The sequence below is a fragment of the Lotus japonicus genome, chromosome 4, assembly GCF_012489685.1.
Source record: "Lotus japonicus ecotype B-129 chromosome 4, LjGifu_v1.2".
In the NCBI taxonomy this organism is placed as follows: Eukaryota; Viridiplantae; Streptophyta; class Magnoliopsida; order Fabales; family Fabaceae; genus Lotus; species Lotus japonicus.
This window is the reverse complement of record NC_080044.1, coordinates 80137167-80245137: the sequence shown is the minus strand read 5'-3', so window position 1 is coordinate 80245137 and position 107971 is coordinate 80137167. Positions and strand designations below refer to the sequence as shown.

Sequence of the window (107971 nt, the reverse complement as noted above, 5' to 3'; positions counted from 1 at the left end):
ATTGATAGGAAAGAAAGAGAGAAGTAAATTAAGTATTCCAATTTATTGGTCGAGTCTCTTGAATCTTTTTTCTTGCGCTTCAGAAAGTTAAAACTTATTACTTTTCAAAGTAGAGCTTCACTTACAAAAACCTCTTTTAAAAAATTTTGTTCGACGATCCTTCTTTTAAACCTTTCAATAACTACTGCATCCGTTCTAGAAAGATTGCAATATATATATATAAATTTAACTAATTTAATTTTCAATTGATGAGATTATTTTCCTGACCCTTTCTCGGCTTCTTGATCTTTTATAAACATAACTTCAGTAACAACCCAAACAGAATTGAGAAAGTGAGAATAACATTTTGTCAGAGTGACTAACAAAAGAAACCGAAAAGAATCAACGACCAAGTCATTAACTTGGCAATGAAAAATATTGATTAGCAAAGTAAATGGAGTCATATATAATGTTTTGTTTGCATCATCATAAGTCAAATAAAAATGGTATCCCAAGTTATCTAACACGATTGCTATCTAGACGAGATTATTCATGGTCTCAAAAGTCATCAATTTTTATTGCAGCTGCCCTATATTAGAAGCAAAAGGGAAAAGAATCCACGACTTTATTATTATTCCTACCCCACTGATTTGAAGCTTTCCTGCTCATATTATAACTAGAAGACAGTGTAAAAGGCATCTTTTGAAAATTTTGAGACTAATAATCAGACTTTTTATCAAATTATGAGAAAATAAATTATTATAATTCTGCTCAGATAATCAAGATGGAGTTGCCCTGTCATTACAAAGAGCCAATCACATGTTTCCTAACATCACCAGATTACTCTGGGGAACACTGACTCAAATAGCTCTAGTTCCGGAAGTAGTTTTAATTATTAAGTCCAGATTAAGATATGCTTTTGGTAGGTGGGAATTAGCATTCAGGTCCAGTTTAAGGCCATTATTGTCCTTTTACAGAATTTTGTTTTTACAGAGTTTAGGTAAACAAATAATTAGTTTTAAATCATAAATAATTACCTTGTATTCGGTTACCTTTCGAATGTCGACTATTTTTACTTTGAGATTTAGTTAGTGGCTGAGGTGCAACGGATCTTGTTTGCTATGTGGGAGGCCAAGAATAAATTGATTTTTTAGGACAAGCCTTGGTCTGTGGCTTCCGTGTTAGCTCGGGCAGCAACTCTAGTTTGTCCACCACCGACGTCGTTCTCCTTGGCGGGTGGTGGACGGGGTCAAGGGTCAGGGAAGTGGGTGCGACCGGCAGTAGACATTGTGAAGGTCAACTTGGATGCTGCTGTGGGGAGGGACAAGTTGGCGGGATTTGGTATGGTGGCGAGGGACAACGCCCGTGAGTTGCTCGCGGCTGCTGCAAAATTTTCAACACTTGCTCTTTCTCCTACGGTGGCTGAAGCTTTGAGTCTCAAGTGGGCTATGGAGTTGTTTGTGCATCTTGGCTTCAGGCGGATTCAGTTTGAGACCGATTGCTTACCTCTCTTTCAGACTTGGAAGAAGGCGAATGGAACTTCTTATCTATTTTCTATTATTAATGATTGTCGTAGTTTAATTTCAGGTTTTGATTTTGTTGATTTTTCTTTTGTTCGTCGTCAAGGGAACTCTTGTGCTAATTACCTTGCCCGGAACGTCTCTACCTTTCCTGATGTTGTCTGGATAGAGGAGGGTCCGTCGGGGCTTTCTTGTTTTTTGCGTGCTGATGTATTGACTTCTATGCCGGATTCGCTTTGATTTATTATAAGGTTTTTGTTGAGTTCAAAAAAAAAAGATTTAGTTAGACTCTTAATCTCTTTCTTCTAAGTGTATTGTGCAAAAATAGAACCCAATTATCATTCATACACACTATGTCAGTGTTATCAATGTCAACTGAGCTACTTTTTGTGAGTGTTTATAAATCATGTTTGCTTCTTGATTTCAACTCCACAGAACGATGAATGTAAGCTTGTAGTTTTCCCTCCTTATATCATACTACTCCTATATGCATCTCAACTCTCAAGCTCTTGCTGAGACATATAAAAAAGTTGACAATTTGAAATTGAAGCAATTAATGTCTCTAGTGTTCGTATTTCCTATCCATGAGAAAAATCATAATAGAAAATCAAATTAGGGTCACGAGTCATGATACATGGCCACACACCTTTTTGTTGGATTTACAATATATATATCTTTTTGACCGGGTCCCAAAACAGGGGATCCAGTTGTTTGATGCTTGGTTTTTGTCTTTCAAGCATGTTAGTTCAACAACAAAACTAATTTTCAACCTTAGATAACTAAAACATGAATAAGAAAAAAGTTTTCAGCTAATACATGTGCTAAAGGTACACACTATAATTTGAAACTAATATTTATATATTCTTTGTTATTAGGACACCATAATGCACATAACACAATGATCCCAAAACCCCTACTCGAAGTGGCACCTACAAAAGGACAAAGAGAGTTATGGGAATAACTTGAATTCAAATGCATATTTGATTTTACATTTGAAAAGTTTAATCAAACTAATTAGAATGTCATGAAAAGACAGAAAAGTATCTCTCTCATGTGATTTTTGCTGAAACATTAGACATCATGAGGAGGATAAAGAGAGATGATGAAAGAACTAGATCTTGGGACCATAGAAATCATATTCTAATGGGGCATGAATTTCCGAGAGGAAAAGGATTGTTAATTAACTACATTATCTTGTACATAATAAAGAAAATGGATTAGGAAAATGAAGGGTAAGTGAGGTATGGATGGAGCATCCGTGCAAGTCATCTGATGGTGGCTGGATAATTATAGAGGGATTGTCAGTGGGAAGGTGCTGCGCACGAAAGAAGCCGTGCAGTCCAGTCCAAAAAAGGCTGTGCACACGTGCGTGCGCTGCCGCTAACGTGGACAACAACCACTCCTCTCTTCTCTTTTCAATTTTCATAGGACCAAACCAAACCTATTTTTGTCTCTCACCAACATTTTTTATTATTTAACTATGTACCATTAGCCTCTAAATAAGGTTGGTAATTTTTATTTCCGCTTTTAACACTAAGGACATTTTACTTTTGTAATAATTTATCTATTGGTGGTGTTCATGACTAATCAAATTAAAAAAAAAAAAGCCAATCTATCTTACAAATTTGACTTTATATTGAAGAGGTAAGTCGAAAAAAACAGAAGTTAAAAAACTGATTTTTTATTAATTTGGGTTGGATTTCATATTTCATATTTGATTTTCTAAACCCAACCGTACCAATGTAATTCAAATTGAACATTTGCAAACTTTTTTTAAAAAAATAAATCGGAAAATTTGCAAACTTTTATAATATGACACATTCTTATTTATATATTTAAATAAAAAAGTTTCGTGTAATTATTTAAATAAATATAGTCATAACTTTAAAAAATATTGCGTATATTATAAAATGTTATGTTGATGGTATAAATTATATATATTTTTATTTATTATATATTTATTATATTTTTATGATTTATACACTACAATTTCAAATAGAAAAACTCAAACAAAAATAAAAAATTTAAACCATTATTGATTGAGTATTGGTTCGATATGAATTTAATTTATAGACCAAATTCATTGCATGATAATATTGCAAAACCGACAAAATTAAACTGGATGATCTTTTGCCTTTAAAATGTTGGTGATTTTAGTATCATCAATGGATTTTAGTAGTAATGTGATTTATTGTAAGCCGATGAGATTATGCGTTAAGCTCGGAAACAAGTTAGGGTAGTGCGGAGTGCACGCTTGTTGAGTCAATGCATAATTGACTGCGATTAGATTGCGGGGTTCCAAAAGGCGGAGCCCCTGGCTGGGGTCCCGCTCGAAATTTTTCGAAAAGTAATTATGTTTTATTAACCGTTTTTTGGTTTCTGAAACTAACTCCTTTATAAGGAGTCATTTGACCTCAGTTTTATATACAGAAAACAGAAACCATAATTTCTCTCTACATTCCTGATTTGTTATCTATTGCCAGAAGTAGATTGTCCTTCAATTCAAGAATTATCCCAACAAGGATTTCGTGAACCCAGGCAAGAATAGAGTCGAAATACTTTGTTCGGAAAGTGTACGAACACGATTCTTCGAAGTTTTTCCAGGATTATCATACCAAAATTTCTAACACAAAATTGATCCAATCAAATATGGAACAACCCTAAATTCATGTATAGAGTAATGAAACTTGGAAACGAAACACAAGAAGGGAAATATTATTCAAAAGAAAGACAAAGTCTGCAATTGAAAAATTAAAAACAAACAAAAATAAACGGTTTTGATTCCTTGGTGGTAGGCAAAACATGCAAAAATAAACCTTCCTCAACTACAATCTCGAAATGAGCTTCCTAGACGTTGGAGCCATTGTGTTGAATTCTCGAGGGTTCTCAGGACCATTCTCCTCCGTGATATCTTCCACAAACACATGAAGTTTATTCAAATATTCATCATCACGAAGCACTATAATCAAATGTAGAGCAAACTCATGGGGCTCCCTAACAATAACATCGCAAGTACTAGTATTGGGAACAAACTGGAACCGCTTTTGGATCGCAGAAACAACCTCATTTGTTATTGTCAAACAAATACTGCACATGCCGCGTGCGCCTAAGAAAGTACATAAGAAATTTTTACACTCTCTGAGAAACCTTTTGGGTTCCATGCATACAAAAGGATGTGATTCAACAAATTCCAGCTTTTCAGAGTTGTAGTGGAGTTCAATAGACAATCTGAGATAATCTCCAGCAACAGGATGTTGTTGCTGTGAGCAGAATCTTCTCCATTGATAATGGCCGGTGATGATCGTCATGATGATGATGATCGATCAGTGAAGATGAAGAGCAAACTAATTTGTCATGGTTAATTTGAAATATTATATGTTACTTATATAGGATCAATTCACAGCCAAATTTTATTTTGATACCATATCTTATACCCTTAAAAGTCAAATTAATCAAGGATTGACATTTATTTTATTAGACTTTGTATTTAGAAAAATTCATTCCTAAAATAAAAAAAGTAAATTATTTGATACTAGAATTAGAATCATCAATCGTAAAATAAATTTGTTGAAAACTTAATTCTTTTTGTAACAAAAAATATGTTAAATCACCTATGATAAAATATGATTAATGTTTTTTTTTGAAACAAAAATATGATTAATGTTACTTGCATAGTATCAAGATTTTGTTTTGTTTTACTAATGCAACCCACCCGCCCGCTGATATGAGACTTAATTCTTTGAGGCTTATAAAGCACATTAAATGGATAATCACGAAATTAGGATTAAAGTTACTTGTATCAAGTTTTTTTGGGGGGGTTTAGGGTTTGTTTGCTTTCTGTTTTACGTAGTCTTCTCTTGTGAATATATATTCCATTGTGTAATCTTATTTTAACTAAGAATCTCTACAATAGCTTCGCAAACCCTGACAATTTTGTTGTTGCAACTTCAAGTCTGTGCAAAATTTATACGGGTTTGAACTTTGCACCATGAAAGATGACTTAAGCATATTTTTTCCACAATTAATAATTCCAATATCTAATAGTTTATGAAAATTTAAGGTTGAGTACTCTTTTTTTTGGTACAAAAAGGTTGAGTACTCTAATTCAATATATAAAAGGGAGATTTACACATTTGGCTCTAAGGTTAATTTTTCCTAGGAACACGGACTACTAAGTAATACTCCTAGTACATTCTAGTTTTTTTTTTCAAGGTGTATACGCATATTTAAAACTTAGTTGAATATTATGTCCAGTTAGAGTTAGTTGACCATTGATTACACTTTAGTAGTAATTATGTTTTCAGTTTTTAGTTTAATTTTACATTTTAATGACAATTTAACAACCCAAAACGAAATAATAAAACAAGGTATTTTTTTTTTGTTTACATAAGGAAGAAAACAAAACAAACTAAGCTATCTCATCTTGCAGCAGCAATGGTATCACTACAGAAGGTGGTTGCCGCCATATGCGGTGCGGTGCGCCATCTTTCGTAGCATGTCGAGCTAGCCAATCTGCAGAGACATTAATATTCACACAATTGATATATTTTAATACTAAATTATTATCTCAATTTTAATCAGTAATCACCAATAAATCTGAACACAATTGATATACTCCCTCTGTTCCTAATTATAAGACCTAGTTTCAAAATTTTCATGTTCCTAAATATAAGACCTCTTACAATAATATAGCAAAAAGTTTTGTATTCTTCCATATTTACCCCCTCACATTAATTGTATGTTTTCAATTCCAAAGTTACCACCTACCATTAATTACTACTAATCCAACTAACTATGACTTTTGATATAAATGCAATGATTATTAGTGAGAGAAAATGACAAAGGGTAAATAGGGAAGAATGTATGCATTTTTAAAAAATCAATACACTAATTAGTCACATTAAGTGCTTTCTTAATAAACGCAATTTTTTGGAATAAGTCTTATATTTAGGAACGGAGGGAGTATAAATTAACTTATAAAACATTCAGTTGAATTGAAGAGAAGAATTTACTTGTTGTTATCCGAACTTTTAGTTTAAGAGCTTAAAGAGGAGCAGCTAGATACCCAAACTAGTCTAGCTTTCTAGGTGATATAAGCCAAAATGTGATGGTCCTAAATGGCAAAAACGGAGCAACTTGAAGGGTAGTTGAGTAAAAGCGTAACATTAGTAACATCATGTGATCATTACATTTTTTTCATTGGTTAACTAAGTATCTTCACAATCGATAGTTGTAAAAATAAATCTTTGTCTCAATGTCCGGACACTAATAGAAAATAATTTGTTTTTTATTTGCAAGAGTTAAATTCAAACTCTGAACTAAACTAGTTACTTAAGCGACGAAATGTTGAACTAATCGATAGTATAATTACATTAATCATGATGATAAAATAGAGCATTGAATGAAGGAAACCCCGTCCGTAAAAGCTAAGACTAGCCTAACCGTGTCATTGTCAAATGACACACACACACACACGAGGTGCAAGTCATTGGCGTGTTTGACCTCAACTCACCTCAAACCCAAAAACAAAAACAGCGTTATGTTATACTGTCACACACGACACAAATAACAACACTTCTGTCTTCTGCAACCTCAGATTTCATTCTCAACTTTTCCTTGTTCTGCAATCTTCCAACTTCTTCTTTATGCTAAATATTTCTCTCCTTGCTCTGCCTCTTTCATCATCCGTACCACGTTTCAGTACCTTCAGAGATGAGAAGAGCTCATGGGAATGATGGCAGAGCTTCTGTCACCAATACTTTGGACACTATAAACGCTGCTGCTTCTGCCATAGCCTCTGCTCACACCCACAATCGCACTTCTCACCATCCTCTTGAGGTATAAAATCCCATAATAAACTCTGTTATTTTCATTCCTGTTTTGGAAAATAAACAAAAGATGAAGGTGCTTTTTTACCCAACAAAGTGCTATAGATTTCTACGCTTTGTTTATTTGATCATTTTGATGGTATGAACTTTTTCCCTTTTGGGTTTCTGGGTTTTCTTGCTTTTTTGCTCTGGTTTTTGTGTTGAACGTGGCACTCTGGGGTTGAATATCTATAATAGATCTCTTTTCCTGAAACAATAGATCTTTTGATTTTCTTTTACCCTTTTATGTGTCTGATGATATGAACAAATAAAGTAGTATCAAACTTTTCATCTTCAAAAGACAATTAGTTTGGGGGAAATTAATTAAACAATGTTAGGATTTTCCTGTGCTTAGTCTTCGGTTCGTTAAGGAGAAAGCGTGTCAAGTTGAAAGTCTTAGGTTCTTGCACTGTTTGTTTTTGCTTTTTTTTAGTACCAGTCATTTTCTTGTTAGGTTACTTGTAATAAAACAGAAAATTTAATTTTTTTATTATTTTTATTTTTATGTATGTTATCTCTGTGGAGACAGGTCACTGCAAGGTAGGAAGCAGTTTGAATTATGCATCCAGTTTAGTGAAATTAACAAAAGGAAATTGTCAATTTAGTGGGTTTTTTATAAAAAAAATTAAAAATTGTTCAACTCTCAATTTCTGATAAACAGATTAATTTAGACCCAAACATAGTTAGGAGTAACTACCAAGTGGGAAGATTGCATCAAACATCTCATACTTTGATTTGAATCAAAAATCTAAAGAAGTGATTTCTAATTTTCTATCTGCTGCAGCATCATGTTTGTATCAGCTTCTATTTCTCATGTTCAATTCTTAAGTTGAAAATTAATTGTAGAATGATTTCCAAACCTGCAATTGTTTGTCCTGATTCATGCTGTGAATGACGATTAATCAACTCAATACGTTTTTCACTCTGCAACCAATAAGAAACTCTTTCAAGAATGGAAGTTCTGGGAATAACTACTATGTATATTTCTCATTCAATCTGGGGTGGGATCTGTCAATATTAAAATGAAGGTCTAATTTATATTCAATTTGTATACAACTATCAGTAATTGGTACTTCTGAGCATATCAAGGGAACACTTATTACATGATTGGATCAGCTTCTTTTTTCTCGGAATCAATTCTGACATCCATAAAGCAAAGCTTTCTTTGCATAATTGATTTTGACTTTGGAATTAATTGTAGAATGATTTCTATACATGTACTTAATTATGTCTAAAACTCACGTCAGCTTCTTTGATTTGTAGAAGAAAAGATGGAGAAGCTGGTTGAACATATCCGGGTGTTTTGGATATCACAACAAGAACGCAAGGCGCGTTGGGGACGCTGTCTTTGTTCCAGAAACGACGACTGCCGGAGCAAATCCTTCTGCACCTGTTAGCTCAACTCAAATAGCACCTAGCATAACACTTCCATTCATTGCACCTCCCTCATCTCCTGCATCTTTCTTTCAATCAGAGCATTCCTCGACTGCACAATCACCAGTTGGCATATTCTCAGTCACTTCGGTGTCCGCCAGCATGTACTCTCCTAGTAACCCTGCCTCAATCTTTGCCATTGGCCCTTATGCCAATGAAACCCAATTGGTTTCACCACCAATTTTCTCAGCATCATCCACTGCTCCTTTCACTCCGCCTCCTGAGTCGGTTCACTTGACCACACCTTCTTCACCTGAAGTGCCATTTGCTCACCTACTTGACCCCAACAACAACAGGAATGGTGGTGAGACTTATCAGAGGTTCCAAATATCTCACTATGACTTCCAATCTTATCAGTTTCATCCCGGAAGCCCGGTCGGTCCACTCATATCGCCGAGATCCGCCATCTCAGCTTCCGGCTCCTCATCTCCTTTCCTTGACTCCGAGTTTCATGCTGGTGACTTTAGAACAACAGAACCAGTCAAGCTTATTAGCTTGGATAAACTCTCATCAGCTTATGAAAAGCAAAACCAAAAGTCAAATCAAGGTTCTGGTTCTCTAACCCCAGATGCTGGTTTTCTTCCAAAACACTGGGTTTCTGAGATCAAAATGTCCCCGCGCCCAAGCAATAATCGCGCGAGTGAGATTAGCTTAAATCACCGAGTCTCATTTGAATTATCTGCACAAAAAGTACTGAGAACTGTGGAAAACAAGCAAGCAGCTTCATCATGGTCTAAAGTTGTGCCAAAATTGAAAAATGATGCAGCAACAGAAGACAAGGAAGAAAATGCAAGAGAAACTGAGGGGAATGACAAACAAGTTGTTGCTGAAACTCCCAATGGAGATGATGCAAAAGCTCATAAGAGGAATGAGTCCATAACCCTTTCTTCATCATTTGCTAGAGAATTCAACTTTGATAATGCAGAGGGGGGAGATTCTAATGCTCCCCATATTGTAGTTGCTGACTGGTGGGCTAATGAGAAAGTTGCCGGGAAGGAGGGAGCAGAGTCCTCCAAGAGTTGGTCTTTCTTCCCCATGATTCAATCTGGTGTCAACTAGCTCCCGTTTGAATACAGGCTTATTGGAGCTTATCTACCGGAAAGAGCACTGAATAAGTTCCAATCGGTGCTGTTTGGAAACAATCCAAACGGATTGCTAACCAAATACTTGCATATAGTGGCTTCTTGTTCAGAGTTGCAAGAATTTGGCATTGGTTTTTTGATTTTGTGCCATGCTTCTACTTAGCAGAACCTACCCGCACAAGTTCAAAATTGAATGGTGGTTGATCAAGAATTCAAGATTTCTAAGTCTAATTAACACGTTGATGGGGTTCTTTTTTGAAGTCAATGGCCCCCAAAAAAAATCATGGAGTTTGCAGAATACTATATGTTTAGTAGATTTGTAGTTCTTACTAAGTATGAGTTAGAATAGCTGTACATTTTTAGAATCTGTACTCTGTTGATCTCATATGTACTTCAGTTGACAACAACTTAGTGATGCCAGTTATAATAAGGAAAAAGTTTGATTCACTCTTCCATTTCTTTGTGCCTAGTTTTTGTATTCAATTTTACATGAAACTAAATTTATCTAAAATCAATGACAAATTCTAAAACACACTAAGATATGATTGTGTGTAATACAAGAATGGCAAAATATGCTATAGTTGACTTGACATAGAGAGAAGCTCCTTTTTTCTTTCATATTTTATTACCAACAATGCTCTGGTTTTGCCCATTGAAGGCCGCTAAAGAGGTTTTCCTCAATATATCCTTGGCGCCATAATCAACTCCATTGACAATTGTGTTGAAGAGGCAATAAGGTTTGTTAAATGTGATTCTGCAGATCAAACAACATCCTTCAATTGCCTTACATTATTTTTTTCCCCTTATTTTCTGATTGTTTCTTCATGCACTCATTAGTGGATGTTGATGTTTGTCGTTATCACCGTTTCATTTCCCATAGGTGTACATTAATTGGGACGAAATATTGTACACTATCATTATTATGATACTTGCTATCTCGAACCCTTCCATGATTTATGTGTGATGTGTCCACAATCCATGGTTGATAATTCTTTTCGGTTCTCTGTTATTCTTACTATCTTTTTTTTCCCGCTCTCTTCAATTCCTACAATAATTTATTTACCACAAAAAATTCCAACAATAATTTTGGAAGGGAAACTTTGCAAAATTTATTGTAACAATTCATTGTTGTTAATTAACTTGTTAACACAATTCATTCGTCAAATCTCACGATAATGAGAAAGTTTGAAATGTACAATGATAACATCAATAGTAGACAGTACTTGACACTAATCCTATTTTCATCACTTGTGATTAAGCAGATCTAATTAATTTGTCTTACAATTAGTAATCCTAATATTTTAGTTTACTTTTTATTTTAGGAATGAATTTTAATCATTAAAGTCCTTGTGTTGATGTACCCAATAAAAAATCTTTGTGTTGAAAAGGATCAGAAACTTCATGGAATTTTTTATCTTGTGTTTATTCATACACTTATCTTTTTTTTTATTTGTTACCCAGCGATGTACGTACATAAAACATGTATTATAATGGAAAAACTACACATTAATTATTTGAGATTTTTTCAGAAAAAATAAATGTGTCCCGGTATGCCACGTAAGATATTTTTGTAATATTTTTGAAAAATAACAGTTAACCATTTAACTAAATTTAACCAACGTTGGGCACTTCTAAAATAATTTTGTTAAAGTAAATATTAAGAGAAAAAAAGTTTAATACATATCACCATAAGTACAAAACATTTTTATACCGACAGCCATTCACTGCATGCCACGTAAGAGAAGCAATTACTTATATTTTAAATTTTAATTAAAATAAGAATATATTTTTGGAGTTGAGAGAATTAGATGATGACTATGTAAGCAAATTTATGCTAACGGTGCATAGCCCGTCAATCAATAATAATAAATGTAAATATTTTTATACTTATGCTTGACAAAGATCTTCGTGAAAACAATTTTTTTTAATGAAATAAATTTTCAAATGTTAGTATTTGAAATTTTAAAGGAGAATATTTCTATATTTAATTTATGGTATTGCTCTGGTAACCTTGAAAATGAGATCAATTTCATTATTTAGAATATATAAAAAAAAATTATTATAAAAGAAATTATGGCAAATCAAACCAAAAGGTATGGATCTTCTCCATTTTGAGTGGGTAAAAAAATTGCTTGGCATTTTAAAAAAAATCATCAATAAATTACGGATTGAAGAAGGCATTTTGGATTCCATAAAAAAAAATAAAAAGAAGGCATTTTGGAAGGAAGATTCGCTCCTTTTAAAAAAAATAAGGATAGGGAAATTAAGGAGAGAGCATATTAGGAAGGTATAATCAAATGCTCAATTCGAGCTTATCAAAAAAAAATGCTCAATTCGATTAAGAAGGTACTGAAAGATAAAACCACATAATGTAAAAGGGTTGTGCATACGTGTAACTCTTCAAGGAAAAATTCATACTAAAAGTTTACATATTTGATGAGATAAAAAAGGGATGTACATACGTATATGAAAAGATGTGATTAAAGATTCATGTCACAATATTGTGTTATGTGATAACGTCATTTGTAGACGATGGTGACACTAACCTTATTTCATCACAGCTAATAAAATAGGTTTATTTTATAATTGATAATCATAATATTTAATAGCGTTATTATCTTTAATTCCGGTATCACATTTAATTGAGTTATTTTTCGGATTGATTTTCCAGCCATGTACATACAAGAACATACAATATAAGTAAAAAATTACGTATATACACGTTAATTATTTGAGATTTTTTAGTGTATAAACGTGTGAAGTATTTGTTGTGGGAAGCTTTCAACACTCTTGGGCGAGCATTTAAATTTCATTTCCCTTTTGTTAGTTATTGTACAATAATGATGATATAATTTTTTTTTTGTCATACAGAACTCAAGCCCTACATCGAAACTATTTGCGGATCATATTTGCTTACTCACGTCTTATCTTTTCTTGTTAAAAAAAATAAACGTGTCTAGTATGCACACGGTTATATTACTCTTTAGGATTATATACACATAATACTAGAAATACTTGATATGTTTATCATTAGTCACTAGTATCTACAAAATTAAATATCGCATATATCTCCATGTAAGATCCATGTCATCACATGCAAACACTGCTATATAAAGAGATGTATTTTCTTAATTTGTCGATCATTCATAATATTCATTCATGCATGACAATGGGTTTGAAAGTCTCTTCCATAGCTACTCTCTCATTTTCCTTTCTACTTGTTTTTCTCTTCATTGGATTTTTTGCTTTTGCAAATGGTAAGGACGAGGGGACTCACAATGTTTATGGCACTAATGTTTTAATTAGTGATAGTGTTGTTGTTAGTCAAGATGGAAGTGGAAACTTCAACACTATTAACCAAGCTGTGGCTGCTGCACCAAAAAAACAATAATGCAAGAAATGGTTATTTCTTGATTAATATCAAAGAGGGGGTGGTGTATAAAGAATATGTGTTCATCCCTAAGAACAAGCCATATATATCATGATGGTTGGACAAGGATTCAACCGAACAGTCATTACCGGCAACCGCACCATGATCAAGGATTGCAAACACATGACACTCCAACATTTGGTAAGAACATACAATTTGTAGATCCTCCTTCATTTATTAGATCAAATCAACATCAAGCCATATCATCTATATATATTCTCTAAGATAGCTCCATTTAATTGAATAATATTTGTGTAAATATATAAAATCTTTTTTCATCATATATAGCTCTCATGGATCCATTTTTTACTCTTTTTTATTTCATTCTATATCTATATATTTTAACTTTCGCTTATAAAAAAATAACTTCTACATGATTTATGTATGGAATTTACAGCTTTGAGTTTATAAGAAAAAAATTGTTAAAAATGCCATATTATGAAAGAACATGTTTTTTAATTAAACTGAGACATACTATGTGTGTTTTGTAGCTGTGGAAGCAACAGGATTTGTAGCGATTAACCTCACATTCCATAACACTGCTGGGCCAAGCAAGGAACAGGCAGTTGCATTAAGAAATGAAGCAGATATGTCCACCTTCTACCGTTGCATCTTTGATGGGTACCAGGATACTCTATATGTAGATTATCATAGACAATTCTATAGAGAATGTGACATATATGGAACAGTAGATTTCATATTTGGAGGTGCTCAGGTTGTTTTACAAAATTGCAACATATATCCTCGTCTTCCTCGACATGGACAGTTTAATACCATCACTGCTTCGGAAAGACAGTCCCTGGATAAGGCAGCCATTACCATATGCATTCACAACTGCACTGTTAAACCTACTAGGGATCTTGCTTCGAGCAATGGTAGTGTTAAGACCTACCTTGGAAGGCCCTGGAAGAAGTATTCAAGAGTTGTTGTTATGCAAACCTTCTTGGACAGTCTAATAGACCCGGCCGGTTGGTTTATAGGGAAGGGTAGTGGTAGACAATAGAGGACTTGGGGCAAACACATCCGGTAGAGGGACATGGCTTGGTTACCATCTCATAAATGCTGCTGATGCTGCTAAATTTACAGTAGCCAATTTGCTGCAAGGAAATGATTGGTTGCCTCAAACTGGAGTGCCTTACTTTCCTGGACTTATGCCTTGATTAATTTCTAGATTTATATTATCTTTAGTGAATCACATTGCCATTTGTGTTATTATTAGTGTCAGGTCTGTATATAGCTAGCAATTTGTGGATTTCTAGATTTATATCGTCTTGATCAGTACATCACATTGCGATATTGTAAGTGTCGGTCATTATATCAGTTTATGAATAAGGCAATTTGTGATTATTATAGCCTCCTCTTTATGAATGAAGAACTTAAATTGATATCTTTTTTAAGAAAGTAGTAGGTTTTTGACTGTATATGGCCAACTCGTGATGATCATGAAGATTGAAGATATATCTCGCACATATATATTCATCCATCCACTAATTTTCTTTCCTTATTTTCATAGCTTGCAAATCCAATTGATTGAACCAATTAACATATATGATATGAGAAGAAAAACCAGAAAAGGGAAAGAGTAGAAATAATTCAGATCTTGAACGTAAACACTTGATGCTTTGGTTACTTTGGCTTTTTTGTTTGTTTTCCAAACACCTGCATAAATGCTAGAGACAAGAAATACTTTCAACGCAACGTAATATTTTAAAATTGGTAACAATTTTTTCGGTCTACATAATCAGCATTGGTTGAGTCTACATTTATTTGGTTTAATTTGCTGACTAAAAATTGCTGTAATTTCCTAATCAGTTTGAACATTATTTGATTGATTTTGCTGGTCTTACTTTTCTACATTTAAGGTTCTTTTATCACTGTAGCAATTTTCGTTATCATTAAAATGATTTCCACAATTTATGCCAATGGCAGCTGGATGTGTTTAATATATTCTTCCTCCACGTAAAATCAAAGCAAAAACAGTGGCATTTTGAACTTTTTATGATCATCATCATGCAAATCTATATATTCAATTTCAATCACAAAATATGATTAATTTGTTTCCTTAATTGCTAGCATCGATCTTTGCTGTAGTGCAACAACTTCGATCACTAGCAATCAAATTAATTGAAAGGATTAATTCGTAATTTCCTTTTTCGTTTCCAAATCTCAAATTAAATATATAGCTCATGCCAACCTGACCAAAAAATTACAAATGCCCATTATAAAGATCGCTTTAGTCATATTTTGTGATTGATGATGGTGCTCAAAGTGCTATTGAAGCCACTCAACAATTTTTTTTTTGACAAAATTACTTTTTTCTACTTTGAAGTTTTCGTATATAACACTAAATTTACTACTTTACATACGAATATTATTGCCAAATATTTTAAAAAAATATTTTCTTCAAATTTTAAGTAAAATTCACGCAAATTTACCATTTTTGAAATCTGAATTTAGGCGTTTTGCTGAGAGAAACAATGATAAAAGCCTAATTTTTGCTAAGGGACATATCACAAGTATGAGATGAAAATTTTGTAGGAATTGAAAGGAAAAAAGAAAACCACTTAGAGTTTTTAAAACCTTCTCTGGTAGAGGAGATGTTGCCCACCCAAATTCAAGATTGAAGTCACCATTTAGTCGAGTATAAAATGGATCACGCGCAATAATTGAAATTATTAAAACAATATTCATTGAAGTTTATATCCACATCAGCTTAGCCACATATGATGCACACTAGGCACATTAACATCCACATAAAGATGTTTACGACCACATAAGCATATTTAGAGACGAACACTGACTGAAGGACTAATAATGTTTGCATGAATCAAACTAATTTATCATTCAGTGACCAAATGCTATTGTTCAATCTAATTTTTAATTACACACCATGAGAAATAATGAAGGTTGAATCCCCTCTAAATTTCTTCCGACATCTTTTTAACCATTGATTTATATTTTATTTTTTTTGATAAGCCAAAATATTGCATTCACTTTAGCACAAGGGGTGCTAACCCAAATACAATGAACAATGGACTAGAAAGAGTTAGTACCATCAAGAAGATAAAGAAGGAAGAAAAACAAAAGATACATGAAGGAATATAAAATTAATGTAATCCAAAGGGGATTACATGCCAAACCTCCTTATAAGTCCCTCCATCCTACTGTACAACATACCATGCATTGCATATGGCCTTGCACCCGTACAGTATTCTGTTTTAAAACCGTAGAGCTTAGGATTCACTCCCTGTTCAATCATAGAAGTAACTTGCTCCAAACGCCCCTCCCCTCATAGTGCTTGAATACAAGAGCTTGGGTTCCTCAACCATTCATACCAAGAATAAGAGAATTCGTCTGTTTTGCTGCTTAGCCATTGCCAAGCCTTCAATTGTGCCAGCTCTAGTACATGATTCCTGTCAAATATTGTCCCATTAAAGATTACTTTATTCCGGAGTAGTCATATAGTCCACACAATTGCCATCCAAACCAGAGATGATAGAACTCCCAGCTACTTAGAGCATTCATACCAAATTGGGTTTGTGGCCTGGCATAAGTAAAACAGATGTGTTGTAGACTCCTCTTCCAGCCTGTGATTTATATATTAGTAGTTTATTAAGATTGATGTTCACCGATAAAAACTCCATAGTAAAGGTAAGTAAGTCAACACAAATTAATGCTTTAGAATTTCTCAACGAATGAACACGATTTTATTAAGTATGAGGAAGCCTCTTATATATAGCTGAGATCTCACTAGGTTACAATTAAGGTGACTGAGAGGATTGTGCTATTATATTGAAGGGCGGACATGGAGATCATGTTATTACATTATGGGGGAAGGCAAGAGTCACACAATTACATTAATATGAGAATGGACATTACACAATCAATTTAACAATGTTGACTATCGTTCTAGGAGATGAAACTTGACACTTTTTTCTTCCTCTAGGCAACCGACTCGTACATGCGGTTGTTAGTTACCATGTGAAGATTCCAACACAGTAGTGGTGAATTGATCAATCAAATACCCTAACAAATCACAACTTCACAAAGTTTGAAGTTGTTGAGAAAAAAGAAAATTTGATTCAGACAGTACGATAGAGCGAGAAAACATTGATTCTCAATAATCAATTGTGTTTACAATAGCAGTTTTTATTATTGTGTACCTTCGCACACCGCTAAATTGCGGCACACTTGCACACCACCGAATTACGGCGCACTCCGCACACACCTAGTGCACACTAGCACACTTTTACGGTTAGGGACCTTATCTATTTATATGACACTACTAACTCTAGTATTACAAGATAAGATAATCTAAACTGATAAGATAGAATTTTATCTAAACTCATAAGATAAGATAGAGTCTTATTTAAACTCATAAAATAAGATAGAATTCCTCTACATCCATATCACAATCTCTTAAATCAAATTCAAATAACTTATAAGATAATGAGTCAATCCCAACAGAAGTCAAGAAGTCTTAACGACGAAGTTTAACTATTGGTTATGTGGATAACTCCCTTCAACCTTCACGTTTCCATGAGTCAGGCCAACTTACCGATGAGATCCAACACCCTAATGATCCAATTGACAAAAATAAAAATAATTAATTCATGTGCATACTACATGAGTTATTTCCTTGGTCAAACGTAGGGAGTATATTTTTTTATGAATCATCCATCCGTGCGTTCCTAATACTTAGTCTACCAAGATCATCATCTAGAAAGTTTTTAATTAGAAATTTAACTAGTCAAATGTGTCCTTCCACAGTTCCACTCCCATGAATTACTCCACATTCTATTAACGAGGTCAGTCTATCTCATTTTGAGCACCATATCTGGCTTTCAACAACTATCACCATCAATTTGTACGCCGGAATGGCAACGTAGTTGCAGACTATTTAGCACGGCATGCTTCTTCTTATTCGGGGGTGTCTGGATTGAAGAAGCTCCGCCTGAAGTGATTCCACTTGTGGATGCTGATGTTATGGCTTCTATGCCCCACTCTAATTAATATATCTATCCTTTATTTCAAAAAAAAAAAAAAAAAATTCCAAACAATTTTTTTTTCCTAAAACAAAACCAAAAAACATGAGTCATTACACTAACAAGTTGAACTTTAGAATGATACCCGCCGCCTTATTGGCCTGAAATTTACTTTTATATTCACATCACTTCCCAACAGGCAGCTTCGTTCTAGAGCAACTACCAATAATTATCAATGGTCCACTTTGGGCTGCTAATATTATTTTAATAAAAAATAAAAAAGATATGTAAATTAAAAAAAACGTTGGCAATTAATTAACCTACTAGAAAGCTTGGACCAACACTACATTGACCAACCAATTCCAGACTTTTTCTCATTGGACCTTCTAGAGCCTCAGATCCTACACCAATCCAAACAAAACCAACCATTTAACCTTTCCCTTCATCATATAAATAAAACCCCACTTTCCATTCTTCTCCATTCCAATTTCAACACAAACAACAACTACCCCAAACTTCATAAGCATCTTCATCATCTCACTCTCTTCACAAGAACAACAAGAAACATGCCACCATTTGCAGGCTCTCACCCATTCCAACCAAAACCAGACACCAACATAGTCACAATTGATGTTGGTGGTCAAGTCTTCCAAACCACAAAACAAACACTAACCTCAGCAGGTCCCAAATCCTTCTTCTCCAGAATAGCTGAAGCTTCACCATTCTGCACCCCCTTTGTTGACAGAGACCCTGAAATCTTCTCCCTCCTTCTCTCCCTTCTCAGAACAGGTAACCTCCCTTCCAAGGCCAAATCCTTCGATCTCCAAGACCTTATCATCGAATCCCAATTCTACGGAATCGAAAATCTCCTCATCAATTCCCTCTCTTCCCCATCTCAATTCGAACCCTTCAACCTCCACAAATCGGTTCTGTTACCCCTTAACGGAAGAGACTCCCCCTCCGCCGTCGCCACCACCCCTTATGGATCCATCCACGTCGCACACGGCAGCAAGATTACATCGTTTGACTGGTCGCTCCGGCGAAAATCCACCATCCTCACCCACTTCACCGCCGTGGATTCCCTCCTCGCTATCTCCCCCTCCCTCGCCGCCGCCGGTGCCAACGACTTCTCCGGCCTCCAGATCCTCGACCTCGAGAACGGCCATGTCAGGGAAACCCTAAACTGGGAGAATGTCACCAAATCTGGATCCACCGTCCAAGCCATCGGGTCCTCCCCGGAGCAAATGTTCGTCAGCTTCGAGTCCGGCCGTAGAAACTCCAACTCCATCGTCGTCTATGACCTCCACACGTTAACCCCCGCCACCGAGATCTCCCACAACGAGATATTCGGCGCCGACATCGATTCCGCTATCCCGGCGACGAAGCTTCAATGGGTCTCAGAGCATAACCTTCTAATGGCAGCCGGGTCTCACAGCGGGCCTTCTGGTGTCTCCGGCAATGTCAGATTGTGGGATGTTCGCTCCGGGAATGTTGTCTGGGAGATGGCGGAGAAGGTGGATTGTTTCGCCGACGTGACAGTTTCAGATTCTTTGTCAGCGATTTTCAAGGTGGGTGTGAATTCAGGGGAAGCTTTCTACTTCGATTTGAGGAACCTGAGTGCTGAGAATTCATGGGTGTGTCTTGGTGATAAGAGAAAAGTGATGAATGGGAAGAAGGAAGGGTTTGGTTGCAAAATTGAAACACAAGGGAATCAAGTGTTTTGCAGCAAGGGTGGTGATGTGGAGCTTTGGTCAGAGGTTTTGATGGGAAACAAGGGAGGGAGATTGGAGGAGAGGATCTTCAAGAAGAATTTGATGGGGAGGGTGAAGGACATGGGAGGTGCTAAGATTACCAATGTTGCATTTGGAGGGAGTAGGATGTTCTTGACAAGGAAGGATCAGCAATGTGTTGAGGTTTGGCAGAGTTCTTCTAGGGAACTTTGAGTGGAGCTTTTTGTATATGAAATTATGAAGAACCTTGTACATTGACAATTGTTTCAATCTTTTTGTAAGAAATCTATGTCATCCAGCAAGGTATGGATGGATCATGGATGGTTAGTTTTACGAGATAAATCAAATCAAAGATCAGTTTATTCTTATAACTCAAGCTCTCTTTCTCAATGTGTGTTTTGGATAATCTTGTATGGTGGTGTAGAACTTTAACCTAAACAAGTATTATCGGAGTGCATGCACAACTCATTCCTAAGCATGTTTGCTTTACTCATAATTGTTTATATTAAGGCTTAAGAGAAGTTATACTTCCTTGTGAGGAGCTTATTATAACACCAAAGCAAACATGCAGCTAGTTGTATCCCCATGAAAAAGTGTAATTTTACATTTATTATGTTTGGATATTATTTGAGTGTAATGTGGATGAACTTACATTTTAATTCATTAAAAAAATTATTTTTTATAGAGTAGTTTCTCCTCACAGTTCATTCAAATGAATAAAACCCCACTTTCCCTTCTCCATTCCAATTTCAACACCAACAACTACCACCACCATTCCCCAAACTTCATAGCATCTTCATCATCTCAGCAGTTTTACAGGAACAACAAGTGTTGAAATTATGTCTCAGTAGCTGTTTGAATTTCAAATTTAAGTTGTTAGTTTGAAGTTGTTATTTAAATTTGAATAAGTCATAATTCTGTTAGGATGATTAGTTAGACTATCTTTGAATTTGTTTAGAGTATCTTCTGTTAGTATTTCAAATTTTGCAGATTTCTAGTCAGTTTGTTAGTTACTCTTTGCCTTTAAAAGAGCAAGTTCTGATTAATAAAAAATCTGTCTTCCATCAGAAATATTTCTCTACTCTTTCATGTTAAAAAAAACCAACAAAGTGGTATCAGAGCCATTTTCTTAAGTTGCACCTCCAGTCTTTGATGGAGAAAACTACGATCTATGGGCGGTCAAGATGGAGGCTTACCTAGAGGCTTTGGATCTTTGAGAAGCTATAGAAGAGGATTATGAAGTCGTTCCGCTTCCTGCCAATCCTACCATGGCCCAGATCAAGAGTCACAAGGAGAAAAAAAAAACCAGAAAGTAAAGGCAAAATCATGCCTTTTTGCTGGTGTTTCATCAACCATCTTCACAAGGATCATGAGTCTCAAATCAGCGAAAGCAATTTGGGATTATTTGAAGGAGGAGTATGTTGGAGATGAAAGAATAAGAAGCATGCAAGTGCTCAATTTAATGAGAGAATTTGAGATCCAAAAGATGAAAGAGTCTGAGACAATCAAGGAATACTCAGAAAAATTGTTAGATATTGCTAACAAAGTAAGGCTGCTTGGAAGTGCGTTTGGTGATTCAAGAATTGTTGAAAAAATTCTGGTAACAGTTCCTGAGAGGTATGAAGCGTCTATTGCCTCACTTGAGAATACGAAGGATCTTTCTAAATTCACTTTGGCAGAAGTGATGCATGCATTGCAAGCCCAAGAACAACGAAGGCTGATGAGAGAAGATCGTGTTGTCGAAGGTGCTTTTGCAGCAAAGCATCATGATAATGGATCCAAAAGAAATAATTCTTTTAAGAAGAACCAACCAACTAGTTGTGAGAAATTTCCAAACAACCAAAACAATGACAGAGGTAGAAAAAATTATCCACCTTGTCATCATTGCGGAAAGATGGGTCACCCACCGTTCAGATGTTGGAGAAGGCCAGATGCAAAATGCAGCAAGTGCAATGCGATGGGGCATGAAGCTGTAATTTGTAGAGACAAAATCCAGGAAAGTGCAAATGAAGCAAAAAATGCGCAAGAGGAGGAAGAAGACGTGCTATTTGTTGCTACTTGCTTCTCTAGTAATAATTCTTGTGAATCTTGGTTGATTGACAGTGGTTGTACTAATCACATGGCCAATGACAAAGAGTTGTTCAAGAGTTTGGACAACACCAAAGTCAAATGGGTCAGAATCGGGAATGGCAAAAAAATTCCAGTAAAAGGCAAGGGGACAGTAGCTATAAAAAGCTACACAGGTACAAAAATTCTCTCTAATGTTTTGTATGTACCTGAAATTACTAAAAACTTGCTTAGTATTGGACAGTTGCTTGAGAAAGACTTCAAAGTTATCTTTGAAAATAAAAGCTGCATAGTTAAAGATCCAGAAGGCCTTGAAATGTTCAAGGTAAAAATGAGGAGCAAGACTTTTTCATTTGAGTCAATAAAGGAGGAGAAAACTGCATTTCATGGTGATTTGGCCAACGAGCCTGTCACACTTCTTAGTGGTGACGAAGAAAGAGAAAAAGAAAGGGAAAGTCAAGTGCAACAAGGACAACATGGGTGTTGTTGTTGAAGATGATGGTGGAGTTTTTGCAGCCACTGGTGTTTTAGGTCGCCGGACAAAAGATAAAGAGCCTCAAGGTCATGTTCATGTGCAAGGACCTCAAGGAACATATCAAAATCCAAAACTAACTAATGAGAGTTCTCCATGTCATCACATGTACCCTACACATTACTATGTTCATCCACTTCCTGCTTTTATTTACAACAACTATAGTGTGGCGTAATTTGCACCTCCGCTACCATATTCTTATGCATACGTGATGTGTCCATGGAATGGAAGCGAACCTGCTGGAGCACACATTCCAGTATGATTGGCTTTTTGAACTTTGAGAAGTTAGAACTTTGCAGCTACTGATCCAAGGAGGAGTGTTGAAATTATGTCTCAATAGCTGTTTGAATTTCAAATTTAAGTTGTTAGTTTGAAGTTGTTATTTAAATTTGAATAAGTCCTAATTCTGTTAGGATGATTAGTTAGACTATCTTTGAATTTGTTTAGAGTATCTTCTGTTAGTATTTCAAATTTTGCAGATTTCTAGTCAGTTTGTTAGTTACTCTTTGCCTTTAAAAGAACAAGTTCTGATTAATAAAAAATCTGCCTTCCATCAGAAATATTCCTCTTCTCTTTCACGTTAAAAAAAACCAACAAACTGAACAAGAAGAAACATGGTAGCTTTTACCTAAACGCTTATTGGAGTGTATGCACAACTCATTTTCAAATACACACTCTTATGGGCGTTGTCCCTCCATGTTACAAAAAAAACATGCAGTTAGTTGTATCCACAAGAAAATGTGTAATTTTATATTTATTATGTTTGGATTTTATTTTTATTTTTTTGACGGTATGTTTAGATATTATTTAAATGTAATGCAGATGAATTTTCATTTTAACTCATAAAAAATATTTATTTTTTATCTTAAAGTATGTGTTAACGTTTGTTTGCACTTAATTATCGAACGTCAAGTGCCCGTAAAACATTTTGGGTTCAGTTTATTGGGTTTCCTACTGTGGAGTAATACCTACATTGAAATTTTCTTAGAGGCTTCATGCAAAGCAAGATTGCATGTGGGCTTGGCCACGGCCTTTGGACCAGGCTCAGTTCTTTTCTCCCTTTCGTAAACCAAACAACTTTTTTGTTGACAAAAAAAAAAGACACGCCTTATTTAAAAATAATTAACCTGTTAACCAGAAAAAACTATTGATGCCTTAAAATAGCTCGATCATTATCAAAATAAAAAAAATAGCTCTATTGAAATAATTGAGGAACATATAATGAAGGAATTGTTCCTCTTTGGCTCATGCCTCATTGGTTTTAGATCAAATTTTACAGTATATAGTTTCAATCTTACTCTTTGGTTTGAGATAAAATTATATAGCATATAATTTCAATCTTAATTTATATATAAAAGAAGCTACTTTGGCAATACTCCTATTCATACATAAAGTGAAGGGCTTTTCAGTAAGTTCATAATTCACTGCATAACAATTAGATTTTGTTTATGGATATTTAAGAAAAATGCACATTATTTTTCAAAGATGTAATTACAGTCGTTGGGTTATTTACACTTCCCATTTAGTTTTGGCTCCCAAATTCGGCATTTCAATATTTCCAATGTTTTGGAATTGGAAACTTCAATCTTTTATAAATAATAAATATAAAATTATTCACGCAACATTTATCGAATAATTTACATTAATAAAATATGTTTTATAATATGATATGAGAGCCTTCATGACTAAGTGGTGTTGAGTTTAATTTTTGTCGGCCCCTCTCCCAATTATTCTAATAAAAACAAATTGAAGCACATGATAGATGAACAAGTTTTGGAGATAATTGGGTCTTTGACATAGTATCAAAGCCTATGTGAATAAGCGGTTTAGAGTTTGTTAATTGCTGCCTCAAATTCTTCGAATAAATAAAAGTTGAATTTCAACACATATGTGTTATAAATATAATATAAAATCGTCTAGAGACCTTGACCTAAGGACTTAAATTTTTGAAATAATTGGTTGTTTCACACATTTAATCGCCTATTTTAAGGATACACATCTATGAAGCACAGACTCTGACACGGACACTTGGACACGACACGACACCGGTATCGTGACACGACCAAAATCTAAAAAGCAAGACATAAGGACACCGCATGTATATATATGAAACTCTTGTCATAAAGCTTAGGAAATTGCTTTGATGTTTCCTTTATAAACATGTTAACTTGTGTGGAGAAAGAGCTAATATATTTATCGATTTTCACTCTCTTATTGATCATCATCATTGAAAATGTCTTTAATTGTGGTTCTTCAAGTGATAAATTAGTAATTTTTTCATGCTTTACTCTTAAAAATTATATATTTTTTTTTAAATACAAGTGTCTTAGAGGTGTCTAGCTAAGAAGAGATGTCGGCTCAAGTGTCTGAGCCACAAAAAAATACTTTTTTAATCCGCCACCGCAACGAAATGTCTGACACGTGTCGTGTAGGTGTCGTACGGATATCGGTGTCGTGTCACGACACTAGGACACTCCATGTGTGAGAGATGTACGTGCTTCCTAAATACACGTTAAACGTGCTTCAGCTTTTGAGTTTTCTCATTTTGAATACCATAGAATTAGGACTCCTTCACAATAGTCTTATTATAAATTATATTTTTAATTTTTTAATTTTTAATTTATTCCTAAAATTATAGGTTACTACCTAATTTTAAGAACTAGTAAGAACTAATGAGAGTAATTTAGTAATAATATACATATAACAATGACTTCACTTTAGAAAAGTTATAACTTTATATGGGACGAATTGAGTACCATAAAACTCATACCGACACGGCAACACATATACCTACAACTTTTTACGGATACTTACGTTATGTATGACTAACTTCATACTAATGCAGTGAGATTTTTACCCTATTGTAGGTAGTTTTTCGAGTACACGATGAATCTCAAGTCATTGTCAGCTTATTTAGCCAGTTGCCCAGTTGGGTCTTCACTTTTCGTTTGTACTTTTATAATTGGTAATTGGGTGGGCCAATACTACCATGACATTATATAGAGGCATGCATCCTATAAAAAAAGGCTTTAGATTTCTAAGCACATCAAAAGAAAAAGATAAACACCAGAAAACAATAATTAAATATGCTTTTTCGTTGTTGCAAAATTTATAAATTTTGTCAGTATTTATTAAAATTTTATTCATTTGAGATATGTAAAGTTTTGTGTTTTATTTTAAATTAAAAGTTATGTGTATAAACTCCTCTATTGATCCCCAAATGATAGCTCAAATAGTAAGAGCTATGGGTATATAGGTTGGGTAGGGGAGGTCAAGAAATCAATTCCTGACGGGTGCAATTTATCTTTTCAATGTACCAATAAAACTCCCACATTGAAGCTATAATGCTCTCTACTCTCTTTCTGAAGAAAAAAAAATGCTCTTTATCCTCTTAACGGTCCATCTTCAATATTTTATCTCTAATTTCATTGAAGAGTGGGTTTCACACATTAGCTATAACTATGAGATTCTAAAGAAAATAATACTTAAGTTCATATACTTTTTAAAATTTAAGTTCAACACTTGGTTTTAAGTTAAAATTCAAAATCCTTTACTATTTTAATTTTAATTATGATTATTATTTTTAGTTAATTTTTTTATATTTTATTTATTTAGAATGTATTTTATATTGAAATTTATTATAAAATAAAATCACTGCACTAAATTATTTCAAAATTTAACCGCTGCTAAATTATGGTTCGGATCCGCTAAAGTGTATGTCGATTATGCATGCTGAAAAGTATATTTTCCTATAATCGATCTCAAAATAAATCATTGACTTAAATCAAACCTCTTTTTATTCTTGGCAATTTCTCTAATACCATCTAAAAGTTGAGGTACGTTAAAAAAATGTTAAAGTTGAGGTATTTCATACTTTAAGGTTTAATTTGTCAAAATTTAGTTTATACCAAAACTTTTATAATTTACAACTTAATTATTTTTACCATAAATAATGATCTAAGAGATCGGACCAACACCCTTTTCTTTTTTGGAGTCACATGAAATATGGGCAAATTTATAAGCTCCTTAGCTATTTCATTTTATTGAATAATTAAAGGCATCCAGGTTTTTTCAATGGGGTTTTATCGTTGTAAGGTTTTAATGAGGCTTCTAGTGGCGGAGGGAGGGGGTGGCCCATAGGGGTCATGGCCCCACCTTAAATAAATGGTTTAATTACAGTTATACTGTGTATTCTACAAAGAATTATTCTGTATATTTTTACACTATTACTTTTACTCCTCACTAAGTTATTCTTTGAAGCAGTGGCTATTGTTAGATTGACAACCGATTACTAACATTTTATTTAAGACCTTTGTGAGCATATAACAAACTGAAATGTTTAGTTGACTGTAGCAATGAAAGAAGTTTACATATTGTATTTGGAAAATGTTTTTGCTCACACTAATTCTACCTCCACTTTAAGAGATATATAAATAGAAGAGAGAAAAGTAAGATATATGATAAGTAATATGTTGATAAAAGAAGAGAAAATGAGACCAAAGAGAAAGATATATATGAATATATTAAAATTGTGCATATTATGTATGTGAAAATTTATAAGTTTACTATGTCTTTAGTCTCGGCCACCCTAAAACTAAAACTCTGACTCCGCCACTGGAGGCCTCTTTCCTGAAATCTTCCTTCAAGGTGGGGTTTGGGTAGTTTTAGCCTTAGTTGGAGTTCTACAGTTGTAAATTTTGTTGTTTTTATTTTAACTTTCATCATCTTCCTCTTTGTATTGGGTTGAAGCACCTCTTGTACTTCTTTTCAATATATTCTTTGGCTTATAAAAAAAAACAATGTCGCTATCCATATTAGAATAAGAAGGATAATTTTTCGATGTAAAAAAAAGAATAAAAAGGATTCAAATTCAAATGATATGATTTTTGCAACTCAACCTATACACCTTCACCAACTAATGCAGCATTAAAGTCATTTTAAATCAAGGGATGAAACTTCTTTATTCTGTATTTGGAAATTTTTTAGGTTCTCAGAAAGCAACTTTTTGATACAACTGTGAAACCTGTTTGATACCTAAAATAGTTATGGCACTGCATATAATATATATCTGGGTGGATTAATTGGGTCCTTTGGAGTGCAATATAACTATTCATCAAGGCAAGTACTTAATTTTCACTTTGCCCTTTGGAATGTAGAGTTTACGAAGTTGAAATATATATTCATTTGAAGTATATATGTGGTATTTTTTTTCTTCTTCAGAAATATATATATATATATATATATAAAGTTAATGAATAATAATTTTTTAGAAATCAATTTAAATTCAAGATATATAATGATCTTAATACTAAATTATATGTAGTTTCAAAAAAAATACAGTAAATTATATATATGATGTAAACATAGCGTTTTTTATTCGCATTATAAACAAATTCAAATTGGATTATTTTTTTTACATGGGTGAACTTAATGTTATGGGATATGGGTATTAAAAAAGTAGTTTGTGAAAAAGATTACTTGAAGATTGTTGAATTTTTAGGTTGTGAAAAGCAGTTTGTGAGACATATTATTTCACCTATATGCCCATACATTCTTGAGAGTTGCTAGCTTTTGGAACGAAATTGGGAGGTTAGTCTGCATCATCTTCCCAAAGAAACAAATCTACAAATTATTTAGTTGATATTGGAGTGAGACTTAAATGTGGAGTGTTGACTTATCTTTGGAGAGACCTCCGGAGAGGGTTGAGCCCTTTACTTCTAGGAATATAACTAGCTAGACTGGTAGTTCCACACAAATAAATTTAGTTTATAACTTTTGAATTTGAATTAAATATTTAACTAAAAATAAAGATAATAGTATTATTTTGCATAACTGATTATGCGGCTGTGTGTGTTTGGGTGTTTAAGTATAATCCCCACCTAACTTTAAAATAGCTCCAACAACGACCCGTTCCAGAGACATATGTCTCTCTCACTCTCATCAATATCACTTTCGGTGCTGTGCAGCATTGCATTACTATTTACTATAAGCGCTACATCATCATTCATTCATTCAATTGGAGGATTTTTCATTCACAATAATTAAGCATACATCCAGCGTTGAATATCATCAAGCCATGGATAACCATTTTATCGGTGAGCGTTGTTGTTATTAATGGCAGAATCATAGAGTAAGATATGGGCAAATTCACTTTTTTATTGGCACACATTTTAGAAAACTGCTGCGAATGTTAGCAGAGTCCAAAATGAACATAGTATGTCCATAAATGGCTGCCCATCATTTCTGTTTATTATACGGGTCCATTTGATTACATTACATGAATCAGATTTTAATAAGTGAAAAAAAAAAACTCATATGACATGAACAATTTTTAAAAATAGTTCTTATTTTTTCAGTTTTTAACTTAAAAAACCAAAACATCTGACACATGTTTTTGTTTTTGTTTTTAATTTTTAAATCACTGTTTCTTTAGCTTTGAAAAACATGTGCTCGTCAATTCATTTTTTTTTTCTATTTTAAAAAATAAAAATAAAATTATTTATGAAAATAGTTTTTAAATTCAACAGAAACTGTAATCAAACATGCTCATATTGTTGTTTGAGGCTGAATGTCACTTCATCTATTCTAAATGTTTTGTTGATTATGATTATGTATATAGTTTAAAAACTCATTAATTGATGTACAATTTGATTTAAACATCATTATCCAAGGGTTGATTTGGTAGAGGATGGAATAGTGAGACATAAATAGGGTAGAGAGAATTAGAGTGGAGATGCTATAGTTAACCTTGTTAATTTGGTTGGTGGTAGGAGAGGATGATGTGAGAAAGAGTAGAATGATGAATATATTTACATTTGAAATATTAATTTTCTTTTATATCATGCATTTTCCTTAATTAGAGAGTATAAGAAATAAATAAGAAGTTAAAGATACAGGGACATGTATTAAAAACACAAGCTTTACAAGTGAAAGAGTTCATGTGGAATGTAAATTTAATAAGAACCACAAACTTTAATTTAGAGGTGAAAATTAGAGAATATATGATGTTGCAAGTTTTTAGTTTTATACTTCAAGTACTTGAGTCCATCATGCATATTAAATGGTAGATACATGTCAATTATAGGATTAGGACCAGTGTGAGATAGATGAAAAATTGAAATCGAGAAATGAATCTATATATAGTAGAAAAATACCACTCTAATGGAAAAATTTAATGCACAACTATAATAGTTATTATATTATGAGATTGAATATTGGACCATATAGAAAGTAAAACGAAAAAAGTTTATAATTACTAATTTGTTAGTATATTATTATTTTTTTGAAAAACTTGAAATATACAACAAGAAAAGAGTATTATATTGTTATAAATAATTCCTGACAGCTAGAGTTCTACATTAGGAAAGTGAATGTGTTTTGAATTTGCCATAATACACTCAACTACCTCTGCGGGCATTGATGAGGGTGTGCTCCTAAGCTGGACTTGTAAAGCTAGTATAATTACGTACCAAGGAAGAAAATGGAGCTCAAGTCGTTGAGACGCGCATCACCACACCACACCACCACCTCTCTCTCTCTAAGTCTTTCTTATTAATTAATTGTCACTCTTTCTGCTTCATCACCACCATTCTTCTTCTTCCTTTCCTTTCCTTCTATAAAATCACTTTTTCTCTCCCTTCCCTTTCCCCTCAAGACCTCCTCAGCTCGTCGAGACTCCTCTCTCACTCACAGTATGTAAATTACTCTATCTCTCTCATCTGCTTCTCTTCCCTTCAATTCTCTCTCTCACATTATTGCTTCTTCTTCTCTCGCCATTTCAATACACACACACATTCTTCAATTCATTATTAATTTTCTCATGGTTTAATTTATTAATTAAACATTTTATTTTTCTTGCTAACAGAACAGTGATATATATATATATATATATATATATATATATATATATAAAGCAGCAAATCAAGTAGCATCTCCGGTGAGAATTGGAGTTTTCCGGTGTGAGAAGGAGCAAGAGTGCAAGGCAAGGCGCACATGGATGCATCAACAGCTTTAATGATCCTATCAACAATTGCAGCCTATTTAATATGGTTCTCCTTGATGACTCGACCACTTAGAGGTCCACGTGTATGGCCTCTATTGGGTAGCCTTCCGGGTCTAATCCAGCACGCCAACCGCATGCACGACTGGATCGCAGAAAATCTACGTGCGTGCGGCGGCACGTACCAGACCTGCATCTCCGCCATCCCCTTCGTGGCAAGGAAACAGGGTCTCGTGACCGTCACGTGCGACCCCAAGAACCTCGAGCACATCCTCAAGCTCCGATTTGATAACTACCCCAAGGGCCCCACATGGCAAGCAGTTTTCCATGACTTGCTTGGAGATGGTATCTTCAACTCAGACGGTGACACGTGGCTATTCCAGCGCAAGACCGCAGCGCTGGAATTCACCACGCGCACCCTTCGGCAAGCCATGGCGCGGTGGGTGAACCGCGCCATCAAGCACCGGTTCTGCCCCATCTTAGCCGCAGCACAGGAGCGGAAAACCGTTGTGGATCTCCAAGACCTCTTGCTCCGCCTCACCTTCGACAACATTTGCGGCTTGGCTTTCGGTCAGGACCCAGAGACGCTCGCCGCAGATCTCCCGGAGAATGGTTTCGCTCTCTCTTTCGACAACGCCACCGAAGCCACGTTGCAACGGTTTATTCTGCCAGAGATCGTCTGGAAGCTGAAGAAGTGGCTCGGCTTGGGAATGGAGTCGAGCCTTAATCGGAGCTTAAAGCAAATCGACCAGTATCTCTCTGACATCATCCAGAAACGGAAACTCGAATTGATTAACAAGAGTGGTGGGGCCCTCCACGATGATCTCCTTTCACGATTCATGAAGAAAAAAGATTCCTACTCAGACGAGTTCCTCCAACACGTGGCCCTTAACTTCATCCTCGCTGGGAGGGACACGTCATCAGTGGCGCTCAGTTGGTTCTTCTGGCTTTGCATCAAGAACCCCAGGGTGGAGGAGGAAATCCTCATCGAGCTCTGCACCGTTCTGATTGAGACACGTGGCACTGACGTGTCAAAATGGACCGAGGAGCCACTCGCTTTTGAGGAGGTTGACCGGTTGGTGTACCTCAAAGCTGCACTGTCAGAGACACTGCGACTCTACCCCTCCGTGCCGGAAGACTCCAAGCACGCGGTGAACGACGACGTTTTGCCGAGCGGGGAATTCGTGCCGGCAGGATCAGCGGTGACATACTCGATTTACTCCGTCGGGAGGATGAAGTTCATTTGGGGCGAGGACTGCCTGGAGTTCAGGCCCGAGCGGTGGCTCTCTGCCGAAGGGGACAAGATTCAGATGCAGGACAATTACAAGTTTGTTTCGTTCAACGCGGGCCCCAGGATCTGCTTGGGGAAGGACCTGGCCTACCTGCAGATGAAGTCCATCGCGGCGGCGGTGTTGCTTCGCCACCGCCTCACGGTGGCGCTGGGGCATCGCGTGGAGCAGAAGATGTCGCTGACGCTATTCATGAAGTATGGGCTGAAGGTGAATGTGCACACTAGGGATCTCGCGACTGTGCTTGAAAAGATAACAAACAAAGGTGAATCGTACGGTCAATGAAGGAAGCTGGGCTCAAATAGATATTCACATCATCAAATAAATTAAATAAAACATGATAATTATGTGGGATAAAAATATATTTATACTCCTATTATAGAGGGATGATGTGCCATTTATTTAGTTTAATTTTCATTACACTATCTCATTCTCCTCAGTAATTTGTATAGATAAAAATTAAGCAAAAGTTTTTCAGTACTTGTCATGATCATGCTATCTTTATGGTGTGATGAAATTTTAAATGGAAAGTAATGCTCGAGAGATTACATAGTATGAATTTAATTTTGCTGTAAATGTTGATCTTCATAAGTGCTGTGGCAACTATTTGGTCCAGCCAATAAAGGCTTTAGGGGCTATTTAGCGTACTTGCATAGGTATGATCCTCTTGGTGCTTGTTTGTGATAGATCATGCTCGGGACTGCCAGATTTCTGGTCATGGATCAATTTGTATGTGCTTGCTTGATATATATACAAGAATGGAAATACCGAAGTGGCACTATCGCACATGAGTTGTACGCTTAAATTTAGTATAAACACCGTGCATGTGTTGCTTTTAATACCTTCCTAACTAGTTTTCATTTCGTTCCCAAATCCCAATACATAACTTAACAAGATGGAAGATGATAATAAGTGGCATTTATTTATATGCACTTTTGCATTTCACTCTAGCATTGTATAGGTAGATTGTTTTGTTTGCTTTGGATGAATTTTCTACCTCTTGCTATTTGGTATTAAAAATGGTGATGAAGTTAAGATGAAGAATAAAAAGGGCAAAAATGTCAAAGATCTGCATTGAAAGCAAGTTTGATAAAAAAAAAAAAGCAAAGACGAGCACAAGAAGAAGACAACGGTACCCGCGAAGTGTGCTGCGGTCCTGGTTCAACAACGGTGTGAAGACTTTGTTTAACCTCCATTTGTTATCATTTATCAATATCATTATATAAAATCTTCTATTTTAAACTAATGATTTAGTATCTTAGGATTTTATTTTTAATTGATTTTATCTTTTAATTAGAATATCAGAATTCAGAAGTGTGAATTTAAAGCCTTAGGATTCAGCCTTTAGGTTATAAATAGGTTGTTCACTCTATGATTTTTCGCGCCCTATCACATAATGAAATAGAGTTTTATATTCATAAGAATTTTGCGATATCGTGAACATGTGAGATGAGTGGTGAACTACCTAGAGATAGCATCGTGAGAAAAGTGATTTGAGCGATGACATGACATAATTGTTCCTTTATGAGTATGGAATGACGATTCTGAAGCTACCTTCTAGGCCAATGACAATTGTACGATTTTGGAAACCCATGAAGGATAATAAGACATTTTTCCTCTATCTTAGTTTGGTTTTCGTACGTGTGTCTGCGATCATCTATAACTAATTTAACTAACAAATGTGTCAAAATCTCGTTTGCTATTACCATCATTGACCTAAAATAAATTTATATTTATTTGGCATTTTTTTAAAAGCAAATTATTTGTGATTTTTATATTACAAATTTAACTATTTACTTTCAAGTACATTATTTTTCACAAATCATTTGCTTTATGATTATACTTATTTATATTTATGTTACATGCATGTCATATTTTTATATTTTGAAAAGTACTACAAAGACTTTCTTTAACACTTTTTTTCTACTACTCATTGATTGATTGATTGAAATTTATATACGGGGTCCACAAAAAATGGGTCTCACTTCAAATTTAATGAGACTCATGAATTTCAATCAATCAATAAAAGAGTGTTGGAAAGATTGTTAAAATGAGTGTTGGTTGCACTCCTCATATATTTTTTATTATTGTTTTTTCTATTATTTTGTGTATGGAAAAAATCTCCGCTCATTTTTTAAAAAACATTTTATTAGTTAATAAAATATTTTTTGATGTATAGAAACATTAATTTAAAATTTATTCTTAATAATGACTGAAATATATTTAATAGACATAAAATTAAAAAAAAAAAGAATTTACATTTCATTAAATAATATATTTCACAAATTTCTATTTGATTTATCATTATTATTTTGACATTTTTATAATATTTTTTTTATTTTTAAAATTTTCTTTAACATTAAAATCATAAATGCTTATTAATTTGATTGAAAAAAAAGAAACAAGTGAAAAAGAAAGTAAATAAAAAGGAATGGTTTGATATATTCATCCAAATTATATTTCATTTCGTTTCCTTATTTCTTTATTTTTTGTTTTATGGCATCACACATCATATTTTACAGATCACGATTCTTTGTTTCTATATGGTATTTCATTTATTGTCTTACTCAATGAAATATTATCGTGCCAGCAAAAAAAAATACACAAATATGACATTTATAAACTTATATGAGTGACTTTTAATTGATATAACATAATTTTATGGATGAGATAGCAAAATACACATTAGAAAAGAGGATGACTAATTTACTAATATTATTAACCGCTAACATTTACCTATAAAATAAAATACACTAAAAGAAAGATATTAATCCATATCTGAGATATAAATATCTCCTATTTCTCTTTCTTCTTTTTCTTTTTCTATATGAAGTGGATTTTATGGTTAAATAAATCTTCACAAAAAAAGAAAAAGCAAAGTTGCTGGTTAAAATGAGGAAACAAACAAATACCTTCCCTGTTTAAAGATCCACTGCAATAGTCTGCGTCCATTCAATCATAACCATTGGATAGCATCCAGCGTAGCACACAGAGACACCCTTTGCCATCCAAGAGTCTGCGTCCATTTTATGGCCAGATACCTAACCCATGACATAACTCTGCGTTGCACTGAATCATTCTTACTATTTTATAGATAAGATATTATTATTTTAATAATAATATTTATATGACACTCTACTTTAACGCATAGAGAAAAAACAGTGTGTGAGTAAACTGAAGTGGTTTTGTTTTGTGTCTTTCTGTTCTTCTTCTTCCTGTGGATTTCTCTCTTCGCCTTTTCACCTTCTCTGCGTGAACCAGCACCGCTTCGTTTCTTCATCAAACCAACGATGTTCTCGTGGTGAAGCATCACACCGGTGAGTCAATGTAGGGGTAAACGGTGGTGCGTGTGTTTTTTGTTTGCTTCTTGTACTCACTTCAACACTCACTCAAAAACCTATCGGTTCGAGTGTTGTTTGCATGGTTTTTTTCGGAATTCGAACTTTTTGAGCAATGTTTAGTGGTATGTGTGTAGGAATTGAAGCTGCATTTTCATTTGATGTTTTGTTGTTGCTGGAAGCTTATGTGGTGTTTGTTGTTGTTGTGTCAATTTCTTCATGAATCTCGTTGTTTTTTTGAATCATTGTTGTTTTAGAGTGTTGGTTAGAGAAGTGGATCTGATTTTTTAAATCTTGTTTTTGATTCTTTAGGCTTTGTTTGTTGATTTTGTGTTGTTTATGTTTTGCCATGTTGTTTGCTGATTTTGTGTTGGTAATTGGTATCAAAACAGTTCAAAGCTAGATTGAACTATCTGGATTAGAATCAAAACTGAAAGAGAGAAAATGGAAGTGATTTTTTTTTTCATACTAGCAGGATTGTTCTTATAAAATAGATAAATTTCATTTTAGTGTACTAGTTGAAGTGCATTAAGAAAGAAGTAGGAAGGACTTTGGCAGATGTAAATTACATTTTGATTGTCATGTCAAATATGCAAAATGGCAAGTAATATTCTGAATTATCCAGTGTTGTTGCATGCCGGGAATAACGGAAATGACGGCTATTTAGTGCTATAGCGTTGCGCTCTAAGGCTCAACGGCTATCGCTATGCCGGCGCCGCTATTTGACCGCATAGCGGATTTTTGACTTTCCGCTATTTCCGCGATCAGCCATTAATAACACTGGAATCATCCAACTTTAGGTGTGCTTATTGAAGTGGAAGTCTTGACTAGATGCATTTTGCCTGATAATTGATTTTGAGAAGACTTGGTTACTGAACTATCTTGATCTTTATATTTGCTAGTGGTTCACTCTTTTGATATTCTGAATATGAAATGATTAAACAAGTTCGAGATATGGTTTCCGTTCTTTTAAAGGTCACATTAGTATTAACTGTTTGTGATTAATTTTCTAAGCCAATAAAACTTAATTGGCGGCATGATTAGGTTTTCGCTTACTTTCTAGAACAAATGATATTATTAGTATGCCTTCTAATGTTTAACCTGATTATTTTCCTGCTTCTTTGGATTTCTGTTTAGGATCTGAAAGCATCTATTGCATACATTGTCGTGTAGTTCGGTCCAATAATTGCTATAGACTACATTAAAGACCAATACGAAAATAAATGATCTGTTATGTGATATCGGATACTTTAACTCTACAATGTACTTTCCGTGTTGTCGTGTGTTGTCGTTTATTGAATGTTTATTAATTGGCGAGAACAAACTAACATTGAAACTTTCTGTACAGGTTATTATGGCGTGACGGATGCCTCTTTAATGATTTGTATTTTATACGAATCAAGTAGTGCTCTTTAGTGGAAATCAGACGGTTCCATCAACTGAGTCCACTATTTTACATACATTTGTGTCATAGACATTGTTGTAGTATCAAATGTAAACTTACACCATAATTTCTCTGTTTGTGTGTGTTTTTTCTGCAAACTTTTCCCAAGACATGTCGTCATGGTGGGGAAAGCTTTCATCCAAAGAGGGTAAGGGGAAGGCAAAGAAGGAAAGTATTTTTGATGCAATACAGCGAAAATTAAAGAATGCTTCTAAAGACAACAAAAAATCAGGAGGATCTAAGAGACATTGCAGTGACACTATCTCAGAGAAGGGATCTAGATCCATTGCACCTTCAAGTTCATCATCACCCTCGAAACAGGTCTCCCGATGTCAAAGCTTTGCAGAAATATATCATTCTCCGACTCAGCCACTCCCGTCGCCAGGCTCAAACCTTCATACTATTGATGACGATGATTCTGAAATCATTTCGACAGCTAAACTGGAAAGAGCCAGATGCTCTAAACCATCTATTTATGTATCTAGTAGGGGAGTTCCTACAAATGTGGAGGGAGATTCTAGTGTCAGCTCTATTGATGGTGGCGACTCAGCTGATTCTTATATTGTTAGTCCTCGGGCATCCAGGGGCGAAAATGGAAACAGAGCCAACATTAACAGCTGTTTCAGGTGGGTCCGTTTGATGACATGATCTAGATATATTTTTTAATTGCTCTTCATGCATTTACCTCATTTTCTATTCATTCTGTTACTAAATTCATTTATGTGCTCATGAAGGGTTGCGCACAAGGACCGATCACATAATACTATCAAAAGAAGCTCAACACGATCCTCCAAGCCAGCTCATCAATCGCGCAATAATAAGCTTCTATCTGCCGCTGCAAAAGGGGTTCATTTACATCCGAAAAATCTGCAAGTAGCTCGTCCAGGAGGTTTATGCAGTGCTCCAGATAGTTCAATGTCAAATCCTTCTATAAATCCAATGAAAGCATCTGGTTCTGAGCAAGTTTTGAACTCCGAATTCTTGACAGGAAAGCCTTATCCAACAGATATAGCTTCTGGGAACTGCTATAATCTGGGTTCAGGCCATAATTCAGTTGGTGGGAATCTGTCACGACAGACATTTTGTCCACAGCACAGGTGTAGTCCTGAGTGTTCTCCAATTCCTAGTCCCGGAATGACAAGTCCGGGTCCTGGTTCCAGGATACAGAGCGGTACTGTGACCCCTCTGCATCCACAAGCTGGAGGTGCTGTTGCAGAATCGCCTACAAGACGCCCAGACAATGGGAAGCAACAAACTCATCCGTTACCACTTCCTCCGATAAGGGTTACGAATCCTTGTCCATTTTCTACAACTTGTTCTGTGCCCACAACTCCTGTCCTTCGTAGTCCTTCCAGCACAGAAAATTCAACAAGCCCATGTTCACCATGGAAAAAGGGGCAGTTGCTTGGAAGGGGAACGTACGGGCATGTATATTTTGGTTTTAACAGGTCTGTATCACATGAGCATGACTAAACATTAATTATATGTATTATGCTGTTGGACCTATGACCACTGTTCTGTTTGCATGGTTTTGGAATTCTTAACTGTATTTGAATATGCATTTGTCCACATTTTACTTTACCCTAATTTTTAATGTCAATCTTGGCCATGATTCAAAATTGATATTTCTTGTTCAAGTATTGTGGTATGGTTTATCTGTATGGTTTTTTTCTGCATTAATTACAGTCAACTTTTTAAGCTTGACTTAGTCACACTTCTTATCTATAGAGAAAACGGCGAGATGTGTGCAATGAAGGAGGTAATCCTTTATTCGGATGATGCTAGATCAAGAGAATGTGCACAGCAACTTGGCCAAGTAAGCTTGCTTGTATAGATTAGGTCACATATATGTTTTCAGTTCCATATTATGTGTTTTACATCTCCTTTATTTTGAGAAGTCCAAATTATGTCTTATTTTAAAAAAGAAAAAAACCTTTTATTTTTACCAAGTGCCCTTACTTTTTCAAATCTTGAGATACAGCCCCCCCACCCCAAAAAAATGAACACTCACGTAAATGTGATGGCATTTTCAGGAAATTGCTATGCTGAGTCAGTTGCAGCATCCAAATATAGTCCAATATTATGGAACTGAGACGGTATTTTTTCAACCATTGTCTTTATTCATTAAATGATATCACTTTTGAATTTGCTTAAGGCTTTAAAACACTTACTTTACACAAATCAGCAGCTGTAATGCTTATTTATATGTATTGAGAAACACATAATCAGATTTCTTTGCAACTGCAACAGCATTATATAATATAGAGATTCTTTAATTTTGTCTCACAATCATATTTCAGGAGATAAGATTTGGTACTTCAGATGCTGTCAAAATCTTGACAAGTAATCCTTCAAAATCTGAAGTATCAGACACCAAATTCAGACTGTGTTAACTGCTTTTCTGATGCCTAACAGGTGGATGACAAACTTTATATATACTTGGAATATGTCTCTGGTGGGTCAATCTATAAACTGGTTCAAGAATATGGCCCATTAGGTGAAAATGCCATTCGTAATTACACTCGGCAAATTCTGTTAGGACTCGCATATTTACATGCTAAGAACACTGTTCACAGGTGAGATTGATAGATGATTATATGAGTCATACGAGAGTCTTATTAAATGTTTCAATTAGTATCTGTACTTCTAAGTATTTGTGATTTGGGAAACATTGTGTCCTGCTCTGATTACAAGATTCTTATCAGGGATATCAAAGGAGCAAACATATTGGTGGATCCTAATGGGCGGATAAAATTGGTTGATTTTGGGATGGCAAAACATGTAACGAACTTTATGATGATTTTCATTTTCTATACTTGAATTGAATATATATCTGTACTTCAACCATTAGGCTGTGACTTTTAATGTTGCCTATCTTGATTGGTTTGCAGATAAGCGGCCAGGCTTGCCCATTTTCTTTGAAAGGAAGTCCTTATTGGATGGCACCTGAGGTCAGGATTATTTCTGCATTCATTTAAAACTGTCAGTGATGCTTTCCATGCAGTATTCTTATTTGTGTCACTGTATCAATTACGTAGGTTATAAACAATTCAAATGGTTGTAATCAAGCTGTTGATATATGGAGTCTGGGATGTACTGTTTTGGAGATGGCAACGTCAAAACCTCCCTGGAGCCAGTATGAAGGGGTACGCGAAATTTGAGGAGAGACTTAAACATTTTGAATGTTCTTGTTTGTTCATTTGAAGTATTTTATAACACATGAATCTTAGCTGGAGCACATGCTTTCTGGAAACATTGATTGCTTGACTTGTTACTATTGTTTTACATTCCATGCTTCAAGGTTGCTGCTATGTTTAAGATTGGGAACACCAAGGAACTTCCTACTATTCCAGAACATCTATCAGAAGAGGGAAAAGATTTTGTCAGGCTTTGTTTGCAAAGGAATCCACAAAAACGTCCCTCAGCTGTTCAACTTCTTGAGCATCCATTTGTTAAAAACGCTGTGTCGGAAAGAAACGTTGTGCCCGCTGATCCTTCAGAAGCGCCACCTGCTGTTATAAATGCCCTGAGATCTCTGGTAAAAGCAATTGAAATGTGTTGACCACTTGTATATTCAATGCCTTATTTAATTCAATCATCCTTTTCCTTTGTGCATCTGCATTTTTTTTCTAAGGTTGTACATATCTAGGTCGTTTAAGTAACAAGAAGCCCTGCAAAGTAGATAGATTTGTTCTACATTGTGTGATGGTTTCTGAATAAACAAAATATAATATATTTGGTATCTGGACTTAAACAAAACAGTGAGACTTTTGATTCATGGTAAAGATGTGTGTACATGCTTTGATTGACTGTCTTTTTCTTGTTCAAACTTTCACAGATTGCTTGAGTTCATTATTTCTTACTTTGATTGTTCTTTTAGGCCATTGGACCGGGCAAACATAAATCTAGAAGCTCAAGAGCTGGTCCTGGATCAAGGTCTCTCTCTCTCTCTCTCTCTCTCTCTCTCTCTCTCTCTCTCTCTCTCTCTCTCTCTCTCTCAAATGCATGCATGTACAAAAGATCATGACAACACTAAAAAATTGTTTCTCACTGCATGGAGTCAGTGGGTTACATGAATTTAACGACAACACAAAAAAGATCGCATGATAAAAAGTTTGAATTACTTGTGCATACAGTAATGATACTTAGACATTCAAACAATGCCTAGACCACATTTTCTTTTTATCTCTTTCTTTTCATCACATCTATCATATATCATATAAGTTAATCTCTCTTTTCCTTTATTGATGACTTTGAATGTTTGTTGGATGTCTGCATTATGCGAATGTTTACATATCATTTTCCTTGTGTATGTGAATATTCTAAAGCTAGGAAACTGCTTAGTTGTAGCTTCATATTAAGCTTCAATTTTGGATATTCTACCTACTCTAATATGAAGGAAGGTCCTAATCAGTTTTTGGCCCCATGTTTTCAGGGATGCACACTCATCAAGGAACATGTCATGCCCCGCTTCACCCCCTGGGAACCTTATTTTGCCTTCAAGGCTAACCCATGCGAGTGGAAGGACGCCTCCCTCTCCATTATCAAGCCCTCATACTGCATCTGGCTCATCTACACCAATCACCAGTGGTGGCGGTGCTATCCCATTAAATCACACAAAGCAACCAAAACATGAAGCTAAGGGTATGTTCCAACAGTCCCAGAATTCAAATAGAAACACTGCTCACCAGAAGTCAAAGAATGGCCAGTTTGGGAGAAATGTGCAAATTAAACAAGCTTGCAGGGATGTAAGTTCATCTGATAATGCCATTCTTGCAAAAAATAATAGGAGGGTCTCTAGAGAAGTTCGTGATGGGAAATCTGATTTGGATGATTGTTTGTCGCAACAGCTGTCTAAGGATCATGTACGGGTGAATGCATCCCTAAGTCTTAATCCTGGTGCTCAAAGGCTTGGTCGCAAAAATGGCCATGATCATCCGCATGTCAACGATCAGATGGATTGTGTGAAATACCGTAAAAATGTTGGAGGTCATTCGAGAAGCGGAGCATAATCATTAAATATGGTTTTGCAGGTAAAACTGGTTACTTTTAGTCAAATGCCAGTTTTATTTTTAATTTATAGATGCAGGATGTTTAGAAGATAGTCTAACAAACATGTATAGTTCTAGTTTAAGAAACAAGGTGTAATAATCTCTCAGTCCTGGGGAAACCATTTCATAGCATTGCAAGAATATGTACATTAACAACTCTGGCGCTGCCAATGCTTTGTATTTTACCCTGCTGGCTGGGAAGTATACAAACAAATATCTATTGTCAAATATGGTCAGAAACTCAACTATAGTTCATATAAACAAGACTTTCATCTCTAAGTGCTGGTGATGTTCCGCCTAGTTCATGTTATTGATAGTAGAGCTCTGAATTCATCAGCTTTTGCAGGATGAAATTCGGTAGACGTTGCTGCAACAACTACACACTTGCTAGAAGCATAATTTTGAATAGACAAGTTTTTTAAACTACACCCTTGCTTTTTGTTTCTAAACTTAATCTTCAATTTGATAAACTTAGATTTGGAATTCAGCATGTCAACCTTACACCACTACAAATTTCTAATTCATCCAAACGTCTTTTTCAAACAATTGTTTTTTCTAGTATGAAGGTTTGCCCAAGCTCATAGTAGCTACAGTCCAGTTTAAGCTGAATTAGTCAACCTACTTTGGATTAGTCAAGCTTAAGCTGAATTCCCATAGCTTTTTTGCTAGCTCGGAATCTTTAGCCAGATTGGTAGGGCTTGCCGTATTGCTATCCATGAAGTATTCACCAGATATTCCCTTGACTTGTGGATGCAAGGCCACATAACATTGAGTTGCAGCTCCCTATAGACATGCCATAACAATTAAATTGGTAAAAATCTGGTCTAATCTAGTATGTGTGTTTGACACAATACCTGTTGCACATTTTTAAGGAAGTACTTGCCCACCATATTAGCAACGGCTGCACAAATCAAGCAGTAGACACATGAATATAGATCCAAATGATAATGGAAGGAAATATCAAATATGTATAACAAAAACTGGAAAGTGAACTTCTGTTAGCATACAGGCTTATTGAGGCTTATCTACTAGAAAATGCACTAAACAAACTCCAATAAGTACTCGTAGGTTTGCATCTAAATGGGTCAATAGCACGAACAATGGATATGTTGAACTGGCCATCAGACAGACCAATTTCAAAAAGCAAGCATACGTAATGAACACATTTGGAGATTAACTAAGTGCATTTTTGGATATACGATCGATTTTCATGGTAGAAGCTACTCGTAGTAGCTTTTATGGGAGGAGAATTGATTCCGGAAGGCATAAACGTGAATCCAAACATACACTATACTAACCATTAACATAACCATGGTGTCGCAAAATGTTTGTAATAATTGACCCCGGATGAAGGGAATTGACTGTTATATCCACTCCTTCTTCCTGTCCAACAAAGGAAAATGCAAGGGTTCAACATCAAACTCAACCAATTAGTCAAAACTCTAGAGGGATAGGAAAATCCATAATGAAACAGGATATTTACAGACATGAGACTCTAGAGATTTGAATTAGATAAAGTAGAATCATATGAAATTCCACATATCAAAGAAGACTTTTATGAGTAAAATACCTTCAAACGCCTTGCAAGCTCATTTGCATGCAAAATATTAGCAAGCTTTGATTGTCCATAAGCAAAATAACTGCTGTATCTGCAATAAATCAGATTGTGAAGAATGAAATTACAATCTATTTGGAACTTAAAATATGGACATGAAAGGTAAACATGTTTTAAATGTTTTTATAGCCTAGTAGCACATAGAGAAAAGGATCATTATCGATATGTCTTCATATCAGACCATTAATTACCCTGATTCATCATTGATCTTATCAAAACAAATCCCTCCTTGATATGGAAATCTGTGAGCCTCTGATGATAGAATAACTATCCTTCCCTCCCGGTTGCATTCCCGTACAGTTTTTTTCATAGTTTCTAACAGAAGGTTTGTCAAGAGAAAATGACCTGCAAAATAGTATTAACTATCAATCTTCAAATCATTTTTTCGTATACTATTAGAGAGTAAATAATAATTTTCAGTTATATCATTTAGAAAAATATGTCACAAAACACGAGGCCAGAGAAATCTCCTTGTGTGAGTGAATCATGTAGTATACTACCTAAATGATTGGTTGCAAACTGCAATTCAATGTTGTCTTGGGAAAGCATGAATGGAGTTGCCATCACCCCTGCATTGTTACTTCAAAAGAAGAAAAAAACAGTATTTGTTTCAAATTTCAAATGTGCAGTCAAGAATCAACACATAAATACAGAAAGGAGTTAATTAGTTTCTTTTGTGCAATATCCATTGTGTAGTATCGCAACCGGATCAGAATCCTATCACGTGGAAACTTCGTTGAAATTTTATGTCTATTCTCTCAAAATTCACAACCATCTTTCTAATCAGAAAACACAAATCAGTCACATTCAACAGTTTGAGGACCATAGAAAGAAGAAACAATGAAGCTAGAAAGTTAAAAATAGCATCAACAGGACCTACTATTATCTAAAACATCTACTGTTAAAAGTACTTACATAAGAATATTGAGAGGAAGACCAGATGAATTAAAATCTGCGGCAAATTTCCTCACCGACGCCATAGAACTAAGATCTAACTCCATAACATCAATTTTCGCGGCGGGAATCTCCTTAAGCATTGTTTCTTTAACATCCATACCAGTGCTCACATTCCTCACTGCCATAACAACATGGACACCGCGCAATGCGAGAATCCGGGTGGTTTCCAAACCAAGACCACTTGATGCTCCTGAAATTGAACTAAATAATCACTAAATAATGACAATTGAAACTTTAACCAGTGCCAATTTAAGACCTTCATCTAAATCAAATAACAATCAAACTATAAAACAAACAACCTTAGGAAAAACAAAAAAAACTTTATCAAACTTTCATTTCGATTCCTACATAAGTGGACGATCGCGTTCAAATACCAGATACCCTTTAAATTTTAATTGACATTCAAGTAAAAAAGAATATATTTTTATTATCTAACTCAATATTGCAATCTGTTAGCACCCAAAATACATGGCTTAGGTTGTTTTCATCAGAAAAAGAGAACATAGGAGAAGAAAAACCTGTGATGATGGCAGTGAGACCAGTTCCATCGATCCCTTGAGTGACTTGATCTGCTGTGGAAGAGGCTGAGAATCCCGATGGCCCCTTCCAACCAAAACTCCACATTTTTTACTTTTCAACGCAATACTGGGTGAGTGAGCTGATTATTTCAGATTATGATATATTCAGCTATAGTGTTTGTGATGAGCTAATAGTAATGATTTTTCTTTTTGGTAAATTTTCAATGTTAGGATTTGATTTTGATTTTTAGTTTCTAAATTGATGCTCTAATAATATTTTAAGATTAATTACTTTAGATGTCATATAATCAATGGATTGTTTTTAGGAAATATTTGCAAGAAAAAAATGAAAGCAGTCAACCTGTAACTGAAAAATATGAGAAGATAGACAGTTTTTTATTTTATTTTGGTCAAAGAAGATAGACAGCTTTGATTGAAATTGTTTCACTTTAGTTTTAAATGGCATTTATAAGTTAAAATATCATAGGTTTCATTAATTTATGAATAATCGATCTGAAGGGTTTTTTTTGTATTATACTATGAGTTTGAGTAAGATGAGTTTTTATTAGCTGGATATACTTTTTTAACCTAAGGTGAAAATAGATGGGCCAGCTGAACTTTGCACAAACAAATTTAGTGCTAAAAAAATTTGAGGCATAAGCCTGACTTGTGTTTTTTTTTTTTTGTAATTAGCCTGACTTGTTATTTGTGATAGAGTTTTTTTTCTTCTTCGAGTTTTGACTGTCGTATTTAAAAGTATGGTCTAATGAATCTGATAATAAATAACATATTTAAATGTCCAGCCCAAAATATTTATGTAAACTGACAAACATATATATGTAAATAAGGTACTAAGCTTATAAGCTGGTGAACTAAAATATTAGAACAAATTTATATATAAATAGACCAAACATTATAGATTAACAAATAGGGCGAATAATATGGAGGATTATGTTGTGATTCCGTACCGATAAGAACTTATTTAAATCTATAAAAGTATTCAAATATGTCATTTTTATAAATAGACTTATTATTGTATAGACCGAATAAATATATAATTTCAAGATAATATAATAAAATAAAATGTAACAACAATAATAATAATGAATAAATTTATACATGAAGGAACATGTATAGTTTTTTTTTAACTAACATGCATAGTTGATCATTATTTAAATATTTTGGTTTTTCTCTTCCCGAAATAGTCATTCATTCTAAATTTTCTCATCCCTCGAGGAGTTGCATGTCTTTTCCATTGTAAGTTTCTTTCTCTTTCAATTCTTTTCGTGTTTTTTCATTACAATTACAATTCTCATGTCTAGTAAAAAAGAGAAAACCTACAATAGTTTTTTAACTTTTTTTCCTCAATGTTTTGGTTTGGTTCCCACGAACTAGCCATTAAAGAGAAGATAATTATGGATTTTCTCATCCTTAAATGTGTTTGTTTCTTTTTCCGTATTTATTTCTTTCAATTCCTTTCTCTTTTTTTATATCATTAAAATTCTCATGTCCAATAAAAGAGAAAGCTACTAGGTTTTTTTTTTCTTCTTCTTTCTAATCAAGTGTTTACTTGAGCCATTTAAAGATGTCATTCCCTTGCATCTAATCTAAATCATCATCAAGAAATATGAAATCACTCCCTACAACCCACTATACACCAACACACTTGGGACACATTATAAAAAAAAACCAACTCGTTAAACAACTTTTAAAAGCGAAGCGTGTTTAAAATCAGGTAATCAAGTAGTATTTGATTAGTGATCATTAAGTTGCATAGAAGCTTATGAAGGAACATGCATGGTTGATTAATTTGATAGATGGTTTAGCTACATCTGCAAACCATGAAAGGCAACACTATAAAATGAAGTAACAAGAAACTATCAAAGCACATTACAACTATATCCATTCAAAGTGTCACAATCAAGGAAGTAACTATGTCATAATTTACACCCATAGATGGATTAACAAAATAGATTCACATGAATGTCCAAATGAAATAAGACAGACACTATAGGAATTCAAGATACACAATCATCAGAACTAAAGAGGCTCAAGCCCTTGTCTTGAAAGGAATGGCTCGGATTACTATCTGGTGATACACAGCAGCAAGGGCAGCTCCAATGAAAGGTCCAACCCAGAAAATCCACTGCAAAACCATAAAATTTGTGTTACTATTTAAGGCAAATGTAACTCAAAAAACCCATCTGAATTCAATTGAAGTTAAAATTTCATCAGAAGGAAGTGGAAGAAGAAAAATCATACATGGCCATCCCATGCCAAGTCCCTGTTGAAGATTAAAGCAGCTCCAAGACTCCTAGCTGGGTTAATTCCAGTTCCTGTGATGGGAATGGTGGCCAAGTGGACCAAGAACACAGCAAACCCAATGGGAAGGGGAGCCAAAATCTACAACCATATCATAAAAGACAACATCAGAATAGGCATAAACAAAACATTGAAAAAAGCCAATGCAGAAGATTTAATGTTCCTTTTGGCTCAACAACTCAAACATGATGTAAGCACAAGCAAAAATGCCAAATGGAAAGAAAGAACAAAGCACATACAGGAACATGAGAGTCTCTAGCGTTTCTCTTGGCATCAGTGGCAGAGAAAACGGTGTAGACAAGAACAAAGGTGCCAACAATCTCAGCTCCAAGTCCATCACCCTTGGTATATCCAGGATTCACAAAATTAGCTCCACCTTTGAACAACTCATACCTAGCATTACCCTCAAACCCCTTCACCACACCAGCACCACAGATAGCTCCAAGGCATTGCATCACAATGTAGAACAGTGCTCTTGTGAGGGAGAGCTTCCTAGCCAGAAAGAGACCAAAGGTCACAGCTGGGTTTATGTGTCCACCTGTGAGGACAAACAACAAACAGAGCATAAGTATACACAGATCTATATCAGTTTTCAACATTCTCTTAGAGAAATTCAATCTTTAACATGAAATGTGAAGTAAAATTGAAAAGGGTATTTAGTTAAGCCAAGGTACCTGAAATTCCAGCAGTGCAGTAGACAAGGGCAAAGATCATGCCACCAAAAGACCAAGCAATGCCCTGAATGCCAACAGAGGAACACTTGTTGGGTGACCTGTTGACACCCATGACAGTTAAGATGGTAATGTAGAGGAACAAGAAGGTGGCTATGAACTCAGCAATGCCAGCTCTGTAAAAAGACCATGACTTGAGCTCCCCTGGCTCAAAAAATGGAGCTGGGGGTGGCTCCTTGTAATCCTTGTTGTCACTCTGTGCTGCTGTCCCTAATGGTTGTCTTTCTGAGAATTTGTTTGCTCCAACCTTAACATCTTCCTCCTTCTCCATTGTCAATTACTCTGAGAAGCAAGAACTGTGAACCCTTGTCTAGCTCTTTTCTTTGCTCTCTTCTCTGTTTCAGGAATGTACTAAGCTAGCTCAGAGTTGCCTCATTATATAGTGGAAAGAGGAAAGTGAAAAATTGTGAAGGGTAATAACATTTCCATTATAAAATTATGAGAATCTGATGGAAACAGAAAGGTCCAATGTGGCTGTTTTTTTGTTTTTAGCAATGTTCTGGTGTACTTAACTACTTATGTTTTGATTTTGATTAGAGTATTTTTGGAATTACAAAATCAACAAGATGTGTTAACCTCTGTTATTAAATGATTATATATACAAAATAAAAAGGAGAACTAACGTTTATGGAAAGTGTGTAAGAACCCATGCTGGCTCCTCTTTCTTGTTGTTGTCCACTTTTCATTTGTTATTTTATCTGCATGTTTGGATATCTTGTATTTATCGTATTTATGGGTTCTATACTTAAGATTAAGGTAGAAAAATAAGGGGTAAATGGTCACATTGGTCCCTGGATGTTTGCACCGACTTCAGAATCGTCCCTGGATGAATTTTATTAGGCTCGCGGTCCCCAGATGTGGCAAAAAATAGTCATATTAGTCCCTGACGTTAAAATCCCCTAACGTCCGTTAACACAATTAATAAAAGTCAACATTATCTTTCTAATTTTCTTTCATTTTGGTCCCTTTCTTCTTTCTTCCACCCTCTTCACCCCCTGCTTCCATCATTTTCACCAAAACCCACCCCCATCATGCTTCATATGCTTCCTCTACTCTGCTTCAAAACCAAACCCATTGGTCATCATCATCTTCATCAAAACCAAACCATGTTCATCTTCATCGTCATTTACCACATCAAACCCATAAATCCACAAAATTCATAGATGTAAGAATTCATCAATTTCACAAACAGTAAAGGGCGTGCTAGGTTGCCGTCAGCACTCTTGCAATTTTGCTATTGAAAAAGAAGAGAATACAACAAAAACGATTTGCTGGCAACCTTGTAATCACCCTAAACCATTATCTAACCGCAGTTATAAAAAAATCTGTACATTTTAGTGGGAGAAAAGCAGGGAAAGTGAAATCAGACCATGATTCTGCCAACAAATTAACAGGTAATGCAAATAAAGCCTAAACAAATGAATTTCTGGGTATCTTTGCCTAGAAATTAAACCCAGAACACACCACCTCTCCCACCATTTATGGGTATCGAAGCCACTACTTGAGTTGAGATACAAAGAGAGAATGGGTCCGGGCCTAAGTTGCAGAAAAATGGAATATGCATAGCGTGTTGTCGATTTCGAAGAAGCGAAACTGCTAACGCTCGTCGCCGGTATACCACTGTCGCAGATCTGGGTAAGAGTTGCTGCTCCGTCTCAGCCGGGTAACGCCGGTTGCCGCCGACTGCGACCTGGTCGGGGTGGCGGCATCGTAGACCTTTGTGTCCTCACGACGACGCTCCATTTTGATCCGGCACGACGTCGTTTTGCGGGGAGGGTTCGTCGTCGTTTCGCCTGGCGAAGACGCCGCACAAGATGGCGAGTACGACGAGGAGGATGTTGAGGGAGTCCCATCTGGTCTTGAGAAACCAAAACCGTGTTCTTTCTCAGCAAAACAGGAAACAAAAGCTTCAATCAAAACCATGTTCTTCTTCATCCTCAGTCTGGGCATTGATTTGTTAAAAAACGCCAAATCTGTGCTTGATGCTAGATCTGGAAGCACCAATGTCGACCTCACCCCAAATATGTTCTTGATGCTAGATTTGGAGGCTGAGAAGGGGATTCCGGTACTGATTTTGGTGGGTTGCAGGTAGGTATGATTTGCTCTGTGGAAGGAGATTAAGGAGGAAGATGAGGAAGAAGTTGAAATTAATTTCTATGTTAGGAATTTCCCTAAATCATCTCCAACTTCATCAAAACCAAACCCATATTCATCTCTCATCTGAATCAAATAAAAAATTCTTCATATGCTTCCTCTCTCTTAAAAAAAATCATAATCTTCCATCCCCTCTTTCAACATTGAACATTGAAGGAGGTGAAGATTGTGGGTTTACGTTCTGGGTTTCTGAAGCATGATGGGAGTGGGTTTTGGTGAAAATGATGGAAGCAGGGGGTGAAGAGGGTGGAAGAAAGAAGAAAGGGACCAAAATGAAAGAAAATTAGAAAGATAATGTTGACTTTTATTAATTGTGTTAACGGACGTTAGGGGATTTTAACGTCAGGGACTAATATGACTATTTTTTGCCACATCTGGGGACCGCGAGCCTAATAAAATTCATCCAGGGACGATTCTGAAGTCGGTGCAAACATCCAGGGACCAATGTGACCATTTACCCGAAAAATAAGTTATGCAAAAAATGTTTTACACATTCAAGGACCAAATTTGCTATTTACCCGTTTATTAAAGTTTGCTTGAAGTTCTGGTTCAACCTTTTCAGAGTCACTAGTTATTATCCCTTGGAAAAATACAAAGTCAATAGATTAATTGTAGGTAAATCACAGCCACAAGACTCTGCTAGAAACAAATCGAACAGTCTAGAAGAAATGGCCGCTTGGTGACCGTTGGGAAAGTGACAGGTACTGTTTTTCTTCATATCAGTAACATTAGTATTATCAGTTATTTATATACGATTATTATGGGGTGAAGAATAAGAAGGATAAAAAAATTGGGTGAAGAATGTGGTGTTCAAAAAATGATTTGCTCATAGCAATATAGGAATTTCTTAGAGTTTTAGACATTTCACGACCCAAAATTTGTCACGTTCACAACTAAGGGATGGATGATCCAAGCAAGCATTTCCCTTTGTAGTTGCATACCTCTGCTTTAACTTATAAATAAATATATGATTGCAGAAAATGAAAAAGAAAGCATTTAAAAATGTTGCCATCTTATTAGAGGAAAGCATAACTTACATCATACTTCATAATATACGGATGCATTATTTATCTAGATTTTGAATGATTTTAGCGATCTTTATCTTTAGTCTTACATTTTATTATTTGCATGAAGATGAAGAATCATGAATAATTTGTTTTAGCTGTGTCTCAAATATTCCTCAATTTTAAAATAGTGGGCCTAATCCTCCTGGGTGTCTTTAAATAATGTCATGAGATGCATACAAAAAGCAGAGTGGAACTGTCAGGACTAGCCAAAGCCTTTTATGATGTGCTGGACAGCTCATACTCATGCCCCAACGGCAAAATGTAGAGTTTCTAATTTTTTTTTCAAAAATTCCAAATGCATAAAATGAAAGGATTTGACTCAATCACAACTATTAATATTAATAGTGATTACAACTGGTGTTGGGTTTAGGGTTTATAGAAGGTAAAATAAGTCATTAAATAATTATTGACTTCAAAAAAAAGTTAATAAAACAACTCAGCCAATGATTATAATAATTTACTTTACTCTTCTTAAAGTAACCGAACCCAAAATGAAAGATAGGGTTCCACCCGAGACATGCATAGACTTAGTCATCATGAACAATAACTTGTAAATAAGGCACGAGGCCTTCATCTAAATAATTTATGCAAGAAAATGAATTGGCTACAAATTATTAGCATGATCATAACACGTTTCTGTCTGCATTGCTCTTTTTTTATAGGAACCAATTTGGATTCCTGTTATTAAAAGGAGTAAAAGCCTTATCAAAATGGAAAAAACATGATGCCTATATTAGTATGTTTAAAAAAATGCAGACAGCATGGGGAAACATTTTATTTTCAAGGAACATAACAACAAAGCATATCTCTACCAGAAAGGAAATACAGAGAGAGAAAGTATCTGCATGATCTCATGGATGAGTGGAACAGGTTGGCCTTATTTGCTTCAGACACGATTCTGAAGCTAACTGTACAGATCAGAGGGAGACTCGATACTCGATTGGAGTTACGTTATCCTTCAGGTTTTATTCTTCATGTATGAACATAACCTATCTCCCATCTAATTAAATAATAATAATTACTAAGATAAAAATTAACCCAACCTAGCAAAGTAACAATGAACAAGAATAATATAAGCAAACAAAAGCAATTGGTGAACTGAGCAATGCTCAATATTCTCATGATCTTTCCATAACTAAATGGTTACAGCTTATTGGGTGTATTCAGGCTCCATGAAATATGGATGACATGGCCCTCTGCAAGTGGCGCCATCCTATCATATATCTAGTGAATAACAAGTAACAGAAATCATATTAAATTCTGCATCTAATTTTTTTTTTGGTCAATAATTCTGCATCTATTTGGGTTTCTTAATTTTCCTCTTGGGCCTCAGAGACTGGGAATGATCTGGCCCAGTTATGCTACCAGTATGTCAGCTCAAATGCTCAATGAATCAATCTTGCATGTCAATCTCCAAAAATAACGTTTTTTTACTTGTTTTTCAGTAAATAATTTCTTCTGCTTGAATGGTTTTTAGCTAAGGTTTGTGTAAATAATGTGAGGGGGTAAAACACTACTAGGTCCGAATTTATTGTACTGAGTAAAAAATGAACCCAAATTGGTTGGAGTCTACATAAGGTATAAGCATAACTAGCGTGAGGTTGTTCTGAGTAGAGTTCTCAGGTTTGAGTCCATGTGAATGCCGTCGTTACAATAATTTGTAAGGAAAACTATTCAGCCCATAATAGTCATACCCGACTCGAACAAAGCCTCAATGGAGGATACTTGTGGTTTCAACCAAAAAATCAAACTCTAAAGTGCACTTCTTACTTAGATGACCTAAATCCCACAACACATTTAAGAACTGAGAATTCACCATAGAAAATGCCATTTTACCTGGTTGACTCCCAAGCTTGGTCAACCAAGTCCTATATATATTTGCCAATGAGGAAGCTCGACTATTTGCATCGCTCTCCAATTTACTTAAAGGACATAGACTTACAGTGGCAAGGACAATAGGCCCAGGGAAAAAGAAAAGAGAAAAAATTATAACTACAATTATATTGACAAAAAATAGATGATTGGATAAAACTGTACTATTCCGAAGCTGCAATTTTCGGCTGGACTCCGAAGGCCATTGCCGTTCAAACTCAAAAGGTCATTTTTACCTGGTTGATTCCCATGCTTCTTCTGCAAAAAAGGGTCCCCTAATCACCGAAAAGGCCCTGTTCTTCTAACTTGCTAGATCTCTACTCAGGTAAACAAGTAATGCAGACATAATTTATATCAAAGCAGCATGCGGTATCAGTGGCTCTCCGGTAACCTGCCACAATAAAATGCAAGAGACAGAAAATGAGAATTATACCCAAAAACATTTGTAGATGTGGTATTAGAGCAATGATGTCAGTAGCCAGCCAGGCCAAGTCACAAGACGTTAAAAGCGGAAAACATTTGACATTACCGCCATGGAAATTCACTTGTATCTATTCCAGCTTGGTGAAGCTCATCAACATATTGCAATGCCTCCCTGCACTCTTCTCTGTCATCAAAGAAATCCCTCTTCTCACCTGCTATTTCATATGTTTCATGGCCTTTGCCAGCGATCACCTGCACCATGCATGCAAAAGAGTAACCCTTATTTCATAAATCACAATCTACAAATAAACTACTCCTTCTTGCATATTAATGTTTTGGTGCATTATCTTAACTTGTACACGATATTCCGCAATAACTGACTAAAATAAGATGTCCAAAAGAGGAGAACATTCATGATACTCCACTTGTAATGCTTTCTGTATATTTAACGTCACTCTGAACTCTAAAGCTATAGATAGAAAGCATAGTCAAGGGTACACTGATAGTCACAATGAAGTTTTCTCAAATCTAATAAATGCAAATGACAAAGCAAATCAAGTTTGGGCATTCTCTGAGAGGATGCTGGTGCACCAACCACAAGTGAGATGGAAAAAAGTAAAAAGGATTTAGGTAAGGCTTCAATTGGAAGGAAGGAAACTAAAATGAGACAGACTAGAATTCTCGCATTTAAGGGGTACCGAAAAAGGAAGTAAGCTCATCATGGCATCTAAGTTGTGACTTCTTAGGATCACTAAAATGCATTGACATTGAATGTTGGTGGAGGGTACATCCACGGGCAATATAAGAATTATTATAGTGGGTCATGACAAATAATTGTGATTCGACGTTTGTTAGTTTTGTCTAAATTTAAACATCTCTCAATATGTCTCTCCATCAACATATTTGAATACAGTTGTTTGTTTCCTTTGGGAAAATCTCCTTAGTTGTAATTTCATTGATATACTTTTCAGAAAAATAAAAAACTATAAATCCCTTTTAGAAATGCCAAGCAAGCTTTCAATTAAGTGACTTCCGCATCATCCAAACTTAGCTCATGTCTATATTAGAAGGTGCAATGCAGAATGGAGCTTCAGTAACTTACAACAACATCACCTTCCTCTCCCATTGCAACAGCAGCTCGCACAGCTACCCTCCTAATGTCATGGAGAAAAAGCCTATGACCATTAGGAAGAGGAGGGTAGTAGTCATTCTCTCCATATTTCAGGTACTCCTGCATTGTCCATCCTACCCCAGCCAACATATCATCCAAAATATCCACTGGATAAACAGTAAAAAAGTATGTCAGAATTAAGATTTTGAAGCTGTTTTGCCTGCTAGTTAACATTTTGTGAAATTTGGGCATAAGCATGCACAAACATTCATATATTGCCAACAAGGCTATATAGCCTATATTTCATGGTCAAAATACATACATGGATCTTCACTCTTGGAATTGTCAGATGTCAGCATGGTCACTTCACTTTTGTCTGTTGCTATCTTGGTCATCAAGGGTCTCTTCCCCCTATCATCCTCGCCACAGCAACCGATAACTTCAAAAGGAAAGAGAAATTGTGACATGCACAATATGAAAGTAGATTTGAGTCAAACAACAGACTTCAAACTTAAGGTATGTAGTTAACTATGCAGTTTCAAACTAATATCAAGGAGGAACTCTTCGTAAGCAATGAAGAGGAACACAAACTTACCAGTTATAATCCTGCGAGGTCCAAGCTCTCTTACAGAATCAAGCAATCTAGACAAGGCATCAGGAGTTCGAGCATAGTCCACAATTACCCCATATGCTTGTTCCTCATCAATCAACTCACACCTACCAGGAACTGCATCAACCTCTTCAATCCCTCTAACAATGTCCTCTAAGGGTGCCCCGACGGCAATGCCAACTGCCACAGCAGCAAGAATGTTGTACACATTGTGTCTTCCAAGCAAACCCGATGAAATTTCCAGGATCCCGGTGGGTGTGTTAACCAACACCTGAGTCTCAAACAGGGAGAGTTCAAACTTCAAGGGATGAACATCTGCATCCTTATTCTCCAACGCGAATGTCACAACAGGAACATCCGGGCTCCCCAATGAAACGAAGGAAGGCGCATTCGGATCATCAATGTTAACAACTTTCCTGTGCCGGTCAGGATCCACCATCCTCGAGAACAGCTTAGCATTCTCATCTCTATCTGCCTCCTCAGCCATATTCGTAAAAACCGCAATATCAAAATCAACCTCGTCATACTTTCCCTCAGCCAGTCCATGAGAAGAGGCCTCCGCGACCACCGCTTCAGTTCCATTGTGAAGCATCTTCGCCATCAAATTCTGAACCAAAACAGCATCCAGGGTCTCATCAACCGCTTCCAAATCCAACTGATTATCCCCATGGACATAACAAGCGATTGAATTGAACATCCCCGTCCGCAGCCCCATTGCTTCATACATGCTTTTTATCAAATAGGTGGTGGTTGTTTTGCCATAAGTCCCAGCTATCCCAATAACAGCCATGTTCTTCGAAGGATACCGATAAAACGACGCAGCCAACGCAGCAAGAACCGCATTGGTATCTTCCACAATCACCAAAGCCTTACAACCCAAAGTGTCTTCAATATCAATCTCTTTACTCGCAACAACAGCAACAGCACCTCGCTTATCCGCCTCACTCAATAACACGTGCCCATCGTTTTTCACACAGCACACAAACAAGTTACCAGAAGTGACAAGCCTAGAATCATGCTGAATCCCAGTTATCTCAACCTCCAAATTTCCATACACAGACACTGGCACCACTTTGCTCTCATCCAAAAGCTCAGCCAAACTCATCCTAAACTTCGGTTCCACAATCCTAGCCTTACTCTTCCCATAACTCTCAAAATCCAACTCAAACGGAGAATCAGCTTTCAGAGATGAATCATCTCCTTCGCCGACGAAATCTCCCGGCGGCTCGTCGGAGGTTGCCGCTGCCGCAAGGTCACGGAGCTGGTCAATTTCCTCCACGTCGGCGAGCTCGTCAGGCTGAAGCTCATCGGCGACGTCGGGGATAAGTGGTTTGGCGGGATTGGGCTGGAGAAGGCCCTGCTTGACGAACTCCTTGCGTTTAAGCGCAATAGCCTTATCGATCTCGCCGAACAAGTCGTCGGCACCGGAGTCGAGAGTGGAAGGGATGTCAGGGGCGTCTTCGACGTCGGCGATGGCGGCGAGGAAGGTGGACTGATTCTTCTTGAAATCTTCCTCCTGGATTTGGCGGGCGCGGTCAGCTTGGATGTGGATTTGCTGGAATTTGGAGAAGCCGTGGGCGGAATCCTCAGGGGCTTCCGGTGGGTCGTCGTCGGAGGGGTTGGGGTAGAATATGCCGTCGGCGCCGGTGGCTCCCGGAGGTCGGAGGCGGTAGGAGTGTGAACGGAAGCGTGTGGAAGGAGGAGCGAAGGTTGCAGTTATGGAATTGGAGGTGTGAAAAAAGGATGGAAGAGTAAGAAATGGCAACGCCATGGAAGAGATGAGAGTGGAAGTTGAAGTGGAATGGATTATGTGAGAGGTTTGTTTGGGGTTTAAGCCATGGGGATTTTTGCCTCCTTCTCGAGTGTGATGTTGTTAACAAGATAAAGTTTAAAAATTCAAGTAAAAATAAATGAAATTAATCCTACGATTCCCCGAGACTCTTGAGATCATATTAAGTGCTCATAACAAAAACGTTTTTCCATACACATTGCTCAAGGATTGAACACCTAAGTAGATGTTTAAGGAGCCCTCTCTTTTCTAATTCTGAGAATGGTTTTTCTTACATATTTAAGTGATGCATACTTCATTTCATTTTGTTTAATAATAAAATTTTATGTCTGAATATGATGTTTAAGAAATATATTGTAATGGTAACGGTGATAACAGATGTGAATATTTTCGACTTAAAATAAATTAAACATGAATAGAGCAATTAAAGTGTATTTTTGAAACATTTATAAATGCTTGTTTGATTTACTTGAAGTTTGAAGTTTGATGTAGTTAAATTTAAAATTTAAAAGAACGAATTTATGTTTGTGAGTTATATGCAACTTGGAGTGTTTCATTATGTTTGGGTAGTTGAATGTTGTCCTCTTCTCTTGTTGTTCGAACAACAAGCTTTCTTCTTCCGCTTGCATAGAATGCATTTTGGTCATAAGATCAGAATCCAACATCTCAACTTCTTTTAAAAAAGTAAAATCATTTCAAAGTGGGATCCCATAATATGCATAAGGATTTCCTAGTGCAATCTTGCACAACCAAACGAATTCCCCCTTCTACCTTTACTCTAAAATTTAATCTCATCTTCATCCTTCTCATTATCTCCATCATCTTCAACAAAAAACAACCCAGATTCATCCCACCCAAATTCAGATTAAGAAAAACATAATTTCATTTTCATCATCACCATTCATCCATATTCATCAAAGCACTCACCTATCCCCATCAAACACCACCACCACCCACTGAAACCCAACCCCAACCTAGAAACCGAAATCCCCACCGCCCCACCCCCATAACCACAAACCCCACCCCAACCCCACCAAAACCACCCACAAACAAACCCACACCAATGAAGAAGAAGAAAGAAGGAGGAGGAGGAGGGAGAAGAAGAAGAAGAAAGAAGGAGGAGGAGGAGGGAGAAGAAGAAGAAGAAAGAAGGAGGAGGAGAAGAAGAAGAAGAAGAAGAAGAAGAAGAAGAAGAAGAAGGGGAAGAAGGGGAAGAGGAAGAGGACGAGGACGAGGAAGAAGAAGAAGAGGAAGAAGAAGAAGAGGAAGAAGAAGAAGAAGAAGGAGGAGGAGGAGGAGGAGGAGGAGGATGAGGAGGAGGGGAAGAAGAAGAAGAATAAGAAGATGAAGAAGAGGAAGAAGAAGAGAAGGAGGAGGAGACCCCCATAAAAGAAACCCATTAAGAAGAAGAAGAAGAAGAGGGGGAGGAGGAGGAGGATGAGGAGGAGGAAGAAGAAGAAGAAGAGGAAGAAGAAAGAAGAAGAAGAAGAAGAAGAAGAAGAAGGAGGAGGAGGAGGAGGAGAGGAAGAAGAAGAAGAAGAAGAAGAAGAAGAAGAATGTCTTTGTTGTTGAATCTCACCCGATCTCTTCATATTCCCTTCGATCTGTGATTTGTTGTTGTATCTTTGTTTTTTTCTGGGTTAGATCTAGGGTAAGATAGGTTCGGTTTTGGTAGTGGTTGTGAAAATTAAATCTCATTCACCCTCTAGATCTAGTAATCCTCTCTAACCAGCAACAACATTTTTTCCTTTGTTGAGTTGATGGTGTCCTCCTCGCTCAACAACAACAACATTGACACCTTCATTTGCAACTAGATTCAAAACCTGAGAGCTATGAGTGTTTGCAGAAACGCCCTCCCCTACAGTTGGCTGAGAAGATTGACTGCACCAGCACGATGTGTAACCTGAACACTGTCTTGCATAAAAGAAGAACACTGAAGCTTAACAATATCATCCATATGTACATAATTTTAAATTTGTGAAAGTCTTATTACCCTTTGAGTTTGTTCTCTAACAGGGGCAGAGGTATCTTTCTTTACAGCTCCTCTTCTATTCTTCCTCACCTGTATAGAAGGCCATATGCTTACATGTCTTTGAAATATATGGAAAATAGGGAAACTGAAAAATTTGTGCAAGATACTTACCTTGGAAACGGGTTGGGTTGAATTAATCACTTAACTACCACCAACCACAACAACAACAATCGTGGTGTCTGTGTTTGGAGTAGCTCTTGTATTTCTCCTCATCAATATGAAGAATCAATTATTTTTATTAAAAATTACATATTACTTACTGGGCACTTGAGCGAAGCTTATTTTCTGTGGATGTAAACAAAAAGAAAAAGAAAAAAGTTTGGATTATTTTTAGCAGCATTTAAACATTTATTTTAAGACAATAAGATGTATCCAACATCTCTGCTAGAGAGAGCTGGAGAGAGATCTCGTTAGAGGTCTCCACCGTTTCCACCGGGATCTCCACCGCTTAGATCAGATTCCTCCAAAACGCACCTCTCCACCGCTCCCAACATGGAGTAAGTTCCTCATTCTCTCTTCTTTCATCTTTCTTCTTTCTTCTCCTCCGTGCCAAGTCATTATTGTTCTTCATTCGTTTGCAGTGCTGAAGTGAATGCAAAGCTGCTAGAGGAACTTGATCGGGTGAAACGTAACAGGAAATATATAGCTATCTTTTTCCTCCAAAAAGCACCTCTCCATCGCTCCAATACATGGACTGACGATATGGAACATCAAAGGAAAATGCGAGGAGATCATTGCTTATCTTGACAGAAAAGTCGAGATAAATTGACCAATCAGCAAAGGTGGTTGGGGGTCTCAGTGAATAGCACCCACAACAATTTTTCAAAAGTACTTGAAAGCAAGCAACATATGTAAACAAAATGATTTGGAGCAGCCTCTTAAGTTATTACAACATACCCTAGGTAACGCTCTCTAAAAACAACAAACAACCAATACTCAACAAAGACCTAACAACGCAGGAAAAGTTGAATGGTCATAAAATTGAAATGAACTACCTCAAATGTTTATTTCCCATGTAGGATTTGACATATTTTCTCTTGAAAATACGTTTTTGATCATGAATCATAAATTTATTTAATATTTCTAAATTAATAATGAACATCATACACTTCCCTTTCCACCGGGATCTCCACCGCTTAGATCAGATTCCTCCAAAACGCACATCTCCACCGCTCCCAACATGGAGTAAGTTATGTATTCTCTCATCTTTCTTCTTTCTTCTTTCTTCTCCTCTGTGCCAAGTCATTTTTGTTCTTCATTCGTTTGCAGTGCTGAAGTGAATGCCAAACTGCTAGAAGAACTTGATCGGGGAACGTAATGGGTAATATATAGCTCTCTTTTTCCTCCAAAACGCACCTCTCCACCGGTCCAAAACATGGAGTGATGATATTGAACATCAAAGAAAAATGCTAGGAGATCATTGCTTATCTTGACAGAAAAGTCGAGATAAATTAACCAATCGACAAAGGTGGTTGGGGTCTCAGTGAATAGCCTCCACAACAATTTGTCAAAATACTTGAAAGCAAGCAACATATGTAAACAAAATGATTTGGAGCAGTCTCTTAAGTTATTACAACATACCCTAGGTAACGCTCTCTAAAAACAACAAACAACCAATACTCAACAGAAACCTAACAACGCAGAAAAAGTTTGATGGTCATAAAATGGAAATGAACTACCTCAAATGTTTATTTCTCATGTAGGATTTGACATATTTTCTTTTGAAAATACATTTTTGATAATGAATCATAAATTTATTTAATATTTTTAAATTAATAATGAACATCATATACTTCCCTTTCCACCGGGATCTACATCGCTTAGATCGGATTCCTCCAAAACGCAACTCTCCACCGCTCCCAACATGGAGTAAGTTATGTATTCTCTCATCTTTTTTCTTTCTTCTTTCTTCTTTCTTCTCCTTTGTGCCAAGTAATTTTTGTTCTTCATTTGTTTGCAGTGCTGAAGTGAATGTCAAACTGCTAGAAGAACTTGATCGGGTGAACGTAACCGGTAATATATAGCTCTCTTTTTCTTCCAAAACGCACATCTCCACCGCTCCAAAACATGGAGTGATGATATTGAACATCAAAGAAAAATGCTAGGAGATCATTGCTTATCTTGACAGAAAAGTCGAGATAAATTGACCAATCAGCAAAGGTGGTTGGGGTCTCAGTGAATAGCCTCCACAACAATTTGTCAAAATACTTGAAAGCAAGCAACATATGTAAACAAAATGATTTGGAGCAGCCTCTTAAGTTATTACAACATACCTAGGTAACGCTATCTAAAAACAACAAACAACCAACACTCAACAGAGACCTAACAACGCAGAAAAAGTTGGATGGTCATAAAATTGAAATGAACTACCTCAAATGTTTATTTCCCATGTAAGATTTGACGTATATTCTCTTGAAAATACATTTTTGATAATGAATCATAAATTTATCTAATATTTCTAAATTAATAATGAACATCATACACTTAAATTAAAAAGGTGACATGAAATGGAACCTACTGCAATTTTTTAGAATAAAATCTGCCTCTGCTCGAAGCTTTATTATTTGCTAGGATTCTGTAATGGGGAAGTAATGTTAGATTTCATATATAGGAAATAGGAAAATATAAAGAGAAGAAATGAAAACAAACAATCCAATTTAAGGGACAAGTATATATATATATATGGGCACTTTTTTTTTGAACGTTCTTGAGCGAAGCTTATTTTCTCTGGACGTAAACAAAAAGAAAAAGAAAAAAGTTTGGATTATTTTGATCAGCATTTAAACATTTATTTTAAGACATTAAGATGTATCCGACATCTCTGCTAGAGAGAGCTGAAGAGAGGTCCCGCTAGTGGTCTCCACCGTTTCCACCGGAATCTCCACCGCTTAGATCGGATTCCTCCAAAACGCACCTCTCCACCGCTCCCTACATGGAGTAAGTTCCTTATTCTCTCTTCTTTCTTCTTTCTTATCCTCTGTGCCAAGTCATTATTGTTCTTCATTCGTTTGCAATGCTGAAGTAAATGCCAAGCTGCTAGAAGAACTTGATCGGGTGAAACGTAACAGGTTATATATAGCTCCAATGGGAAGCATCTACCTACAATTTTTTTAGCCATATAGTTAGGTCTCTTTTTCTTGTAATTTTGATTTCAATTTCAATTAGGGTTTCTGATCTGATTCATTGTATATTTGTATTTCAGGGACATGTACATTAAGCATGTCAGATTTTGTAAAGAGAGTTTAAGTTCACTAAGTACAGAGAAGGAGTGTAGTTCTAAGGTCATCAGTGAAGCGTAAGCCTTGCTTGTATTTGATTTAGGTTTTTCATTGCTTGCATTTTATTTAGTGTTTTTCCTTTCTTGTATTCCACAGTGACAAACTCCTTAATGAAAATGAAGATCTCTTTTAGAGATGGCTTAATAGCACTTTTAGTCCCCCACAATTTGAATTGTGCGAAATGAGTCGCTACATTTAAAATAGCATTTTTGATCCCCGACGTTACACTCTGTCAACAGTTTCGGCCCCTCATCGTTTTTCCGTAATAAAAGTAACGATTATGAGGGTAAAAATGTAATTGGACCAAAAAAATTAATTATAAAATAAAATAAAAGTTAATAACCCATAAGTTGTTCTTGAGCTTCATCTTCTTCCTCTTCATGATGACCAAACCCAACACCCCCATCACTAACATTCCTAAGCTACCTCCTCAACAAGGTTAGAGCTACCGCGAAATGCACCATCGCCTTCAGCGACCACCACCGTAACAAAAGCTCCACCACAACCAAATCTAGAAGACGGTGGCTTCACGATTCAGATATGGAAGAGGAATGAGGATCAGCGGCGGTGGATCTGGAAGAGGAGGTCGTTGTGGTGGGTTTTGCATTTGGGTCTGTTACTGCATCTGAATCATATTTGGCCCTCTTGGCTGGTGTGTGTGGGTTTGGGTTTGTTGCTGTCAGTCGTGTTGTGGTGTGCGGTGGTAGGTGGTGGAGGGGTGGGCGCTGGTGGGTGCGAGTATGGTGGTGGTTTAACCACGGTTCCGTGTCTCTTTGGGGTGACCAAAGATGTTAAGGATTCCAAGGCGTCGTAGTAATTTGTTAAGAAAACTTGGCGCTGGCTCTATGGCACTGGGGAAGTTCTTTGGTGCATAGAGATGCTGCCTCTATGGTCTTGGGTCGAATCCATGAAATTGACATTTGGAAGAACTAGAAGCTCTACCTGTTTCTGTCTCTTACGTGTTTGACAAAGTGTCTAGGAGCTTAGTTTCGTGGCTATACTTATGAGATGCTTGGATGTGGCTAACATTGGATGCTACTGATGTATCTTTTTGCTTTTATTTATATGTTGAACTTGATTTTGATGGTAGCTCTTATGCTTTTTTTTTCTTGGTTTTCTGAACAAAATGATGAAGATAATGGATAAATGTTTGAAGATGATGAATATTTTCTGGGTTTTCCAGAAAACGTTAAATTTTTAACAGAAAAGGGAAAAGGGACCAAAACTGTTGACAGAGTGTAACGTCGGGGGTCAAAAATGCTATTTTTAAAATTTAGGGACTCGTTTTGCACAATTTAGATTTGTGGGGAACTAATAATGCTTTTAAGCCTTTAGAGATTGCAGGAATTAACTAAGCAAGCCCATACAAGGTAAGATACCCTTGAGAATCTCCATGTACACTTTCTCACAAAAATCTCCATTGAGGAAAGCATTATTGATATCTAGTTGAGAGAGACACCAAATCGCACCTCTCCACCGCTCCCAACATGGAGTAAGTTCCTTATTCTCTCTTCTTTCATCTTTCTTCTTTCTTCTCCTCTGTGCCAAGTCATTATTGTTCTTCATTCGTTTGCAGTGCTGAAGTGAATGCAAAGCTGGTAGAAGAACTTGATCGGGTGAAACGTAACAGGAAATATATAACTATCTTTTTCCTCCAAAAAGCACCTCTCCACCGCTCCAATACATGGACTGATGATATGGAACATCAAAGGAAAATGCTAGGAGATCATTGCTTATCTTGACAGAAAAGTCGAGATAAATTGACCAATAAGCAAAAGTGGTTGGGGGTCTCAGTGAATAGCACCCACAACAATTTTTCAAAAGTACTTGAAAGCAAACAACATATGTAAACAAAATGATTTGGAGCAGCCTCTTAAGTTATTACAGCATACCCTAGGTAACGCTCTCTAAAAACAACAAACAACCAATACTCAACAGAGACCTAACAACGCAGGAAAAGTTGAATGGTCATAAAATTGAAATGAACTACCTCAAATGTTTATTTCCCATGTAGGATTTGACATATTTTCTCTTGAAAATACGTTTTTGATCATGAATCATAAATTTATTTAATATTTCTAAATTAATAATGAACATCATACACTTCCCTTTCCACCGGGATCTCCACCGCTTAGATCAGATTCCTCCAAAACGCACATCTCCACCGCTCCCAACATGGAGTAAGTTATATATTCTCTCATCTTTCTTCTTTCTTCTCCTCTGTGCCAAGTCATTTTTGTTCTTCATTCGTTTGCAGTGCTGAAGTGAATGCCAAACTGCTAGAAGAACTTGATCGGGTGAACGTAACCGGTAATATATAGCTCTCTTTTTCCTCCAAAACGCACCTCTCCACCGGTCCAAAACATGGAGTGATGATATTGAAAAAGAAAAATGCTAGGAGATCATTGCTTATCTTGACAGAAAAGTCGAGATAAATTAACCAATCGACAAAGGTGGTTGGGGTCTCAGTGAATAGCCTCCACAACAATTTGTCAAAATACTTGAAAGCAAGCAACATATGTAAACAAAATGATTTGGAGCAGTCTCTTAAGTTATTACAAAATACACTAGGTAACGCTCTCTAAAAACAACAAACAACCAATACTCAACATAAACCTAACAACGCAGAAAAAGTTTGATGGTCATAAAATTGAAATGAACTACCTCAAATGTTTATTTCCCATGTATGATTTGACATATTTTCTCTTGAAAATACATTTTTGATAATGAATCATAAATTTATTTAATATTTCTAAATTAATAATGAACATCATACACTTCCCTTTCCACCGGGATCTACACCGCTTAGATCGAATTCCTCCAAAACGCAACTCTCCACCGCTCCCAACATGGAGTAAGTTCTGTATTCTCTCATCTTTTTTCTTTCTTCTTTCTTCTTTCTTCTCCTCTGTGCCAAGTAATTTTTGTTCTTCATTCGTTTGCAGTGCTGAAGTGAATGTCAAACTGCTAGAAGAACTTGATCGAGAAACGTAACCAGTAATATATAGCTCTCTTTTTCCTCCAAAACGACATCTCCACCGCTCCAAAACATGGAGTGATGATATTGAACATCAAAGAAAAATGCTAGGAGATCATGGCTTATCTTGACAGAAAAGTCGAGATAAATTGACCAATCAGCAAAGGTGGTTGGGGTCTCAGTGAATAGCCTCCACAACAATTTGTCAAAATACTTGAAAACAAGCAACATATGTAAACAAAATGATTTGGAGCAGCCTCTTAAGTTATTACAACATACCCTATGTAACGCTCTCTAAAAACAACAAACAACCAACACTCAACAGAGACCTAACAACGCAGAAAAAGTTGGATGGTCATAAAATTGAAATGAACTACCTTAAATGTTTATTTCCCATGTAAGATTTGACGTATATTCTCTTGAAAATACATTTTTGATAATGAATCATAAATTTATTTAATATTTCTAAATTAATAATGAACATCATACACTTAAATTAAAAAGGTGACATGAAATGGAACCTACTGCAATTTTTTAGAATAAAATCTACCTCTGCTCGAAGCTTTATTATTTGCTAGGATTCTGTAATGGGGAAGTAATGTTAGATTTCATATATAGGAAATAGGAAAATATAAAGAGAAGAAATGAAAACAAACAATCCAATTTAAGGGACAAGTAATATATATAACTCTCATTTTCCTTTTTTATATATATATATGGGCACTTTTTTTTTTGAACGTTCTTGAGCGAAGCTTATTTTCTGTTGACGTAAACAAAAAGAAAAAGAAAAAAGTTTGGATTATTTTGATCAGCATTTAAACATTTATTTTAAAACATTAAGATGTATCTGACATCTCTGCTAGAGAGAGCTGAAGAGAGGTCCCGCTAGTGGTTTCCACCGTTTCCACTGGAATCTCCACCGCTTAGATCGGATTCCTCCAAAACGCACCTCTCCACCGCTCCCAACATGGAGTAAGTTCCTTATTCTCTCTTCTTTCTTATTTCTTATCCTCTGTGCCAAGTCATTATTGTTCTTCATTCGTTTGCAATGCTGAAGTAAATGCCAAGCTGCTAGAAGAACTTGATCGGGTGAAACGTAACAGGTTATATATAGCTCCAATGGGAAGCATCTACCAACAATTTTTTTAGCCATATAGTTAGGTCTCTTTTTCTTGTAATTTTGATTTCAATTTCAGTTAGGGTTTCTGATCTGATTCATTGTATATTTGTATTTCAGGGACATGACATTAAGCATGTCAGATTTTGTAAAGAGAGTTTAAGTTCACTAAGTACAGAGAAGGAGTGTAGTTCTAAGGTCATCAGTGAAGCGTAAGCCTTGCTTGTATTTGATTTAGGTTTTTCATTGCTTGCATTTTATTTTGTGTTTTTCCTTTCTTGTATTCCACAGCGACAAACTCCTTAATGAAAATGAAGATCTCTTTTAGAGATGGCTTAATAGCACTTTTAGTCCCCCACAAATTTGAATTGTGCAAAATGAGTCGCTACATTTTAAAAATAGCATTTTTGATCCCGACGTTACACTCCGTCAACAGTTTCGGCCCCTCATCGTTTTTCCGTCAAAAAAGTAACGATTATGAGTTTAAAAATGTTATTGGACCAAAAAAATTGATTATAAAATAAAATAAAAGTTAATAACCCATAAGTTGTTCTTGAGCTATATCTTCTTCCTCTTCATGATGACCACACCCAACACCCCCATCACTAACATTCCTAAGCTACCTCCTCAACAAGATTAGAGCTACCGCGAAACGCACCATCGCCTTCAGCCACCACCACCGTAACAAAAGCTCCACCACAACCAAATCTAGAAGACGGTGGCTTCACGATTCAGATCTGGAAGAGGAATGGGGATTAGCGGCGGTGGATCTGGAAGAGGAGGTCGTTGTGGTGGGTTTTGCATTTGGGTCTGTTACTGCATCTGAATCATATTTGGCCCTCTTGGCTGGTGTGTGTGGGTTTGGGTTTGCTGCTGTCGGTCGTGTTGTGGTGTGCGGTGGTAGGTGGTGGAGGGTGTGGGCGCTGGTGGGTGCGAGTATGGTGGTGGTTTAACCACGGTTCCATGTTGGGGTGACCAAAGATGTTAAGGATTCCAAGGCGTCGTAGTAATTTGTTAAGAAAACTTGGCGCTGGCTCTATGGCATTGGGGAAGTTCTTTGGTGCATAGAGATGCTGCCTCTATGGTCTTGGGTCGAATCCATGAAATTGACATTTGGAAGAACTAGAAGCTCTACCTGTTTCTGTCTCTTACGTGTTTGACAAAGTGTCTAGGAGCTTAGTTTCGTGGCTATACTTATGAGATGCTTGGATGTGGCTAACATTGGATGCTATTGATGTATCATTTTGCTTTTATTTATATGTTGAACTTGATTTTGATGGTAGCTCTTATGCTTTTTTTTCTTGGTTTTCTGAACAAAATGATGAAGATAATGGATAAATGTTTGAAGATGATGAATATTTTCTGGGTTTTCCAGAAAATGTTAAATTTTTAACAGAAAAGGGAAAAGGGACCAAAACTGTTGACAGAGTGTAACGTCGGGGGTCAAAAATGCTATTTTTTAAATTTAGGGACTTGTTTTGCACAATTTAGATTTGTGTGGGACTAGAAATGCTTTTCAGCCTTTAGAGATTGCAGGAATTAACTAAGCAAGCCCATACTAGGTAAGATACCCTTGAGAATCTCCATGTACACTTTCTCACAAAAATCTCCATTGAGGAAAGCATTATTGATATCTAGTTGAGAGAGACACCAATTGTGTTGAGCTGCTAAAGGAGAAAAGGAGTCTACCAGTAGTATTTGTGGCCACTGTTGAGAATGTATCCATGTAATCTATACCATTCTGTTGTGTGCACCCTTTGGCTACGAATCTTGCTTTGTGTCTCTCAATTGTGCCAGGGCTGAGTTTCAACTTATACACCCATTTGCACCTAGCTTTATGTTTTCCTTGTGGTAAAGTCACAATATACCATGTATTGTTTGACTCCATGGCTTCCAACTCAACTCTCATAGCTTATTATGGGTAACTGAGAAGGAAAATTCAGAAACCAAGGCCAAATGGCCGCTTCCCACTTTCTATTGATCAAGCAAAATACTAGTTAGATTGGAAAAAAATTGCAGTGTAAAAAAAATGTGTCGAGACATTTGGCCAAGGATCATTATGATTAGACAAATCAGGGAACCCAATGTGTTGACCATGTAAAGGATACTCCTCTTGGATAGATTGTTGAGAGATTACTGTTAGAGGGAGAAAGATGAGAGAGAGGGAGGGAGGGCGAGAGGGCGAGTGGGAGAGAGAATGGTGGGTGAACGACGGGCGAAATGACGTGACTTCCTTTTTCTTCACTCATTTCCCTGATTCGGTAGATGAGAAGGAGCTTTGGAAGGTATTTCAGAGGAGGGGGATGGTATGGGATGTTTACATTCCACGTAAAAGAGACAAAGTAGGACAAAGGTTTGGTTTTGTGAGGTTCCTTCAAGTTCTAGAAATTGACAAGCTTGAGTATGAGCTAGACCACTTGTTTATGGGTGCCATGAAACTCCATGTAAATCGTCCCAAATTTGCAAAGGTATCCAAGACAAAGGTGTCCTCAAGACCTTCTGCTATGACACGGGACCAACATGACTCTGGGCGTAGTGGGGTAGGTTTTCAGCGGGAGAGAAAGAAGGAGGTGTCCTACGCCGATGCGGTGAAGCTGAAGTATCCTAATTATAGAAATATGCGTGGTAAAAGGAAGGAGGATGCCATTGGTGACAGGGAGATAAAGGATGGAGGGGAGGTGCCAAGGGACGCAAGCCTGCAAGTGGATTGCTCTGATCTTGGGTGGCTGTAAGGATGCAGAGTGGGCAGGGTGAAGGATTTGAGTCTGATTCATGCTTTATAGTGCTCATCCCTGGTGATTGGACTTGAGACTCTGCATGTGAGGTACATGGGGGGGGGATCTAGTGCTGATTTCAGGTTCAGGTGAGGTGGATATAGATGAAGTTTTGAAGGAAGCAAAGGAATGGCATCCCTTTAAATCTTTGGAGAAAAGAGTGCTTCGAACTTGTTGTGGCTACCGTCAGAAACCTCATTCATATTGATGAGAAAACGACAACCTTCGTCGGGGTGGAGTTCACAAGGCTACACCTAAGCACAACAATGTGGAAGCAGGTGTCACAAAAGACATCAGTAAGGATCAACGAGAGGGATTTCAAAATTAAATTGCTCGAAGAACAGGGCTTGTCGTTCAATGGTGACTGTGGGTGCCACTCGAAACTACAAGAAGAGGAAGTAGATGGCTCGCAGCATGGTCAGCGTCGGAATCAGAGGAAGGGGTCAGGTGCTCATGATCAATTGGGTGGCGGAACCGGTGTTCCTCCGGAGGAGGGTGGCGGCACACGGTTGCTTGAGAAAATTAGGGTGAGCACAACATCCTCTCGGGCCACAAATGCAGGGAACACGTTGGCCAACAACAATTTTCATGGGAAATGACAAACAGGTGGCTCTGACAGTAAGGTGGATGTTGTCGCTAGCGTTGACGTTGGTTGCCTTGTTGGGGCACGTGACACGCTAGGTTTTTCTTTAGGCGGTGATGGGCTGGACCAAAGGGCTGGTTTTTTTTTCCATTTTGGGCCTGGAGTGGAGGGCAGAAAGGTAATTCTAGCTCTAGTGAGGTGGGGCATGGGTTTTTAGAAGCAATTGCTTCACCAGACGCAAACAAATTGAGTTCTAGTCAAAGCAAAAGGATAATTCTTGTTAGCGATGAAGCAATTTCCAACAAGATTGAAGGCCAGTTGTCAATCGATCAACAGTAACTATCCAATTCCATAACAGAAAAAGATGGGACTAGAGCTTTTGGCTTTCTTCCTTCACTTAAATCAAGGATCTTAGATCTTGCCACTGTGATCTTTTCTCTTGTGGGTTAAAATCCTTGAGAAGATGATGGTTAAGGGACGTAGAAACACCAATTTGGGGATGAAGATGCATGAAGGATTGCGTGAAGGGATCTCGAAAGGGAATTGAAAAGAACAGAGGGCAAAAACAAAGGAGAATGATAACTCAAGTGGTAAGAGTTAGATGACATATAAGTTAAATGAGGGAGGTGGAGTGATTAAGTGATTAATTCATAGATGATGCAATTTATCTTTTCGATAAAAAAAAGTCTACACTATAACTAAAATCCTACTGAGATGTTGAAAAACAAATAAAGGAAAAACCTAAAAAATCATAAAATAAAATCCTTATTACTATGGGGTTCCCGCCAAACCTAAAATCTTGATTATTTTTAGTAATCCGTGATTACGATCAGTATTAATAGAAAAAAAAAATATTTATTGCAATTATTACATATTTTTAGCCTTCACTATTGGATAGCATAAAGCCATAAACCCTGGTCCTATTACTCAGCAGCCACCATAAACCCTATTATTGTAGCAGCAGCAGCAGCAGCCACCGCCGCCAAAAATGGAACCCAAAGCCGTGAAATCCGACCTCGTTCTCATCCTCGACTTCGGTTCCCAATACACTCACCTCATCACTCGCCGCATCCGATCCCTCTCCGTCTTCTCCCTCTGCATCTCCGGCACCTCCTCCCTCTCCGCCATCTCCGAACTCAACCCCTCCGTCGTCATCCTCTCCGGCGGCCCCCACTCCGTCCACACTCCCGACTCCCCTTCCTTCCCTGACGGCTTCCTCGACTGGGCCCGCACCAACGGCGTCGCTGTCCTCGGTATCTGCTACGGCCTGCAGCTTCTCGTCCAGCGCCTCGGCGGCGATGTCCGCGTCGGACACACGCAGGAGTATGGTCGTATGGAGATCACTGTTGAGCACCCCTCGGCTCTGTTCCCCTCCTACAAGGTTGGCCATAAGCAAGTTGTTTGGATGAGCCATGGTGATGAAGCCGCTGCTCTTCCTCCTGGTTTCAATGTTGTTGCCCGGAGTCAGCAAGGCTCCGTCGCCGCCATCGAAAACCCTTCCTCCAAGTTCTATGGCCTGCAGTACCACCCTGAGGTATGCTCCATTCACCTTTTCCATTTTGCAATTGAATTAAAATCTAATTAATAGTACATGTTTGGTTCCACCTCAAAATACTCTAGAATCACTTTCTAGTCTTAGTTTATGTGTAAACTTGTCTTGAATTATGTTTAGACAGTGAAAATAAGAATGCACTAATGGTTATGTGTGTTGGTTGTTGTGGTAGGTGACTCATACGCCGGAAGGAATGGAGACCTTGCGGCATTTTCTGTTTGAAGTTTGTGGGGTGGCAGCAGGGTGGAAGATGGAGGATTTGTTGGAGGAAGAGGTGAAGGTGATTAACAACACGGTGGGGCCTGATGAGCATGTTATTTGTGCCTTGTCTGGTGGTGTGGATTCCACTGTTGCTGCTACTCTTGTCCATAGAGCCATTGGAGATAGGCTTCATTGTGTTTTTGTAGACAATGGCTTGCTCAGGTGACCACAAATTCGGCGTGTTTTTTCTTTTCTTTTTATCATCACATTCATGAGGTTTTATGGTTTCTTATTTTTTGTGTGTGTGTGTGCAGGTATAAGGAGCAGGAACGTGTGATGGAGACTTTTGAAAAGGATCTTCATTTACCGGTTGTGTGTGTTGATGCTGCAAATCAATTTCTTTCAGAGCTGAAAGGTGTGACGGATCCTGAGCAGAAGAGGAAGATTATTGGGAAGGAGTTTATCGCCATCTTTGATGCTTTTGCTCATGAGCTGGAGCAGAAAATAGGGAAGAAACCTACTTACTTGGTTCAGGGGACATTGTACCCAGATGTGATTGAGTCCTGCCCGCCACCTGGAAGTGGGAGGACCCATTCCCATACCATCAAGAGCCACCATAATGTTGGAGGTCTTCCAAAGGACATGAAATTGAAGCTTATTGAACCGCTTAAGCTTCTGTTCAAGGATGAGGTTTTGCTTTTGATCTATTTACTTGTTTGCATATGCTTCGAATTGGATTCTCTTTTATATCTATCTATGATGAGTTTGTCATGATACTCATGTTATGTTGTATATGCATTGATTTTTTTCACTTATCCATGTACAAAGGTTCGTCAATTAGGAAAGATCTTGGATGTTCCTGAGGGCTTTCTGAAACGCCATCCATTCCCTGGGCCAGGTCTTGCAGTAAGAGTTTTGGGTGATGTGACCCAAGGAAATGCCTTAGATATCCTTAGACAGGTACATGGAGCTTTTGTGCTTATGTTTTATCAGCAATATTTATTTACCTTTAGTCTTTAAGTCCGATGTTATTTTTTCAGGTTGATGAGATTTTCATTCAGTCAATCAAGGAAGCTGGCCTTTATGATTCAATATGGCAAGCCTTTGCAGTTTTCTTGCCGGTGCGATCTGTTGGAGTTCAAGGTGATCAAAGAACACACTCCCATGTTGTTGCTCTCAGAGCTGTTACAAGTCAAGATGGCATGACTGCAGACTGGTAAGAGTTAACTGTACTAAATAACTTTTTTGGTTATGTTAACTTGCCACTGCATAACCCTATTTTGTTTTCTTATTTCTTTTTTTTACGGTAAGTTACCAGTAGTGTGTTAAACATTTGATGCGTGTGATGCGCTTCCCATTATATGACAGGATATTCTGCTTCGCAATATTGTTTCTGTTGCATAATATATTTGATACAGGGGAAGCTTTCTACTTCCAACACTGATGTGTGTGTGATAGTATAAGAAAAGTTAAGCTTGATTGAGACTTTAAAAACACCTAAATACATTAGAAAATTCTGAAATATTTAGGTGTTAGCGGTGTTTCTTAGCCACATTATCATCTCATTAAGTTGTATCATGATCTTAATTAGATACTAGGAGCTTAATGCTTGTTGAAAATAAATCACCCTCAGGGCATTCATTTTGTACTTGTGATGCAAGTTCTTTTAAATTATTCTACTGGCTAACTGTTAGAACTTTTAAGTATTGTTGCTTATCATGTTTCACAACACTTTGTAGTGACTATCTGTTGAAATAAATTCCAGGTATAACTTTGAGCACAAGTTCCTTGATGATGTTGCACGCAAGATCTGTAATGGTGTCCGTGGTGTGAACCGTGTCGTGCAAGACATTACATCAAAGCCTCCATCAACAATTGAATGGGAATAATATCATGTTGAATAGTAGTTGCCATAGTAATGAGGTACTTTAATGTTGTATATGTGCTAAGGTACTGGCTATTTACTTGCTTGATTTTTATTGTCTTTTTTCCCTGCCTGCCTAGGGCTTGGTGGGAAGGGCAGTGATTGAAGAGGGAATTTTTTATGGGATTGATATGAATCTTGATAGATTGGAAGAGCTAGAGTTTTGATAGAATTACATTTGTATTGATTATTTCTCATGAATCAATGGCATTTGTTCCTGAGAGATCGTAAGATCACTTGGTATGTCTTGATTTGTGGAGTTTTCCTAGCCTAGGTGCATTATGTAAACATGAAGTGAGTTATGTTGCATTGTTGGTTTTTTGGTCCTCATGTTGCATCGTTTATCAGTTATCTTATCACAGCTTAAATTTGGTATTTTGAACTCTCGCTCTGGCCACTTGCAAACATTTAAAAAAGCCAATGTTTTGCAATGTTCTGTCAAATATGTGTCTTCTTTTTCCCACTTAAAAATTTGACTGAATGGTGAAGATATACGAAAATTTGTGACTGTAGGTAGTTCATAGTAGTTGCTAAACTACCCCTTCTCTTATATTTTAGGTTGTCCAAGTACCTTTTATGGGCTCAGTTACTTCTATTCCATATATGGCTATATTACCTTATGTAGTCTCATTGTAGTTCACCTATTTTACTTCACTCCAAACGTGACATAATGTTGGTCTATTCTACTACTTTGTGTGCCTCCAGTTACTACTTCGTGTGCATTTAGATACTAGTTGAGTTAACATGAAAGCATATTCATCCCAATCTATGAAGGGTTTCGTTCATTTTTTGTTTTAAAATGATGCTGAATTTGTCCAGATATGCTTGAAATGATGCTGGTTTTAAGGTTGGGTTTTTGTCACTCATTCCACCACTTTGAAAAGTAAGTTCTTTGTAACAAAAAAATTCCATCGGATTACTCCACCAAAACGATGTTCACATCAGGTCAAATTCTGAAACTGAACTTTGAAAGGGCACTCTTCAAAATTATCATTGTGGATTTAGTTCTTCGAAAGGTGTAGGAAAAATATGAGAAGTTATAACTGTCATTTGAAAATTTAGTTAAATATGGTTAATTGATTAAAAGTAAGAAAGTTTTATCAACCATGAGCAGGTAATCCAACTAATGGTGACCACCCCATTTTAAATAAATTAACGCCAATTGAATGTGTTGAAATTTCTTTTCAAATTTAATAATTGTGGTATTCTATGAATGCATTAATGTGTCTAGCAATTGAAAGGAGAAACCAATTCGTATAGTGAACGTTTACTGTACAAGAAAGACATGGTCAACATCCAATAGTATCACGTGTTTGCTGTTATGGACTGACTGGATAACAAGTTCAAATGTTTGAAGATTGGCAGTTGAGAAGTTTGAAGATTTTTCTATGTCTGAATTATCGACAATTTATTGTGACCATGAACAATGCCCCACCCCACCAATGATATTTGTGAAAAAAAAATGCTAATTAATTTGAGTACTGTTTTATACTTCTAAAATAACAAAACAGAGAAACTTGTTTGGTACAAAGTACTACAAATTACCTACGAAAACAATTTTTTTTTCCAGCTTTTAATACTAAAAACTTTGGTCATTTGCAGTTTTTAAAAATTGTTTATATATTTTTAGAGTTTAAAACTGAAAAAATTAAAAAATTATGGCTTAATCTATTTTCTATAACAGTTTCTGAAAAGTTCTTATTTGGAGTTCTTGAAATTGAAATCTCCAAACATCTTTCTTGTTTTTAATTTTCAAAAAAAAAAATAAAAAAAATAAAGGAGGTGGGACTTATTGACATGAATTTGGATATCAATTAAGTTAAAACGTAAACACATTTATTTCAATACAATAATAGTTTTTTTTCTTCACTTTTTACCTTAAAGTGATTGCTAATGCTCGTTAGTATTAGCGCTGACTGATATTAGAACATTAAACCATCAACATAGAGGTATATAAACAGCCGAAAGCTAGATGCAATAAGGAATAAGACCACATCATCAAGTTCAATGTATTGATTAGGATATAGTTCTTTACTCCCATCGTTGAATACTAAGTTGAACGATGAGAACAACATGGTTTACATGCGTTCACGCATATCAGACGAAACAACACAATTTATAGTTTTATTGAAGTATATCAAATTAATTTGACCAAATATATATTGACTCAAAATTGAAAGCTTTGAATTGAATGTGTAATCTATTTGATCCGTCAAAAGCCAACAAAGCACTTCTTTGATTCTCTAAAATATATAAAAAGCTGAAAAGCATAAAGGAGATTATAATACTGCAAACTCAATTTGACCAGGACTAACTAGTAAGTATTAGTATTAGGAAATAAATAAACAAATAAGAATGAATGGAATTGTTGATATAACTTGTTACGTTACACTGGCTGCTGTTTTTTATCATAAAAGGAGACGGTCTACACTTGAATCCTCCTACTATTTTGTCAAACTATTCAAATAATTTATGCTCTTTTTTTTTTCTTGACATGACTAGAAAGGAAAGATCATGAAGTGTTGTAGGATGATTATGTCATGAGAAGTTTTAGGAAGACCATCACAGGTTAAAATATCATTGATGTGTCACCAATTCTACATACCATTTGCACCCTCATGCATTTCTTGATATATACAAGAAGAGAAAAGTTAATTACTAAAACTCATTTGCACAATTTTTTTCAAACACTCTATTTTTATTTGTTAAAATTTATGTGAGATTGATTAAATTATAAGTCTCACTCATCTAGGTTGGTTTATCTATTATAATATATAAGATCTATTAACATTTCAGCTTTCTTAACCTCAACTTTTTGGTACATAATATATAACATTTGAGTGCCTTTTCAGTCTCTTTTCATAATTTCCAAATTGTATTTCCACTTATTTTCATTAACTATTCTTACCATTATATTAGATTAGTAAATTCACACTAAGTTCAAAATCATGATCATTCAAGTTGCTAGAATGTGAATTTTAGTTTAAATCATCAATAATATTTTCTAAGGATCATCATGTTTTTTCAATACCTAATTATCATATATATATATAATGGGTTTGCATCTAGTTTGTAATAAACATCCAACTTGAAAGACTTTTACAACATCTGGTATTTAATAAACATTTGACTTGAAAGACTATTATAATGAAGAGTTCGTTTGAATACAGATTAAAGAACATTTATTGAAACTTATCTACTAAAAAATATCGAAGAAACGCAATAAGCGTTTCTTAACCACCATTCAAACGAGCTCTAAAAATGTCAATCTCACAATCAATTATAGTCATTAGTCAAACTGTGTTAGTCTATAGGGGCAAATAGCAGCATTACATACCAAACTAGTCAACTAAGTCTATGTACCCATTTACAATTGTTTAAACAAAAGTCAAGTTACATCATCAAAAGTTATGCCATTGCCTATTGCTCAAAGACTATTTTTCCCTTTATTAGAAGTCTCCAGAAAGAATCTCCATGTGACTCCACCAGTATAATGAACTCTCTAGTCTCTGTGTCACATGGCAATGGCAGGAATCAAATTGAACAACTCCATGATCATCTAGTGAAATACAAATATTCAACTTTTCAAAACCACTTTTTGGAGTGCTTGTTTGATCCTTTTTGCTGTTGCATTAGTTGGTCCTGTTAACTGCAGATAAAGAAGGCTTAATCTTAGATAAAAGGCTAAGATTTTTTTTTTCATTTTCAAAAAATCCTAAGATAAAAGGCAATAGGGTACTTGGATGTAGAACATAACCAGTTATAGCATATATAGATCAACTTCTCTTTCCTCAGAATCAATTCTAAAGTCTATAAGCTACTCAAATAAACTTCTTCCAAGAATTGATTCTGGTAGATGAATTTCCAAACACGCACTTAGTAATTGGCCATGTTCAATGAAATACATAAAAGTATAAAACAAGAAGCATATCCAAGTGCTCACCTTAGATTTAATGGTCAGATAAAGATGCCCATCAGCTTCTGTTGACTGAACTGATTTGAAATATATATTGAGACTGTTAAGTGCTTCCATAATTTCCATTAGTCTTCCTGCTCTAGGAGAACATGTAATTTCAATTACAACATCATTATCATTCATAGTGATAGTAACGTCATTAGTAGAACTAACTTTCAGAGCATCTGAATTAGTCTTCTCCATGTCACAAATTTTTCTCTTTTTCACCACTGATTTCTTGCCATTGTTAATTTTGTTGGAATAATGATCAGAAGTTCTCTCCACCATATCTTGAGGTGAACTCTTAGCTCTAGTTTCTACATTAGTTATGTCCCTTTGAGCTTCTAACTCTCTTATCCTTTTCTCGAGGCTTCTAAAGTATTCAATTGCATCATCTAGTATAGAAACTTTGTCATCCTGCAAGAATGATGCAGTCGGTTAATTTGAGCAGTGACAAACTTACAATCAAGCAAGCAAATGCCAAGACTAAAATATACTATTGGACAAAACTTAGGCGCAGTTTCATAAATGCTATTTTTACTTTTGTCCATTACAACAAGCTATCACACTAATAAACTTAATAAGATGTTAAGAAAGTGAATGATTGAGTGGTTCATTGGGCAACAGTATAAAACAGGTATTGTATCTAAGTTTTATTCAAATAAAAATTACCTTGATATTTGAAGGGACCATTGATCTAAGTGTTAAAAACCTTTCATTTAGTTTTGCTCTTCTTCTTCTTTCTGACAAAACATGGTTCATGCCATTTTCATCAGCCTCTAGTCTTGTTCCCTCTTTATAGTCATTCTCTTCTTGAGACTCAAGCAATCCATCCAAGTGCATCCTAGGAACTTCAAACAGCACTTTCTTCAACAAGTTTTGTGAGGCTCCTACTCTTGGCCTTTGGCAATCCATAGGCCCTCCTTTCTTCCAAATGGAAAAGATTGACTCCTGATAAAAGTTCTGAAAATGCATCCCAATGTTTAACTGGTCTGAGTTTTTTAAAAGGGCAGAAAGAACTTTTTGGTAATGCCAATCATCACTTAGAGGATCCACTAAGGTCATTTTTTGGTTATTGCACTTTTGAAGGTCAGAAAGGTTTTCAACATTAGGAGCAGAACCAATCTTCTCAGGGCTGGCAAAAGTTTGTGATATGCAGTCACTAGAATTCACGGAGTTGTGGACACAGTTGCTTAGTTCATCATCAACAACTTGCCAGCTTTGGAATTGAGACGTGCTGCCACGGTTTATCCTATCAACCATGAATGTTTCATCTGGTGGTTGGTTGGCTTGTAAAGCATTAGAACTTCCATCAGGAGAGGTTGTTGTGTTGATTATGCCATACCCAACTTCTGGAATTAATTCAGCATTGTAAGCATTGTGATCAAATGCTGCAACACAAGCAACACTTTCCTCCTCTCTCGCTTTTGATGTGGCTCCGGACTTTAAAGGATCATTAGCATGCAGAATGTTCAAGAAAGAAGTTTTGATCCGTTCAATGAGATGGAGATCTTCTGAGACCTTTAACAAAAATAGGAAGACGTAAACAACAGGGTTAGAAGTTGCAGAATAGTAATATGAACTTCAAAATCAAGGGAAAAACTTACATGATCTGTTGTGCCTAGCTCAATGACCCCTTCCATAAAAGGAAAACACACCACTGTCTGAAATTTGAGATAAAGCAATCTGTTAATAACTATCAGAGTTCATAATACAAAGACAAATAAACGAAAAGAAAAATCAGAATGGTACCTGAATGGATGCACTCTGAGCACAGGAGATGACATTTGTCATAAGTGTTCATGGAAAGAAAACCAAACAAAGAATTAGAAGTCATATTTAAGACTCTGAAATCTTAAATTTAAGAATTTGGGCTAGGCCTAACTCTACCCGAGAAGCTAGCTAAGGGTGACGACTACTCTACCCTAAATAAAGACTTGTTTTGATATATTTCTAGTCAATGTGAAACTTCTCAGCACACTCATTCACGCCCTAAGCTGGACATTTTGAGCATGGAATTTGCATGAATGAACATCTGCCGACATTCCATATATGAGTGGTCTCCAATAGACGGATTTAGAATAGAGGATCAATAAGCTGTGATATTATTTTAAAAGTTGGGTTAGGCCTATTTAAAGCTGCACTCAGATAAAAAACAGAAGAACAAGCCGAGTCAAGAAACAGAATCCAACCTTTGCCAGCAGACAGCGACTAAAAAGTTTGCAATCAGTGGAATGAGCATTGGTCATCCAAATGGGTTGGCCACTGGCTACAACTCTTCCTGGTAACCTAAAATAACTCAGATTTGAGGATAAATTAGAAACATTAAAAACCAAAAAAGGAAAAAAAAAACAGATAAAATGAGAAAAGTTTTGAATTTACCCTTGGCCAATGTTGAATACAAATGACATACAAACCAAATAATACCATTCTGTATCAGTGAGATCTTCAGGGGATAGTGAAGCTGAAGGCCTTTTTGTTTGTGGGTTGGTCTCTGCAGTTTTGAGGGACTTGAACAGCTCTCTTAGTTGCTCACTCCTGTGGAAGCCTATTTGATCAGAACTCAGTTCTACTCCTTGACTTGTCTTCCTTGTCTTAATGTCTCCATTGTAATACCCTTCACCCCAGCTCAAGACCCTGCAAAATGGTCACAGCACAAAATGATTCTAAACAAAATAGCTTCTCAGTAACAACCTTACAACCAGTAAGTATTACCAGAAAATCTAACAGTAGATTCAGGATTTCAAGATTCAAACAAAATAGTTTACTGTTCATCCAAGATGAGAAATACATGGTTAGAATAAAACTATTGAACAAAGTCACTGTTCAACTAGACTTGGGAGATATTGAACACGAGTTCAGGTCTCTCTCAATTATCCCTTATCCACATTATCCGATGCAATAAAGATTCGATGCAAAGCATGTTTGGACCAGCTTATTTTTTCTCAGAATCAATTCTGACACTCAGTAGCTACTTACAAAAAGTTTCTCTTATTTTGACTGCAGAATCAACCGTAGAAGGATTTTCCTAACATATTCAACAAAGGGAAGGTGCAAAGTCAAATAATTCACAGCAGAGCAAACATGGAAGATTGAGTTAAAGTACCCGGGTTGGTTAGGTGAATCAGACCAGAAGATTGCATAGCTCCACTGGATGCTTCTCAGAGCCAAAGCAAGTTGTTTTTTCATGTTTTCAGGCACCATTTTCTCATGTAGATCCAAATTTCAAAATGAACATCACAGCCTATTATGTATGCTCTTGTTGAACTTGTGTCTCTTCAACATCTGAATTCTTCTACTTGCAAGGGACTACCCTTTGTTTCCTTGAGTGAAGAATGTTCTGCCAGAACTATTAACCGACAGCTTCAGGGAGTATATATTCCAAAACTATGGTAACTCAAAAGTTGCTGGATTCAGAATCCAAAAAAAACTATTATTGTAGCTGAAGATGTTGACTAGAGAATGCTGGTGGTCTTGTGAGACTTTGTATGGTACTCTGGAATGCAGAGAAAACAAACAAGGAGCTATAAGAGAGAGTTGTCACTGGATTAGAAAACGAAGCACATTGTTGATTTCTTTTCTTTGTTTCTGTTTGATACTACCTAACTATTTCTATGAAAATAATACAAATATGACACTCACTTCGAAGACCGTAAGAGGAAAAAAACAAGTTTGTATATATAACCCTGCGTCATTTTTACATTAAATCTTGACATGTTTATATAATATAGTATACGTGCGTATATGACAAAGCTCATGGAAGTTTTACAGCAGGGTTAGAAAGAAAGAGTCAATTCTAGTTGCTTATTCTAATCCGTTGAAATGTTATTTGGGTGTACCAGTAAAATTGATTTCACCCATTAAAAATTGGATTCACTAGTCACAAGAAAAGAAAAAAGTTACTTCTCCATTTAACTTAACATTATCAAATTTGTGATTTTATAATTAAATTTCATAACATTACCTTAGAAAATATTTTTTTCGTAATTGTATACAAACTTAATCACATCAATTTAACTCACATTGTCGAGTTAAAAAAAACTCACATTGTCACGGAATGATGGTTGTCCATCAAATGAGATTTCATTGGATCTGTGTTAACTCAAATTGACAGTTTTGAATCAATACTACTAATGCTAATCCAAACACATATTGAATAAAATCGAAATAAATAAAATGAGTCACTAGGTCTAAATTGTTGCTAACTATTTATGAAAACCTAACTTAACTGAGTTTGAAAAACCTAAGAGAAAATATTTTATCTCATTTAATCTTTTACTTTTCAATCCCACTAGCGAAATCTTGACATGTTATCTTAAAAAATGGTTGATTACAATTTTTCAAGAATAGTTTTTAATTAAGATGACAAAATCTTATTGATATGAAAAAAAAATATAGAGACAACGAATTTTGATCCACGTATTTGAACCAATAGTATTTAGATAAACTTGTTGAGAATTATACTATTTTTTTACTTGAAAATTTTATAAATGAAACTATTGGTACACATTTTGTGGGTACTACTTTTTGTATAGATTTGAAGCCTTGAAGAGTATAGGAATTGGGAACTAAACTCGTGCTAACTCTGACAATTCCAAGAGACTTTAATCACATTTAAAGCATCTTTTGTTCTTAGCTAGGAAGGTTCCAAGCCACATTAATTTGCTTAAATGCTACTCACTTATAGCTTTTGTCCATGCATGGTTTGTTATTTATCCAACACAAAACCAATTACTCCAATACTATGTGGTTATTATATGATCCAACACATCAAGTAAGTTCAACAAACTCGGTTAATGACTGTCAAAAAAAAAAAAACTCGGTTAATTAGTCTGAATTTACTTGGTTTGCCAATGACACTGTTGATAGCAGTTGGTGGAGATTAATTAAGAAAAAAATATCAGCCGTAATAATATTTATCCAATTCACACAGCAAACCCAGTCATACACGTATGCAGAACCTCCACCACTCTTGGCTCTTCCTTCCTTGCAGGAATTGCAATTCTAGTTTTTAACCTTTCTTTAGACCAAAGGAACATCACTTTAACTTGCTAATTTAATATTAGTATTCAATTTTTTCACCTCATGTAGTAAAAGTGTTTGACCAATTATCTGGAGACTTGTGCCACTTTGCTTTGCTAAACCAAGCTTTCCAAGCTTTGGAAAATATATATATTTGCCCATGATTTCTTGACAAATGGGTATGATACAAAAATCATCCATACAGCGAAAAAAAGATATATTAAAATATTAACACGTGTGATAAAACTAAATTGACTACATAAGTTTGGTCATGGGCGGACCTATGTTGTAGTGAGGCTGAACCCCCTGAAAAAAAAAAATTGCACTTAATTTTTTATATAATTTTTTTTTGAACCCCCTGAAAACTTTAAATTATATTAATAGACTAAGTTTTGCACCTATTTGCACCACAAACCCACCTATTTGCACAACTATGACTTGTATAATTTCTCATATATAAACATATTAAAGTTGTTTTTAATTATATTTTTACCGATGTGTTCATTTGAAAATTTTTTGAACCCCTGACCCCGGAGTCCTGGATCCGCCACTGAGTTTGGTGTGGTCTAAATTGTGGACTCAAAGTAGAGGTTTGTGCACGATATGTGATTAAAAAAAAGGGGAACATATATTTTCCCTAGTATATTTAAGAAAAATCGATATAAATTCAAAAAGTGATATATTTGAATTATATTAAAAAAACAATTATGATGATGTAGATACTACAATGAGAAAATAAAACTGTTCCCGCATCCCGTTTATAGTCAATGGCTAGCATCGGCGCCTCTCATATAGACATAGACATACTATTCTTCTCTGCATTTTTGTTCAACATGTCTGCGATTCAAAGTTAAATTTATGGCCAGCAATTAAAGTAGTTTATATGGATGCATTCATGATTTCATTCAAATCATTTTATAAGAAATGGACATGCACCTTATATGCAAGTTTTCTTTTCTCATTAGATTCCATTAATATCGCTGCTTGGTTCAATTCCTCAATAAAATTATCCAACAAACCGCCGTACTAGCCCATACCTAATGAATGGAAGGTGAGATTGCATTGTTGGTTATGATCGGTTTTTTCTTCTTATTTTTCACTTCTCATATTTGGCAGCCTCTAATATACACCTGGAAAAAAGTAGTGTAATTTTACACTAGCAAATTCCGTCTAACACCGTTATAATCCGTTAGTTATTATTTTTTATATTAATAATTATACATTAATTAATTTTGAAGTAAATGACAGTTTTGCCCCAATTAGATGGGTTTCCTGTGTGCAGAAACTGTTACATGATTACATCCCCTCCTCCTCCTTCTCAGGTAGCGCAAATAATTGTTGAAGGATAGAATGAAGGATTTCAACTGTAAAACATATGAGTGGTTGGCCGAACCATTGTTGTACATTAGAGCAATTTGATAGCAGATCCCAATTATTGCAATGGATGATTGGGTGGTGTATTTGGCTTCTGTTTGTACGCTTGTTGCTGTTGTGGGGTGCGTGGATGGCTGATGATGCTACTATCTTCTGAGATATGTGGATTCATCACTGTTCTTTCAGGAACAATCATACTACATGAGATTAGAGAAAAGGGAGAACGTAATATGCAAGGTACAGAGTGAAATGTTACTTTCAATCAGATGCTTTCAGGTTATGCTAATGTATTTATATACTGTGTCACAACCTGCAGTGATTTCTCTAACAATTAAATCTGATGAAGTGATGGTATCTTATTTATTTGATGCAGGGAACTTGACATGGTATATTGGTGAGGATTCAACGAATTACTTCAATTTCTTTTCCAAGATCTGGTTGTGGTACAGCCAAAAAGAGAACAAAAGGATGGTTGGAGGTGGATGCAGGACCCGCAAGGGAAGTACACAGTAACATCTGCATACAGATTTCAATCTGACACGGGAGCAGGGAGCAGGAATCAATTCTTCAAGAGCATTTGGGCACGTCAAGTTCCCTCAAAGGTCGTGGCGCTAGAATGGAGGGTTATGCTAATGTAAAACTTCCACTGCAATCTCAATCTCTCCCACTCTCAAACATGACAGGTTCTTGACAGACAAATTCTACGGGTGTCGAACGCGACTCACCCATTGTTCTCTTCCTTCATTTACAGGTTCCACACTGCTTGTGGGGCTCCAAATCAAAGGGGGAATTGAGCAATTGAACAACGAAATGGGAAATGAGGTCTGAGATTGAACTGAAAAACACAATTAAACGTAAATGGATTCTGTTTTAACTTTTAAGGATTAAATCTTGTAGATAAAAAATGGGCAATACTGTCAATTTACTTTGAATTACAATTTTTAATTATTTTTAATATAAAATTCAAATATGACGGCAGTTAACGGAATTCACTAGTGTAAAATTACACCAGTTTTTTGCTGGTGCATATTAGATGGACCCCTCATATTTATAATGTTTTAAGTGAATTAGGGCAAACTAGCTTTTTATTGTAATGTGTATTTGTAGTGCTCTATCCTATTGCTCTCATTAGAATTTAATAACGTAGTTTATAAGTGTCATTTGTCTTGATTTATGTTTTAATCTCATGTTCCTTCGATAAAAATAAAAGAAAAAACATGCCTATGGTAGCGTTTGGTAGATAGGTGGGAAGGGAACGGAACAGGACACATGGGTTCCGTTCTGTGTTTGTCGTGTTTTTAAGATGGAACGGAACGGGACAAAAGGCTCAAGGAACGGAACATTTTGGTTCCCTGAAAAAGGGTGGAACGGAAGGGAACGAAACAGAACCCTCTCTTAAAACTTTTGCAAGTTCAAAAATACCCATAATTTATATTTGAAATTTTATGTATCTAAACAGTTTAAAATCACTTATAAAATTGAAAGCACTTATTATATTTGTAGATAAAGTTAAATAAAAATCTACTTTTTCAAAAAAATCACTTAAAATAAAATCAATTATTTTTTCAAAAGTAAAATCAACTTTTGTAAGCAATGATAAACGAGCCAATTAGAGTGCGTTTGATTCAACTTATTTTGGAAAAATCACTTTTTAATCAAAAAATCACTTTTAAAATCAAAAAATCACTTTTTTAATCAAATATCACTTTTTGTGTTTGTTTTCAACTGAAGCTGAAAACAGATTATTTGAAACAGTTACTTTAGCTTATCATGAAAACCTATGATGATAGATGAGAGGAGATAAAAAAAGCGATTTTAATTAGAGTAATCAAGCACGAATCAACTTAATTAAAATAAAATCAATTATTTTTTCAAAAGTAAAATCAGTTTTTGTAAGCAATGATAAACGAGTCAATTAGAATGCCTTTAATTCAACTTATTTTGGAAAAATCACTTTTTGTGTTTGTTTCAGCTGAAGCTGAAAACAAATTATTTGAAACAGTTACTTTAGCTTATAATGAAAATCTATAATGATATATAAGGGGAGTAAAAAAAAAGTGATTTTAATTAGAGTAGTCGAACACGAATCAACTTATGCTTTTCTCAAAATCTCTTAAAAAAATTATAGTTAAAAATCAATATTTTTAATCTAAATAAACGCACTTAAAATAGCTTAAATAGATAATTAGGTTTCTGCTTTTTTCAATAGTATACTGAAACAACTTAAACAATATATAAGTGATTATTTTAAAGAAATAAGTGATTATTTCATGAAGTAAGCAATAACAAACGGTTTCTATGCAAAATGTTCAATTGAGTTCAATTTGTTTTCCTCAGTCAAATATTAAACATGCAGGGTTATATATGTAATTAAAATCATGGTTCTGTTCTATTGACTTAGAGTTACCAAACACAACACATAGAACATTATTGTCCTGTTCCATCCTGTTCTGTCTCGTTCCGTTCTGTTATGTCCTGTTCCGTTCCGTCACCAAACACTACCATAAACTCAACAGGCCATGTCTTGTGTAAATTTCAAACTAGTGTCCCCAAATATGTTTTCAAGTATAAATTGATACTAAAAATATTTTGGGGTGGTTGTGAATTTTTTATTTTTTAAATATAAATTTGTATTCTGCATTGGAAGATTTTTTAACTCAAATTCATAACAATTTCATACATATTTTTTAAAATCACAAAAAATTCTTGTGATTATGATTTTTGTTTTAATTTAAAAGCATGTCAATCGTTTATTTTCATTATTTTCTTGTACCTCATCTTTCCACCTCCATCATCATCGTCCTCATCCACCTTCCACAACCACCATTGTCTAACACGCTCGGCTACCATCGCCTCCTCATAACCTCAATTGTCGATGCCACACCTATTACCCAGCACCACTACCTCATCACTTGACACCCTCCATTGTTTTAACTTGCTACATGTCGTCGCGGCCACCCCTTGACACACTACATCTCTACAATCTAGCAGTTGTCATTACCACTAAACACCCTTCTCCACTACCAATCTACCATTGCTGCCTTCTATCTCTAATGTCACCGCTATTGGACCCCATCCATCAACATTACCGCCACTCAATATCCTACTTCATCGACCTTGTCATCACCAACACCTTTCACCGCCTCCACTACCATTGCCACCATTGTCGATGAGGGTGCAAGGTGATGATGGCAAAGGGTGGCAATGTTGGAAGTGGTGGAATATGATTGAGGGTGGATGGTTTGATAGTAACTATGGAAGGTTTAGTCTACAACTCTAAATGAGAAATAAAGGTTAGAAAAATGATAGTGTTAATTTGATTAAACATTATATCTGTACGTCCAAAAATAAAATTGAATCAAAGATTTTGAATTATGACAGATTTCCTTTAACTTTCACTATGACTCGTGCCGGCAACAGACTGCTGCTCCATTAAAAAAAGTTGTTAGACAGACATGGAGCAGTATCTTGCTTGTTGCATAAAGCTAGCATTGCTCACAAACTTTATGGGGGAACGATTCAAACTATTAGATAGTAGTAACATGCGTCACTAGTCTGAAAAACCAAACAAAATAATACGGCATAGCGGACAGTATATCAGGTACGTGTTCCAGTGCTGACAGCATCAGAAAATCAAAATATGAATCATAATGTCATAATATGTTGTGTCGGTTATACATATGCACTTGACCACATAGTTCTCTCTTTTGCAATGAAAGCATCTATTGCAATTGATCCATAGCAGTGAAAGTGATTTCCCTTCCCTCTAAGAGGATGTTTGGTTCTACCATTGGATATCTAATAATCACTTTTATGAAGAAGCTAATGAGTAGGTTCTGAGTGCTAAAATTGATTCTGAGCAAGGTTGTTACATATATGACAAATAATAATGTGAAGTAAGGCGGGATATGCCATGGAAGCTTTGATAACACTGATTCTGAGAAAAAATAATTGATCCAAACATGCTATAACATGTTTAAGTTGGTGTTATAACCACTCGTCCATGTTTGACTGGGTTCTTTAAATATGATCTGAATTTCAGAGTCAAACCACACAAGTCTGATCCAAGAGTATCTAAAGAACAGGTACTCCATTGTTTCTGGCTCCATTGACAAAACTAGACAGAGTATCCTGATATAGATGCATCCTATCTGGGTTAGCCTTGGTAGGAAGCATGTTATGACAAATTTCCATAAGACAATTTTGATCTTCTCCAGAACTTCAGCTTCCATAACCATTTCCATATACTACTGACTGCCTGTGATAGATTGATTAGTATTATGATTTACGAGCTTGGGTTTAAGATAATCCTCCAACTCCTAGCTCGTTTAACTAAGAGGGCAGAATTTAGGTGATTCAAGTCCCAAAAGCCTATTCCATCCTTGCCAATGAATTCCTTGATTTTTTCTAGGCTTCCTCAACCAGAATCTAGCTACTAGTTGAGGATAAAAAGATATATAAAACCTTTTAGGGATTCTTATAATAGACACTGCATAAGTTAGTTTTGCCTCAATTATAGACAAACTGGGCTCGTTATCTATGTTTTAATTAATTGAAATATAGTTTGTGTTTTATTGATAAATTAAAAAATATAAATGTTATTAAAATGATAGCATTAACCGTGAAAAATCAACAAAACAAATAATTGTTGATTGAAATTGTGTTTAACTATAGGGGATGAAGGGGGAAGAAAGAAGTCGGGGAAGAGAAGTAGAGAAGAAAATGAATAGAGCATTTGAGGTGAGAAGTGAGAACTATTTTCTGTAGGAACAATGGTAAAGCATGGAGTTTGAAAAAAAAGGAAAAGCTTCTTCTCCAGATTCTTTACATTTGAGGTTAGAAATGCCATTTTAAAGCTCCCATCTGATATAAAACATTGTCTGACTATTTGGCACATCGGCAACCATGCTTCGGTTTACACCATATTTATCAGTGCAACACAAACAAAAGCATCAGGAGCTAGTTGGTCTTGGACATGTTAGGCATTCATTACCCATGTCTCTTTTTTATTGAACTTTATCCTTTGTTCCCCTGAGAGTCTAGTAATCTCACCCCATCTTTTTGCAAGATGGGCATAGGCTTGCTCAACAAGTCAAGAAGCATATTATGCTCAGAAATGAACTGTCAGCATTTGAAGTAAGAAAGATGACAATTATGCATTCTCAACAACCATTATGTTCTTGAACTCGTTTCAGAACAAAATAAAGCAATAGATGATGCCATAAAAAATAATTACTTAGTCAACAAATTGGAATTCATTTATCAACATTCTTTCCTTCTGTTCAAACTCATTTCAAATATTCTTTAGCTGCTTTAATAGGTATACAATTGTCATAGCTTACCACTAAGAAATCTTTAGACATATTTTGTCAAGAACTATGTATCCAAACAACTAGCAACAGCACTAGCAAGCAGCAGCAATCATGATAAAGGCGAAATAAATCAACAACATCTAAAACTTCAATCAAACAGTCCGCCATAAAAATCTTGTGACGGACACTAGGGAACAACCAGCAAACACTTTATAACACTTATATACTGAACACAAAAGGAAACCTCACTAGTTCTATAACCCCCCTCAATCACCTGCCCAAAGTGAATTGAAAAAATAAATAAACTGGGGCTTTGTTTGCACATTACTATCTCAGCACAATCCATGAAACCACACCTACATAGACAGATAAACTTTTCAAGCTGTTCATTTAAGAGCTTGTTATGGGATATAGAGAAGCAAACCTTCTACTACAGGACTGAATCCAAGTGTCATGAGGCATCATGAACAAGCTTGTTAACAGCAGAGTCCAGAACATCCACATGCCTTCGCAGAATTTTTCTTTAAACCAATTAAGGATTCCAACACTCCAAAGTGTTCCTACTCAAGTCCTCAACAGAAACATAGAACATAACAATGTACTATATTAAATCAAGGTCCACGACCGCAACATCGAGGTTTCCAAAACCGCAATGCAACAGTGACAGCCATGTTTATTCTCAATATGAAGGACTGCAGCGCAATCGTGACACGACAACCGCAATCTAAAACCATGAGTCCATGACATTAATATAAACCTCCAACAAAGTAAAAAGGATACAGTTGGGACGCAAGACCATCAATGTTCTTCATCTCCTCATTCAATCTGCAAATCCAATCACAAGAGAGTGAGCCAATTTCATCTTAATTTTATCGATTTCTAAGTTGAAAACAAAGAAAGAAACAGTAACAAGTTATATTTGTACCTGAGACATGAATTGATATAGCGATTCCCCTTGGTAGCAGCATCAAGCACTGATTCCTGAAGGCGAGCGGAAGCATGGGTGAAGGAATTGATGTGGTGGAGAGAGGTGGTGGTGGATTGGGAGAGTGCCAAGCGAAGTGAAGCGAAGAGAGAAGTGAAACTCTGAGCGATGGCGAACGAGTCTCGTTCCACGATCTCAATCGCTCTGAATATCTCATTCTGATTGAAGCTGCTACCACCATCTGAGATTGAGATTGAGATTGTGGTTTCTTCTGCTTCACTTTCACTCACTGGATTGGGAATGGGATTGGAGGCTTCTTCTCCATCTTCCATTGCTGCTTCCCTTCCTTTTCAATTTGATCTTATCGAATAAACTAAAGAGCCCTAAACTAAATCGGACACTGCCAATTAGTATTCAACTCTTGATATGAATTCAAAGTAAAGTGTTTTTCATCTCATTGGAAAGATGTTTTATAAGAAAGGAGTATGGCAATATAAGAAAGGGGTATCTATTCAGAGTTCAGACCCTTGAAAATGGGAAAATTTATTATGGACCAGTTTTTGGTGGTCTAAACTTACACCACTACCTGTTGACCTGGTACTCAAGGTAATTTTGTATTTTTTGAAATTTTGAAAAAACAAATAATTAATATATAATAGAATGATTAGTGAATGTTAATGTATGATTTAAGCTAATATAGTTCATCTCCCTCACCAAAAATCCATGATATTCATTACTTCATCTTCTTCTTTTTCATCATCATTATCATGGATCCATGAAAATATCAACAACGACAACAAACCCAGTGACACACATAGAGACAACTACAAAATCAAAAACTGATTTTATTCATCAACTTTTTAACAAAACAGAAACAACATAAGTACCCAGACTCATCTTCCACACCTTACGCGCCACCACCAACCAACTCACGCGCCTCCACCCAAACGCCAAGAAATCCACCATCCCACCAGATCTGCCCCTCCGATTCCGACCTCGCCGAATCCCTCATCCTCCGCGACTGCCACCCCCTACCCCGCCGCCGATGCTTCTCCATAACAGACCTAAGCTCAATCTCCATCCTCAACAACCTCCCGCGTGGCAACTCCAATTCCCCACCCCCACCGCAAACCCGATCTCCCACAGTCCCACCATGCTCCTTCTCCTTCTTCAACCTGGGTTTTCATTGCTTTTGGGTTTCGAAGCTGGAGCAAGGTTGAAACTTGAACACCACCCAGGTTAGCAAGCATCGTGCGATAGGGTTTTGGGTTTGGTTGATTTCTGGATCGATTGAAACGTCGTCTCCTCCTTCGACAACGGCGGTGCAGAGCTCTTCTACCAGTCCAACGCGCGTTGATGACGACGGAGTGCAACTGTTTCTGAGTAGATCTTTTGCTATTTTTGCAAAAGATCTTTGTTTATGCAAGATCTGGTTTCTTCTAGGTTATGGGTATTTATAGTTTAGGGATTTTTTGGTCTGCTTTCACATGGGTTTCAAATCGAAGCAGTTCTGAGTCGGTGATCGAAGTAGACCTGCAAGGAATCGAAGCAGCTCGCAAAGCGCGAGAAACTGAACATCTAGGTCGGTTTTTGGGGTTGGATCTTTTTGTCTCTTGTCCATAACATCAAGATATAACAGGAATTGAATTGTTCTTCTTTATGAATCTACCCATAGTCTGAACCAAGTTGGAATCGTTATATGGATTTGGTGGGGTTTCGGTGGTGGAGGTGAGAGAGGGGGGTTTGATGGTGTAACACCCCGATTTCGGTGGCGTCACTTTAGTAACAAAATAAACTTAATGCGGAAAAACGTGAATATTTTTTTTTTATAATAATAACTAAGACAAGGCTGAAATAAATAAAACCCAACAATAACAATAATCAGAACTAATATACAATATATAAACAGCCCCCGCTGTAGTAGTAACCTCGTCACGAGTAATCCTCCAGTGACGGAAAGAAAAGTGTAACGCCCGAAGGCAAATGGTACAATCCACAAGAAAGGTCAAGTGTCCGCAACACCATCCCTCAAAACTGAGAATAAGCTGGCCCATCGGCCTGAAGCAAGACCTCCTAAGTCCAACCAACTCTCTGTGATTCCCGTAAAGAAACCACACAAAAAGCTATAGGTGGGAAACTACCCTGTCCCCAAAGAAAACAAATGATGTTCAGAGCTAAGACTCTACTCCTACACTAATCTCATCTCGAGGAGCTCACACCAGCACTAAAACCTACATGCTAGCATGATCGTCGTCCGAATCTGAATTCAGAACGACCTAGTCTAAGTACACCATCCGTCCTCCTCTCGCTACCGCGATGCGCTCCTGTTCCAGCATCTCAACTCTAGTTCCCCCCGAAGGGTGAACCATCATGATCTAGACCGTCGTGGACATCTGACAAAGGGCGTTTGTCCGCCAAAGCACACACAGAAGACGCGAGGGTCAACTCCAAAGAATTATGTAAATAATAACATCGATAGATACAGATAATAGAATAGCCACTTAGGCTTATAGCTAGGGATAACATCCTAGGGTTACATATTCCATAATGAACATAACAACAATAGTAACAATTAACATGTTCCAAATAGGATTAACAAATAACAATCACATTCGACAACTAAATTAGTATGCATGTTGCATGATATGATATGCAGGTTAACCCAGTCAACCACATGCATTCCGGAAAGGGATGGACATCAAACGGATCAGCCCTAACACCAGCCACGGTGGAACCATTTCGGCCCGTGTGCCTCTTACTCCAACGACAGCGGTAGTCATATCAGCAGTAAACCCGTAGGTCTGCCATTTCGGTCTGCTACAAGAGACGTCTATAAACGCTCTTTCACGGCATTCCGGGTCTTATGACCATTTTGGAAACCGACGAGGTCCAGAGTACGTCCTGTGTTAATACCCCATTAATGTTGTATGAATGCAGGATGATTAGTCAAACAACGTCTCCGTCCTCACTCGACACGTCGCCACGTGTTCTAGGTAAATTAAAGTCTCTAAAAGCTTACCCTAAGGTAAAGTCGATTCTGCGACAAAAGACACACTCCACAACAACACATAGCTGCTCCAACAGCACCAGAGTATCACATACTCGAGAACTATCAATTCCCCGGACTTATCCCCAGGATAGCCCAACAGCATAGCTGCTCCAACAGCACAACAACAAACGCTGCTCCAACAGCACCAATACATCTACATACTCGAAGCCTCTCAACTTCCTCAACCCTCGGATCCGACGACACTTCTCGTTTTCCAAAACTAAGATTTACATCCGAAGCTTCCTTTCGAGTTTGTTATCATTACTTAAAAAAATTTAGAGGTTGTTTAATGTCTTATGAGTTTTCTTTACAAAATAGTATCCTTTTAGTCTTATTGCAAATCCTATCAGTTCTCGGGATCTCCTAATCCCCAAATGACTCCAGAGAATGTCTCGATCCATAAACATCATAACAAGGCCCGAATCTCATTCGTCCTATCAAGCTTTCTCAAAACTCTCAAAATAAAATCGGCATGACCTGCCCGCTATTCTCACGATTCAGAATCTCAGATTATAGTGCAAAAGCAGAATTAACTCATCAAAATCAATCAACATGTCATATGTCAATATCTTAAGCAATAACCACATAGCACTTAGCATATAAGGCATGCACCACACATCCTAAATTACCCAATTAGCACTTGGCATATAAGTCAATCTCAAAAGCATTCAGTAGATTCATCATCTACATTGTCAGCCGAAGCCTCAGAAAACATTTTCCAATCACACCCAATCCAGTGCATAAACAGTAAACAATGTCGAAAACATCGACCCTAAGCATTAACTAGAGATTCAGTGAGAAGCCCTCACTTGTAGGTTCTCCAGAGTTATCTCCTAAAGTTCCTTCACAATCAAAGCCTTGCTCCGCTGGAAATTCCTCAAAATCACCTTTAGAGCAAAACCACATAAATACTATCAGAATCTATCGGAAACTAAGCTATCAATACATCACTAAGGTTACACGAAGTAATCTATACTCTAAGGTACGATAATCTAGCGCGAAAGACAAGTTTTCGGAAAAGGAAATTTTCCTCCTCCTCCCCCTATAGGCTCGGCCACTTTAGGTAATTAGGAGACTCGATTTTTCTTCGATCAAACTTGGTTCCTATGCTATCATTAGCCGTAACTAAGGTTATTCTGAACTCGGAAAAATTATCGGATCAAAAACTGTCGCAGGGGTATTTTGGTCATGATTTTTAACTTAGAAATTTCAAAACTGAAATCCCAAAAACCAAATTTTGCAGGGACGTCACCAAAGACGTTTATGACAACTAATCCTACTAGCACTAAGCTAAGGCGATAGTTTTCAGCCTAAAGGTTGAAGCTTTACACCAAAAACTCCAAAAATGGGTATTTTAGGCTCAAATTGATTCCGGCGGAATTCCGGCGACAAAACGGAAAATCTAACCCGGCAGAAGTGATCTTGGGCGCATAGGGAAGAGGTTTAGAATCAGAAATGAAAGATTCAGGATAGTTTTGCAAAAACCCATAAACTATCCGCTCAGAAAACTCTACAGAAAAGCTATGGAAAAAGCGATCAGAGGTAAGGATTAGCGACTATACCTCGAAACCTTGAAGTAGCAACTGATTGATCGACGATCAAGCAAGGATTGAACAAAAACTCTTCTTCCTTCTTCCTTGTTCTTGGCCGCGGGTTTGGAGAGAAAAATGGAGGAAAATTTGTGTTTTTCTTCCTTTCTTTGCTATATATAGAAGATGGAAATTCGCGGGAAAATGAAAGTTTCGCGAATCTGATTTTTCCGGCGTCATTCTCCGTGAATTAATAGATATGTTTTGGCAAAAGAATTCCAAAACCATAAAGAGGTCTCCTTGTATTTTTGGCAACTAATGCATAGTCGGTATAAAACTATTTTACCCGATAAGTTGCTTTTTGCATCGAATGTCGGAATAGAAAACTTCCTTCTGAAGAAAGATTGAAATCATCAAGAGAAATGGGTGTACGCGTGTGGAATATTCATTTGAAGCTCTGAATAGAAAAAGTCTTCATTGTCGAGAAATTCTAGGGTTTTGAAATACCAGGGTTTCGATTTCGGCAAACTTCCGATGATTGGAATCGGACGTTCGTAGATCCTAGAGTTTCGCCTCGAAACGGTTGTGATATATGGAAAAAGAGAAGTTCTAACATTTCTCTGAAGATTTTTGGAATTAACTTCCATCGTGCCTAAAAGTGAAAACTAGCTATATACTAGGGTTTCTGACCTAGGTTTAAGTGTATAACGATCGTGCTATAACTTTTATCGACTTCGATACAATCCTTTGACTTTTCCTGAACTTTCTCCTTCATAAATTTATTTCATTTGGTAAACTCTAGTTCAGGTTTCCTTTCACGATACATCAAGCCTAATTGTAAATGGAAATCTCTTCCACTTATTCTAAGCTTAAAAACTTGGGTCTTACAGATGGTGGGGGGTTTCTGGGTGAAGAAGATTTTTTGATAATTTGGGTTGAAATCATAAGTTTGATGCAATAGATGGTTTCTCTAAATGAGATTCAGGAAGGTTGTGGGTGGCAGTGGTTGTTGGGTGGGAGGAAGTAAAAAAGAAGATGAACTGATCTAATTAGCTTAAATCATACATTAACATTCACTAATTATATAACTAATTATACTATAATATATTAATTATTTTATTTTTAAAAAATTACAAATTACCTGCAAAACCTGCAGTAGCAGGTCAAAAGCAGGTGGTGTAACTATAGACCACAAAAAAGTGGTCTATAGTAAACGGTCCCCTTGAAAATGAATGAAATGTCCAAAATACCTCATTTTTAAAAAAACTTCTCAAAACCCCCCACTAGTTACCCCACCTCTTCCCACTTTTTCTCACTTCTTCCCACTTATTCAAAATTTCCCAACCCCCAACAAAACCCATTTCACTCACTCAACTCTCCTGCTCCTTCAATCCCCGCATCTCCTCCTCTGCATCTGTGAGAGGCGTCGCGTCCACAACCGCCACTGCAAGCAAGTGGAGTCGCCGCCCCGCCAAACGCCACCCCATTTGGTCTTCGTCGCGATATGGTACGAACTTGACCCGGCCCATCTGTTTCAGTTTTTTGTCGCACCTTCAACGTGCGTCTGAGTCGCACCTTGTAGGTGCGTTTGAATCACACATTCAAGATGTGGGTTCATAATACCTCGTTAGGATCCGAAACTATCAACAGATGGCTAACAAATAGTCATTCTCCACAAATAGTTAGTCATAATGTGTGATTTAATGAGTATCTGCAACTCGTTTCTGTCATTTCTGTTTTGTGTCTTATGTTTCCTATATTGGTTTAGATATGGCAAGAATCAAGAATCCGGACAACCTCCCAGTTTCAAAAGCCCGGTCTAGCAAGGGCAGTAGAGCCCCCCCCCCCCACAGCATCGATACGTAGGGAGCGTCAAGCCACTGCCCTTAAAAAGCAAGAAGATACCCGTAAAAAGTGTGAAGAGGCAACCCGTAAAAGGCGTGCAACGAGTGTAGTACAAGAGTCTGAACCAGTGGTTGAACCAATAGCTCCTGAGGAAGATTATGATATGGTTGATGTTGGAGTTAATGAAGAGAAGGGTTCTGGTGAAGCAGAGGAGGAGGGTTTTAATGGAGAAAGGAGGAGGGTTCCCGTGAAGAAGAGGAGGAGGAGGAGGAAGAGGAAGATGATGGACAAAGTGATAAAGAGGTTCAGCAACAAGATGATGATGACATATTCTTTCCTGCAGGCCTTATGACAATACATTGCTGAAGACCTTCAAGGGACATATAGCACTGCAGGTGTGGAAGCATTACACGAAACCAACTAATGTGCTTGATCGGGGTGTCTTAAGACCTACCACCATGGGAATGCTATGCTTGGGAAGGAGAAGGAGAAACAACCAAAGGTGTTAAAATGATTTTCGAAGTATGTAAAGGGAAGGGTTGAGGCTGTTGTTCTAATGCCTTTGATGACATGCAACATTCCCTCGGTTGACAAGATCATGTTGTCGGCGTTTGTGGAGATATGGCAGCCGGAGACTTTCTCTTTTTATATGACATTTGGGGAGATGACCATCACATTGGATGATGTTAGTTCTTTGCTACACATTCATGTAAAGGGAAAATTCTACACTCTCCAAAACCTGACTCGTGAGGAAGCAGTCATTGTATTGCATAAGCAGCTTGGTGTTACACGAGCATATGCTAAAGAGGAGGTTCGGAAGTCCTTAGGACCTTATGCTCGGTATACATGACTCTTGGAGGTGGCTGAGGAGATGGCTAAGGAAGGGAAGACCAAGAAAGCTGCTAGAGCCTTTTTGCTGCGTTTGGTGGGGATGACGATCTTCTGAGCGAAGACAAACAACAAGGTTGAGGTTTCATATTTGGGGATGTTCATGGACTTGGAAGCTGTTGGGGAGTATGCATGAGGCGCCATGGCATTGGATTTTCTTTATGACCAGTTTAAGGAAGCCACCAAGGTCAACACCACTAGCCTTGGAGGCTACTTAAATCTGTTTCAAGTATGATTTTATATCTCTTATTTTAGTTCAATTGTAATTAATGTAATTTAATGTATAAAGCATCACATTTTTTTGTATGAATACTTGATTACAAGTATGGATATTTGAGCATTTTCCCGCCTCGTTGTTTGATAGAAATCTGAACAAGAAATATACTGAGAGAGACCCGAGAGCTTCCAAATGGGTCACCAAGAAGGGGAATATTGAATTGCATGAGAAGAGGCTTTTCCTAGACGACCTTACGGATAGTAGTGTTATATGGACTCCATATGACGGGCATAGAGTTCATCGACCCTTTGAGCAGGTGTGTCTTTATAATGGGTGAATTCGGCATTCAGGCTTGATCCGCCTATATCGGCCAAAGAGTGTGATGAGACAGTTCCAAATGCTGCAGGATCAACCAAATTTACCACCAACCAACATTCCCTCGGTTGAGGAGATTGATGAGAGGTTTCTTAACTTCACTACTCATTGTGTGGCTACTCAGCATACTCCAAGTCTAATGACAACGTCTCGCTACTTTGAGTGGTACAAGACAATCTCACACCGCTTTGTGATTCCTCCTGAAACAAGAGGACCGCTGGCAGTAACTCTTGTGGTAAGATACAATAATTTCCCTTCCAAGTTGGTTTCTTACAATTTATGCACTAATGTTTATTTTCATGACGATTGTTGGTTTTAAGGTGTTCTCGAGCAATTAAAGGAGTTGAGTGCTATCACATTTGACTCTAGCAAGAGGCAAACCAGCACATGCGAGCTATCATACTGCAGAATTTGGAGAATGAGGGTGATGATGATGACAATGACATGGAGATGCAGTTCATGGTGGTGGTGTCCCTGACAAGAAGAAGAAATGAAAAGTGTCTGAGGTTTCTACCTCCAAGAATAGTTAGGACTTGTGACTTAGGATTAATTTAAGGATGAATGTAATATAAGTACAATGACTTGTGACTTAGTTTGTGTTGCAGACAATTAGCTTTGTAGCTTGAATTTTCAGTACTATGTTATGTTATGATGTGTTTAATTCTGCGGGTATGACAATTCATATATGTGTTTTAATTATGTGGCATTTCATTTGGTTCTGAGTGTGCTACTGTTACGGGTCCAGCTTCTGTTTTTGAATGACAAGTTTCTGTTGAAGGGATTTTAATTTCACGCACCTTCAAGGTGCGTCTCAAACGCACCATGAAATTGCACGCGTCATGCACTCTCAACGTGCGACATACCAAACACACATTGAAGGTGCGTCATAGTAGCACATTCAAGGTGCGTTTAAGAAGCACCTGAAGGGTGCGAATATTTTCAAAAAAGAAACAGAAACAAAAAATTGAACATCATGACCGTGAACATGATAAAATTTTGGAAATTATTGCACATTCAAAGTGCGTCTTAGCCGCACATTCGTGGTGTGTCCCAGACGCACTTTAAAGGTGCGATTTTTCACTCGAAACAAGAAACAGTGACAGAAACATAAACATAAAACAGGAACATATTCAGAATTAGAAAAAGGAACAAATACAACATAGTTTGTTAACAAAAATTTATTAATAATGGTTTGATGATACATGATACATTACAAAATTTGTCAACATACAAGTACGATGACCCCTAAACCCTAAGCCCTAAACTTAGTACTTGAAATATACAAGTACAATGACCCCTACAGGATACAATTAACAAGATTATAGTCTTCATCTTCTTCAGGTCCTCTTCCTTGACTTATGCTCCTTCTCTTTCTTCCGGTCCTCCTCATCCTCTTCAGTCTCTTGGATGGATCTAGTGCCCCAACTGAGCCTAGATGTTTCCATCATCACAAACGGACTCCATAAGGCATTTTTCATGGGAGCATGGTCTCATTCTATTTAGCAACTTTGAGTACTCTAAATAAGCAAGGATGGTCACCCTTACATTAGCAACTTTGGCACTCTGAATTTGAAATGTCACTTTCAAAGTACTCAAAGTTGCTAATGTTGGGCATAGTATCTGCATCACCCCAACCATTGAAAATCCTAAACCATAAGAGGTGTGACTAAAAGAAAAGCATAAGAGGAAGAAGAGAGAAATTTGTGTGAAAATGAAGGGAAGGAGAAGCCCTATTTATAGAGCTCCATGAGCCATATGAAGTAACGAAAAAGCATAGGAAATAATATATGCATTTAATGGCTTTTATCGGTTGTTGAGTTATGGTCAAAGGCCGGTGTGTTTCCAACGCACTCTCAAAGTGCGTCACCAACCCACGCTCAAAGTGCGTCTCAGACGTATTGAAAAAATGGGGTCTTAAGTGCGACAATGACGCGCTTTAAAGGTGCGTTCGATAGGGGTAATTTCAGGTTTTAGGATTTTCCTTAGGTCTGAATAGATATGGAGGGGGTCTGAATAACAACTCACTATAAGAAAAATAATGACCGTTAGGTCAAATTATGAATGGTTCAAATTAAAACTTAACATTTTTAAGTGGACATCTAATTATCATATGACAATTAAATAATTTAAATACTTTTTTCTATAAATTTTAATATTACTATCATTACTTTCTAAGTAATTGTTCGCAAGTTATCAAACCTTCTTCTCCCACGCATCACCAAAATCGCTGACCTCTTCATCTACACAGTTCCAAAGCCTCTAGCGCCCAGTTCACATTCAATTTTGGAGAATATCTCATTCTCTCGTCATTCATTGGCCACGTGATCTCTAGATCTCACCCTTGTTTTCGTCAATGAGCATAGACGGTCTAAACCATCTCGTTCTTGCATCCTCAAATCTCTAGACCTCTTCCGCTGCCCGATTCCAACATTGAAGAGCTGCATCCTCAAAGCTCCATATTTATTCTCTCATTCTCTTTCTCTACCTTTCAATTACAAATGTCATCTTCTCTCGTTGATGATACGATGGGTATCGTCGTGGTGGCTTTTGTACGACGAAAAAGGTGGTGAATCGGTAGTTGGGCTCAATGGCAACGTAAATCTAGTTTGGTTTGCAAGTTGGGGTTTGGGAAATGATGAATGTGACTCCTTTGAGGTTTGAACGACATAGAAGATGTTGGCTCAGAAAGTTGCGCGGTGGAGTTAGGCGAAGCCACGATGGTGTGGTGAGGTTCGTGAGCTTGGGTCCTGGGAGAGTGTTTATGGAGGCCATAAAAGGTGTTGATGGTGGAGAAAGCTTTAATATTGCAGTTGTGAGTTGGACGGTTGGGTTACTAGGTTCGGGGTTTCAGTGATGGAATTAACTTGGTGGCGTGGTTGATGAGGGAGAGGGTCACCATGGTGGTATTCGAAGGTGGAGAAAAGATTATGTGTGGTGGTAGTGGTGGTGGTTGTTCATTGAAATGAAGTAGTTTTGGGGTTATAGAGTTTGTTGTCAAGCTATGTGCGTATGTGGGAAGACATGAAGCTGTTGAAAATGGTGACAAAAAGAATACACAAAGTTAAAGGGACTTAAGAACAACAATATGTTATCAATACATTAAGTTCCTAAATTTTTCAAAATTGAAACAATAAATCCATCGCATATTTAAAGTAAATTAAACAATTACAAATTAAATTTACACCTGCCTCAACTCTTGGGCCGGTTAATGTTGGTACCAAATCTAAAAACATTTACTAGTACCACATATTTTGAATTTGATATTTTGCTGATGCTAATTGTGACTTGTGTTTAATGAAACGATGACGAATGCACATTGTGGAGGGTGGGGCACTTGCCCCACATGAATTTTAAAAAATTACTTGTAATTAGTGTTATTAAGTTCGGACCGGACAGTTGGAATGGTTTGACCGTGAACCGGCAACTTAACCGGTTGGAGCCAACAACCAGATTGAACATGCATTCAAATTAGACTAAACCGAAACGGTTCGATCGGTTTGGGATTAAACCGGCGAGTCAACAAATAAATAGAACAAATCTAATTTTTAAAAAAATGTCATGAGTGGAGGTTGAACCTTGTCCCATGAGTCTACAGTTACACAAGCAATAATCTAATTGTAAAAACAAACAAACTTTAATTTTGCGTAAAATAAATTCTAACATGCATATTTTATTGCATAACAAACACGATCAGATGCACTACTTTTCTAGGCCTAAACTTCTTCAATCTTCATTCAGTTTCAGAGACACTCTTTATCTTTCACTCAGGGTTCCTATTTTTGCTTGAAGTTGTGTTGCGTTTTTTCTTCCATCACCGCCATGCATCTGGCCACCACCGCGCTTCCGGTTATGTCCGCCACTCAATTCTTCTTTTTCTTCCGTTCACCTCCAATCTCCACGCAAGGTCTCTTCTTTCGTTCATCTCCAGTTTCCAATCAAGAATGCATATAAATATATAATGCCTTATAAATCTAATTACTGTGTCTATTACTCTTTCCCTTCCGATTGCTAGATAATATTCAATTCACAATTCTAAAACATGTGAAGTGAAGATATGTGAAGTTTTGTCTGTTATTCTGTTTGTGTTTTTTTTTTATAATAGTATGTATGTATGTTAGTGTTTTTAAATTTGGAGTATAAAGTAATGAAATTATGGTAGCTAGTAGCCTAATATTTTGAATTTTTTTTAATTTTTTTTAGTGTGAACAGAGTCAACCGGTTCAACCAGTGACCCAATAATCAGACCAATAACTTATTTACTCAGTGCCCTGACCGAGCCGATCATCGTATCGAGTTTAATATGATTGTCGGTAGTATGCTTGAGTATTAAGAATTTAAAGTTTTATGTTGTCCCAACCCAATAAAAAATGCCCCCACACACCTTTCATTGTCCCCACACTTTTATTACACTTTGTTTGGTTGTGGAGAGAAAGAGATAAGGGAAAAGATGAGTAAAGAAAAAGACGAGAAAGAAAGTAAGTTTTTTAGGTTTTTTGATAGTATAAAAAGAGAAGAGAGAGATGTGAGAAAAAATAATGTGAATAATTTCTCCTTTCATTTGCTTGTGTAGATAATGGAAGAGAAGATTACTTTAGTAATGGTATTTTTACCTTAAATATATAAATATCTATAAATAATTAAGTATGATAAAAGTAGATGGCTATCAATCGAATAAGCTGTGGGTTCATGCGCTGATGCGCTATCTCACAAATATCTCCGGCATGGCTCTGTTCTCAACACCCTTGTTCGCCCCTCGGCCTCTCCCCTTTGGAAAGGCTTGATGAAAGCTCGTGATCGAATCAAAGGTGGCTTTAAGTTTCAGCTGGGTAATGGTTCAACTTCGATTTGATATCAAGATTGGACTGGCCAGGGTAAGCTTGCGGACCGCTTAGACTTTGTCCATATCTCAGACACAGCACTTAGGTTGAGGGATTTGGTGCACAACAATTCATGGTGTCTTGATAGATTATATACCATCCTTCCGATGGAGGTGCGGGACTGCTTTGTGATTGTTCCTCCACGGTTAAATGCAAATTCCACTGATGGTTGGTTCTGGGAGGGCAGTAGCCGTGGGGATTATACAGTGAGGGATGGCTATTCTTGGCTTAGAGAGCAAAACATGACCATGGCGTCAGGAGATGATTAGCGATGGGTCTGGAAGCTACCGGTTCCAGAAAAGATCAAATGCTTTGTTTGGTCTTGCCTTCATGATGGCCTCCCTACAAACAAGAAAAGGTTTAAGTGCAGCATAGCCTAAACCTCGGCCTGCTCGCAATGCTCTTCTGTCACGGAGAGTAGCATCCATGCATTGAGGGACTGTCCCCATGCTCGACAGCTTTGCGGAAGACTGGGTGTGTGGAGTTGGCATAGTTTCTGGACTCAGGACTTGAAGACTTGGATCAGTCACCACGCGAGAGGATCCTATGCGACTAAATTCCTGGTGGGCATGTAGAATACCTGGAAGTGGCGTTGCAATCTGTGTTTGGATGTCCACACGTGGTCCTTAGAGGGTGTGTGGCGTAGTTTGTGTCATGAGCACGATGAAATAGCCAGCCACTTACATCCTAATACTGCTGATAGTGAGACTTGTTGGTTGCGCTGTGGTTGGAAACCACCGCAAGAGAATTTTCTCAAACTTAACGTGGATGGCAGCTATCAGGACGAGCGTCACCGTATGGGAGGAGGGGGCCTCATAAGAGACCAGCATGGCAATTGGGTAACAGGTTTTTTGACCCATTAATCAGGGTGAAATGCATTCGTTGCAGAAGCCAGAGCTCTCGAGGCTAGACTCCAGGTTGCTTGGAGACAGGGAACTCGTAACTTACTCGTTGAATCAGACTGCAAGGAGCTTGTGGACGTGATCAACGCTTCAAACTAGACGGCTCACCAGAATCAATTGGCCTTGCTTCAGGATATTCGAGGTTGGATCGAACGGACTTGGCAAGTTCATTTAAGTTGGATCCCAAGAGAGAGTAACATGGCAACAGAGTGGATGGCCAAGAACAGCTATGTTGGACCGGAAATGGTGACCCACATGATGGATTCCCCAATGCCTGAACTCCAAGTTCTAATTTTAAAGGATGCTCTAGGTGTCCCTTAGTTTTGTTGTTATTTTTGCAATTTTTCGATCTATCAAAAAGTAGAGGTTTACAATAGAATTTTGGGTATAAATATAATCTCTCTCCAACGTTTCTCTTCACTTTGTCTTTCTTTTTAAAGACTATGATTCGTAGAGGGTGTCTAATAAGAGAAGTGATAAAAATCACGTATCGAATAATACCAAAAATCTTTTTTTTTTGTCTATGGATCTTATAAAATTGAACTCAAAAGATTGTCAAACGACATTTATAACATGCGAGACTCCAAAGAAGTGTTACAACAATGCATAAATACATAAGAAATCAATCATACCAAAAGTCACTTGAAATGGTTATTATTTACCTTATCAAACAATGATTTGTACTTTTCGTTTCAGTTTGTGTTCCATGTATCTATAACTAAGGCGCCGTGTGTTCCTTCCAAAGATTTGTTTGATCTTGGTGATTTTGTATGATCGACCGAGACATAAATAACAGTTTTTTATCAAACAACATAATAACATTTACTTTGTAGACAATGTCGTTGGGGAAACAGGGTGAAGATTATAGTGGCTATGTTTGACATGTTTAGCTGATAAGCTAGCTGAAAGCTGAAAAGCTAGCTGAAAGCTTATAAGCTAGCTGAAAGCTTAAAGCTGAAAAGCTACGTAATTGAAACAAAAGTGTTTGATAAAACTAGCTGTTAAACAAGCTGAAATTGTAAAAGGACATAAAATAACATACTTATATAATTATTTTTATATTTAACATTACTTTATTTTCACATATTAATACCTATATAATATTAATATTAAAATTATTATCACTTTAAATATTTTTATTAACTCAAGTTATTTATCATCTTAAAAATATAATATTAATTTTTACTTGTTTTTATTAATGTAATATTTTTAATACTTGTGGTGCGCATCGGTGTGGCAGAAATGGTGGCGGGAACTGCATACGTAAGCGTGATGGGGAAAATAGGTTTAGTGTTTTTATAAATATATAAGGGTAATGGTAAAATTTTAATAAAATAATAAGGATAAAAATGAGAATAAATTTAATAAGTTATAAGCTTTAAGCTATAAGCTACCTGAGATAGCTTATAGCTTAAAGCTTTAAGCTACTGAAATAAGCTCCTTCACCAAACACTTTTGAAGAGCTTTTAAGCTAGTCGAATAAGTTTTAAGCTAGTCAAATAAGCTATAAGCTAGCTGAAATAACATGTCAAACATAGTCAGTGTCTCCCTTTTTAGGGGATGCACTCATGCCCCCATCAAAAAAGCTTTTATAAAAAGGGGGACACCTAATACCCCTTCAATTTCACCATCGATATAATATTAAAAAAATTGAATGGTTCAGATCAAATTAACAAAGTTACCAAAATACCCATTTTAAACCTTAATTTCTTCTTCACTTAAAAAAAAAACTCCTCTTCCAAGCCTCAACAGCAGCCACCTTCTTCCTCCGTCAAGCCTGGTCCTTCGCCGTCACGGCATCGTGCTCGACATGAAACTCCACTCAAACGTCATTCGATCCTCGACGGCCGTTGCGGTGTCCCTCAAGGATTCCTCACTGAATGCTACATATACAAAGCCACCGCTAGTCTGCTCTGTGTTGGAATTGTCAGCGGGCTACATGAACAGAGCTCCTGTTCTTTCCTTCCTCTTCCTCAGCGATGATTCCAGATCTGTGTTTTGTTTTTGGTTCGCGATCTCCTCTTGCCTTATTTTGAAATGTTCATATCTATAAAGTACAAGATCTATTGATTCAGATCTGTTTTTGGATGGTGTCATTTTCATCTATTTTGCAATTGTCATCTTCTTAGGTGCCAACCAGATATATTTTCTTTTTAGTTTTTATGGTTTCTTTTCTAATTCGTAGACCTAAACCTTAGTTTCATTTTCAATGTTGTCTGGGTTCTGATACCAATTTCATGTTTGTGGTGCAAAATTGATGTACTATTTCATACTGTTCAATTATTTGGTATTGTATCAAGGGTTTTTGAGGAAATTTTGACTATTTCTAATGCTGTGCTTTTAAGCAGTGACGTTGAAGGGTTGGGAAGGGTTGTGGTAGATGGCCCTCTTGACCCACACAAAGAAGATCTTTTATCAAATCCTCCTCTGCAGAAGTCTTTGACAATGGTGCAGCAATTCATTCTGAAAAGGGCAGTAAAAACTTTTCACTCGTTGGTCTCTTGGTGGCTTGTTTTCAAGTTCCCGGGCTGAACTGGCCGGAATATCTTTTTCATCTAATTCTTGATGGATTCACAATTTTGAGGCAGTACTTAGACGTGGTTGGGTTTTGTAAGGATAATGTTTTATCCACACCTCTTGTTGGGCATTGTATTAGCAAAGTTGTCTAAGTGGGGAGCCTTAATTGTTGGGTTCTGTAACAGCAAAGATGCCTTTTCTTTTGCTGGGTTCTTTCCTTCTCTTTCTTTTTTCCAGTGTTTCTGGGTCTGTAGCACTTCTGGTGCCATGTACTTATTTCTCTTCTTAAATATATAAATTTGGCATTCCAAAAAAAAAAAAGCAGTGACGTTAAATCGATGATGCATGCCAAGAATATTATGATTGTGACTCTGAGTTGATTTTTATGTTAATATCTGTAACATTTGTGTTCTCTTAAAAAAAAGTTTTCTGGGTTCATTGATTGGATTTAATTTATGTTGATTTTCCCATCCGTAGCTTTGGTTCCGGTTACTGTAGGTTGTAAGCCAGAATACTTAAGGGACAGATTTATAATCTCACATAAAAAATTTGGGGTACACCGGTGCATCCCCTAAAACGGGTGATACCATAGTCTTCACCGGGAAACAGCCATAAGAAGGATAAAATCAGATCAGTTATCCAAACAATTTTCTATGAAAGAACTAATAAGGCTAAAACAATTTTCACAAGGATTAAGTAATATTTTATCCAACATATTTAGAACGCATCTCATTTCTCACACTTTTATAAAATTATGATTCATACACCTATCAAATCAAATCACCTATTAAATCTCTCCTTTCTCTCTTCATTCTTTATCTCTCTCTTTTCCTCCACCTCTTTTATGTTTAAAGTGTGAACAAATAATTATTCTTTTTCTTGTGTTCTCACTTCATGTTTTACCAACCCATGGATCCGTAATTTCAGCATTTGAATCCATTATTTTTTTAGTCTTTCACCTCATCATTATCCTCCCAGTGGGGGTACATTGTTTCCAAATCACAATTTTTTTTTTGGCAAAAACAGAGAAATTTATTTAGGACTAAAAAAACCGAACCCTAACACCTTCCAAACAAAAACCCCAAACCAAACACGAATTAAAACCAAGCCTCGCACCCACCAACTTAAGATAGAGAGAGACACACAAGTAAAGAGGGATCCTGGGAACAAGACCCACCAACAGCAATAAAATTAGGTGCCCTGCCACTATAAAATTACCTTATTCAAATCAGTTATTGAAAAATTAAAAACAAAACTTAATCAACAATAATAAACGGTGTTGATGGCTTAGTCTAAAATTCTTTGGAGCTATCAATAATTACCTGTTTTCCCTTAGTGGTCACGATAGGTGCAAAGAGAAGCGGCAAACAGGGCACTTGTCACTGGTTAGCAACCAGGTTAAAATACAGACATGATGAAACATGTGACCACAAGGGATTGAGTACCCCTCCTCATCCTCAGCTGTGTCATCTCTCACAGACACAACAAGGCAATAATCATCACGAACCACTAAAACCAAATGTAGACGAAACTCCCGGGGTCCCCCAGTTACTTATTCTGTTGCAATAAAGGACTAATTCATCTTAAAATTTAAAATTCAAATTGAGATAAATATTTGTTATTAGAAAATAAGATTAAAAAATCACAATTTGTACAACTCTGAAAATTACCTGTCTTCCCCTCCTTGGAACTCTTGCCCCACAGGTGAGCTTCAAATCTTCATTCTCTCTGATTGGATGGGAGTTCCAAACCCAACAGAAGAGGATGAAGAACAAGAATATATCAAACTGTCATTAATCAATTTTCAATCAAACAGATTGAAGGGTTTTT

At 36.6% G+C, this 107971-nt stretch overlaps 10 protein-coding genes, 1 long non-coding RNA gene and 1 pseudogene across 13 annotated transcripts in view; 6 read left to right on the top strand and 6 right to left on the bottom strand.

The window, feature by feature from the left end:
* Positions 1-6959: 6959 nt before the first annotated feature.
* LOC130711587 (uncharacterized) lies at positions 6960-10329 on the top strand. 2 transcript variants are annotated; one of them, XM_057561266.1, is made up of 2 exons: positions 6960-7337; positions 8633-10329. In XM_057561266.1, exons 1-2 carry the CDS (start codon positions 7212-7214, stop codon positions 9857-9859), a joined length of 1353 nt encoding a protein of 450 aa, XP_057417249.1. In that variant the 5' UTR covers positions 6960-7211; the 3' UTR covers positions 9860-10329. The 2 variants fall into 2 exon arrangements, with proteins under 2 accessions (XP_057417249.1, XP_057417248.1); XM_057561265.1 differs by having other exon boundaries at positions 6965-7337; positions 8630-10329.
* Positions 10330-13051: 2722 nt separating this feature from the next.
* LOC130713440 (probable pectinesterase/pectinesterase inhibitor 20) lies at positions 13052-14472 on the top strand (annotated as a pseudogene).
* A 4285-nt stretch (positions 14473-18757) lies between these two features.
* On the top strand, positions 18758-20398 carry LOC130711833 (BTB/POZ domain-containing protein At5g41330). Its single transcript, XM_057561593.1, has one exon. It carries the CDS (start codon positions 18864-18866, stop codon positions 20238-20240), a length of 1377 nt encoding a protein of 458 aa, XP_057417576.1. The 5' UTR covers positions 18758-18863; the 3' UTR covers positions 20241-20398.
* Positions 20399-30107: 9709 nt separating this feature from the next.
* Positions 30108-32505, top strand: LOC130714091 (cytochrome P450 86A22). The gene is made up of 2 exons (XM_057563966.1): positions 30108-30317; positions 30491-32505. Exon 2 carries the CDS (start codon positions 30619-30621, stop codon positions 32197-32199), a length of 1581 nt encoding a protein of 526 aa, XP_057419949.1. The 5' UTR covers positions 30108-30317; positions 30491-30618; the 3' UTR covers positions 32200-32505.
* A 2542-nt stretch (positions 32506-35047) lies between these two features.
* Positions 35048-42026, top strand: LOC130711376 (mitogen-activated protein kinase kinase kinase YODA). 2 transcript variants are annotated; one of them, XM_057560962.1, is made up of 13 exons: positions 35048-35231; positions 36601-37322; positions 37431-38144; positions 38425-38512; positions 38730-38792; positions 39112-39272; positions 39402-39477; positions 39588-39647; positions 39735-39842; positions 39998-40234; positions 40577-40632; positions 41132-41444; positions 41547-42026. In XM_057560962.1, the coding sequence occupies exons 2-13, from the start codon at positions 36808-36810 to the stop codon at positions 41706-41708; spliced, it is 2553 nt and encodes an 850-aa protein (XP_057416945.1). In that variant the 5' UTR covers positions 35048-35231; positions 36601-36807; the 3' UTR covers positions 41709-42026. The 2 variants fall into 2 exon arrangements, with proteins under 2 accessions (XP_057416945.1, XP_057416944.1); XM_057560961.1 differs by having other exon boundaries at positions 35051-35231; positions 41132-42026.
* Positions 41893-45016, bottom strand: LOC130711377 (short-chain dehydrogenase TIC 32, chloroplastic). The gene is made up of 8 exons (XM_057560963.1): positions 44838-45016; positions 44278-44509; positions 43863-43942; positions 43554-43707; positions 43318-43396; positions 43046-43130; positions 42602-42648; positions 41893-42530 (listed from the first exon to the last, which is right to left on the bottom strand). The coding sequence occupies exons 1-8, from the start codon at positions 44941-44943 to the stop codon at positions 42366-42368; spliced, it is 948 nt and encodes a 315-aa protein (XP_057416946.1). The 5' UTR covers positions 44944-45016; the 3' UTR covers positions 41893-42365.
* Positions 45017-46715: 1699 nt separating this feature from the next.
* Positions 46716-48252, bottom strand: LOC130711952 (probable aquaporin PIP1-2). Its single transcript, XM_057561756.1, has 4 exons — positions 47834-48252; positions 47399-47697; positions 47100-47240; positions 46716-46983 (listed from the first exon to the last, which is right to left on the bottom strand). Exons 1-4 carry the CDS (start codon positions 48159-48161, stop codon positions 46888-46890), a joined length of 864 nt encoding a protein of 287 aa, XP_057417739.1. The 5' UTR covers positions 48162-48252; the 3' UTR covers positions 46716-46887.
* A 4558-nt stretch (positions 48253-52810) lies between these two features.
* Positions 52811-57884, bottom strand: LOC130710974 (UDP-N-acetylmuramoyl-L-alanyl-D-glutamate--2,6-diaminopimelate ligase MurE homolog, chloroplastic). Its single transcript, XM_057560385.1, has 5 exons — positions 55113-57884; positions 54840-54956; positions 54509-54684; positions 53513-53658; positions 52811-53374 (listed from the first exon to the last, which is right to left on the bottom strand). Exons 1-5 carry the CDS (start codon positions 56896-56898, stop codon positions 53356-53358), a joined length of 2244 nt encoding a protein of 747 aa, XP_057416368.1. The 5' UTR covers positions 56899-57884; the 3' UTR covers positions 52811-53355.
* A 12699-nt stretch (positions 57885-70583) lies between these two features.
* Positions 70584-73680, top strand: LOC130713956 (uncharacterized). Its single transcript, XM_057563782.1, has 6 exons — positions 70584-71211; positions 71402-71652; positions 71745-72120; positions 72259-72390; positions 72471-72646; positions 73196-73680. The coding sequence occupies exons 1-6, from the start codon at positions 70666-70668 to the stop codon at positions 73317-73319; spliced, it is 1605 nt and encodes a 534-aa protein (XP_057419765.1). The 5' UTR covers positions 70584-70665; the 3' UTR covers positions 73320-73680.
* A 2925-nt stretch (positions 73681-76605) lies between these two features.
* On the bottom strand, positions 76606-80935 carry LOC130714498 (transcription factor EGL1). The gene is made up of 8 exons (XM_057564397.1): positions 80416-80935; positions 79692-79946; positions 79502-79598; positions 79062-79076; positions 78917-78973; positions 77982-78830; positions 77298-77726; positions 76606-77003 (listed from the first exon to the last, which is right to left on the bottom strand). The coding sequence occupies exons 1-8, from the start codon at positions 80511-80513 to the stop codon at positions 76932-76934; spliced, it is 1872 nt and encodes a 623-aa protein (XP_057420380.1). The 5' UTR covers positions 80514-80935; the 3' UTR covers positions 76606-76931.
* Positions 80936-88937: 8002 nt separating this feature from the next.
* On the bottom strand, positions 88938-90434 carry LOC130715078 (uncharacterized). Its single transcript, XM_057565078.1, has 3 exons — positions 89943-90434; positions 89798-89842; positions 88938-89538 (listed from the first exon to the last, which is right to left on the bottom strand). Exons 1-3 carry the CDS (start codon positions 90272-90274, stop codon positions 89469-89471), a joined length of 447 nt encoding a protein of 148 aa, XP_057421061.1. The 5' UTR covers positions 90275-90434; the 3' UTR covers positions 88938-89468.
* Positions 90435-107323: 16889 nt separating this feature from the next.
* Positions 107324-107971, bottom strand: part of LOC130713692 (uncharacterized) — a 1462-nt gene continuing 814 nt past the window's right edge. The window contains exons 1-2 of the long non-coding RNA XR_009010979.1: positions 107812-107971; positions 107324-107698 (exon numbers count right to left, since the gene is read on the bottom strand). The exon at positions 107812-107971 is cut by the window's right edge and continues 814 nt beyond it. This is a non-coding gene — a long non-coding RNA (uncharacterized LOC130713692). The remainder of the gene's footprint in view (positions 107699-107811) is intronic.

What these genes read in the sequence shown, in the direction of transcription:
- LOC130714498 (XM_057564397.1), bottom strand. Translation starts at nt 80,513, where the DNA reads ATGGTGCCTGAAAACATGAAAAAACAACTTGCTTTGGCTCTGAGAAGC. An exon ending in GATTCACCTAACCAACCCGG is followed by an intron (nt 79,947 to 80,415) that starts GTACTTTAACTC and finishes ACCATTTTGCAG; the next exon opens with GGTCTTGAGCTGGGGTGAAG. An exon ending in GTATTCAACATTGGCCAAGG is followed by an intron (nt 79,599 to 79,691) that starts GTAAATTCAAAA and finishes GAGTTATTTTAG; the next exon opens with GTTACCAGGAAGAGTTGTAG.
- LOC130715078 (XM_057565078.1), bottom strand. Translation starts at nt 90,274, where the DNA reads ATGGAAGATGGAGAAGAAGCCTCCAATCCCATTCCCAATCCAGTGAGT. An exon ending in TATATCAATTCATGTCTCAG is followed by an intron (nt 89,843 to 89,942) that starts GTACAAATATAA and finishes TTGGATTTGCAG; the next exon opens with ATTGAATGAGGAGATGAAGA. An exon ending in GATGGTCTTGCGTCCCAACT is followed by an intron (nt 89,539 to 89,797) that starts GTATCCTTTTTA and finishes ATTGGTTTAAAG; the next exon opens with AAAAATTCTGCGAAGGCATG.
- LOC130710974 (XM_057560385.1), bottom strand. Translation starts at nt 56,898, where the DNA reads ATGGCGTTGCCATTTCTTACTCTTCCATCCTTTTTTCACACCTCCAAT. An exon ending in ACCTCGCAGGATTATAACTG is followed by an intron (nt 54,957 to 55,112) that starts GTAAGTTTGTGT and finishes TTCCTTTTGAAG; the next exon opens with TTATCGGTTGCTGTGGCGAG. An exon ending in GAGAGGAAGGTGATGTTGTT is followed by an intron (nt 53,659 to 54,508) that starts GTAAGTTACTGA and finishes TGCATGGTGCAG; the next exon opens with GTGATCGCTGGCAAAGGCCA.
- LOC130711376 (XM_057560961.1), top strand. Translation starts at nt 36,808, where the DNA reads ATGTCGTCATGGTGGGGAAAGCTTTCATCCAAAGAGGGTAAGGGGAAG. An exon ending in AACATTAACAGCTGTTTCAG is followed by an intron (nt 37,323 to 37,430) that starts GTGGGTCCGTTT and finishes GTGCTCATGAAG; the next exon opens with GGTTGCGCACAAGGACCGAT. An exon ending in AGAGCTGGTCCTGGATCAAG is followed by an intron (nt 40,633 to 41,131) that starts GTCTCTCTCTCT and finishes CCATGTTTTCAG; the next exon opens with GGATGCACACTCATCAAGGA.
- LOC130711377 (XM_057560963.1), bottom strand. Translation starts at nt 44,943, where the DNA reads ATGTGGAGTTTTGGTTGGAAGGGGCCATCGGGATTCTCAGCCTCTTCC. An exon ending in AGCTTGCAAGGCGTTTGAAG is followed by an intron (nt 43,131 to 43,317) that starts GTATTTTACTCA and finishes TTTGTTGGACAG; the next exon opens with GAAGAAGGAGTGGATATAAC. An exon ending in TCCTTAAAAATGTGCAACAG is followed by an intron (nt 42,531 to 42,601) that starts GTATTGTGTCAA and finishes GCATGTCTATAG; the next exon opens with GGAGCTGCAACTCAATGTTA.
- LOC130711833 (XM_057561593.1), top strand. Translation starts at nt 18,864, where the DNA reads ATGCCACCATTTGCAGGCTCTCACCCATTCCAACCAAAACCAGACACC.
- LOC130713956 (XM_057563782.1), top strand. Translation starts at nt 70,666, where the DNA reads ATGGAACCCAAAGCCGTGAAATCCGACCTCGTTCTCATCCTCGACTTC. An exon ending in GTAGACAATGGCTTGCTCAG is followed by an intron (nt 71,653 to 71,744) that starts GTGACCACAAAT and finishes GTGTGTGTGCAG; the next exon opens with GTATAAGGAGCAGGAACGTG. An exon ending in AGCTTCTGTTCAAGGATGAG is followed by an intron (nt 72,121 to 72,258) that starts GTTTTGCTTTTG and finishes CCATGTACAAAG; the next exon opens with GTTCGTCAATTAGGAAAGAT.
- LOC130711587 (XM_057561265.1), top strand. Translation starts at nt 7,212, where the DNA reads ATGAGAAGAGCTCATGGGAATGATGGCAGAGCTTCTGTCACCAATACT. An exon ending in CTTCTCACCATCCTCTTGAG is followed by an intron (nt 7,338 to 8,629) that starts GTATAAAATCCC and finishes TTTGATTTGTAG; the next exon opens with AAGAAAAGATGGAGAAGCTG.
- LOC130711952 (XM_057561756.1), bottom strand. Translation starts at nt 48,161, where the DNA reads ATGGAGAAGGAGGAAGATGTTAAGGTTGGAGCAAACAAATTCTCAGAA. An exon ending in CTAGAGACTCTCATGTTCCT is followed by an intron (nt 47,241 to 47,398) that starts GTATGTGCTTTG and finishes ATATGGTTGTAG; the next exon opens with ATTTTGGCTCCCCTTCCCAT. An exon ending in ACTTGGCATGGGATGGCCAT is followed by an intron (nt 46,984 to 47,099) that starts GTATGATTTTTC and finishes ATGGTTTTGCAG; the next exon opens with TGGATTTTCTGGGTTGGACC.
- LOC130714091 (XM_057563966.1), top strand. Translation starts at nt 30,619, where the DNA reads ATGGATGCATCAACAGCTTTAATGATCCTATCAACAATTGCAGCCTAT.